This window comes from Peromyscus eremicus, chromosome 17 (genome assembly GCF_949786415.1).
Source record: "Peromyscus eremicus chromosome 17, PerEre_H2_v1, whole genome shotgun sequence".
NCBI classification, from domain to species: Eukaryota; Metazoa; Chordata; class Mammalia; order Rodentia; family Cricetidae; genus Peromyscus; species Peromyscus eremicus.
The window spans coordinates 14,617,981-14,743,071 of NC_081433.1; the positions used below are offsets into that span (position 1 = coordinate 14,617,981).

At 41.3% G+C, this 125,091-nt stretch overlaps 3 protein-coding genes and 2 long non-coding RNA genes across 8 annotated transcripts in view; 4 read left to right on the plus strand and 1 right to left on the minus strand.

Annotated features, from left to right (window-relative positions):
• The first annotated feature begins 61 nt into the window (after nucleotides 1-61).
• On the plus strand, nucleotides 62-18,726 carry Thsd1 (thrombospondin type 1 domain containing 1). The gene is made up of 4 exons (XM_059244699.1): nucleotides 62-193; nucleotides 3,649-4,605; nucleotides 13,811-13,969; nucleotides 17,317-18,726. Exons 1-4 carry the CDS (start codon nucleotides 136-138, stop codon nucleotides 18,693-18,695), a joined length of 2,553 nt encoding a protein of 850 aa, XP_059100682.1. The 5' UTR covers nucleotides 62-135; the 3' UTR covers nucleotides 18,696-18,726.
• Nucleotides 18,727-37,565: 18,839 nt separating this feature from the next.
• On the plus strand, nucleotides 37,566-44,045 carry LOC131894119 (uncharacterized). The gene is made up of 3 exons (XR_009374847.1): nucleotides 37,566-38,152; nucleotides 39,314-39,409; nucleotides 43,992-44,045. It is a non-coding gene; the product is annotated as an uncharacterized LOC131894119 (long non-coding RNA).
• Nucleotides 44,046-56,917: 12,872 nt separating this feature from the next.
• On the plus strand, nucleotides 56,918-58,004 carry LOC131894047 (uncharacterized). The gene is made up of 2 exons (XR_009374825.1): nucleotides 56,918-56,996; nucleotides 57,879-58,004. It is a non-coding gene; the product is annotated as an uncharacterized LOC131894047 (long non-coding RNA).
• Nucleotides 58,005-62,745: 4,741 nt separating this feature from the next.
• On the plus strand, nucleotides 62,746-119,644 carry LOC131894114 (phosphatidylinositol 3,4,5-trisphosphate 3-phosphatase TPTE2-like). Of its 3 annotated transcripts, none has more exons than XM_059244287.1 (17): nucleotides 62,746-63,050; nucleotides 68,299-68,349; nucleotides 70,118-70,279; nucleotides 74,740-74,859; nucleotides 76,955-77,054; nucleotides 77,175-77,238; nucleotides 77,968-78,032; nucleotides 87,885-87,945; nucleotides 89,022-89,103; nucleotides 89,224-89,312; nucleotides 95,470-95,531; nucleotides 97,468-97,548; nucleotides 101,320-101,425; nucleotides 106,279-106,370; nucleotides 110,239-110,331; nucleotides 117,565-117,583; nucleotides 119,347-119,644. In XM_059244287.1, the coding sequence occupies exons 2-17, from the start codon at nucleotides 68,315-68,317 to the stop codon at nucleotides 119,424-119,426; spliced, it is 1,311 nt and encodes a 436-aa protein (XP_059100270.1). In that variant the 5' UTR covers nucleotides 62,746-63,050; nucleotides 68,299-68,314; the 3' UTR covers nucleotides 119,427-119,644. The 3 variants fall into 3 exon arrangements, with proteins under 3 accessions (XP_059100270.1, XP_059100269.1, XP_059100271.1); XM_059244286.1 differs by having other exon boundaries at nucleotides 62,751-63,050; nucleotides 117,513-117,583; XM_059244288.1 differs by lacking the exons at nucleotides 62,746-63,050; nucleotides 68,299-68,349; nucleotides 70,118-70,279; ... (5 more) ...; nucleotides 89,022-89,103; nucleotides 89,224-89,312 and adding an exon at nucleotides 94,584-94,625 and having other exon boundaries at nucleotides 117,513-117,583.
• A 4,713-nt stretch (nucleotides 119,645-124,357) lies between these two features.
• The window catches only part of Slc25a15 (solute carrier family 25 member 15), a 22,159-nt gene continuing 21,425 nt past the window's right edge, over nucleotides 124,358-125,091 (minus strand). For both annotated transcript variants that reach the window (XM_059244547.1, XM_059244546.1), the window contains exon 7: nucleotides 124,358-125,091. This exon is cut by the window's right edge and continues 1,240 nt beyond it. The gene's annotated coding sequence lies outside the window, so the exon portion shown is untranslated.

Here is a 125,091-nt window from a genome sequence, read left to right on the forward strand (position 1 = left end):
TCTGTGAATCACATTAACTGGAGTCATCAACTTTGAGTTTCTAATTTCAGGTGCTTTTGGGGGAAAAAAAAAGCCACAATTGTGATGTGAGAAAGGACATGAGGAGACTAAAGGCCTGGGATTTTACCGATCAGAATGAAACCGATGTTGAAAGACTTTTCAAATCTGTTGCTGGTGGTGCTCTGTGACTATGGTGAGTATGGTGGGAATACATTGAGTCACTGCTATCAGGAGGAGATCAATGCACTGATGTTGGTGACCCCGTGTGGGTGAGGTCAAGTGGGTCAACTGAACTCTCTTGAAGGCCACAGCGCTGTTACCCTGGCTTCTCAGGAAATGCTGTACCTCAGGGTTTTGCCTGATGGATTCAAATTTCAATTTAAACGTATTTTTAACTCAAAAACAAAAACAAAAGCTTCACTACTATTAAATAAATGAAAACAAGCACATTGCACTTCTCTCTCCCTCCCTTTTCTCTTCTCTCTGAGACAGAGGCTTACTGCATAACCCTGGCTGCCCTGTGATGTGCTGCTCATGTCTCCTGATCACTGGGTTAAAGGTGGATGCCACCATGCCTGGCAAAAAAAAGATACTTTCATACTTCTTTTTTCCCCTTTCATATCTACCTGATATAGATGAAATCTATCGTATGGGTTATCCACATGTGTGTATATACACATGCTTATGTGAATATTCCAGTTACCTTCAATTCTGTCATAAATGGGGGAAGGGAAATTGAAAGAACAGAAGAAACAAAACAAAACAAAGCAAAAAGCACTAGAGTAGTATTAGGATGTAGCAGGATCAGATAGTAGTTTTTAGAATGAGAGTGTCTTCTCGTCCAAACAAATAGGAATTCCGGGGTACGGTAATGAGTTCTTCCTTCAGTACATACCTTCTGTTTTCTACTCCCACAGGGACCCATCCATTGCTCCTCTGTTCTCCTTTTTCATCTGGACATGTATATTGTTTTCATTCATTGGCTCCCATTGAATCAGAATCTGGTCAGCCTCATTGACAGTCTCTGTCATTTATAAGAGAATCTGGATCGTTTGGCATATACAAGCTTGTAATCCTAGCATTTGGGATGGAGAAGACAGGAGGACTGCTACATGAAATCCTAGTTCAAAACAAAACACAGAAAACAAAACAACCCCACTCTTGTTAGTAACTGTTGGTTAATTTTGTGTCAGCGTGGCACAAGCTAGAGTCATTTGGGAAGAGGGCCTCTCAATTGAGATAACGCCTCCATAAAACTGGCCTACAGGCAAGTCTGTAGGTCCTTTTCCTGATTAATGATTGATGTGGAAGGGCCCAGACCACTGTGGGTGGTGCCAACCCTGGGCTGGTGGTCCTGAGTTCTATAGGAAAGCAGGCTGAGCAAGCCATGAGGAGCAAGTCAGTAAGCAGCATCCCCCATGGCCTGTGCTTCAGTTCCTGCCTCTAGGTTCCTGTGTTGAGTTCCTGCCCTGACTTCTCCTAGTGATGCAGTGTGACATGCCTAGTTATTTCAGAAATGTTCATATATTATGGGGTAAATAAATAACTTCTCTCATCCACCTGAAAATTTCCTCCTCACCCACGTGAGGACACTAGTTCTTCTACTAGTACAAATTCTTAAGCGCTTATCTTGAATATGAGATAATAATAACTTTGAAGAGAAGTTAGGTATCTTACATTTTAAATAATCTACAGCAACTTATATTATGCCATTTAAACCAAACTTTCTCTGATATGTATCTATTTTCCCCAAATACCTAAACACCAGCATAAGTTATTCAGTTATAAGCTGAAATAAACTGTTTCCTCCCCAAGTTGCTTTTGGTCATCGTGTTTTATGACAGCAATTGAAAGCCTAACTAAGACATTAATGAATTGGCATGTGCCTCTTAGTCTTAAGATGCACTAGAGAACAGTCCTGACCCTTTCAAATTTAAAGTAAACTGACTTTAGTGGGTCTGGAGAAATGGTTCAACAGTTAAGAGCGAGTAAGGAGACTGAGTCCATTACCAGCACCTGTATGTATGAGGTGGTTCTAAGCCACCTGAAATCCAGGGGACCCAATGTGTCTGGCCTCTGTAGGCAACTGTTCTCTCTTTCTCTCTCTCTCTCTCTCTCTCTCTCTCTCTCTCTCTCTCTCTCTCTCTCTCTCTCTCTCTCTCACACCACACACACACACACACACACACACACACACACACACATACACACACTCTTTCTCTGTCTCTCTCTCATGCGCGCACACACACACACTTAAAAATTTTTTGAAACATCTTTAAAATTGCTTTTGTCTCAGTCATAATCCCTTCCTTGGCCTGTGATGGTGTGACAGGCTCTTTGGCCACTAGTGAACACCTTCCTCAACTCACATTGTCTCCAGAGGCAAAGGAATATTCTTCAACTTCCATTTTCCCTAAATGGAAAAACAAAACAAAGCAAACTTTATCCCGATATATATATATATGTATAGTTAAGTAAGTATGATCAAGTATTCAAATCTATCCACGTTTTATATATCTTATTTTAATCTCAAGTAGGAAACAGATGAGGTACAATATCTATGTTTTGATGTATCTATGTGCTGATTCTAGTCATCACTGATTACATATAGATAATGGGAGTTTAAAGATGGTAAGTGTAAACAAAAATATGAGCCCCTTTAGACATGTGCAATATAATATGCATATACAACATATGGATGGGGTATATACAATAAGAATAATAAATTTTTAATTATGTAACATTTTTCAAACTGAAAAGGGGTCCTGGCAGTTCTTTGATTATGGAATAATGTCTTGCCCAGCCATGGGCCAGCTGACTGTTGTATTGCCAAATCCTGCCTGCTTTGATATGTATTTGGATCCAGTTCAGAAAGGAAACAAAGATTCTTATGTGTCTACATTCTTTGTACCATTCAGCTGCTCTGCTGGGTCTCTTTTTAAAAGATATGCTTGATCATAACTGAATGGTACTTGGGAAATTAGTAGTCATCTGCCCTATCAGTGCCAGAACCAGTTGCTGCCATGTCATTGAAGTTGCCAAGGACATGCCTAGTTATTTCAGAAATGTTCATACTATTGTGGATGACCAACAAAGAATAAATAAATAATATCCCTCATCCATCTAAAACTCTCCTCCTCATCCAAGTGGAGAACTGGTAAAAATTTTTACTGGTAAAAATTCCTAAGCGCCTATCTTGAATATTGGACAATAATCACTTTGAAGAGAGGTTAAGTGTCTGACATTTTAAATAATCTACAGCCGTGTGTATTGTGCTGTTTAAACCAAACTTTCTCTGAACACCAGAAAATGATTAAAGTAAGAAATGTGAGGGCCTGAAGTTTAAGCCTGAGGATGATCAATTATTCTTCTACGTTCATAGCTGTTCACGGCGGTTAGATGTTGAATGTTGTGAGTTCGGAGTACATATCACTGTTCACCATTTTAAACATAAGGGCGATGAGAGAATGTTGAGAGCTCTTAGAAAGGAACAAGCTGGGTGCTCGACCTCTTAGTTGCTGTGTCGTTCTGTGATATCCTTGACTTGGTTCCACAGTCTGTAGCATCTAAGAAACCGTTTTCGCTGCGTCCCTGATAGGCCTACTCAAGCGCTCCCTTTAAAATGCAATTCTGACCATTTCCTTTCAGTCCTTGGAGAAACTGAGTACCTCCTCCTGCGAGAGCCAGTGCACGTGGCACTGAGCAACAGGACAGTGTCGGTGGGTTTCCGCTCTCTCGGTGACGTTAACGGGACACTGAGGAACGTGTCTGTCATGCTGTGGGCTGCCAACACCAATCAGACTCTTACCACAAAGCACCTCCTGACCAACCAGTCCCAGGGGACTCTCCAGTTTGAGTGCTTCTACTTCAAGGAGGCGGGTGACTACTGGTTTGTAATGATTCCCGAAGTGACGGACAACAGCACACAAGTTCCCTGCTGGGAGAAGAGTGCCTTTCTGAAGGTGGAATGGCCTGTCTTCCACATCGATTTGAACAGGACAGCCAAGGCCGCAGAAGGCACCTTCCAAGTGGGTTTTTTTACCACCCAGCCGCTCTGCCTGTTTCCAGCGGACAAGCCGGACATGCTGGTGGACGTGGTTTTCACTGACAGTCTTCCTGAGGCAGGAACAAGGGGGCAGCCGCTGGAGATCAGAGCCAGCAAAAGGACAGAACTCGCTCAAGGTCAGTGGGTTGAGTTTGGCTGTGCACCCATTGGGGTGAAAGCCTATGCCACTGTGTCGCTGAAGCTTTGGGGCCAAGACTCAGTCATTACTTCTACAGGACCCATTGACTTGGCCCAAAAATTCGGATACAAATTGACGATGGCACCGGAAGTCACGTGTGAGTCTGTGGTGGAGGTGATGGTCCTGCCACCTCCTTGTGTCTTTGTCCAAGGAGTGCTTGCTGTTTACAAAGAGGCCCCGAGACACCCAGATGAGAGGACTTTTCAGCTGGCTGAAAACAGCCTGTCCCTGGGAGAGAGGAGAACAGTGTTTAACTGCACTTTGTTTGATGTGGGGAAGAACAAATACTGCTTTAACTATGGAATTTCAAGGAAAAGCCATTTTTCTGCAAAGGAGTGCATGCTAATTCAGAGAAATATAGGTTGGTATTAAGATTTTTCAGCATTTAAAAATCCAATCAGTGCCTTCATGTAATCAAAATTAATACGATCTAGGTGAACTGTGGTGTTCATGATCCATTCTTCAGACTATACCAATTAGCATTATTATTTTTTAGTGAAAAATTAAAAGCATATTCATCTTTCAGATTCTGTGGGAGATTGGTTTTGGGGTCCCCAGATACCAACATTGCATAGTATTCATATAACACCTACACAGCACTTCCTGTCAACCCCAGGTCATCTCTAGGTTACTCACAAAACAGTACAATGTAATTCTGTGTAAGTAGTTGTTATGGTGCATTGTTTGCAGAACAATAACAAGAATGGAGTCTGTGCATTTCAGTACAGATGCAGTACAGATGCAGTACTTTTTTCTGAATGCTTCCTATCCATAGCTGGTTGAGTCTGTGGCTATGAGTTCTGGGGACAGAGAACTTGTTGAGAGCTGGGGGACCATATATCTGTCCTGGCCATCAGATTCATATAACCTCTTTAGGTTTTTTCTTCCCCTCAAAAACTATTAGTCATCAGTATCTCTTCAGTTAGTGATGGAGGCTCAGAGTCCCTCTCCACTCCATGGTGGTCTTGTTCAGGCAGCCACAGACACTGTGAGTTTCGAGTGCAGAGGTCACGGCATATCCCAAAGATACTGTTTCATGCCTGTCCTCCCCAACTTCTGGATCCTATATTTTTTTATTTTTTTTTTTTATTTTTTTTTTTTTTTGGTTTTTCGAGACAGGGTTTCTCTGTGTAGCTTTGCGCCTTTCCTGGAACTCACTTGGTAGCCCAGGCTGGCCTCGAACTCACAGAGATCCGCCTGGCTCTGCCTCCCGAGTGCTGGGATTAAAGGCGTGCGCCACCACTGCCCGGCCCTATATTTTTTTAATCCCCTTCTATCAGGATGGTCCTTGACCCTTGGGGGTGATACTATAGTTTCTTTCACTGAAAAGAGATTTTTTTCGTACAGTATATTCTGATTATGGTTTCCTCTCCTTCAACTCCTCACTGTTCCTTCCTCCCTCCCCTCCCATCCAAATCCACACCCTTTCTCTCTCTCATTAGAGAACAAGCAGGCATCTAAGGAATAATAATAAAATAAAATAAGATAAAACAAAAACAAATTGGAATAGGAAAAAACAAACAGAAGAGAAAGAGCCAAAGAAAAAGCACAAGAAATACGTGTGGACTCAGACACACACAGGAATCCCATAAAAACACAAAACCAGAAGTCATAACTCAAAGGACCTGTTAGGTTAAACAAACAAACAAACAAATGCCCCAAGTTAACATTATGAGACAAGGAACCTCTAAGATGTTGTTGAGTTCATTTTCTGTTGGACATCTACTTCTGGGCCTAGGGCCTACCCTTAAGAGTGGTTTGTTTCCCCAGTGAGACACTCTTGGAGAAAACTGATTTTTTTCTTTTGCAAGTGGTTATAATTGGAGATAGCTTCTGGGCTAGGGATGGAGACATATGTCCACTTCTCCTTTCAGCTTTAGGACCCCATCTGGTGCAGATCCATGCAGGCCCATGCACACTGCCTCAGTCTCTGAGAGTTCATATGTGCATGGGTCCTGCTGTGTTTAGAAGGCCTTGTTTCCTTGATGCCCTCCATCCCCTCTGGCTCCTACAATCTTTCCACCTCCTGTTCTTCAGGGTTCCCTGGGCCCTGAGGGGAGGGATTTGATAGAGACATCCTGTTTAGGACTGAGTGTTCCAAGGTCTCTCACTCTCTGCATATTGTCTGACTGTTGGTCTCCGTATTTGTTCCCATCCGCTGTAGGAGGAAGCTCCTCTGATGATGGCTGAGCAAAGCGCTGATCTTTGAGTGTAGCAGAATGTCATTAGGAGTCATTTTATTACAATAACCCTTTAGCAGAACAGTTGTATTTGGTTTTCCCCCTAGGTCCCTGGCCAATCTAGTCTCAGGTTCTTGGTTACCCACACAGGGTACGGGTTTATCTTGTGGAGGGGGCCTTAGATCCAATCAGAGAGTGGGTGGTTGCTCCCACAAGCTCTGTACCACTACTGCACCAGCGTATCTTGCAGGCAGGTCACCATTGTAGATGGAGGAGTTTGTAGCTGTTGGGTGCTTACCTTTCTCCTTTGGTAGTGTGCAGAGTACCTTCCAGCACCGTGAACACTCGTCGGCAGGGGTGAAAACCTGGAGACTTACTGACCAGCCAGACCAGCCTAATCGAGAGGCCACAGGACCTGGTTAGAAAACATGTCTCAAATGAAAGACAATGTTGGGGGCTCTTCTGGGGAGAAATGATTCCCCAGGTTTTCACATGGATGCTGGGGAGAGGTCCTGATGTTACTGTAGCAGCACTTTACAAACTGCAGCTCTCCCCAGCCTCCTCACTGCCTCGCTTCTGAGTCACTGACTCACTGAATCTTGTTAGTCCTTTTTTTGAAAATAGAATAATGTGTTTATGCCTCTCTCCTCTTCTAAATCTGTCTTAGGACCCAAGGATACAGTACATTCTGGATGTTGCCAAAAGGGACTCCTTGTGATCTTTACATGATTCATTAGTCCCCGGTACTAAGTGCTCTTTGTGAATATTAACCGGTTTAGGCCTTATAATCCTATAACTTAGGCTCATTACATTGTCAGTTTTATAGGTGAGGAAGTGAAGACACAGAAAAGTGAAGTCATTGGCTCAGGATGTTTGAGTGAAGAGTCAGAGCACAAAGCTGAGTACACTACCAACTGGAGATATCGCTCAGTGGTAGAGTGTTTGCCCCGAGTTCTAGTCCCAGTCCCGCAAAACAAGTGAAAACCAAAGGTTGAGTAGACTAGCCTGACGAGCTGCTTTACCACTGTTCTGCCATTGCCTTCCATGTCAATTCCTCTGTAAGACGATAAAAAGCTTTCAGCTTGGGCAGCCGGGCAGCGGTGGCGCACGCCTTTAATCCCAGCACTCGGGAGGCAGAGCCAGGCGGATCTCTGTGAGTTCGAGGCCAGCCTGGTCTACCAGAGCGAGATCCAGGATAAGCACCAAAACTATACAGAGAAACCCTGTCTTGAAAAAAACAAAACAAAACAGAAAAAAAAAAGCTTTCAACTTGGAAAAGATTCTGGTTTTTTCTTCCTCATTCATCCTATACTGTGTAGCCCTTTTGGAAGACCTGTAACTGTTTGCATGTCCAATATCCAAGGATGAGCACTATTCAACAGAAGTGAACCTTGCTCTGTGCAAAGGAAATGCAATGCTTTTCTCAGGTGTCCCTGCTTCTCCCTCACATCTGGGGGTTTCTTCTGAGCATGTTTTGTTTAGTTACCTTGGTCTCTAGAACATGATGTCTTAGAAATGTCAATATTTCATCATCTTTGTCCTTCCTTATCACATTCCAGACAAATTTTGCTCATTCAGAACTGGTATCTCTTGTGCTGGCTGGAAAGGCATTTTACCTGGCCGAACAAGCTCATTTTAAAGTATGTATGTATCTATGGACATCTACAGAGGGCCAAACAAAACAACCTTTCATTCACAAAGAACAACTATTTAGAATACTGGTCATCTTGCTTTTCAGGTGCGATGTGTGAACTATAGATGTCTAATAGATTCCCATGTTAGAGTATTTTCTTCAAAGCTGTTTCATATCTTCAGGGATCAGAAGCTTAAGGTGTTTAAAAGTTTTTCCTGTGTAAATTCGATCATTGCCTTAGTTGAGATGGGGCTAATTCCTATTTAGTTATTTTGATTTAGAAATAGATTTAAAAAATAGTTTAGCCGGGCGGTGGTGGTGCACGCCTTTAATCCCAGCACTCGGGAGGCAGAGCCAGGCGGATCTCTGTGAGTTCGAGGCCAGCCTGGACTACCAAGTGAGTCCCAGGAAAGACGCAAAGCTACACAGAGAAACCCTGTCTCGAAAAACCAAAAAAAAAAAAAAAAAAAAAAAAAAGTTTAAATGTTTCCTTTTTGTGGTTCTTTGAGCCATGATTTTACTTTCAAGGGGAAACAGCACAGTGTCTGTGTGGTGGATGTGGATGCGTGTGCATGCATATATGTGAGGGCTGGTGGATGCAGATGTGTGCACAAGCTTTTGTGTGAAAGCTGGTGTTTGCAGTCACCCCTTTCCAACATCTTCCTCTATTGCTCTCCACCTCTTCTTCTTACTGTTTTTGAACGAGGGTCTCTCACTGAATCTGAAGCTCAGTCTCAGGTAGGCTGGCTGTCCAGTGAGCTCCTGGAACTCGCCTGCTTCCACCAATGCCAGTGTTAGAATTACAGGCATGGGTGGCCATGCCTGGCTTTTTCGTGGGTGCTGGGAATTTGGATTCGATTCGGGACCATTTGCTTTCATAGCTAGTGTGCCTACCCCAATGTTCGAAGCCCCAAATGTCCTAAGCCTCAAATACAACATTTTAAAATGAGTTTGTGTTTTTACATTAAGATTCATGTTTTTGTTTTTTTTAAATCAAAAGTGATTTTCTTTTTCTGGTTCCCACTAAAGGAATTGTTGGTTTTATTTCACAAATGACTTTATGTATTTAAAGAAATTATACTTGTACTTACAAAAAGTCAAAATCATTTTTTAAAAAGAATATAACTGGATCGTATTTTTAAAATTCAACTTCACAATCTTGGGCTTTCAATTGGTATGCTTAGAGGAACAAGAGGATTATTATTTTTTGTAATTCTCTGTTTCTGTAGTATTAAACACAAACACAAGAAAAGGCTAAATCAACTGTATGCTGATCTAACTTTCTATTTAAATCTTGTAGTAGTAGAATTTCCAGTAGATTTTTGGAAAATGAACCACATTAGGTGAATACACACAGACACTGTCATAGGAGATTCCCGGAGCCTTACAAGCAAAGGGACTAGTGGTTGAGCTGCTCTGAAGCCTTGTAGACAAGGCTCATTGTTCCTCCACAGGACGAACTACAGTGTGATCCAGGAGGCACAGAACCAATATTGTGTTCAGTTGGACCGCTGTATGGAATATCATTACCACATCTCAGTTGATGTTGGGCCATGATACTCATTTATACTGCTCATACTCTTGTGAAAATCCTCAGAGATTTAATTACCTTAACGAACTCATATTCCATGACTCACTCCAAAGATTGCACCACCTGGCTCCCCTGAGAACACATCTGCCCTACAAATTTTCCTCATGTTTTTGTAGTGCTTTGTGTACCTGTAGCTGTGTTAGAAGTTTTTGTCCATGATGGATGAAGAGATGTTATTATATACAGGTTGATATGTGGTGCTGGCGGGATCTGATAGATACTGGGGTTGGGTGGACATTGATAGAGAGGGGGTTTGGATTAATTTTCAATAAGAAACAAGTTATTATGTGTGGCCGTGATTTTGTATCTACTTTGAAGAGGAAGTCTGAATTTATCAAGAGCATTTTTATCTGGAGGATGTAGCTCAATGGTAGTGCAGTTACCTACCATGCCAGAGGCCCCGGGTTCCATCCCAATATTGGAAGGGTGGGAAGAAAGCTGTTTGGGGGGAGTTTTGTGTGTATTGTGAGGTTCCGTTTGTAGGTGGGTCTGCTGCTAGGATTGTTAAGAGTAAATTGACTCATCGTTCATCCCACATTGTTCCTCTGTATCCAGGTAATTTCCCCAGTTCTGTGGCTAGTTTTGTCTTTTGTTAAGATAGGCACTCTATTTCCTTTCAGTGTTCACGAAGTATATTTTCTTCTTTCCTTTTACTTTGATTTACATGTTTTTATGTGTGTGTTATACATATTTATATGTGTTTACATATATAAAGCTCTTGGTTTCAAACAGAACATTCACGTACACACACACACACATACACACACACACTTGCATCATGTCAGATTTTTAATCCAATCTAACAATCTCTGGTTTTTTAATTGGTATGTTTATGCAATTTATGTTTAGCATTATTATTATTACATGTTTTGATTAAACTCTATTTTTCTGGGGTTATAAATCTTCCATTAGATCTTTGTTTTGTTTTTCTTTTTTTGTAGATTAATTAAGAATTTTATGATTTACTTTAACCATGCTGTAAGTTTGTGATTTATGCATTAAAATATTTTTAGTTGATTGTCCTAGAGGGTTCAATATATATACATATATATATACACACACACACACATATATATATATACATATATATACACACACATATATCTTTACCTCCAATCTACTTTGAGAAACAGTTTTGTTTTTTTCCTTAATAATGTTATTTTAATTAAAATATAATTACATCATTTGCTCTCTTCCCTTTCCTTCTTCCAAACCCTTCTGTTCCCCCTTACTCCATCTCAAATTCATGGCCTCTTTTTCTTTGATTATTATTGTTGAATATGCATACACACACACACACACACACACACACACACACACACACGCATATATACACAGAAATATACAAATACAACCTGTTGAATCTGTTTAGTTTTGCTTATGTGTATATGATGTCAGGACCGACTGATTGGTATTGGATAATAACCTTAGGGGGCTAATCTCTGGGGAAGACTAATTCTTCTCTTAGTGTTGTTAGTTGCCTATAATTCTTTCCTTGTTTAGGAAGCCATGCTGCTGTGATAACATGGTTGCGGCTTCCCTGTCATTTCTAGGAGATACACTCGCCCAGATTTCCTGGTCCTCTGACTCTTAGACTTTTTCTGCCCATCTTCCATGGTGTTCCCTGAACCGTAGGTGCAGGAGTTGTGTTGTAGATGTATCTCTTGGGGCTGAGCACCTCTTATATTTTTGGTTGTGAGCCTAGCCTTTAACGGCTGAACCATCTCTCCAGCCCGAGCACCTCATGGTTCTCTGCATTATGACCAGTTGTGGTTTTCTGGGATGGTCTCCATCTTCTACAAAGACAAGCTTCTTTGATGAAGGTTGAGATCTACACTTCTCTGTGGGTGTAAAGACAAGTATTTAGAATGCTGTTAGGAAGTAATCTGGTCTAGCAAAGTGGCAGCAGTAGGTTTCCAAGATCTTTTTCTTCCTGTATGTCTTCCTACTTGATGTTTTCTGAGCATCTTGAATTTGTCCTTTAGTATCTTAATTATTTTGGACATATCTTTTCAAATAATTTTTCTCTCCTCTTCCACCTTTTCCTTCCAGAATCCCAAGTCCATGTGTGATATCCTGCTTGATGTCTTCCTGTTGTCTACCGTTGTTTGGACTTCTCTCACCCATCTTATTCCCCCTTGTTATCTCGGTCCATTTTGTGCTTTATAGAATGACAGAACATCTGAGTTTGGATAATTTATGAAGAACAGAGGTTTATTGCTAATTCTAGATGCTGGGAAGGCCAAAGTCTAGAATCCCACATCTGGTGAGGACATTCCTGCTATGTCATGAAAGGGAGCAGCAGAAAAACCAAAAGACTGCACATCCCAAGTCTTCTGGGACAAAATGAATTAGCATCATTCATGATGGCCGAGCCCTTAGGACCTAAATACTTTCCATTAAGTCGAACCTCCCAACACTGCTGCACAGGGTGGGGCTGGGGTGTGTGTGTCAAGCTCCTACCACGTGCTTTATTTTGGGTACATACTCTACTCAGAGATACCTTTATGTTTCCATTTGAGTTATTTCTAGTTACCTATATTCATATTTATCTTCTTCAAGTGTGTTGAACATACTGGGAGTTGGGGGACGGCTTTCTTCATCTTTACCACTGTATTTCTGTGGTTCTAGCATTTCAGTTAGTATCCTTAGCTTACAGTAGTAGTACATTTTCACATAGGTATGTGTCTTCTTTGACTTTTCCACTAGTGTCTAATTTAACACATTAGTCATGGGTATTTTGAATTTTATTTCCAATATACCTAATATCTAAGTCATGTCTGAGTCTGATTTTATTGATTACTTTAGTTTTTCTTGTTTTTTTTAATGCATCTCAGAATTGTTTGAAGTTATAGACACTTAGGCAAATGTAATTTATTTCCAGAAATAGATATATCTCTGCTTTCAATCAGCTATTTTTGTGGGTTTAGGGTTAATGTGGTAAGGAATTGGGCCGTGTTTGGCTTGTTCCTGTTGCCCCAGCAACCCTTACTGAACCTAAGATTTCAGTGTGTGTCGGTGTTACTCTGTGTTTAGGGGAAACATGGTGTGGCCAGAGGGATTTTCTTCAGGTTTCTATACTTCCCCACTTTAAGTCTTGGCACCCAGGTGGAAATCAGGCCATCCTGTAGGATTTGTATGTAGATTCTGGGGCTTGAACTCAGATCTCCAGGCTTGGTAGCGAGCACCAGTGTCTACTAAACCGTCTTGCCAGCCTTCCCACTAGCTTTCACCTCTAGATCTTGCCTCCCCCAGGCACCAAACTGTTGGTATTTGGGACTTGGTATGTCATTTACTAACCTGGAGGTATTACTAACTGCTAATGTTAAACTACTCGGTACTTAATTTACTGTCTTGTGGTTCTCTTTCATCTGAAGCAAGAGCTCTGCGTCTGAATCCCAGGGAGGAGGCAGGCTCTATGATCTCCTGCAGTAGGGGAAGACCTCGTATAGTGTGGGCTCAGGACATTTGCAGCTCTTCTCCAAGTCTTGTCACAACAGCTGGCCCCAATGAATGCTCTCAGCATGACTGCTTTGCTGCGTTTTCCTCCGTGGTTGAGGCTGTTGTTCCATAGAGAAGATGGAAGGAAGGGTCTGTATGGTTTGATGTTTTTGTTACTGTGACCTAGTCCCTCCACACACACGGTGAGGAGACTTTGTCTAGTCCTACACTTGACCTCAGCCCTTCTGGCGGGACCCCTGGAGAGGAGGGTGCATGTGGGCACCAATGCCCCTTCTCATCTTGTCCCCAGAGACTGTGTTCTCATCCTACTCTCAGCCATTCATGACGTGTTAGATGTGTTGGTCTGATGAGCGTGTGTGGGTGGGTCCTGGATCCTGGCCCAGGCAAACAAGTATTGCAGCCCCTCTTTCCATGGAGGGGCCTGACTCTCCTTTCACTGTGGGCTGGTATGTTGCCCTGTGACCTCAGCTCTCTGCTGGGTTGTAGGAATGCTCAGACTGGCTAAGGTTGTATAGATTGTACAGCTCTTCTTTGTTTTGAGATGAAGACTAACACTCCCGATTATTTTTGACATCTATGAGAATGTTTTTCCTTCTAGCGTTTTCAGACCAGGGCTTTGAGTTTTGCTGCTTCCTTTGGGTGCAGATAAATACCGATTCTTACGTGACTGGCACTAAAAGCGTGACTTATGTCCTTGCAGAAACTTGGGGACCATGGCAGCCGTGGAGTCAGTGTAGCACCACGTGCGGGGATGCTGTCCGAGAGCGTCGCCGTGTGTGTCTCACTTCTTTCCCCTCCAGACCCAGCTGCTCTGGAATGTCCTCAGAGACCTCTTCATGCTCCCTGGAGGAGTGTGCTGGTAGGTGTTCCTGCTTCCTTTCGGGTCACTCCCCCAGAGCCTCTGGGAGCTACCAGTCTGTGTTCGGTGGAAGCTTGCCCCTCTGATTGCCATGCTCTGACTTCGTGCTTCTCCGTGTCGGAGACGTGGAATGGTCGGGATAGTAACTTGCCAATGAGATGATGGGATTTGATATTGGAAGTCAGGGAAGAGACATGGGAATATGTCTAAAGATTCAGATGTATAAAGTAATCTGTAAAACTACAGAAATAGTTAGTGGAGAATATTGCAGGAATCCGTTCTTTCCTACTCGTGTGGATTCCAAGGATGGAACTCAGGCTCACAGGCTTGGCAGCAGGTGCTTTGCCAGCTGAGCCATCTTGCTGGCACCAGATTTTGTCTTTGGTAGGCTCTCATGCTGTTGCTCAGGCTGATCTTGAATTTTTATTCCGCCTCAGCCCCTGGAGTGCTAGGATTGCAGGTATCCCATCGTGCCCAACCAGTTATTTCTCCCCCTGCTTCTCTACTACCTTAAAACAACATAATGAAACAAAAACTCCTGTGGAGAAACATCTCTCCTGAATATTACCCGTATCGTCTCAGAGGTTGTCCAAAGGGTGTGTGTAGACCATCAGTTGTCAAAATGAAGCAGGGTGCCCTGTTTCTTTCCTCTTAAGTGACCGAAGTTGGTTACCAGTTCTGTCTGGGAAGAGGAAGCAGGGAGATTTCTTCTTGCCATCCCCATTGACTAGACTTTCCCACATTTTCTGAGTATCATCGAGATCCACCCTGATAGGTACTCAAGGATATTTGATGTGAGTGGTCCATGGAGATGCTCACTTGCCTGGGGCAGGTTTGCCTCCTCTGTGAAGCTGAATGGCACTTACTCACAGTTACGGTGATGAAGGGTCTGTGCTCTTATTCCAGCCCCCTCCTGAGAAGCTGCTTGGTTAGCTGGCCAGCTTTTGCTGAGGTCCTGACTTTTAGATAAAGTTCCTCTGTCAAGGCCTACTTTCTTATACTCTCCATTTCCAGATTCAAAGGCCTTAGATGGTTCCCTTTGTTTGGACCTCAGAGAAGCTTTTAGCCAAGACCATAGACACCCAGCAGCCTCTCCCAGTGTCCCCATCTGTGACCTTAGAAGGTCTTCTTGCTACTTTGTATTTCCAGCCAGTACTGTAGGCCTTGTGTCCTTCATTTTAGCATCTGAAGAATGTTATTCTCCGTTTTGTCTTCTTATTGCAACACTAGCCTGGTTCTTCTTCCCACCCTCCGTCGCTCGATCTGCTTTAATAAGTCCTGAGCTCTCTAAAAGAAACTGCATCTGTCCTGAACACATGAAGACATTTTTTTCTTTCTTAACATTGAAATTTTTGCATGTACACATGCACATGAGCTTTTGAGTGCATGCATGTGCCATGGTGCTTGGGTAGAGGTCATAAGATAACTTGCAGGCGTTTCTTCTTTCTACCCTGTGGGTTCTGGGAGTCAAACTCAGGCCGTCAGGGTCTGCAGCAAGTGCCCTTAACTGCTGAGCCATCTTGCCAGTCCCAGCCATTTTTTCCTGTCTTTATTCTGTAAACAATATAGTGTGACAACGAGTTATACAACTGTTGTATGATCCTGAGCAGTATAGGTGACCTAAAAATGTCTTCAAAAGCAGGAGGATGTGTGTGTGTGAATTCTGTGCAAATATGACACCATTTTATAGACATGTGCAGAGGCTGATATCCCCAAGCATCCAAGAGATAATCCTAAGATACTTAGTGATGACTATATACTCTCTCCTGCACATTACGGAGGAAGGCTCTGGGCATATGGAGGTGCCCTGCCCAGGGTCACAAAATGAGGAATCATAGTAAGCGGCCTATCTTAACTACTTTGCCTTTCTGATCAGGCCAGTGTAGCTTTCTGGAAGAGACATCAGCAAGTGGAGTTGGCAATTGTCTTTTGAGGAAATATGGTTGTATTTTGTGTTCTGGCATCTAACTTCCGTTATATTGGGTGGGGTCTGGAAAAGCACACATTTTAACAAAGCAGCTAAGTGATAAAAATGCCCGTTCCTGTACACCGAGGCCCGGGATAAATGCTTAGTTGGATAAAATGAACTTTCCATGTATTTGCTTCTTCCTCTTCTGTCTGTCTGTCTGTCTGTCTGTCTGTCACTCTATAGAGATGTGAAGATCTGCTCAACATCAGGGCATCTCGTTCACTTCAGGAGATGTAGGAAGAGTTAGATAAGGCAGGATGGGCCAGACCAGCAGCTGTGAAAAACTCTTTTCCAGCTGTGTGTGTGTGTGTATGTGTGTGTGTGTGTGTTTTCTGAAGCTGCCAGCCAGAGTCAGAAAGTGAAATAGCAAAGAGAGCACTTTGTGATGGGCGGTGGGAATGCTGCCACACACTGTCATCGGCGGTCATGGCCAATACCGGAGGCGGCACACCAGGGAACGAGCCTCTCATCACCTGAATCGAGGATCCAGAGTTTTGTCTGGCTATGGAAGGAAGTGCTTTTGTGCCACCAATACATCAACAAAAGAGTGGGAGGCGTCTGTTGCTATGATAGGCTCATTCCGTCTGGTGCAATAGTGATCGTTTTACTGTCATTCTTTTTAATAATGGCTGAACCAGTTGATTAAACTAATATTTATTGGGTACTGTGTGCAGGTTACAGTGAACTGTGACTAGGATCGGGAATCTTTTGAATTTACTTACAAGATCCATCTTTGTCTTGAAATAGGACATAGCAGCCTGGAAGGTTCAGAGAGAAACATAATATACAAAGCCTGAAATGATAAAGGTGTGAAGACAAGTCATCCCATGTGATGGAGGCTGGAGGGGCAGTGACGGTTGAGAGCAGAAATATGGGCAGCTTCTTCCGCTCAGGAGGATAGGGTCTAGATACTAGAGTGGGACAAGTGATGGACTACATGGCTACTGGTCGGATTTGCCGCAGCGAGTTTTGCTAATTGTGAAAGTTTAGGTACAGTTACCTACAGCATGTGTTTTTGGTTTCGAGTTCCGACTTTGCCCACATGCCTCTCACGGGTACACTAAACTACAGGTAGCCCATGTTCCCATCTTCTTAAGTGTGTGTGGGAGGGTCTCGGCAGGAGCTGCTGAGCACAGAAGTCTCCTGGTTGTGGCTTTGCCGGCCACCTCCCTTCTGTGGTCCCTGTTTTTTTTCTGGGTTTTCTCTTTACTGGTCACCCTGTGTGCCTTCAGCTCTCATCAGGAATCCAAGTCTTTGGTTCTTTCCTTTCTTCTAATTGCTCTGATAACTGAGGCAACCACATTGGCCCTAAAATGCAGAGAAATCAACGTAAGAGAATACGTGTGTTTTAACTTTTTTTTTCTTTTTCTCTTTCAAGTTTTCCGGTCACCAGGCCCATCACCTCTTCCACCCCAGGGTCCCGTGAAGTCCAACAACGTCGTGACCGTCACAGGGATATCCTTGTGCTTGTTCATCATCATCGCCACCGTGCTCATCACACTCTGGAGGAGGTTCGGCAGAGCCCCCAAATGCAGCACCCCCGCCCGACACAACTCCATCCATTCGCCTGGCTTCCGGAAGAACTCGGATGAGGAGAACATCTGCGAGCTGAGCGAGCCTCGTGGAAGCTTCTCAGATGCGGGTGATGGACCCAGGGGAGGCCCAGGCGACACGGGCATCCCTTTGACATACAGGTGCAGTGCTCCGGGGGCTCCTGAGGACGAGGCCTCCGGCAGCGAGAGCTTCCAGTCCAACGCTCAGAAGATCATCCCACCCCTGTTCAGCTACCGCCTGGCCCAGCAGCAGTTGAAGGAGATGAAGAAGAAAGGGCTGACAGAGACCACCAAAGTGTACCACGTGTCTCAGAGTCCCCTGACGGACACTGTCCTGGATGCCACTGCCAGCCCTCCCTTAGACCTGGAGTGCCCCGAAGAAGCAGCAGCAGCAGCAGCAGCAAGCAAGTTCCGAATCAAGTCTCCATTTGTGGACCAGCCTGTGCCAGGCCCCGGGGAAAGGCCCCCTTCCAGGCTGGATTGCATCGTGCCTCCGCCCAGCTGCGCAGTCAGTCCCAGCCAGACCCTGATCCGCAAGTCGCAGATGAGGTCGACTGTCGGGAGAGAGGGCTCATCTGAGAGGTGCCACTCCAGAAGTTCCCTCTTCAGGAGGACGGCTAGCTTTCATGAAACCAAGCAGTCCCGTCCTTTCCGGGAGAGGAGCTTGTCGGCGCTGACTCCCCGCCAGGTCCCCGCCTACAGTTCCCGGATGCGGACCTGGGACCAGATAGAGCATAGGTGTAGACCTCCCAGTGGAAGTGCTCACCTGCTTCCCGAGAGATCAGAACACTTCCAAGGGGCAGGCCGGACCAGCAGTCCCTTGGGCCCCCTCTCTAAATCCTACACCGTGGGGCATCCCAGGAGGAAACCGGACTCGGGGGATCGCCAGGCAGGAGCTGAGAAAGTGGAGCCTCCCCGCGCTCACAGGGGACCGTCCCCCAGTCACAGGAGTGTTTCAAGGAAGCAGTCTTCGCCCCTTTCCCCCAAAGACAGCTACCAGAAAGTCAGTCAGCTTAGCCCTTCTCACTTCAGAAAAGATAAATGCCAGAGCTTCCCCATCCACCCAGAGTTCGCCTTCTATGACAATACCTCTTTCCGCCTCACCGAGGCTGAGCAGAGAATGCTGGACCTCCCGGGATACTTCGGCTCCAACGAAGAGGATGAAACCACAAGTACACTTAGTGTGGAGAAGCTTGTCATCTAAGGCGAAGAAGCTGCAGGACCCACCCAGGACCCTTTACGTAAACCAACTGCCCACATACTTCTGTTAACTATATTGTGTAACTTTGTGGGAATTCGTTCACTCAGAGGTGTGTGTGTGTGTGTGTGTGTGTGTGTGTGTGTGTGTGTGTGTGTAACTCATTAGGAAGAAGTTATTTACCCTGAACGTTCCTTGTTGGTATCCCTTTTCTATTGGCTTATTACCACTAATACAATTTAAATAAGGCAAATGTATGATGCATTTTGAACACTGCACTGGAGATGTTTCCAACTTTGGAATCTGGAAGCCTTTCCCAAAGGGGAGGAGCCTTCTGCTGCTGGCTGCCGTGCGCAAAACTATTATAGGAGTGATCTTGTAACTTGCTTTGTTGTGCAGTAAGAGCTAAACAAAGAGCCTAAAAAGTGGGCTACTTCTTTTGAAGTGTGTTACCAAGCGGCAAAAGTCCTTTCAGCCCAGTGGCCTAACGACTAGCCAGCCTCCACTTATATAGCTGCCTTTTCTTGTTTAGTGACCTCCCTCCGGCCACACCCATCCTGCCTTTCGATTGTTCTCCCTCTTGTAGAGTGTATCAGGATGTCGGCCGCTGGTGAGGTTACAGAGAAGGGGAAGTCACAGCTGTAAACACAGTAGTTTCAAACGTTAATATTTGTGGAACTGCTGCTTGGGCCATTTTTACTGAACATGAAAGCCCGCTTCCTTTGGAACAGCTGTAATGATGACTATCTGCTCTGCAGGAACAGGAGGGGTAGACTGTCCAGAGCTGTTGGACAACCGCTATGCATGGATGAAAGAAGAGCCAGGCTCAGGACTCTCCCGTTTCTTTATTTATCGTACCAGAAAGCTTTGTTCTTGATCCAAGCTCGCAGGCCTGTGTGCCAACCTTTGACACAGAGGGCACGTGCTCACTTGTTCCAGATTTCCCAGTGAATCAGCCAGCAGCGTCAGACTGAGACCAAAGTGGCTTTGGAGAAATGGAAATGCAAGAAGAACACTGTAGGCTGAGAGGTTTTCTGTTAAGTGGTGTTCACCATCTACCTAGCCCAGTTTTCTGGGGCTCTCACTAGCAGTGAACCCCTGCCTCTGAGAGAAGAGGTGTTTCAGCCGTCTTTAACGTGTAAGTTGTACATTTCAGTAGGCAGATTTTCTGTTTCTTGCACTGTGTCTCCGTGTATTAGCCCCAGTACTGGAATAGGGACTGAGTAAAGATAGAGTAAATGGCCAGTTGGTGAAATGCCTTCAAAACCATTTGTGGTTGAATTAGAATGATTCCTTATAATACTTCACACCATAAATCATTATAAAGGAAATATGTTCATGAGAGACTATGAGATTTTAGTTTATAGAGGTCTCCACAAATGGAAGTTTTGTTGTTTTCTTTTCAATCTTTACTTTTTGGTGTTACCGACTTGTGTGTTCCCAGCCATCCTCTGAACTCTCAGTGATGCCTTCCCAACATTTTGCTAGTTCTGTGTTTCAGATTCTTTCACTATATGTGACCTTGGCAATCTGGACAAGCACGTTTATATATTTATTGTCTGTGTCCCAACCAGTCATAACTCTCTGTGATGTGTCTGTGCTCACTTACCTGAGAAGAAAGGTTCTTTTTAAATATAGTTTTTATTCTAAAATTTAAAAATTAAAATTTATTCCAGAAATTTATACAAATATTATATTTACATCATTTCCACCCCTTCCTCTTCCCTTTCTAAATGCTCCCTCTCAAATTCATAACTCTGTGTGTGTGTGTGTATGTGTGTGTGTGTGTGTCTGTGTCGCGTGCGTGACTGGCCAGTTGGGATTGAATTGAGCCCTGTCAGGGCTTGTCCCTGGAGAAAAATTCCCTGTCTCTCAGCAGCCATTGTTTGCCCAGGGCTCTTCATCTAGGATTGGGGCCTTGAGAAATGTCCCAGATCCTGTTGGCACGTTAACTAGTGTCATTGATCCTGTTGGCATGTTAACTAGTGTCATTGATCCTGTTGCACGTTAACTAGTGTCCCCGATCTTGTTGGCACGTTAACTAGTGTCATTGATCTGTTGGCATGTTAACTAGTGTCCCCGATCCTGTTGGCATGTTAACTAGTGTCCCCGATCCTGTTGGCATGTTAACTAGTGTCGCCGATCTTGTTGGCATGTTAACTAGTGTCATTGATCTGTTGGCATGTTAACTAGTGTCCCCGATCCTGTTGGCATGTTAACTAGTGTCGCCGATCTTGTTGGCATGTTAACTAGTGTCATTGATCTGTTGGCATGTTAACTAGTGTCGCCGATCCTGTTGGCATGTTAACTAGTGTCCCCGATCCTGTTGGCGTGTTAACTAGTGTCCCCGATCCTGTTGGCATGTTAACTAGTGTCATTGATCTGTTGGCATGTTAACTAGTGTCCCCGATCCTGTTGGCGTGTTAACCAGTGTCGCCATTGTACAGGTCTTGTTAGCCACCCATATTGTTGTCCCTGTCTTTGTCGATTATCTCAGGACACTTCCAGGCAAGCCTGTCCACTCAGGACTTCAACTGTCATCCACAAGATAAAATTCCCCAGCACATGACTTCAGCTCTTGGACTGTGATCCCTCTGGAAATCTTTGAACAGGTCATCCAGTTGTAGATTCCCAACCATCTTTTTGTCCTCCCTCAACTGTTCAATATTCAGGTACAACACCAACCCACAGCTGGCCACCAAAGCTAGAGACTTAAGGGTCACTTGGAACTTGGTTTCACCACATCTCTGCAGCTCGTAATCCCAGACTGTGCTGACGGCATCTCTGTGTTCTTTGTTCCCGTGGCATACTGTATCATTTCTTTTTTTCTTTATTAAATGTTTGAGAATTTTGTAGAACGAATTTTAATCCTATTCATCCTCCCTATTCCAACTCTTCCCAGACCCATTCCCCTTCCCTTCCCATCCAATTTTGTGTATTCTTCCCCATCACGTCCAGTTGCCCAAATATTCTTTAATGTGTGGACTTCCACCGGAGTATGAGGAACTCACCATGGGCTACACATTTAGAGAAAAGTGACCATTCCTTTCTGGGAAGCTAGCGATGGCTGATCAGAGCTCCTCAGCCAGGGGTGGAATTTCATGCTCAACTGGTAGAATAAGAAATGAAGGACTGCAGAGATGGCTCAGCAGGTATGTGTGTGCCTGCCGCTCTTTTGTTAACCCTGGACTTCAGTTCCCAGCACCCACGCGGCCAGCTCACAACCATCTGTAACTCCAGTATCAGGGTGCCAGGTGCCCTCTTACTCCCTTAAAGTGCCAGGCATGCAGGCGGTGCACAAACATACATGCAGGCAAACACTCATTTTAAAGAGATTTTAAATAGACAAAAAATGGGAAATCATGTCTTCGCTGCCATCATGATTCTTTATTGTGCTCAGAGTAGGAGCTCTATAAATACCTGTTGGATGAATGTGGAATGACTCCAGTTGACGCCATCAAATACAGCTTTAATGAGTTCCTGGGAGGAGGTAATCTTAATGTTGCTACGGTGGCCAGCTGCCAGGTGCGTGCGGTGCCAGCACGGTTGCTGGACGGTAGAGAGGTGGAAACGTCAATCTTGAATAAACGTCTAAGAATTCAGTAAGAAAGGCTTAGCGAAGACTTGCATAAAACAGCAAATAAAAAAAAGAGGGACTACCATTTAAGGTTAACTTCACTTAGCACACCCAGTTAGGAAAAAAACAAAAGCTGACTTATGGCCTGAGAACAGACTCCAGCCTACACATTCATTCTGAACAACAACAACAACAAAATTGTTGATTGGAATCCTCTTTATGATGAGGCTGTGCAAGCCAACTTTCCAAAGTTCATGTAAGACTCCATTATCTCACTTCTCTCATTAACAGAACTTTCCATCCTCCTGAAGCTTAGAGGAAGCAAAAGCTGGAAGGGCAGATTCTTGGATGCCACAGTGGGGCCCTAGAGGTAGGATTTAGTCTTGAAAACTGGCTTCATTGAGATTACTGAAATGATGGGTATACTGTGTGTGTGTGTGTGTGTGTGTGTGTGTGTGTGTGTGTGTGTGTGTGTTTCCTCAATACTCTCACCTTATTTTTGAGACAGGGTTTCTCACTTGTCTGGGATTGCTCAGTAGACTAGATTGGCTGGCCAGCAAGTCCCAGGAATCCCCCTGTCTCTGTCACTTTAGCACTGGGATTATAAATTCATAATCTGTTCCTGGTTATCATGTGGTACTTTACTGACTGAGCTATTTCCCCTGCCCAGGATGTTTCGTTGCTAATTCATCTTAAGAATGGTCTCTTCCCCAGGCAGTAGGACCGGGACCTGTCCTTACTTAGTGCATGAGCTGGCTTTTTGGAACCTAGGGCCTATGCTGGGACACTTTGCTCAGCCTAGGTGAAGGGAGGAGGGAACTGGACCTCCCTCAACTGAATCTACCAGGCTGAGCTGAATCCCCAGGGGAGTCCTTGCCTTGGAGGAGGTGGGAATGGGGGGTGGATTGGGGGGAGAGCTGGGGGGGGGAGGCGGGAGGCGGGAGGAGGAGGGAATCTGTGGCTGATATGTAAAAATTAAATTAATTATAAAATTTTAAAAAATTTAAAAAAAGAACACACAAAAAAGAATGGTCTCCCCCCCCCCGTGTGTGTGTGTGTGTGTGTGTGTGTGTGTGTGTGTGTGTGTGTGTGTCTGTGTGTGTCTGTGTCTGTGTCTGTGTGTTTTAAGATGGGGAACTAAGAGTGACCCTGAGTTTCTGATTCTTTTGCCTTTGTCTTCCTGAATGCTGAGGTTTCAGACATGCACCACCACACTGTGTTAATGTATGTGGTGCTAGGCATTGAACCCAGGGCTTCCTAGTCAAGCACTCCACCAGCCAATCCACATCACTAACCCGCATCATAATGGTTTTGTATATTGCTACAGTCTGTGAAAGATGAAAAAAGAGCTCATTATGAAGTGTTTTCCAGAAATATAGGAACTCCAACAACTAGGAAGTGTGTCACCTCATGGAATTTGCACAACTGTGGGAAATGCAGAGTAAGGAATTCTCAAGAGTACCCAGAAATCACTACGCAAGAGTGAGCTCATGCTTCCCCGTCTCTCTGACATTGGTTCATGATGCAACACATGACTTCCCAGTGTATTTGGCTCTGAAAAGAGGGTAATAATTTCATAATCTTAAGCAATCCTGATCTGCTGGAAGATTGTACTAAGTTAAAATAATTAGCCTTCACTGACTGGCTACTATGTGTTGACATTATCTCAAGTTCTTAATATGTATCCAGTTAATTTCATTCTCATATCAAATCTGAGATATAGTGCTCACTTTGTAGATGAAGAAAGTAAAGTTAAATTACTTGTTTATCTAATGCCACAGCTAGTCAGGGGAAGTCAGGACCTGAGCCCCGCTCCAAAGGTCACATATTATACATAAAACATCTTGTAGTTATTTTCCTTTAGTTCATCAAGAAAACAGTAAGTTAACCACCAACATGCATCCAAAATGTAATGAAGTATTCCTGGTTAAAAAGTGTCAGTGATTACCAGGGAGCCTGCATAGGACTGACCTGCATATATGTGACAGTTGTGTAGCTTGGTCTTCTTGTGGGACTCCTAACAGTGGGAGCAGGGGCTGTCTCTGATTCTTTTGCTGGCTTTTGGGACCCTACTCCTCATACTGGGTCGCCTTGCCCAGCCTCAATACAAGGGGACATGCTTAATCTTACTGCAACTTGATATGCTATGCTTTGTTGATACCCATGGGAGGCCTCCTCTTTTCTGAATAGAAATGGAGGAGGAGTGGATGGGGGGGCAGCAGAGGGGAGGTGGGGGGCGGGAGGAACTGGGAGGAGAGGAGAGGGGGGAAACTGTGGCCAGGATGTTTAAATAAATCAATTTTTTTTTAAAAAAAAGTCAATAATTTAATCTTTACTGGCATTTTTGTGTATGCATGTAGAAACTAGAGGTTGATATGGGATGTCTTCATCAATTATGGATGTCTTCATCCATTATATTTTTTAAAGATTTATTTATTTATTTTGGAATTGTTTTTGCTTGTTGTTTTTTGAGATTAGACTATAATCACATTTCTCCCTTTCCTTTCCTCCTCCCTTCAAATCCTCGCAGACACCTCTCCCAACTATCCTTCAGATTCATGGCCTCTTTTTTCACTAATTGTTATTGCACACATATATGTGTGTACATATATGTTCCTAAATAAAACCTGTGTAGTCTGTATAATGTCACTTGGATGCATGTTTTCGGGGCTGACCATTTGGCACTGGACAACCAGTTGGTGTGCTCTTCCCTGGGGAAGACCATCTCTCCCCCTTCCAGCTTTTTTAAGTTCCTATAGTTCTTCGTGTAGGCTTGAGGCCTCCCTGTCCACTCTGTCATGCCCATTGGCGTCACCCTTGTCCAACTCCTGTTTGGGCTATCATATTGGTACAACTTTACAAGTGTAACTTCTAATTTTACCCGGAGACACAATCTCACAGCTAACTCCCTGTAGTTCTGGCTCTTACAGTTTTTCTGCCCCAATATTCTGCAGCAAGTCTTAATTATAGGAGTGTTTTGTAGATGTTTTGGGACTAGGCTCCACAACTCTGTATTTTTAAGATTTCTTATATTTAATTGTGTTTAAATATGTGCGTCTGTGTGTAGGTGTGTGAAAGTGAGTGCAGCTGTCCACAGATGATGAAGAGGGTGTGATTGGATTGCAGCTGGACTATGCTGCCTAACATGAGTACTGGAAGCAAAACCTGGGTTCTGTGAAAGAGCAGTTGTAGTATGAATCTTAAAAAGTCTTATTAATAAAAACAAACCCAGGGGCCAGGTATTGGGGTGAATGCTGGAAGAGAGACAGAACAGGCCACAGCTAACCTCACCTGGCCAACTTCTCAGCCGATCCTGTTTCCTCAGACTGGAAGCTTCTGAGTCCTCATCCAAATGGATCTCAGCTGAACTGTGCTGCTCAAAGCCTAAAAGCTTAACCAGCTCTAGTTCCTGGTTTTCACGCCTTATATACTTTTCTGCTTTCTGCCATCACTTCCTGGGATTAAAGGCATGAGTCACCATGTCTGGCTGTTTCCAGTGTGGTTTTGAACTCAGAGATCGGGATGGATCTCTGCCTTCAGAATGCTAGGATTAAAGGTGTGTGTGCTACCATTTTCTAGCCTCTGTATCTAGTGGCTGTTCTGTTCTCTGACCCCAGATAAGTTTATTAGGGTGCACAATATTTTGGGGAACACAATATCGCCACAAGCAGTGAATGAGAATAGCCCCCAGAGGCCTATAGATTTGAATGCTTGGTCACTAGGGAGTGGCACTATTGGAAGGGATTGGGGGTGTGGCCTTGGAGGAAGTGTGTCACTTGGGGGGTGGGCTGTGAGATTTTCAAAAACCTAAGCAAGGTCCAATAGCTCTCTCTTCACGCTGCCTGTGGATCTGGATGTAGAACTCTCAGCTTCTCCTCCAGCACCATGTCTGTCTGCATGCTGCCATGCTCCCCGCCATGATGATAATGGACTAAGCCTCTGAAACTGTAAGCAAGCTTCGATTAAATGCTTTCTTTTAAAAGAGTTGCCTTGGTCATGGCGTCTCTTCACAGCGATAGAACACTGACTAAGAGACCCTTCCCCAAGAAAGGTAAATTGAGATTTCAACAATAGCACTTGCTAAATTATTTGACTGTGTTTAAATTGCTTTCTTACATAGAAATTATTTTTTTTCAGTTGACAATAGGAACTCACATTCTAGTCCCCAAATATTTTATATCTGCCCTCATCTCTGCATCCCAAGTCTAACATGCCCATTTCTCCAGGGCTCTACTACAGGAATTCTTTCCCTTCCCCTTAACACAGGCATCCTCCCTAACCCAAACTATTCTATTTCCAAAGACCATCCATGGAATTCAGTAGAGATGAAATCTGGCATACTGAATGTGTCCTGATAGGTCCTTCCTAGTCTGACTCTACACACTGTCATCTCCTACCATCTTTTGGGTCCTTATATACATCCTATCTTTCCCCTTGGGGCCTTTTCTTCTTCTACCCATCACATTCTTTTTCTCTACTTTTTTTTCTTTTCTAAAACAGTAGTTACATTTCACTTGCTTTGATTATAGGCAAATTCTAAAACTTAAAAGCCAATAAATATAATTGAAGAAATAATTTTGTATAAGAGTCATATAAAGACTGGTAATAAAAATTCCACACTTCTGTCTTTAGCCAAGAAAACTAGAGCACACGTCCACAATATCTTCAATATTCCTAAGGGCTTTTGTTAGTAATATCCTGTGATGATTACTCTTCACTGTCAACTACATTGTATTTGTAGTCAGCATAGAAACATACCTCTAGGTGTGTCTATAAAGATGTTTCCAGAAGGTTTAACTGAGCAGTGAAAATCCATCCTGAATATGGTCAGCCCCTTTCCCATGACCTGGAGGCTCAGACTGAATGAAAGGGAGAAATCCGGCTGAACACCCGCGTCAGTCTCCTCTGCTTCCTGGATATGACTGCAATGTGCCCTGTGCTTCCCGCTCCATGCTGGACTGTATTCTCAAACAATGAACAACCAATCTTTTCTTCCTCAACTGGCTTTTGTCCGGCATTTGTTACAGCACAAGAAAAGAAACTGATAATAACAGTTCTCACACCAAAAACAACCCAAACTCCAGCACAGGAACGGATTCACAAATTATGTTATATTTATATATCATACAAAGCCATCAATCAACAGTTCCAGGGCAAGCAAGCATAGACAGAGATAGACATTAGGAGTATGGCTTCCTGTTGTGTGAGGGGCAGATGGGCATTGGTTTGAAAAGCATAAGAGAACTTCCATGGATAATGGAAATGCTCTGTATCTTGCTTTGAGTAACACCTTGACAAATACATTTTTCAAAACTTATATGTGTTACATATATATATATATATATATATATGAAATACATCTCAAAAATGGCATGATCTTATATTATTGTAACCTGGTTACTCAGAAGAGACTCTTCTTTTTAAGATTTATTTTATTTTATTTTTTAATGTGTATGTGTATTTGTATGGCATTTTATATGTGTACCATGTACATGCCTGGTACCTGCAGAGGTCAGAAGAGGGTATGAGATCCCCTGGAACTTGAGTTACAAATGGTTGTGAGCTGCCAAGCGGGTGCTGGGAATGGAACCAGGGTCCTCTGCAAGAGCAATAAGTGCTCTTAAGCACTGAGCCATCTCTCCAGCCCCCGGAAGAGACTCTTAAAAGAACCGTGTCTAATGAATCACATTGTTTTCTTTCTCATTTCCTTTGCTTTGTTTGGATCACACTCAAAGCTTACATATGTTCATGTGAGCAGTTATCACACACACTGTCTAAAGACTTTTATTTTCTATGTAGTTTTATGGTTCCACATATCATTCCATCAGATTAGAAGATGCTAGAAAGAACATAGACAGGCATATTAGCCACTGTGTAGGTGCATATTGTGACACTAGGGAGAAAAGGGGACACTAAAGCATGACACAAGAATTCTAAAGAGAGTGAGCTGTGGTAACATAAAATCAGGCTGCTGTATCTTTCCTTCCTTGGGGAGGGCGTCATGTTTCATAATAGGTTTCATCCAGACATCGTAAAGTATAACCTGTTTTAAAGGCAAGGCAGACTATATAAACGTCAATTCCATAAGAAACAATTTAAGTAATGTTTTTGTTTTGGTGCTCAAAGGGAAAAGACATCAGATATTTAAATTAATCCAGATAGGGATTAAAATCATTGTATGGTAATAATCCAGGACCATAGTTATAAAAGTCATCTAGGAGTAAATAGATAATATCAAACAACCAAGTGCAACTCTAAGCAGCTAAAACAGGTCATGTAAAACCGACAAGTACTGGCTGAGCACTCTCACTGCAGGTATATGGTTTTCTTCCTGTAGTCATGATAGGGCAGGAAGAGTACTGAGGGATGTGGAAAGCACATTCTCCAGGACCTTCTGGCTCTGAGCACACTACCCATTCAAGCCCTTAAAAGGGTCTTGCTAGTTCCTCTGGAAGCACCCCACCCTAAATGGCATGGCAGAGAGTTTCCCAGATGACTTCTACTCTATAGAGACGTGATTGTAGAAACTGTCCAGTGAGCTTTGACACCAAGCCAAGCCAACCCCAAACACAACACAAACACGGCCAACGGAATACACTGAGTTCTTGTGTTGAAGGAGACTCTTCAGGAGTTAAACTCTGAAATGAGAGAAAAGGGTAACCTTCCAGAGAGCAACTTGTTGAATGTGGGGAGTAGTGAGAAGGAGGAAGTCCCCCTACTCTGAGGCCATGTCCTTCAATTCCGAGTCTTGCTTGAATTAGACGCAGTAAAAAGAGGGAAGCAAAAGCTGTTGGAAGAAGAAAGCCTGGAATGCCAGACACAGTCAGGACAGAGGAGTATGGAGGTGTGGGAGGGCGTCTAGGGAAATGATCTCCGCCAAGCAGCTTTGTTTTGTAACCGCCAAAAGCATTCCTGGGATAGTCTCCCTACTTGCCAGGACTCGGGAGGCAGAAAGTTTCAATAATACTACAAGTACAAGCAGATGTATTTTAAATTACAGCTTCAATTTATAAAGTTAAATTTGAGGGGCAAATAACTTTATTTGTGTAATTCTAAAAGCACTTTGATAACCCTAGGGGAAAATGGAAACAAAATAAGTTACTGATTCCGAAGGGTTGTTGACCTAAAAAGCCTCAGGTGGGCTGGGACCTGGGGACGGGAAAGCTGGCCTGACTGATAACTCCTGGGGAAGCCACATGCCAACCCCGCTGGCATCTACACACTTCCAGACTGCAGGGGGACTGACCTGCAGATGGACAGCCTCACTTCCGGGAGAGCCTGAGGCTTTCCTGCCTCTGGAGATGCCTGCCTTGTTTTGCTGCTTCCTTCTACTCCTACCTAACAAATTCCACCACTCTTTAACAAGTGGGATTGTATGTTCACAGTCTCTTACAAAAATTTATTTTGAATGTTTCTCAAAACAAAACTCTTTTTTCTGGAAATATTTTTGGCTGAGTAAGTTTCCTTTAGAAAAGCCTGATAGCTTTTAAAGAGGCTCCCGGGGGCTTCGCCAGTTGGGAGCATTTCTTCAGGCCTCTGCGCTTTGGAAGGGTAAGCAGTGGAAATGAATCACCTCAAATATAATCTCATGATTGTTGCCAAGATTCCTCCTGTCAGCAACTGCTCATCAATGTTGTTTGCTTTGTTGGAATAAAGCAGGACAAACTCTGAGGAACACAGCCATTCTGTGGTTCTCAAGTGGAGTGGAAGGAGCATCCATCCCAAACCATTCTTTAGTGAGGAAACAGGCCCAGAAAAGTCACTGAGCTTAAAAATACTAGAGCTTAAACTTAAGTCAAGGCCTTAAAATTAAAAAAAAAAATTTTTTTGTTCGTTTTTTTTGAGACATGTAGCCCTGGCTTGCCTGGAACTTGCTCTGGAGACTAGGTTGGCCTGGAACTCACAAAGATCCACCTGCCTCTGCCTCCCTAGTACTGGGATTAAAGGCATGTGCCACCACTGCCCAGCTAAAACGAAAACTGTAACTGTAAATATCACTATATTCTAGTAAAGTTGTAGATCCAGCAGAGCATTCATGTCCAGCCTTCCCCGGCTCCTGCTAGCGCTAACAACCACACAGCCACAGCACATCTGTCGGTATTGACACGATACTATTAAACTATCAGCCTTACTTAATTGTGCAAGTTTCCCCCTTAGTATCTTCTGCCCATGTTGTTGGCTATCTTGATTTGTTTCAGAATCTCCTAGTATTGTGAATCCCGTGTTCCCAGTCTGTCAGGGGTATTGGAATTCCTAGGATTTCTCTCCTTTAAAAATTGTTTTGGACACAGTCTCTTGTGTATTTTAGACTGACTTTGAACTCCCGAGCGCAGTCAAAGGTGACTTGAGTGTCTGTCTGCCCCTCTTGCCTTCTCCTCCAGAGTACTGAGTGCAGATGTGTGTGATGGTGCCTTTCTATGCAGTGCTGGGGATGGACCCCAGGGCTCTGTGCAGGCTACATAAGAATTCTACTAACTGAGCTTCATTCCACCCCCAAACGTTCTCTGTTATGACCTTGACACTTTACATTTATTTGATCCTTTTATTTGTGCATATGAACTACCTAGGGACTTGCTAAAATCCAAGCCTTCTCTGAAGCAGGAGAATCTGCAGATTCAAAGTGCATACACCTGGTGCTAATTCTGCAGCTCCAGACTTCATGATGAATAGTTAGAGCAGTGGTTCTCAACCTTCCTGATGCTGTGACCTTTTAACACAGTTCCTCATGTTGTGGTGACCCCCTCAACCATAAAATTATTTTCATTGCTACTTTATAACTGCAATTTTGTTACTGCTATGAATCGTAATGTAAATATCTGATGTATAGGATATCAGATGTGCGAGCTCTGTGAAAGGGTTGTTCGACCCACAAAGGGGTCACAACCCTTAGGTTGAGAATCGTTGAGTTAGAGCTAAGCTTTCACCTATAAAGTAACACATCAAAAATGAATGTAATGGGCTGGAGAGATGGCTCAGTAGTTAAGAGCACTGGTTGCTCTTCCAGAGGATCTGGGTTTGATTCCCAGCACCCATACAGTGGTTTACAACTGTCTCTAGCTCCAGTTCCAGGAATCCAACACTCTCTTCTGGACTCCACTGGCACCAGGTACACACATAGTGCACAGACATATATACATATATATATAATTTTATGTGTATGGATGTTTTGCCTGTATATATATATAAATAAACACATAAAATTGAAATTAAAAAATAATCAATGTGAGGTAGCCAGCAGCTTTTAACTATGTATGTATTCCTTAATGCCTTGTCTTAAAAAAGTAATTGTAGAAAACAGGAATAGTTTTGGAAGATAAGAATTGACATAAATGCTGTTAGATAACTTTGATAAAGATGTGGTCATCAAAGTTCTCAGCAATAAACTGATAGTTATATGTGCACCATCACTGATGTATTTAAGTGCCTATAGAATTTAAAGTCAGTGTTACAGAAAAATTTAAATGTAAGTCTTCAACATTCGTTTCTTTTAAGTTTAATTAAAATGTATTCACACCAATTACCCCCTTTCCTCCCTCGTATCCCCCCCATGTTTGTCCTCCAACTCATGGCCTCCTGTTTTTAAATCATCACTGTTACATGTACATATAAAAGAACATAGAAATGTGTCCTGTGTAGTCCATTCTGTGTTGCCTGCACATATATTTTTAGGGGTGACCATTTGGCACTGGATAAACAATCGGGGCTCATCACTGGAGAAGTCTAATTCTCCGTCCCTTGGCAGATGTTAATTGCTTGTAGCTCTTCATCTAAAGCCTCATGAACTTTCTCCCACCTCTGCTGGAATTTCAAAAAAACCACCAAAATGACTGCGATCTACACACGCACCTTTAAATAACTCTAAATAGTAATGGACTGATTCTACAACCAAATGACACAGGCTGACTGAACAGATCAAGAAACAAAATCAACTTATCTATTTTCTACAAGAAACTCAGCTTTAAAGCTATAGATGTCATTTAAAAGGATAGAAAGAAGTGTTCCAAGCAAAGGAGATCAAGTAGCAGGCAGGCATTGCCTAATACCTACAAAATAGACTTCAAACTAAAACTGATCAGAAGAGACACAGAAGGACACCTCATTCTAATCAAGGGATCAGTTAATCAGGAAAACATCACAATACTAAACATAGATGCATCACCCTGGGGCACCTAATACAGGTGATTTCAACACCCTAGTCACTCCAATAGACAGGTCACCTGGACAAAAAATAAAGAGAGGAACCTCAGAACTGAATGACGTCTTACATCATCAAGTGGACCTAAGAGATACCTATATGATATTCCACCCAATACCAAAAAAATACACACTCTCCTCAGCGACACATAGACTTTGAAATAAATGCCATCCAGAGATACAAAGCAACCTTTAACATACAAAGAACTCAGGATGGCTCAGCACTTGTTACTTTTTGCAGAGGAACTGGGTTCAAGTCTCAGCCTACACTTGGTGTCTCACAATCATCTGTATCTCCAGTTCCATGGAAGCCAATGCCTTTTTGTTACCTCCATGGGTACCAGACACTCACCAGGTTCATATATATACATGCAGGCAAAACATTCATACATAGAAAATAAAATACTAGTCAAGAAACACAAGTTTAAAAAATGGGCTATGGATCTGAACAGAGTTCTCAAAAGAAGAAATAAAATTGGCTATGAAATAACCTCAAAGAATGTTCAACACTGTTAGCAGTTAGGGAAATGCAAATTATAACTAAACTGACATTTCATCTTACCCTAAGCAGAATGACTATGATCAAGAAAACAGCTAACAGCAAATTCTAGAGGATTCAGCAAAAGGTAAGCCCTCTTTTACTGTTGGTGAGATTGCAAACTGGCACAGCCACCCTGGAAATCAGTGTAGAGAATTCTTAAAAAGGTAAAAAGTAGATCTACCATATGACCCAGCTATACCACTCTTTGGCATCTTTGGCATAAGGTCTCTACATCCCACTCCATAGACAATCACTTATTCACAATAGCTAGGAAGTGGAAACAACCTAAATGTCCTTCAACTGATGAACTGATGGTAAAAATGTGGTACATACACACTACAGATTTCTATTCAGTTGTAAAGGAGAATAAAATCATGAAATTTGCAAGAAGATAGATGGAACTAGAAAATATTATGCTGAGTGAGGTAACCCAGACTCAGAAAGTCAAATACCTCATGTTCTCTGTTGTTTGTGGATCCCAGTTTGAAATCTTTAGATGTGAGTGTATAACTGGGAGTAATTAGCAGAAACCAGGGAAGTAAAAAGAAACCACGGTGTGTCGGAAGAGGCTCCTAAGAAAAGGATAGTGTGACAAAGGCTGTATGAAGGGGGAAACAGGGAAAATGGGAGGATGGAATTCATCTGGGGAGGGGAGAGTAGGGCAATAGAGAGAGCAAGAGAGAGGCAGGATGGAAAAGAACACTAAGGATGATTGAAGAAACCATAGGGAAGCATTATTTTATGTTCACTTAAAACAACACATATAATGTATATGTGTATACACATGTAAATAATTTCAATGAAATTGTGCTATTTGGGGTGTGAATGCTCCCCTCAGATGCCATAGACTACCTAAAAAAGCCCCAGTGCCAGGCATGGGAAACCTCTGACTTGTTAATGGAGGCCGAGATTTCCAGAACAATAGAGGCTGTTGCTATTGCTTGATTGATTGCTTTCCAGAACCTGAAGGTGAGACCTCACTGCTGAAGACATCATGCACTTCTGACATAGGAATTTGGAGAAATCATGATGGAACCTGATGTGGAAGCCTCCTCCCTGCGGACTAGTTCTCATAGTAGCTGGAGGTGCAGTGCAAGCTCCCAAGGGAGAAAAGCAATCAGTAGTAAGACGCAAATGTAATACCTGTGCACCACAATGATGAGCAAGGCAAGGTCTACCCAATGGTGTGCAACAGTGGCACTTATATCTTGGGGGAAACCAATAGCCATCAGGTTGGACTTAAGGCATGCTCAACAGGAAGGAATTCATGCCTGGTACTACTAAATAGAGCTAGCTGGCCATGGTTGGTAAGGTCATGGACCCTAGAGGGGAACCCACTACTAAAACTTTCCTAAAACAGTATTACAATTCCCAACTGTGTTCTAAACACCATCAGCCTTTACAATCAAATGACTTTCTGCAGTTAAAAATCCCAAAGACAATGTAATAATATGCAGTATCCAGATTCTTTGTGTAATTTTCATCTTTTCGTGGCTTAACTTTTATATTACTTTTACTGTCTCTTTAAAGACTTTATTTTTAAAACTATTTATTTCTTTATATAATTGTATATATTTCTTTAGATAACTATATATACTTCTTTCCTCTCTCTTCCAAGCCTACATACATTTTTACATACACTGTAAACCATTTAGAGTTTTATTCCATCTGTATCTGTCTTATTATGAATCTATAATCCTCCTCTGACCAAGAGAGGTTTTAAACTGCTAAGCTGCATGGTGACTTAGGTGTTGACTCCACCCGCCCCCTCAGCTTCCCAACATGGCAGAGGTATGTTTACCGCCAGCTCTGGGCTCCATGCTCACCACGGAGTCTGGGAAGCAGTGGACCTATGCTTCCATCCACTAGCGCGTAGCCCAGAAACTTTTTTCCCCCCCATACCATCAAAAGCTAAATCCACTACTACTAAATGCAGTGGAGATACCTCTGTGTACTGTGGCAGGAATCTGCCATGCCGTAAGTCAAGCCCACATGCCACGAACTGGCCTATTGTAGCTCAAGCCTGCACATTGAGGTGTTGCTATAGCACAGCTTGCCTGAGAGACACAATTAGGAAGCTACTCTTGGCTCCATTTTAGAACCCTTTTTTAAAAGCTTTCCCAGGTTTTGGGTGGAAATTCTTGCTATCACATTGGGCACCAAATGTAGCCATAAGTTTCTCTGGTCCCACCCAGCCTCGTGGTCCCACAGCCACTTATAATTACACAGAGGTTTATATAATTATCAATTTTATGGCCTATTGGCTCAGGTTTCTCACTAGCTAGCTCTTACAACTTAACTCAGCCTGTTTCTATTAATCTGTGCATTGCCACATGGCTTCATGGCTTACCAGTACTTTCACATCTTGCTTCTCCTGGCAGCGGCTCATTGTGTCTACCCCACTCTCCTTTCTTCCTCTTTCGCTAGTTCGAATGTACCACCTAACCTTATTCTGCCTCACCATTGGCCAAACAGCTTTATTTATCAACCTATCAGAGCAACACATATTCACAGCACACAGAAAGACATCCCACAGCACTATGGTTCTTTAGATCTCGCTAGTGTCCATATCTCTTCCTGGCCATGCTGCTGGTGGATCAGTGAGCTTGTGTCCAGACCAGTCCTTTTATTTTTGGCCAGCATCTGTAACGGCTTCATAAACTCCTTTATTCCAGAGATATATTGGTCTCAAAGTTTTTATTAAACAGTAGCTTTGTTATTTTCAGTTCCCATGTCAGAGGAGCTGCAGTCAGCAATGGAGCTCATGGAATACAACCCACCAAATAGCAAAGCTCTGATGGGCGCACTCTGGAGAGGCAAAGCCCTGGGGAATGGTCTCCAGAATGCCCCTTGCTTCTGCTGTGCCTTCTCCTGATTGCTGCTATTTATTGTGTTCTTTCTGTATCTGGTATGGTGTGATTACTACGTGAAGGAATCCCATTGTATCTTGCACATTTTTCATGGGAAATTCCCACTCCTCACTGGGCAATTTCCTTGCATATCATAATGAAGATGATTTTTATATAAGATCAATGATGCTTAATTAGATAAATGATTTAATTGAACTTTCTAAGTCAACATAAAAGATACAGGTGGTTGAGACAGTTAGTGAAGATGATTGGGGAAATTGTTTAGGCTGCTGTGCCAATTGCTCCAATGAGAGCTTGCAAAAAAAAAAAAAAAAAGACCGAAATAAGATTTGGAGTTACCCTCTTTTCTAGATGTGAGATTTGCTGAGGATGAAAAATAAGAACAAGGAAGTTTCATGCATTGTAGACCTATGAATTCTGCCTATGGGGGAAAAAATAGGAAAATGATCAAGGAAAGCAATTACATCTCTACACCCAAGGTGAGGGCTGAGTTCCTTGGTCATGTAGCTTACAGAATTAATCACAGGCCCAGGTATGCACCAAAGACAAAGTTGTGAAAGGAAATTAAATGACCCCATTGTATATAGAGAAAAGTAGATGGTTGTTACCTAGAAGACCACTTGTTTAAGGTTTTGTAGAGTAGCAATAAGACACGAATCTGCTAAACCAAAACCACAGACAGCTGCCTGCCAGGACAAAGGAACTGGCTGAAACAGACTTGGCTTGCTTAAAACTTAGTTAACAAACAATAAAAGAATCATTGCTTTGGGGTGAAGATGCTATGGTGGGAGAAATACTACAAAGGAAAATCTTTAACTACACATGGGCTTCTAAGAAAAGCACGTAACATGTGATCATAGTGTGATTTCTTCCTGTGTAAAGATTTTAATTTGTTTTTGGAAAGTATGTAACTTGTGGTTGTAAGGTAATCTTTTATGGCATAGAAATTTTTGTCTTAGGTGGTATAAAAGGGATAAGAGAAAAATAGAGTCATAAGAGAAAAAGAAGAGCATTAAGCTTTGTCCCCTCAGATAAGTCTCCTGTGTGTTTAGTAGCACCAACGCCACATTTCCTCTCCCGTTTCTCTGACCTGTTGTGGCTGGATGTCGGCAGCAATTTAAAAAAGAAAGCTTGTAATATGGAGTGTATGGTTTCAGAGAGTTTGAGTCCATGATAACAGAGTAAAGGCATAGCAGGAGGAACAGCTGAGAGCTTATATCTTCATCAACAGTCACAAGGCAGAGAGAGAACAGTGGAAATGATTCAAGTCTTTTGAAGTCTCAAAGCCCACTTCCAGCAACCCATCTCCTCCAACAAGGCCACACCTCTTAATCCTTACCAAACTGTTCTACCAATCAGGACCAAGTATTCAAATATATGAGTCTATGGAGACCATTCTCATTCAAACCACCGCAAGAAGAAACATCAACTCGGTTAGACTCAAAAGAAAAAAATAGAAGCCAGATGATTGCTGCTCTGAGATACCGTCCTGTGATCTTTGATCTCCATAAGTTCTTAACCCCTTTGCCTGCACTCTTTGAAGGGAAGAGCATCTGTTTCTAATTTCCTGCCATATGGAATCAAGCTCATTTTCTTTCCCGGTTCACAGCAATCTCAAGATTGCCAGAATCTTTGTCTTAGGGTTGTCATGGCATGGAATTCTATTTACATATTGACTTGTTTCTTAGCAACAGATAAAGACCTTGGGTTGAGGGTCTGAGCAAGGATATTCCATTCCACTCTCTGGATCTGTGTTGGCTTGTATTGTTATCTCATTCTCACTAAGAGAATTTGAAAAGTGAAAGTTTTAGGGGAAGGTCTGGTGGGTGGGGCTGGGGAGCAGACAGGGTTTACTGGAGTTGTTAGGAGCACTTAAACAGGAAGGTTTGCCTTAGCTCAGCTGAGGAAAGAACCAACATGCTTCTTCCTTCCCTGTGGAACACCCAGAACCTCGACCCTGGACACAAGAACCATTAGGTTGGCAGATGTAGTACTAACCTTCTTCCTGGCCATGAACTGACTGATTTCATTGACTTAACAAGCTTAGTTTGGTGAAAATTAAGAATAAAAAAGAATGAAAAAGAAGCAGAGCTGTTATCCTGAGGGGCAGCAAGAGAGAAGACTGGTGTCAGGAACTGGAGTGAAGTCGGCTTCCCCATAGGTTGAGGGGTAGCTAAGCCATAGGACACTAGGCCTTCTGGGTCCCTCTGCTCAGCCCTGCATTCCAGTCCCACTGTTGCTCCAGCTCTCTCTCCAAGTCCCAGCAGAAGCAGTGCCTGAGGTAATGGGGTCCATAATTTTCAGGGAGTGGAGTGGGGACCCCCTAGAGATCTGCCTCTGCCTTGGCTTGTCCTGGTTCACACCGGAGCAGCTCCAGGCACTGCCTGAGCGGCATTAGATTCCAGCTTCCACTGCACAGGCTGTTAGTGCTGAAAGATGGAGATTTTACAGATGGCTGTGTTGTAGGCTCCAAATCAAAACCAGCATCTTTGTCTAAAATTGGTCTATTTTTTTAAATGTTATTTTTATTTTTTATGGTCATTGGTGTTTTGCCTGCCTGTACGTCTGTATGAGGACATCAGAATCCCTGGGACTGGAGTTACAGACAGGTGTGAGCTGCCCTGTGGATCCTGGGAATTGAACCTGGGTCCTCTGAAAGAGCAGACAGTGCTCTTAACCAATAAGCCATCTTTCCAGCCCTCAGGTCTATTTGTTTGTATGTTTTAAACATTTTTGGCTGCCTCTGCAGACACCATGATATTATTAACTTGGCCATGATGTTCTTAGCTTTGACAATCTCTGTTTCCTGATGACTTGCAGTTTTCTTGCACAAGATAAGTCCCCATATTACAACCTCTTGAGAATGTCTCTCTTCTCTTTCTTTGACCTTGAATATTCTTTGACTAGACTGTTTCAAGATGGAAATATTGTACATTATCATGTTGATTTAAAAGAGGTTTGAAGCCAGACATGGTAGCACAAACATTACACTCAGAAGGGCGATGTAGGAAGGTCTGGAGTTCTAGACCAGCTTTGGCTACAATACAACACCTTGTCAAAACAACAACAAAAATAGCAAAGTCAAAAAAAGGTTTTATTGTACTTTCTTGTCCCATGTAGTAAATGTATAATCTCTAAAGTGTCTTGTATTTAAACTGATCTTAATTTTTGTTGAACATTCAACAAGTCTGTTCCTGTATGTCTGGAATTGAAATATCAAAAGCAAACAGAATTTATATTCCACAGATAGAACAAATTTGTACATATTGTAGATTTAAGAATATTAAAGATTCAAGACTTTCTCTCTATATATACATATATATGTATATAGAATGTCTATGTATATAAGAATATAGGACTTTCATCCTAATTTCAATTATATAAAATGTACTTTTAATAATACATTGAGTATAAAATTCACATATGCCATTTCTTCATTTAGGTTAATTGTGGATTGAGTTTAGTCACAGGACAGTACCATGCAGGGGTTCAAGAAGAGCCCTTTGACATTCTGGTTGGAACACTATGGATACAACAGGTAAGCGTCAGGACTCAAGTGTACTGTTCTGCAAGCACAGCTCTCAGTCTGGGCTAACAGAGTCAGGAACAAATGCACACCTTCTTAATAGATGTAAATTGAATACAAGTGGAGTTTGACCAATTCACAGTTTCAAGAATTCTGTGCTCGTAATTTTCCTTTAAAATACTACAATTTATGTAGTGTGACAATAAGCATATTCCAGTCACTTTAAACTTTTCCTCTAGGGACAGCTGTTTGACATATTGGTGGATATTCTATGTAGGGTTGGTAAGCTAGTATTTGATCCAGGAAGCCATTTCACAGAAATGGTCACCACTTGGCACTTCAGCTGATCCATCTCAATCAATTCCTGAAATAATGTTTGTCATCCCTGTGAAGGTCAAAAATTGGATTTTTATTAGTGAGACTAATGGATGCTGGCATTTTATGAAAAGCTACAATATTTTAAGCAATTCTACCTATGAGAGAACGCGATGTAAGATTCTTATGAGGCCTTCACTGTATAACCTTGGGAATGACACTTGAGACTTGGTCCCTATGTGGTCTTGTCTTCAGCCCATGGCTTGTAAGAATTTTGGCCTGTACTACTGGGACTCTGTTGAATCTGTTACATCTTTCATGTAAGGTGATGTTTGAATATCAAAATGTGTTTCAGAGCTCATGGCCACTATTTGTTCTTCTTGGCTGCCAAATGTTTTGCTCTATTGCATACTTTGTCAGAGCCTAGTAACATGCTTATAAAGGCATAAATGACTTTCACCTGCCCCAAATTTGTACTGTGGTTACTCCTGCCTGCCAAAATGAATCATGAGAGCTGTTCATAACCAAGTTAGTTTAGGACAGTTCACAGGTCTTACCTTCTTTAGGAGGTAATTTGATTACATAATACTATTCATGTCCTACGGGGAAAATCCCATCACGTCAATCTGCTCAGTCTAAGGAGTCACTTAAGTATCTGCCAGTTTCTTCCTCAACGGAAGCCATCTGGGAAACCCAGTGATCACTTAAGAAGGTTTCCTATGAAACAAAACAGTTGTAGACCCTTTTGGGGGTCAGAACACTGTTCCCTGATCTGATTTGTCCATGTACTCTGCACAGGCCTTTAATTTAAGTGTAAGAGTTAGTCAGTAACAAGTCTGAACTAATGGCCAAGCAGTTATAAATAATATTAAGCCTCTGAATGATTATTTTATAAGTGGTTGCAGGTTCATGGTGGGGGCGTGCAGGCAGGACCAAGAAACCTTCCAGCTACACAGGCCAACCTTATTGGACTTCCTACTGAAAATTAGTAGAAGCTTACAAATAACTGTTTTTTGTAAAGGAATCTCATTTCTTAAGGCTTGAAGGAACTTGAACCATGCTTTAAGGTCAATGCCTCCCCAGAACACGAAAAATGACTTACATGGATCGTAAATCATCAAATTCTAGACTTTCTTTACAAACAGGCTGAAAAATAACAACATTAAAGAATATCTTAGCTTAGACTTTTGAGCTAATGGTCAGTCCAGAACTGGTTTATAAAGGGCTTCTACTAAACAGAATTAAGAAATGTCATTAATACAATGTTTGCAAAATGTGTTCCTCCCACTTTTTTCTTTGTTCCAAAGACTTCTGTAGTTAAATAAGTTTAGGAGCTTCTTCAAATGCTTATTCTTAGAGGGTCACAGTGCTTGTTAGCAACAAAGAAACACACACTATAACTATACATTTCTCAGACCCACTCAAACCACTGAAAAGTTTGGAAAAATCGTATGGCTGATAGTATGGACGGTTGATTCAGATGATTTGAGTTGCAGGTCTGTCATCCAGACTCGTGACAAGAGGCACATTGCTCATCCTTTCTGTTACTCTTGGCTCACATTTAAAATAGTAATTGATATTACAGACCTCACATGATTATCATGATACTAAATGAACTGGATGAAAAGCACTTAGCATAGCATGTAAGAGCTATCCTTTTTGTTATTTCCTGTAAATATTTCCCCAAATAATTGTTTCCTTATAAAAAACTTTAGTAAATACTTCCGTTCAGTATGAGCCAAACACACTAAATGAGCATGCTAGGATGTTCATTTGAGATATGTCTGGGGGATAATGTTTCTTCTGAAGTTCAACTACTTATCAGTTGGAAACTTGAAGTTCACTGCCATATGTGATATCTAGAAGTTGATGTAAAGAAAAAAATTAATGAAAAAAATTGTTGGAAGGACAGCTATGTGAAAATAATAGAAAACAGAACCTCTGAAAATTTCAGTTACCACAGGGAAACCAAATAGAATGTCTACTTTTAAGATACCCTTGAAATGTGGGGTGATGAAGAACTAAGTTAAGGCAGTAAAATGTCTACTTGCTTCAAAATCTGAGCAATAATTTTCTTAGTTATTGGCATGACTCTTGAAAACACACCAAACACAAACTTGAAAAGACTAGACTCACTTTCAGAGCAATGCTGATATTATTGGTGAAGATGCACACAGTATTTTTGCAACCTAAAAATCTGAACTTCGTTGTAGAATATTATTTCAAGGTGTGTTACTTTTGTTTTTGCTCTGAAACGTTTGTTTAATGATGCAAAGATGCATTTGATTAAATAAAATTCACCTGAGGTCAGGAGGCTGCGTCAGCTGACAGGAAGTGGTAGGGAGGAGCCAGGTGAGAAAGGGTTTATATAAGGAGGTGCGAGGAGAAGCAGGAGGGCTTTTTGAGGACGCGAGCAAGGAGAGGAGGCGAGCTACTTGCTATTCAGAGGTAAAGGGGTCTGGAGCAGAGTTTCAGAACCTGGGAACACTGTGGATTAGGCGACTGCTTGGGTCAGGCTACATTCCCTTTAAGCTCCTGGGAAAAGCAGGATTGGAGGGGACGCTCTTCAGGGGTTGTCACTTGGGCTTTGGAGATGGAGGGGCTAAGAGTGTGAAGACCTGGTGATTGGCTTCGGCCCTTCCCTGCCGTGTAGGCTGGTGTACTTTACCTTAATTCTACCTGAGTGGTCACTGCTGGCTTCTGAGAAGAGGCTTTAATGGTCTTCAACCAGGGTAATACCTTGAAAACATTCATCTCCTGTGTGTGGTACCTTGTAGGGCCCCTCAAGATTGCCTTTGATAGCCCATCTATCCTGTATGTCACAGGTCATGACATAGCTCTCTTTGGTGTCTTATTTAGCTTATTTCTATTGTTATTTGTTTTCTTTCTTTCTTTCTTTCTTTCTTTCTTTTTTCTTCTTCCCTTTTTAAGATTTATTTACGTATTATGTATACAGCATGTATGACTGCAGGCCAGAAGAGGGCACCAGATCTCATTACAGATGGTTGTGAGCCATCATGTGGGTGCTGGGAATTGAACTCAGGACCTCTGGAAGAGCAGTCAGTGCTCTTAACCTCTGAGCCATCTCTCCAGCCCCTTCTTTCTTTCTTTTTATGAGACAGGATCTTCTGTAGCTTGGGCTCACTTCCATATTGATGAATAGCCAAAGATGAATTTGTATCTGGATCTTCCTGCTCCTACCTCAGAAATTCTGGCATCATTGGTGTGCACCATTACAGCCACCTTGATTGTTATTTCTTAAAATATGTTATTTCCAGTTTGTTTCTGGAGTATGGGATGGAGGATGCCACAAGGATTTTTTTCCAGATAAAAAAATGCATTTCTCAGGTTATCATAAGGGAAAATTATTTTTATGAGAATATGTTTTGAATTTCAAAAGTATGTATTAGTTTCTGTTGTTGCAACATAGTGCTTTGTGTGTGTGTGTGTGTGTGTGTGTGTGTGTGTGTGTGTGTGTGTGTGTGTTGGAGACAGAGCTTCCACAACTGGCCCAGATTGACTTTTAACTCAAGGTCCTCCTGACACAGTCTCCCCAAAGCTAGAATTACAACAGGTATGTATCATCACACTTAATGTTGTGGCGTAACATACCCTGGAAGGCAAGATGTCTAAAACTCAATTATACTTGCGAATGATAAACAGTCAGCATGGTTTTATTTATCTGACCATCAAAAGATGTGTTTTATATATGGCACAATCTACAGAGGGGAGATTAGTTTTCTAAAATGACGAAACCACCCCAAACCAGCATTTGGATAATGGGAAGTCTCGGTTGTCTGTTCTACCACTGGTTGTATGTTCCACCCTATTCTGCCCTTACAAAAGCTTTTAAATGTGATTCAGAACATCTTTAATCTCTGAATAAAGGTGACCAGGAACTACTCCTTACTATTGTGGTATTTCTTTTTCTATTTTCCCTCAAGGGTACCTCAGGGGTACCCTTTCCTATCCCTATACTTACAGGTCTAGCTTGCCGTTACTAAGCTTTTCCAGAGTTACTTGAATGACGTACCAAACAGGGAATAAAAAGGCAAACCATGATGGTTGTCTTCAGAGGCCCTGTCCTCATTTCAGGGATGTGCACATGCACAGGACACACAGAGGTTGCTGCAGGGTCCCCAGTTCTGGACCCTGAGTCCCTTTCTTCAGTTCTCTCAGAATTCCTTGTGATTTTTACTTTTCGTTCCCTGGAATCTGATAGGAGAAAAATGGGATTGCCCTGTAGAGTGTTTGACTTGTGCTGTTTCCTTTATGGCAGAGTTGCTGATATCGTCACCTCGCAGTCTGTGTCCTCGCAGATCAGTGACAGTGGGAGAGTTGACTTGACTGATCTGAGTTATAACACATATTGGGAACATATAGCACTAATTGGTTTATTGATTTTTCTTAGCGATGAAAACACGTGTATGTAACTTTCTTTCTTTTAGGGGTGAAGTAGAGAAAAAATTAAGTTGATCACCAGGCGGGAGGGGATTTGTCATAACCTGTTTATAACTCTTAATATCTAGCAGTCAGAATTCTTAGGATGCCCTCAGGAACCCTGCGTATGACCCTTTCTCAGCTTAGTCTAGAAAGAGGAGGGAGTTCTGCTTGGGACATGGAGGAGATAGAAGTGGAAGGTAGCAGAGTCCCCAGCAGAAAATGGAAGGGGCATAATGGGGTTTGAAAGTGTGCCTCACCTTCCAGAGCTCTGCCACTAGGGTGAGTAGTAGGTACTCTAAAACCAAAACATCCAATTGGATTGAACAGGCTCAGGCCTGTAGCTACTGTACCTTCCATGAGGGGCAGGGAAGGCAGACATGTTGGGTAAAAGTAAGGAGGGATGGAAGGACTGAAGAGCGAGACATTAGATGGGACTGGAGGGATGCTAACAAGGTAAAGGGCTGTTTCCTATTGTGTCTGGTTCAGTAGGAAATAATTGTTCTTAATCTTGAGTCACTATATTCTACAGGACTCTAATAGTGTTACTATCATATAAAGTGTCATTTATAGGAAATAGGACATTAAATTCCAAATAACTGATTTGTATGTGAGGATATTAGGAACCAATCAATTTATAAGCAAGAGGTTAATTATAACTAATTTGAACTTTTATGAAAACATGAATCTAGGAAGCAATTCTGTGTCTTACTGTATGTCTTTTAATCACTTAGCACTGTCTCAACCGGATGCAAACAGTGCTCTCAGGTGGAATGACTAATGAAATGTAAGATGTAAATGATAACTATGTACGTGTGTATATATATATATATATATATATATATATATATGCACATACACTCATGCATGCTCACACAAATTGAGACATGGGCTGTTCACTGCAGGGACATCTAACTGAGCATAGAATTTTCTCAGTGCTGTGTCTAACATCCTCTCATGAGAAGCTTCTGCATGGAATACTTTTGGTCTTAGGTAAGAAGCCATAGACAGAGTCATCTTTCTCCTAGGGTTTCTTCTAACATCTTACTGTGTTTGAGACTCTAATAGAGTTGGCCAGTGGAGGAGGGAATTCCATGTGGAGCCAGAAGGAACTCACAGTAGGTCTGGGATGGAAGAGAACACAAACACTAGTCCTGCAAGTGGTCCTCACCTGCCAGGTTGCTGCCATCCGGCAAGGCCGGTGCTCTAGAGCCAGGGCCATCGTCAGACTGAACAGAGTCCCTGTGTGAGGAGGGCAGGACATCCGTGCTTTTTAAGATGCAGAGTAGGATGGGAAAAGGGACTTGAAACTAAAGACCAGGAGCCATGGAGACTGAAGCGAAACAGTGCAAACTTAAGCTCAGATATTACATATGATACTAGGTTCAGGAAGAGAGAAGGGGCTTTATTGACTTATTTGTTCAAGTATTTACTTACTTCTTTTTTTCTTTTTTTTTTAAATCAACAAAATGACAAGTGTTTATTGGAAAAATCCAGGACTCACAGGCAGTATGATATGAAACTAAAATATGCTATGTTCCATGAGGTAGTAATATAAAATTAGAAACTTCAAGTAAATATATCTATAATACAGGGTACAGAGATAGAAGATACTAGTCTGGCCTAGAGAATTGATTGGTTAAGAACTATTTAATTGTATTTATGAAGTCTTTAAAAAAACTTTTTTTTGATTTCTTTGTGGATTTCACATCATGCACCCTGACCCCACTCATCTCCCTGTCCCCTTGCTCCTGCCCTCTTCCCTTGCAAACTTCAAGAAGAAAATTTAAAAGTTGAAAAAAAATCTCAGCATGGAAGCTGCAGTGTGGCCCAGTGAGTCACACAGTCTACCCTTTAGCCCATCTTTACTTGTAAGTGTTCATTGCCATGAGGCATTGTTCTGGTCTGAGGTTTCATAGGAGTTGTATTAACTTAAGAATATCTGTATATTGTAAAAATTTAAATATATCACTTTGTATGGTATCAATTTTTAAATTTTAATCATTTGTTTATTTGATAGTATTATTCTCTGAGACTTTCATATGTTGTATTTTGTTTACTCTTTATTTTTTAGTCCTCAAGGATTTCATACAGAGGGTCCCCAGCTCTTTCCCATGGGACCTTTCAGCTTTCCCTTCCAGCCCATATCCATTTCTTTGTGTTAGCCTCTGACCTGCAGAAGCACTTTCTACCAAGGACTCCCAGTGGCCACACTGGGCAGAGATGAAGGGAGATGCTCTCTTCACCATCCTCTCTCTCCTCCATTATGGTCTCTCCAGGTGACTCTTAGTCCCACAGTAGCCTGCTGACAAAATGGTAGAAAACATGTGGAGGACATTTAATCCTTATTGCTGACCCTTTATTGCTATGTCCTATTTCCAGCAAAAATGTGTGTCTTGGCCACAGAAGCTTCTTTTTGCAGTAAGCTGTGGTCAGTGAAGAGACATAACTGGTCAAAGTGCTGATATTAAGTCACTATGAGTGTGCACACACACACACACACACACACACACACACACATTGTGCATGCACATACACCCCCAAGAACAGCTCACATTTCCACTCTGCTAACCTGAGGCCATGGCCTAAGCTTCTGCCATCTGCTGCACAATTTGTTGCATGTAACTTCGTTTTTGTGCCCTATAGGGAAAATCATGAATTCTTTGATATTGTCTAACTTTATTTTCTGCATATTTTTTTTTTTTGTTGGTTCACAGAAATAAAATGGAGTCAGTTAGCGATTCACAGTCCTCTAACCTAAATGACAACATTTGGTGAGTTGACTTTTTCTTTCAATCTGGATGGAAAAACCTTTTTAACGTACTCGTGACAACACACAGCATACACGACAACCTTTCAGCATCTATGTGCGGCATTTTTTGTTTGTTTGTTTGGTTTTTCAAGACAGGGTTTCTCTGTGTAGCTTTGCGCCTTTCCTGGATCTCGCTCTGTAGACCAGGCTGGCCTCGAACTCACAAAGATCTGCCTGGCTCTGCCTCCCGAGTGCTGGGATTAAAGGCATGCGCCACCACCGCCCGGCTTGTGTACGGCATTTTTGATTGGGGACTAGATACAAAATGATGGGCCTGATCAAAAGATACTTGATTTAGATACAAAATGATGGGCCTGATCAAAAGATACTTGATTTAGGCCCATCATTTTGTATCTAGTCCCCAATCAAAAATGCCGTACACAAGCCGGGCGGTGGTGGCGTACGCCTTTAATCCCAGCACTCGGGAGGCAGAGCCAGGAGGATCTCTGTGAGTTCGAGGCCAGCCTGGACTACCAAGTGAGTTCCAGGAAAGGCGCAAAGCTACACAGAGAAACCCTGTCTGGAAAAACCAAAAAAAAAAAAAAAAAAAAAAAAAGATACTTGATTATAGTCTGCTGAAAACTTCAGAGTCTAGCAAGCCAAATGCTTAGTTCAACTGTTTCAATGACTGTGTGTGTTGTTCATGATGATCCAGGAAGATAAGGATCTTATTCAGAGTTGGGAGGGGTGGGCAGCAGAGGAACTCTGGATAAACAAGAGTGCTCCAGAGCTTGGCGTCCACGGAAGCCGGGTCTCCCAACTCAGACCCACTAGCAGCACCTCCAGCTTCCAGCCCTGCTGTTCCTTGACATCAAATGACTGGTGGGAAACACAGCCTTCCTAGGTAAACCTGAGGAGGAAGTGACAGGACTTAGGAACAGAAACTAGATGGGCTAAGGGAGGTGACATCAGCCCATTGTATTACTTTTTACTGAGAAATTTTTCTTAACAGCAAACAATTGCACTGTTACATAACAGATCATTTATGGGTGGACTATTAATAGCAAATACAAGTTTTTTCCTATAAAAAAGAGAAAATTGGTTTGTATCTTACATTTTTAAAATCCAATTTCCCCTGGGCATTCTGTGACTTAATCTCCTATATCTAAATGTATCTTATACATCGTTCCTGAAAATATAATAAGCATAGATTGCCGAACAAAAACAGAAACAAAGAAGGGTGACTTCCTATAGAAATTAATTTGAGTTTAAAATAAATTCCGTCACAAAAGACTATTTCATATCACATTAGGTTTTGAACTAAAGTTCTAAATCTTGACATATTAAAGTTTCTTTTGTAAGCCCATGTCTTTCATTCACATAAACCTTCACGTCTAGGGACAAAGGTCAATACTTCTGTTCGAATCCCCTTTTACTTTTAATTAGCACACGGAGTTCAATTAGCGCTGCCTATGGCAACTGTGCGTGGCACCATTCACTGGGACATAAGTGCTTTCCCCTGGACTCATACCCAAGGAAATATGACTCTTCCTGCCCAAATAGCCATCAGTTCCCAATAGCTCTTCAGCCAGGGTTGGGACCTCTTGAACCCCTCCTCAGTCCATGCCATAGTGTTGACCGGCTTGATCTTGTACAGGTCTTGTTCAGGTAGCCACAGTCCATGAGTGCAATGGCCATGTCGTGTCTGAAAAGACAGCAGTCACAGCATCCTCCCCCGGCCCCAGCTCTTACATTCTTTCTGCCCCTTCTTTCATGATGCTTTCTGAACCTAGGGTTTCCATTCAGGGACCAAGCATTCATAGTGACTTAACATCAGCAGAACTGTGACCAGTTATTTCTCCTCATTAACCACAGCTTGAAGCTTCTCTGACCAAGGGTAAGACTAGTGCAAATCTGTTGGATCCAAGCATAAATATTTAGAAGACAGTTTGACAGCATGATCATTTAGCAAGATAACAATAGTAGGTCCCCGTCTAGGGCTGATGGCCTCCACAGTCATGAATTCTCTCCTGTCGAGCTGGCCTCAAATCCAGGCAGAAAGCAATTGGTCACCCCCAGAACATTTATGCCCCCATTGCCACCATGGGTACATCTCGCTAGTCAGTATTGTAATATGCGGTATCCAGCCCTGAGCAAGACCACTGATGTATGACTGTGGAAACTAGCTCACGGGGAGGAAATTTCCCAGTCTTCAGCACTAGCATCTTACTATTTAGATCTTCTGGGCAACCCAAAGCAAAGGCAGTACCTGTGCTGCCTTGGGTGTTTCTGAGGCCTCCTGAAGCATTCCATCCATACCCTTGAGATGTTTGTTTCATAACCCATGTGTTCTGGAAACAGCATTGTCCACTCATGCAGGGTACCTCCATTTTTTTTTTTAAAGTTAGCTTACAGAGTAGTGAATTTCCAGAGTTTTTATAGAGCTTTAGTGTTTGTTAGTGAACCCATCCCCCCACTCCCATTTCTCCCCTATCAGGTTAATTTTTTTTTGGTTCAACCAATTTATAAGTTGTAGGCAGAGTTAGTGAAAAGTAAGCCTGTGATTTAAATGGTATTTGATTGTGTACAATTTTAATTCTTTAGCTGTGACACAAAAGAAGAGTCTCTACCATCCAATGATGGAAGCAATGGAAGGTCAGTTACATACATGTATATATAAAGATACCCAGGTATTAAGCATAGAGTGTTTTGGATACCCAGGTATTAAGCATGGAGTGTTTTGGATAGTATTTCTAAAGTATTTGAATGCCAGCATCTGTTTATCACATTCTTTCTTGTTTTGAATCTAGTTGAATAAATGAGAAATGCATCAGGAGAAACTTTAGCACCTAGTGACCCAAACTCACAGAAAACTGTCGAATTGCCTGTGTGTGAGACAAGACCTGAAGTGTTGAGTTAATTTGCTGTGGCTTCAGTAATAAAGCATTCCAAACTAGATAGCTTAAACAATAGCAATTTTCCCCACACCCCACAGAGGTAGAAGTCTGATACCTGATGCCTTCAAGGCTAGCTCTTTTTGAGGGCTCTGAAGAAGATTAAGTTTGACACCTCTTTTGTCCCACTACTGGTTGTGGGAAATCTTTGGCATTCCTTGGCATGTGGATCCATCCTCTATGCCTCTGCCTCAATTTGTACTTAGCATTCTTCCCATGTGCATTTTATTCCAACGTGTTCATCTCTATAAGGATACCACTCGTATTGAATTAAGACTGAATTTATTAGTGTGATCTCATCTTGTAACTGTTTATGCTTGCAATGCCTGTCTCTAAATAATAACAGTGATTAGGACATCAACAATTTAATTTTGGGGATAACATTCAAAAGGAGGAGAAATCTTGCTTCGGATCAAGGCAGTGGAAATGAATGATCAAACATGGGGCTCTGGAGCTCCAACAGAAGATGGGACACATGGATACTAAAATTGTCCCCAATCCTCAAAAGCTCTGCAACTGTGCTGGGCTGATGCCTCCCACACAAACTCGCCATCATTTTAGAGTGAGCTACTAAACCCTGTCTGATGGGCAGAAAAGACACATGTAAACTATGAAAATGAGCAGGTAAGGAAGAGAATTCAGAGTCAGGAATCAGGTGAGGTCATGGTGATGTGTACCTACAAACTGAAGTTGAGTTTGAAATAATGCCACCACAAAAGACTCTTACATGTTGGTGCTGAGGTAATAGTTAAATCTGTGGATATTATTATTTTCATTGGCCTAAGATAATCATTTTTGTCACTGTTTTTTGTTTTTGAAGCAGTCTTACTCTGTAGCCATAGCTAGCCTGCTCTCACTATGTAGGCTGGCCTTGGACTTGGCCTTGGCCTTGGACTCTTGCCTCAACTTCCTTATTGCTGAGATTATAGGCTTGAGTTATCATACCTGGTAAGATAGTTATTAACTTATTAAGCCCAATCCCTAATCAAAATGTCATACCAAGTTCAAGTAATGATCTTCATATGGATATTCAAAGTTCAACCAGCTAATGTTTAGAGTAACTATAGTTATTTTAACCTTAAAAAGTCAGGAAAATTGTTTTGTTGTGACATTGTACTTTTATAATCCCTTAGTTTTTATCCAGATGACTTAACATCAGTGAATTATTCAGAGTCCTTCAGTGAGATGTGAGTTAAAAAAATACATATATGCATAAATATGTGAATATGTGTGTGCATATACACATTTATATAAAGACATGTACATATACATGTGATGAGTCTTTCTCTGTCCCACCAGCTCCCAGTATGTAGTCAGACTTTCCTTTGGGCCCCAACTCACTCCCAAATAATGGCAAAGAATCGTATTATTAATTATGAAAGCTTGGCTTTAGCTTAGGTTTGTTTTTAACTAACTCTTATAAGCTAAACTAACCCATTTCTATTAATCTACGTTCTATCACGTACCACCCATCCTGCTTCTTCTGTGGATGCTCTCCATGTCTCCATGGTATCTCCTATGTAACTCCTCTTCCTCTCTCTCCCCAGAAATCCCGCCTGTATCTCCTGCCTAGCCATTGGCCATTCGGCTCTTTACTAAACCAATCACAGCATTGTATCTTCACACAGTGTACAAATATCCCACAACATATACAGAAACATTGAACAGTAAAAGAAAAAAGAAGCCAACATTAAGAGACAGCTGAGTACCTAGCCCTAAATGGGACACGTTTCCTACCCTCTAAAGCTTAAGGAGCACTGGAGGAGGGTGGGTAGAAAGAATGTAAGTGATGGATGATGGGGACATGTGTTGTGAAACCTGACCTTTAGGACATGACATGGTTGCAGTCATGAATTCACAGCAGCTGTATTGCCTGTGCTGAGACTGGGCCTGACAACATTCATTCATGGGTTGAGGAGGGGCTGTGAGGCCCTGCTTCCTCCTCCCCAGGAACTGCTGGTTGTTGAGGGCTGCTAGAGAAGGGGGAATCATTGTCTTCTGTGGTGTAGCCACAGGGTAGTTACCCACACTCCAGCGGCTAGTTCCATATCCGGGCCCTTGTGGGTGACCCTGCTTAAACTAGATGTGTCAAAAAACAAAAACAAAGACATAAAAGTAGTAAGGGGGATTGTTTGGAGGGTGAGTGGGAGGGATGGAAAAGGATAGAAGACAATAAGGGATGAGAAGGATCAGAACGCATTATATACATACATGACATAGTCAAAGAGTAGACTTGATCTAAAAAAGAATAAAAGGAAGTTGAGGTCTATAAAGATCCACCCCCAGGTACACCATGGGCAAAAATGAAGTATACCTCTCTCTCAATGAGATGCTTTTGGGGAGGGGGTCAGTATTTCCCACCCTTAATAGCAACTGCATTGGAAATGATCAGATTTACTAAGTGAGATACCAATAGTGTGTGGACCAAAGAGAGTCTCCTCAGAGCATAGAGACAGAGTGGTGGGTTGGTAGGGGTTGGAAGGCTTAGCAGAAAAAGATCTGCCAGTGAACCTGCATGTGTCCCTGACCATTCACGCTCCACTGCCAGGCGAGGCTAGTGCCCCACATGAATGCTCACTGCTGAATCAGATGGAGCCGCTGCCTCCCATCTGCAGCTACTTCATCTTATCTCGTGGGGAGGAGAGAAACACCGGGGTGGAAGGAAGATGGGAGAAGACAGAGTTAGGACTCAGGGGTTTAGATGTGGCCAGAAAGCTATGGGCCCACAAACTGTAGCTGAATTAGAAATAAGTGCACCAACGGACTGTTACACTCCGGAATTAATAGTTAATCTGGATGCACTACGTTTTTTATTTTTGAGGTTATATTTTAGTTACATTACCCTCTTCCTCCTTTTCCCTCCTCAAAACCCTTCCAGATACCCCCTTGCTCTCCTTCAAATCCATGGCCACTTCTGTCATTAATTATTATAGCATGCATGTATATATATGTATATTATATGCATATATTGCTAAATATAATCTGCTCAGTTGGTAGAGTGTTATTTGTATGTGTGTTTTCAGTGCTGACCATTTGGCACTGGACAACCAATTGATGTGCTCATCCCTGGGAAGGCCACCTCTCCCATTCCCAGCTTTCCTCAGTTGCCTACAAGATGCAAATTAGTGATTTTCATATGGCTATTAGCTACCATATAAGTATATTAAATGCAGTTATTTGATCCCCTCAAAAGTGACTATGTTTTAAATATATGTACTTTTTACTGACTACATACTTTTCAATCATTTAGAACATATGCGGATGAATTGGCATCACAATCCGTTTGTGGAGTTATGAGTGATAGGTGAGTGAACTGAATTAAAAACATACACCCATATGTACTCTTATATATACACACATGTAAATATGTATATGTGTATGTTCCTACATAGATCTACAAACTTCCATCAGCGTGCACGCACAGGCATGTGCACGCACGTGCCTGAAAATACACACAAATCCCATAAAAACCATGTGAAGAGGTTGAGATTTGACAAAACTACCTCAAGAGTATCTTTGACATCAGAATGCCTTTTAAACTGTATCTAAATAATCTCTTTGTAGGACTTGTAGTTGACTGCATTTATTTTAAACGAAATTGAGGAAAATAGGATCCTTCCTTCAGCCAATTTGGCACGTTAAGTATCGGCCAATCCCTTAGGAAGTGTTCAGAGTTCCTATAAGATACTAGACTAGTGTGAGCCAGGAAAGGAGAGAATCTGATCAGGAGAAAAGAGAAAGGATGAGTATAGAGGGAGGTGTGGGGCTTTTAGCAGAAGAGAAGAGATACAGGATATGGAGACCAGAAGCATCCTCCCCCTCCAGCTGCCGCCACATGGACCAGTGCTCCAGACCTCCCCTATCATTCTGCAGGGAGCCCCTCTGTCAGAACAGCAGGGACTTGATCACGTCCCATACAAGAAAGACAGCATGATTGATGGAAGTAATGATATGATAAAGGCTCTTGAGAATCATAAATTGAGTCAAGAAGGGGGTTTCCTTATAATCTGCAGCTAATATCCAAGATAAGTACAACTAAGAAAGGCTATTACATTTTAAGAGTAAAGTAATAGTTGCTTCTCTTTGGATTCTTTTCTATTTCTACAGATTTGAGGCATTCAGCACTGGCATATAAAGCCTCATATTAAAAAAAAATAAATCCCATGTTTAAATTCATGACACATACATGAATATTTCAATATTGGTAATTAGGTTATAGAACAATTGTTATTATATAAAATGTAATTGTAGATTTATATGTAAAATTTTTAATGTAAAATAAAGCTTAGACTTACAATTCGTGTATGATCATGTATTTTCATTTTCCTTTAGCCTAGGTTCAGATACTTTGTTATCAATGTCATTTGATGGAATTACCAATTTCATAACGAGTTATAAAATATAAATGAAGACATATAAATGTATTAATGTGTTCACACTTCTGCAATATGCTTGGACACACAAACCCAAGCATAAAACTGATAGAGGGAGGAGGTTGGAACTGGGGAGCTGCACTCCACGGAGCATCTGTGGCAGAACAGAGAGTCTTTGAACTGTTTCTAAACGTTCTTCCTAGTGTATTTGTAGGAAGCAGTCTTTTTAATTTGGTTCAGGTTGAATAAAAGAGAATCGCTCACAGAAGGATGATTCTCCCCGTCAGTGTATTGTCCTTCTGTGTTTGTGGCAGTCAAATGCGTACGACACTCAGACCTTTTATGTATGGTACAGTGGGTGAAGGCTAGAGAGATTCTAATTGGAGGCAGGAAGAGGGAACGATAGGAAGGAGCTGAGGGGCCTTTGGCCAAGAACACAGCTAGTAGTCCTCGAAGAATCCATCAGCCTTCAGAACTCTGCCACTGTGCTGAAGTAGGGACCCCAAACACAAACCTACCTCGTCATTGCTCAGAGCCCCCAGCACAGGCCTGTTCTGGAACTTACACAGGGTAGAGAAAGCCTCTATGGGGGTAATAGTAAGGAGATCGTTGGATAAGGAAGAAGGGATTTGTACCTAGAAACTGAATTTTCAGTTGCAGTTGAAAAAACAAACAAACAAAAAAACCCCAAAACAGAAAGCTGACTCTTGGCTAAACACCAGACAAAACTCTTACTGAGCTTTTTACCAGGCAAGGTAGGTCTATTTCAAATACATAAATTCATTTTGGTGGAAAAGTGATACACAAGTTTCAGAATAACTGATTGTGTTAGGAGAGGTAATTTGTGAAGTCTAGGAAGTCACATGATATTCACCACGTGTCTCTCTAAATCTTATAGCACCTCCGTGGATGAGTTAGTACATGGTGAGAAGCTGTCAATGAGATGTGAGACCTCAGTGTGCCAAAGACACGCAGACAGACACATAAACCTAAATTTATTCCTCAAAAATCCACTGAGAAGGGCAGACTTGGTCACTAAGTTCTTCCTATCACCTCTTAAGTTGGTTGCAAGTCTGAGCAACCACCCACTAAACCCTAAGGAACTTTTCAGTATGCTTGTGTATGACAGTCTGCTGGGTTAGATGAAAAGGAAAAAAGTTAAGGAGGAATGGCAGAAGACGGGGTCATGACATGGAAGAGCCTTCAGCCAAAATGATGAGAGGCAAGGGACCTCAGATATGCCCCCCCCCAGAGCCATTACGGAGGACTGGCACCCTGAACCCCGCCCATCACCACACGGGATGGAACCCCTCCCACAGATCCACAGCTGCTTCATTCTCACCTCGCATTTTCACAAGAAGTGAAACCAAAGACGACTTGAAACTGGTCGGAAGAACAAGTGTCTTTAAACTGTAGCTGAGTTTGAAATAAATCCCACCAAAAAACCTGTTATGTGCTGGAATTAAGATACTAGTTACTTAAATTACTATAGGTGAATTACTATTTACACAATCCCAGGAGATTCATTGCTACTATCTATAGATAGCCTCTTTTTTAATATAAAAATGCCAAATTGAATTAGTGATATACACAAATATTTAAAACTCAATCAATTCACGACCCAGAACTCATAGAATTAATGTAGTTATTTGATTCCAGAAGTTATTTATATTCATACCTGACTACACTTTTGAATACTCTAGGTCACACATGAATGAATTGTGAAAATCAAGTTACAAGTTAATTTAAGACAGCACACACACACCTATATGTAAACACTTACATAAGGACATGAGCTTCCATGAATATGTACACACATGATACATAAAAAGCATAGAACTAGGAAAAGAAGGGAAGGTTCAGTTTTGCAAAATCCATTCTGCATATTCTTCTGGACAGTACAGAGTATATTTGGCACTGTATCTAAGTCTGCATCTGTGGGTAACTTTCTGTCTTTTTGACCAAGTTGGTTGAAAGGAGTCTAGAGTATGGTCAGGACACTTCTTCAGGTCTAGATAAGAGGGAGGCTCAGGGATCAACCAATTTAGATGTTATTAGAGGGGATCATAGCTAACATGAATTTAAAAGGGTCTGTGAATTTATATAGTTTTCATTATAGTTTACTTTCAACTCTTACATAATGAGGTGAAAAGATTTATCTATGATGCAATCACCAAGGAAAAGTCTGTGTTGTAAGCTAATAAAGAAAATACACATGCGGCAAACATATATTCACAGAAACATAAAAAACAAATGAGAGATTGATATTTTGAGTGGAGCAAGAGAGAAGAAAACTCTCTTTACAACAGAAAGAGGTTAGCAGTGATAAGGAGCAACCTAGCTCTCAGTGTGAAAAAATGGAGCTAATGAAAGTTTAATGTGTCTGTTTCTCTCCAGATCTCTGCCCCCAGTCAAAGATAGTCCTCTAAACCTCAGACCATCATTGCATGGGGTGGAAACACTGCCTTAGGTCTGTAGCTACCTGATCATATCTCACGGTCAGATAAGCAAATTGCACCACTAATAGTAGCTAATATTAGGTCAGGTTTAACAGAAAAAAAATGAAACTATTTTGATCTTGAATTGCATTTTTGTAATTTTACTAATTATAATCATGTAAAGCATAATTTCTAAGGAAAGTATCATATTATATTCCAAATAGTTGTTAACTCTAAGATATCTCATCTTGCCTTACTATGTCTGTTTTTAACCTTTAGCACATCCCTGTGCGAACCGAATACCTCAAATGAATTCACGAAAGAAAAGTAAGATATAAATGAATAAGTAGATATATATGTGTGTGTATATGTGAGAGTTTATATGTGTGTGTGTATATACACGTGCTTGCATACACACATACACAGATTGGTATCTGTGTTATTCACAGTCAGGAGCATCCATATTATTACAAGTTCCCTTTTAAACTATTTCTAATGTTTTCTCATAAATAATCTTTGTCTTTTGAATCATGTAGAAAAAGATAACAAGTCAGAGAGAGGGTCTTGTCTGGTGCTTGTCACCTTTAGTCACTATGTAAAAAGTGCTGGTCACAAATAGAAGGGATCCTCTTTACAGCCAGGAGAGGGCAGCAGTGGGCTGGGAGCAGAGGCCCCCACAGCCTATTAGAACAGGCTAAAAGATCCTGGATCTTACCCTGTCTCCAGAGCTCAGTGGTTCTAACTCTCCAAGTGTGTCATTTCCTTGGATGGAAGCTTTGCCTCAGAACGGGCTCAGCATGTGCAAGGGCTTATATCTCATCCCCAGGATTGCAAAAATAATTAAACATATATTCTATAAATCAAAGCGGCGAGGTTGGTGTTTACATTTCTCCTTTGGTAGCTTGCAGAGTACCTTCCTGCACCAAAGAGGCCAGCATGCCGGGGGTGAAGGCTCTGTGGAGGCACCAGCTTGACTTCTCCATGTTCAATGATTTGCGTAGGGGTTTTCTTCAGCAATGGGGTCCCACTGGCAATTTGTGGTTTGTAGGAAGCGTATATGGAAGTTTCAAGTAACAGCGCCATGTGGGTAAACGTTAGCTGCTTCATAGCATTCAGAATAATTCAGGAGAATCTGAGCCAGAAAGTTATATCTTGGGAACCACGTGGCATCTGACTGTATGTGGTTTTTTTTTTTTTTTAATCTTCTAGCCTTTCCCAGAAGGAGTCTGAGTCACTACGTGGTAAAGGATCTGCCAGTGAACTGTGAGATATACACTAATATGTTAACAAAATGCATTAGCAATGAATAATGGAAAATATACGGATATAAACATGTGCTGTTTGTATTTTCATGTGTACACAGCAACAGATGCCCCCTTATACATACACACAGAAGCATAGAGAGACATAAGATTTGAGGGTTCATAGAAGTGGTTCCTCTAGCATATTCATGGACCTTTCTATCATTTGGGACCAATTTGGATAAAAGAGGTACATTTCATAAAGCAATGCTTTTTACATCCCACGGTGTGTTTAACACTCTAAGTAACCACCAGCTGAAACAATTAGGAAAACTTCCAGCTTTCTGTGTGTTAGATTTTATTACCCTGAGTAAGAAAGTCGAGATCCTGTTTGAAGTGATGAGATAACAGGGAAAAGGAAGCAGAGGAGCCCTTGGAGGGAGAGAACAGAAACAATGAACTCTCGATGTGTTCGTCACCCTCAAACCTCAGCTCCTAGATGAAGCAGGTACCTCCAAACCAAACACATCATACATTGAGGAACTTAAACTCATACCTATGAGACGCTTTCTGGTGCAGGAAAGACAGCCAAGGGAGGTAAGAAGGTAAAAGAGGCACTTAGGAAACAAGGTATCAGATGTGACAAGCTGGATCAGCTTTTACACACTGAACCGGATTTTAAGTAAATTCTACCATAATTTTCACACATTGGTTCAGCTTCAGTAGCAAGAACGTTGCTTTCTTTCCCTTTTCTGTTTCCTTGGCTTTTTTTTTTTTTTAGATGTCTTGTTATGTCGCCCAGGCTGAATTTGAACTTGTGATACTCTTGCTCTAGCTTCTCAAAAACTGGAATTGTAGCCGTATGCCACAACATCCAACTTCTTCCCTCTTTAAACAAGATTGAAGTATTTATTAAAATGTGAAACGTCATTTAAGGGCATATGATGTCTTAGACTGTAAACAGCTGACTTACATGTGAAGTTTTGTTTGGTCGTATGGCTAGGGCCTTTGCACGTATTAGGCTGGCACATTTCCCACTGCACTACAGCACCAGCCCTATATGTGACAAAATCTGAAGATTCAAAAAGTGAACAGATTGAATGACAGTTATAATCACCAGGTTGTAATTAACTTGAACTCATTTGAGGTTCTTTTATCCTTTAGCACACTCTCGAGTGAACTGAAGACCGTATGCTCCACTGTGTCCACCAGTGAGCTGTAAGATATAAATAAATTAATACCTCTTTCTCTCTGCACTTCTCTCTGTACCAATCCTTCCCGTGTAACACACAGAGTTTGAGATTGGGGTGTGTACTGTCAGGACCATGCAAGGGAACACAGCTCTTTGTGTACTCTCATGTTCTGTATACAGCATTCTTTGTGCCTTAAATTGTGGCACAAAGAAGAAGACTATACCAAAGCGGGGACCCTCTGATTCAGGGTCTTCACTCTTAGTTACTAGCAGCCAAAACCCGCAGAAAAATATTAGAATGCCTGTGTGACAGAAGAGTGGAGTAGACCAAGAGCAGAGAAATAACCTTTCAGGTGTAAAAAGGAGGTAACGTTGAGCAGGGTGCAGAGGCATTCTCAAACAATGAAAAAGAAGCTATGAAAGCAGAGCTGTATCCTTCACTCTTCTGAGCTCTTCCCACATGAGGCTGGTGCCACAAGCCACAGCTACCATCATTTTGAAAGGCTCTTCTGCCTCAGGTTTGCCGTTACTGCCATACCTGAGGGACAGAAACAACTACAATTTGTGAACTACCCATCAATGGTGGATGCACGACTCATAAAAGAAGGTATCCAAAAGACAGATGGGTACCTAAGGACTAAAGTAGGTTCCTGATCGGTACAACATTTGTAAAATGGCAATGACATTTTTTGCAAAATTAAAAAGGTGAGCCTGAAATAAGTACGGAAGCACAAAAGATCCTAAAGGGCTTAAGCACAAAGAGCAGAGCTAGAGGCATTCTATAGTACCTGGTTCCAAGACATAGGACAAAGCCACAGTAATGCAGCGTAATGTTGGCATAGCATAGCACATAGACCAGTGGAACAGAGTAAAAAACCAGTAACAATCCACATGTCTATAGCTAGCTGATTCTCAACAAAGGTGCCAGAGACAAAACTTTGGAATAAGAACAGCCTCTCCAATAAATTGTTCTTGGAAAACTGGATACCCACATGCAGAAGATTGAGATTAGATCCCTATCTCTCACCCCTCACCTCACAAAAATCAACTCAAAATGTAGCAAGGACTTTAATCAAGGCCAGAAACTCAAAAACTATCAGGGTGAAACATTATAAGATATTGGTACAGGTTATGATTATCTGTACAATGTAGGTTGAGTTTTCCTGCCTGGCCCACAGTCAGAACAAATCTCTCTCACCTGCCAGTCCCACAGCCGCTCAAACCCAACCAAGTAAACACAGAGACTTAAATTGCTTACAAACTGTATGGCCGTGGCAGGCTTCTTGTTATCTACTTCTTCTATCATGAATTAACCCATTTCTATTAATCTATACCTTGCCACGTGGCTCGTGGCTTACCGGCATCTTCACATGCTGTTTGTCATCATGGCGGCTGGCAGTGTCTCTCTGACTCAGCCTTCCACTTCCCAGCTTTATTCTCCTCCTTGTCCCGCCTATACTTCCTGCCTAGCCAATGGCCAATCAGTGTTTTATTTATTGACCAATCAGCAACACATTTGCCATACAGACCATCCCACAGCAGTATAAGACCCCCAAAGCACAAGAAACAAACATGAAATTTGACAAAGATTATATAAAAATGATAAGCTTCTAGAATGGGCAAGATTGCTAGCAGATAAAGGCACAATTACCAAACCTAAGCCCCACATGGTTATAGAAGAGAACTCCTTCAGGCAAGTTGCTTTCTGATCTCCACTCAGGCTGTGGCATGTACACACACACACACACACACACACACACACACACACACACACACACACTTTAAGTCTTAAAGCTTCTCCCAAATAATGAAAAAAACAGAGTGAAGACACAGTGTACATTCACCTGACAGACGTCAATACTGAAAATATATAAAAGATCCAAGAAATAACACCAGTAACATCAGTTTAAAAATGGCAAAAAATCTGAAGAGATCCCTTGAAGAGATCAGAGGAAACAAAGTCAACATATAATCCATGTGTGTTACTGCTCTATTCTCAATAGCCAAGATATCCATTGACCCTAGGTGTCTACCAAGAGATGAGTGAGTGAAGAAATATGGACAGAGTGGAATATTGTTCAGCCCAAACGAGTGAAATTCTTGCATTTCCAGTAAAATGAAAGGAACTACATGACATTGTGTTGATGAAAGTGGAGTAGATACAGAAAGACAAGTGTTGCATATTTTTTTTTACCTATCTAACGAAAAGCAAGAATGGATTTGAAAGCAGAATATAGTGTTTATAAGAGACTGATAAGGTTACTGGGCAATGGGTGAATGGAGGTTGGATGGACATGCTAAAAACATTCTGTAACTCTGTACAGAATATCAGTAATGCATGTTAGTGAAAATGGACCTCAAAATTGAACCCTAAAGTGAATCCAACTATGAAATACTGTTTTACATTGGGATTAGTTTCCATTTGAAAGAACAGTGCTTAAACCTTCGTCATTTTTGATATATTAAATGTTAATCTTTTCCATTAAATTATTAAGAGTTAACAAGTTTATGAATGTCAAACAGTAATTATAGTGAATTTGAACAAAAAATCAATTTTAGAAAATCATGTGGTATCTGACTATATGTTTTTTAAAACTATTTTAGCATTGCTTCATCTGATGCAACGTCAGAAATCCATGAAGAAAACATTGACAAATAGTAAGATCTAAAAATATGTATTTATGTATATTATATATCTGTGTGTATGTAAATATCTATTTATACATATTTCAATTTATTGGGATACACATAAGAGAAAGATACTGAGACTTGTGGAGTTCGTTAGGAGCATCAGGGCCAATATAGATTGTGATGTTATTTTTTAATGTCTTCTTGCCATAGTAAGTCCTTTTCTGTCTTAGTTGAATGTAAGGGGAAATACTTAGAAGAGTGCTTTGAACTCCTAATCTGTTGGCCACCACTAGAATGAGAGAGAGAGAAAAGTCCTATTTGGAGCAAGAAGGGAGGTGACAGGTAAGTGGGAAGAAAGTGGAACCCTCAGCAGAAAAGAACCAAATTAATAGACCTTAAAGCTGTCTGTCTGTCCCTCACCTTCCAGAGCCCTGGCTCTACATGATGCTGGTGCCCCAAACCCATTATCCCAGCGCAGTTCTTCTCTCAGACCTTTAGTTATTTTAATACTATCCAAGGGCAAGAAAACGGTCCATGGTGTAGGAAAAGCGCAGAGCGGTGGGAGGATTTGCAAATCATGAAATTAGAAAGAGCAACATTTTTGACTAACCTACACTTTCAAGCTGGATTTTGAAATAAATGTAACCTCCAAAATGGTAGTACAGATGGGTTTAGATGTAATAATGAAAAATTTCACTTTAATCCTGATTCATTAGGCTGTTTTACAAGGCTACAAGTCATCTTCATAGTATACAAGCGTTAATTTAGGTAAAATTATGTGTCAGTTTCCAGACAACCAATAGGCATATAAGTTCTAAGTGTTTAACATCTTTATAAACTATAGGGCAATTGTGCATATTTCAACCCAAAATAGGTCTTTAAATTCACTCAGCTCTTAGATGAGTATTTTAAATCTTTAGTACTGACTTGAATGCAATGACATCAGTAGTCTTTGACTGCTTTGCTAAAAGATTGATATATTTCATGTTGCAATGATGGTGTCTTTAAAGACTGCTGAAATATATTTGTCTTTGGGCAGAGAGAAAGTGAGACACAGACCAAGAGAGAAGAGAGAAATTCATAAAATTAAGTCTTGGAATTGTCCATGGACAAACAGTTATCTGAACAATGATTCTAAAAATTTTCAAAAACTCTACGGATTCTAGGGATTCTAGCTCAAATAACTTCTTCATATTACTGTTAAATGTAGCAATCTCTAATGATGTATCTTTGCATTTGTTGGTGCTAAAGCAAATTAGACCAGGTCTCCAAGTTCTATGATGGCGATGAAGGTATTGATATTCACCAGTCATATTGGTAAGTGAGTTTGATATTTGAAGGAAGGGGAAGAATGGATCTCTTGTCTGTGGCAAAAATAATAATAGAGGAATGTGGAAAATAACACAATAATAACCAATTGAATTTATAAGCAAACCAATTGAATTTATAGACAAATATAATGCTTGGGAAAACATTTTTGTCTACTTACAATTTTCCTAGTTTAAATATTGATAATGTTGTTCCTTGGTAGTGACTTTAATACAACATTTCTTTAAAGAGAATTGTAGCATTCTATTTATTCTTTAACATTGGTCTTTTCTAATTTTTCCTGGGTATCTTCCGATTCCCAGTTTATAGATTGTTGTCCATGAGAAATGGTAGTGAAAAGGAACAAAGTTTGGTATTAAAGGACCTCTTCACACTCACTGAGATTTTATAAATTTTTTATTTATTTCTGAATAATATTACTTGGGATACTTCCTATTGCAAAAATCTAATAGCGTTTATATGTGTTCTCTATAACAAAACAATGTGTTCTGAAATCACTTGTATCTGAATTATAGATATATTGAGGATTCTGTCCAATCGGATAATCATTTATTGGCTTCCATCAGTGTTGTAGATGGTATAAGTACCACCAGAAATGATATTAGTTGGTCTCTGTTGTAATTGTTGGTGTTCAAATGTTACAGGGAAAACAAAGGTCTAACTAATGAATACAAATAAGTCTTCCAAGTACCTAGACTTTTCACTTTAAATAACTTCTAAAAAATCATGGACCATCATTCCAAAGAGGTCACACTATCACATTATTAAACTTTGAATGCTAGGTAAACATTTTCTATGATGGACTTGTCAGGGCTGTGGTAAAATTCAGGCAAATGGAGCAAAGCCAGGATTTCCTTTTTTTTAAATTTTATTTTACAATATAATTTAATTTTAGATATCAGCCACGGATTCCCTTGTTCTCTCCCCTCCCACCCCGTCCCCTTCCCCCCAGCCCACCCCCCATTCCCATCTCCTCCAGGGCAAAGACTCCCCTGAGGATTGAGATCAACCTGATAGATTCAGTCCAGGCAGGTCCAGTCCCCTCCTCCCAGGCTGAGCCAAGCATCCCTGTATAAGCCCCAGGTTTCAAACAGCCAACTCATGCACTGAGCACAGGACCCGGTCCCACTGCCTGGATGCCTCCCAAACAGATCAAGCCAATCAATTGTCTCACCTATTCAGAGGGCCTGATCCAGTTGGGGGCCCCTCAGCCATTGGTTCATAGTTCTTGTGTTTCCATTCGTTTGGCTATTTGTCCCTGTGCTTTATCCAACCTTGGTCTCAACAATTCTCGCTCATATAAACCCTCCTCTTTCTTGCCAACTGGACTCCCGGAGCTCCACCCGGGGCCTAGCCGTGGATCTCTGCATCCGGTTCCCTCAGTCATTGGATGGGGTTTCTAGCACAACAATTAGGGTGTTTGGCCATCCTATCACCAGAGTAGGTCAGTTCAGGCTGTCTCTTGACCATTGCCAGCAGTCTATTGTGGGGGTATCTTTGTGGATTTCTGTGGGCCTTTCTAGCACTTTGCTTCTTCCTTATCTCATGTGGTCTTCATGGACCCCAAGAAAGACACGAGGATCGCCCAATGACAGAGAAATGGATGAGATCTACATGAACAGCCTGGACGTGAGTGGGGGTAATGAAGGTCGAGGGTCGAGGGAAAGAGAGCTTGGGGGAGCGGGAGATCCCAGCTGGATCAAGAACAGAGAGGGAGAACAAGGAATAGGAGACCATGGAAAATGAAGACCACATGAAAACAGCATTTCCTTTTTACTCCACTCCAAGAAAGTGAGCTTAGTTGAAGTATAAAAGCTTCATGTTGGCCGGGTGGCCATGGTGCATGCCTTTAATCCCAGCACTCGGGAGGCAGAGCCAGGTGGATCTCTGTGAGTTCGAGGCCAGCCTGGTCTACAAAGCAAGATCCAAGACAGGCACCAAAACTACACAGAGAAACCCTGTCTGGAAAAACAAGCAAACAAACAAACAAGCTTCCTATCACCTTCATCCTGCTGTTCTCCCCTCAATTCCTCCTCCACCTATGGTTCCTTTACATTTCCTAATTTCTGTGTTTACTCCTTGTTGTATACCCACCTCTGAAGGTTTGGAGCTAGGAACTGCAGGGGAGAGAGAACATGTAGCATTTGTCTTTCTGAGTCTGGGTTCCTTCTTTCTAGCTCCATCCGTCTACCTGCAAACCTCATGATTGCATTTTTCTTTACAGATAAATAGTATTCCATTGTGTAAACGTATCCCATTTTCATTATGCACTCATCTGCTAAAGGACATTTAGGTTGTTTCCATTTCCTAGCTATTGTGAATAAAACAACAACAAACATGGTTGAACAAGTGTCTTTGGAGTAGGATGGTGAGTCCTTTGGGCGTATGCCCAGGAGTGGTATAGCTGGGTCATGGGATAGATTTTTAGAGATATTTTTGAGGATTTTCCATACTGATTTCCAGGATGACTGCACAAGCTTGCATTCCTCCCAACAGTGGAGGAGGGTCTTCTTTCTCTACACCCTCCTCAGCATTTGTTACCAGCCGTGTTGCGATCACAGCTCTTCTGAATGCAGGGAGATGACACCTTCAAGTTGTTTGATTTCGCATTTCCCTGTTTGCTAAGGATGATAAACACTCTTCAAGTATTTTAAGCCGTTTTTATTTCCTTTATTGAGAACTCTGTTCAGATTCCTAGCCTATTCTTTTTAATTATATAATTTATTTTTAATTGGATCATTTATTTTTCCTGGACTTCTTATTTTTTGAGTTCTTTGTATCTTCTAAATATGGATTATCAGATGTATACCTGGCAAAGATCGTCTCACATTCTGTAGGCTTTCTCTTCACTCAAATGATTATTTCCTTAGCTGCACAGAAGGGTTTTCTTTTTTACAAGGTATACCACTCATCAGTTCTGGCCTTAATTCCTTAGCAAACGGAGTCCTGTTCAGAAATTTCTTTCCTGCACCTGGATCTTGTAGGAAAAGCCCATGTTTTCTTCTAGCAGTTTTAGTGTTTTCAGATTTCAAATTGAGGTCTTTGATCCACTTGCATCTAATTTTGGGTAATAGATTCAGGTCTACTTTCAGTCTTCTGCATGTGAATGTCCAGGTTTCCCAGCGCCATTGGTTGAAAATGTGGTTTTTACTCCTGTGTGTGTTTTTGCCTCTTTGTCAGGTATGAAAAAGCCGTAATTGCACATACTTGACCCTTTGATTTTGTTCCACTAATATACGTGTTTGTTTTTGTGATGTGCCATATTAGTTTTATTATTGCTTTATTATAATATATCTTGAGGTCTGAAATGTCAATCCCTCCAATTTTTTTGTTTTGTTTTTGTTTTTTTGTTGTTGCTGCTGTTGGTTTTGCTCAGGACTGCTTTGGCTGTTCAGGTTCTTTTCTGGTTCCATATAATCTTTTCTATTTCTGTGAAGAATGAGATGGGGATTTTGATTGAGACTGAATTAAATCTGTAAATTGTTTTTGGTAGGATCAGTGCTATGAATCCATGAACGTGGGATGTCTTTCCATTTTCTGGTGTCTTTTGAAATCACTTTCTTCAGAGATTTGAAAATGTAGAGGTCTTTCACCTCCTTGGTTAGGTTTATTCCAAGATATTTTATTGTCTTCGATACTGTTGTAAATCAGGGTGTGGCCATGATCTCTGTCTCTGTATGTGCCATTGTGATGTATAGAAAAGCTATTGCTGGGCTGGGTGGTGGCGGCACACGCCTTTAATCCCAGCACTTGGGAGGCAGAGCCAGGCGGATCTTTGTGAGTTCGAGGCCAGCCTGGTCTACAGAGTGAGATCCAGGACAGGCACCAAACTACGCAGAGAAACCCTGTCTCGAAAAACCAAAAAAAAAAAAAAAAGCAATAGCTTTTCTTTTTTCTTTTTCTTTCTTTTTTTTTTCTTTCTTTCTTTCTTTCTTTTTTTTTTTTTTTTTTTTTTTTTGGTTTTTCGAGACAGGGTTTCTCTGTGTAGCTTTGCGCCTTTCCTGGGACTCACTTGGTAGCCCAGTCTGGCCTCGAACTCACAGAGATCCGCCTGGCTCTGCCTCCTGAGTGCTGGGATTAAAGGCGTGCGCCACCACCGCCCGGCTAGCTATTGCTTTTTATGAGCTGACTGTGGACCATCCACTTTGCTGAAACTGTTCATTATTTCTAGCAGTTTTCTGGTGGAATTTTGGGATCTCTGTACAATATCATATCATCTGCAAATAAGGAGAAGTTGACTTCTTGTTTGTAGAGCTGTAATTTCCTTTTCCTGCCTTATTGTTGTGGCTAGCACTTCCAGCACTGTATTGTGGGGATAATTGCAGCCCTGTGTCATCCTGATTTTAATGAAATTGCTTTGGGTTCTTCTTCATTTAGGACAATGTGGCTGTGGGTTTGTCATATATATATATATATATATATATATATATATATATATATATATCCTTTATTATGTTGGGGAGTGACACCTCCAGTTCTGCTTCTCTAGGGCTTTTATTATAAAGCATGTTGGATTTTCCCAAAGGCTGTTTTTACATCTCCTGAAATAATCATGAGATTTTCTCAAGTTATCTGTATGTTGTACTATCTTTATTGACTTATGTATGTTGAAACAACACTGAATTTCCAGAATTAAGCCAATGTTATCCTGGAGAATGATTTTGTAAATATGTGTTTCTAGTCAGTGTGCTAGTACTTTACTGAGGATTTTTGTATCTATGTTTATAAGGAACATTTACCTGTAGATTTGTTGTATCTTTACCTGGTTTGGGTATTAGAAAAATATTGGCTTTACCGAAACAGTTTGAGAGTGCTCCTTTAGTTTATATCTTTAAAAAGAAATCCATAATTTTGTTGCTAGGACACTGAGGTATCTCTAAACTTGATGACTTGCCCAAGATCCTAATTTGCTAATAGAAGAACTGACATTGGAACACTTTTTTAAAAAACACCCTTTTCCGTCTCCATACCATAATGCTTTCTTTGGTTGGTCCCAAGCTTAATTGTCCCTTCAATTTGGAGTTAGAGCTTTACATGCAAAGATATGTTACTAAGTATCCAAAGCATGGTGTGGTCACATATATTCTAGATAAGAACACAAAAAATCAAAAGCGTAAACATTTCAGTTACTAGCACAGAACATTTTGGTGTATGTCTTATGAGGACTTTTCTTTAAAATTCATACTTATAAGGCTAAACTCACATGTGACTGACTTAATTTTACTAACTTTCACAGCACCACGATCACGAAAATGGTGCATTACCTGGTGTCATCAGTCACCTTCAGGTATGTGAGGGTCTTGAAGTGGAAGTAATTAAATGTTTATGACATTTAATTTTTAAAGTTTAATGAGAAAGGACCCAAAAAAGGCAAGAGAGAACAAAATGAAAGAATGTCCATTATCACTATGTTGCAAATTAGTTCATGTATCCACACTTAATGTGATCTAATCTGTCTTAGAGGTTGAGTTAAGACTGAACAGTAAGATGCACAAAGAAATAACCTTGGCTCAAATCTAAATAGTGGCATATTGGTATTTTTCTACCCATAAATGTGAAAATAAGAAAGCACACGTTTTCAAATTCTGTAATTACAGACTAAATGTTCTAGTAAATGCTTTATACACCCCAAATTACTCAATTCCAGAAATATTTTACTATTTAATTAGATTTCTTTTCTACATGATTATTAAAATTTATACAATGTAATTGCTTCCTTTAAAATCATTATTGTATGTGTATGGTGTTGTACCTATTTGTGCAGGTGTGTGTGTGTGTGTGTGTGTGTGTGTGTGTGTGTGTGTGTCTCCACAACTCAACGTTGGGTATCTTTGTCAATGTTTTGTTATCTTGTTGTTTTTTAAAATAGGATCTCTCATTGTACATGGTGCTCACTTAGGCCAGGCTGACTGGCCGGTGAGTTCCTGGGATTCTTATGTATCTACCTCCCTGGGGCTGGGATTACAGGTGCTGCACTGACCTGTCCCCTGCCATTGTGTATGTACTGGGGATGAAGTCTTCATGCTTGAGTGGCAGGTGTTTTACTCCTGAACTATCTTGCTAACTCCCAAGTTAATAATATTTTTTTAAAAACTTTTTTTTTTTTTTGGTTTTTTGAGACAGGGTTTCTCTGTGTAGTTTTTGGTACCTGTCCTGGATCTCGCTCTGTAGACCAGGCTGACCTCAAACTCACAGAGATCCTCCTGGCTCTGTCTCCCTGGTGCTGGGATTAAAGGATTAAACTACCACCTGGCAAGTTAGTAATATATATATTCCCCTCTCCCCCGGAGCTGAGAACCGAACCCAGGGCCTTGGTTCTCTACCACTGAGCTAAATCCCCAACCCCAGTAATATTTTAATTGAATCAGTAATTGTTTAAAAACATACTTTACAGTTGAGTTGATTCATCTTTGTAGTTTAGGAAAATAATCAATTTATAAGGAGTTTTTTGAGACTGCGCAAGAAAAGGCTTAGGCACTCTTTAAGAGTTCAATTAATATTTAATTAATAAATATCCAAGCAATATTTATGGAATTAAGTTCTTTGTCATGTATCTGTCCTGTGTGCAGGATCCATGTGTGAACCTATGAATATATAATCATGTATTTACTGGTTAAAGTGTTTTTAAAAGGAATATGTTATTCATGCTTCCACTTCTTTTTGTTGCTAAAGTCTTAAACTTATTTGGATTAATGTGACTTCATTTATTGTGAGAAATTTGTTAAAAAAAAAACACCTTATGAATTCTGAGCATTTAAAGTGTTCACACTAAGAAGCTTGTGACTTTTATTTAGATTTGTGGTTCTGGGTTGGCATGCTAAAGTGGCATCCCTGCTGTAGGAAGTGTGGAGGGGCTTGGTGCAGATCTGATCTACTAACCTCCGCTTTTATTGGGTGAAAAGCTGAACATTTTCTTAGGATTCTGAAGCAGGAATGTTCTTTCTGCCACAGGATGGTTTAGCTCTAAATGAGGACTTTTGGGGGCACCTGAGCATTGGCTTTAACGTTGTGACTGTGGAGGCAATACCTCTGCTCTCTTTGCTTATTCATTTTAGAATATTTGGAATTCTGCTGATCTTTCTGGACATATTTCTTATGGCTATAGATCTACATCTCCACAACAGCAATTTTTACATTCCTTTGGGATACCGCTCACTTTCTTTTGCTATTGCTTTGTTCTTCCTCGTGGATGTTCTCCTTCGAGTGTACGTAGAAGGGTAAGTGTGATTCTGCTTTTTTTTTTCTTTTTAAAGCATAGCGCCATTTTTACAGTGATATGAAAAGTATCCTGTAAGAATTGTCAGGTCAGCTCAACCAAAATGATTCTCCTTCTAGGCACGTTCCACAGAAGAGCAGTCATAGAAAACCGGTTTTATGGAGAGCAGCTTTATCAGTGCTGTGGTTGGGCCTTTATTCTACAACAATGTATTGCAGATGATTTTCTCAATTGCTAAAGATTAAAAGGGTGTCAAGGACGAGCCAGGCAACCATTGTGTCTATATGTACACGAATAAAAGGAACATGTATGTGATTGTCTAGAGTTTTTGTTGCTGTGCAGAGACACCAGGAACATGGATGGCAACTCTTATAAAGAAAACATTTAATTGGGGAGGCTTGCTTACAGTTTCATATCATCCTGGTGGGAAGCATGGCAGCATGCAGGCAGATGTGGTGCTGGAGGAGTAGCTGAGAGTCCTACATCTTGCAGGCAACAGGAAGTCAACTGAGACACTGGGCGGTATCCTGAGCATAGGAAACCTCAAAACCTGCCCCCACAGTGACACACTTCCTCTCACAAGGCCATACCCACTCCAACAAAGCCACACTTCCTAATAGTACCACTCCCTATAAGATTAAGGAGGTCAATTACATTCAAACTAGCACATTTCACTCCCTGGCCCCCATAAGCTTATAACAATATCATAATGAAAAATTCATTTAGTCCAACTTCAGAAGTTCCCATAGTCTATCACAGTCTCAACAATGTTCAGAAGTCCAAAGTTCAAAGTCTCTTCTGAGATTCACACAATCTCTTACCTGTAATCCCCTGCAAAATTAATATAAAAAAAACAGATCACATACTTCCAACATATAATGGCAAAGAATATACATTACCATTCCAAAATGTAAGGAAGGGAGCATAGCGAGGAAATCCTGGACCAAAGCAAGACTAGAAACCCAGCTGGGCAAACTCCAAACTGCATGCCTGATGTCAAAAGGCTCTTTAGATCTCCAACTCTGTTCAGCTTTGTTGACTGCAACACACTTCTTTCTCTTGGACTGGTTCTACTCCCTCGTTAGCAGCTCTCCTTGGCAGGTATCTCACGACTCTAGCATCTCCAACATCTTGGGGTCTCCAGGGCAATCCAGGCTTCAACTCTACAGCTTCACAAAATGGCCTCTTTAGACCTCCATTCAGCAACACCCCTGATAACTTGCCTGGCCTCAGCAGGTTTTCTTTAGGTATAGAGGCAAATTCCATAACCCATTTCTTCTATCCTTAACTCTAAAGCCAGAACCATGTGGCTGAAGCTGCCAAGGTTTGCTGCTTGCTGGAGCTGGAACATAGCTCCCTCACTCAATTACATCTTCATCTTTCTGTCCTTCACTGCCTAAGCTTGGCTGTCCCTAAACTGGGTCACTATACCAGACTGGCCTCAAATTCAGAGATCCACAAGCCTCTGCCTTTCCAGTGATAGGATTAAAGGTGTGCCCCACCACACCTGGCTCTAAGCTTTTATTTAGTTCCTTTTCACAAATTAGAAACTTAGCTAGGTGGGAGCTCACCCTAAAGTCACCACTCCCTTTATTCAATTTCTTAATCCATTTATCTCCTTGAACACAAGACTTAGCTCCATTCCACTTTCTTTTTTTTTAAGATTTATTTATTATGTATACAATATGCCTGTATGCAAGAAGAGGGCACCAGATTTCATTATTGATGGTTGTGAGCCACCATGTGGTTGCTGGGAATTCAACTGAGGACCTCTGGAAGAACAGCCAGTGCTCTTAACCTCTGAGCCATCTCTCCAGTCCCCATTCCACTTTCTGGTGCTCTTTTTCTCCTCAAAATTTACAGTTTGTAATTTACCCTGCTCAGCTCACTTCTTTTCATTATAAGTCTTCATTAGAGTGGCCACTAATATCCACATGACAGAGTCTATATTAGACTGTTTTGAGATTTCTTCTGCCAGTGGAATTAATCACAAAATTTTCACTTTAGCTTCAGGCAAAACCTTCAGACCAGAGCAAAAGGCAGCCACTTTCTTCACCAAAGTATCACAAGACCAGTCTCTGCGCCACATACTAACATTCTTCTCCTCTGAAGCCTCTTGATCTCCACAGTTCATCAAGTCACATTCAACACCACTGTCTTCCATGCTTCTACTAGTATGGCCTATTAAGCAGTGCTTAAAGCATTTCACTGCTATCCTAACCAAAACTCCCGAAGTCAATATTACTCCAAACAAAATCAGGCCTATCACAACAATGCCCCAGTCCCTGGTACCAACTTCTGTTTTAGGGTTTTTATTGCTTTGAAGAGACACTATGACCCCAGCAACTCTTATAAAGAAAACATTTCATTGGGGTGGCTCCCTTACAGTTTCAGAGGTTCAGTCCATTATCATCATAGTGGGGAGCATGATAGCATGCATGATGCATGATGCAGATGTAGAACTGGCTACATCTTGGCTTGCTGGCAACAGGAAGTCAACTGAAACACTGGGCAGTATCCTGAGCATAGGAACCCTCAAAGCCCACCCCCACAGTAGCACACTTCCTCCAACAAGGCCATACCCACTCCAACAAGGCCCTACCTCCCAATAGTGCCACTCCCTATGAGATTATAGGGGCCAAGTACATTCAAACTACCATAGTGATGTGCAAATGTTAACACTGATTGACTTGAATTCCAAATTAGATTTGATGACACACTAAAGAATACATCACAAATAATTCATATTTCAACAAAAATAAATAACATTAATTATAGTGATGTGCAGAAGAGTTTAGAGGCAGGTTCTTTCCATCAACAACATCACAGTAGACAGACCTTGATCTTTGCCTTCTGGTTTTCTAAGCAGGTGGGTGGGTGAGCCATGCCTTGAGGTTGGATTGCTCTGGGAGTCAGAGACTAAGTTCTCTAGCTTTATTTTATTCTCAGAGCATCAGAGTGTAATTTCTCTCCTTTCCTAAGAGATTTCTTTATCCTCTTGCCGCTTTTTGATCTAAGGACAGTTGTCCACTGCCCAGTTTCTCAGTCTAAAAAGGATTCTCTCAACCTTTTCTTCAGTGGTGTAGCCATTGGTAAGGTGCCTATGTGTCTATAAATAATCCCTCACCAATAATCCTCTACGGGACCCTAATGGAACTCAGACCACAAAACAGGCACATAAACTAGAGTCATCTGAAAGGATGGAACTTCAATTAAGAAAATGCCTCCAGGAGATCCAGCTGTAGGGCATTTTCTTAAATAGTGATCAGTGAGGGAGGGCCCAGGCCACTGTGTGCAGTGCCATACCCGGGCTGGTGGTCCTGGGTTCTGTAAGAGAGCAGGCTGAGCAAGCCATGAGGAGCAAGCTGGTAAGTAAGCAGCTCCCCTCCATGGTCTCTGCATCAGTTCCTGCCTCCAGGTTCCTGCCCTGCTTGAGTTCCTGTCCTGACAGACTTTGGTGATGAATATCAGAGTGGAAGTGTAAACCTAATAAACCCTTTCCTCTCCAACTTACTTTTTGGTCATGGTATTTCCTTGCAGCAATAGAAACCCTGACTAAGACAATTGGAAAACATCAATCTAAAAATAGATGCTATCTCAAAATCAGAAGAAACTTTCTCTAGAAGACCAGTGATCATGTCTGAAGAAAGGAAGTCTGTTTTCGCCCTAGGCAGACCATATTAAGTCTCTTCTTTTTATAGTTTCACAATCCCAGTTTCTCTAAATTCCATATCCAGCTTCATTTGCTCCCCAGCAGTGCGGAGTATCCTCCTTCCTTACCTACAAAGGAGAAGGCAGTGCTTGCCTCTTGCCAATGGTTTGCTTCTGTCTCTTATCAACTGTGACTTTTTATCCTGATGCTTTAGATAGATGATAGATAGATAGATAGATAGATAGATAGATAGATGACAGATAGATTCATCAGTAGATATTTAGACAGATGATAAATACATAGGTGATAGATCAATAGAGATAGATAGATAGATAGATAGATAGATAGATAGATAGATAGATAGATAAATAGATAGATACATGCATAAATATAAATTTACCACATGAAAACTTTATATTGATGTTGTATTTTTCCCTTAGTCTAGTAGTCTTGACAATGCATTTTAAACACATTAAGACAGGATTCTTTTTATTTCAGTGAACTAGTGAGTTTATTGAGGTCACTTACAAAAGCATGAACAGCTTGGGTACCTCTACCCTATCAAAAGCTACACAGCCAGGTCTCAACTCCAGGCGACCTTCACACCCCACAAAATATATGTGCTTGGGACAGAATTATATGCAGGTGACGGGGTGGGGCCCAGGAGCCAGTAAGCAGTTAGAATCTCAGGTGAGTGTAGGATAACCCACCTGCTTCTTCCTGAGACTACCAATAGGGCTGAAGATAGAATTCTTCGTGAAGATGTCGGATAACTTGTGCTCTGAAACTGTCCCATCTCCCTGCTCCAGGAGACAGAATTACTTTTCTGATTTACTGAACACCCTAGACGCCGTCGTTATTGGTGTGACCCTGCTCATTGCGCTCACTTACGTACTTTATGACAAGAAGTTTCTTAGAGATATCCCAAGGTATGGAACATGACTTACCTCTCAAAACTCCTCTTTTGTTTCTCTTGTTCTTCTGGGTTGTTTCCTTTGTTTTGTTGTGTTTTCTCTGGTTTTATTTAATATTTTAACTGAACTCTCTTGACTATGCCAGATGAATGGTTTAAAAGCAAAATGTTTATATAAATTCCCATGTACTTTGAAACTAAAATATGATGGCATTTAGGGGCCCATTGAGGATATACATACTAAGAATCTTTCGCTGAATAAGAGAACGTACAAAGGGGAGAAGAAACTGGACTTAACTCCTCCTATATCAACTCGAACTTCAGAATGTTATGAAATTACCCCAAAATTCCCATTTGTGCTTCAATCACAAATGCCTTAGATATAAAGTTCTGTAGTCCTGGGACTTTCCCTTAACCAAGAGAGTGTTAAGCATGTATATAATTTGAGTGACTCAAAAAAAAAAAAAAAAGGCCAGGCGATGGTGGCGCACGCCTTTAATCCCAGCACTCGGGAGGCAGAGCCAGGCGGATCTCTGTGAGTTCCAGGCCAGCCTGGACTACAGAGGGAGTTCCAGGAAAGGCGCAAAACTACACATAGAAACCCTGTCTCAAAAAAACCAAAAAATAATAATAATAATTTGAGTGACTCTAATTAATATCTCTAAAATGTAATAAACATAGCAAGAAACCAGTAGATAATGTGGGCAGCCACAGAGAGGAAGTTTTGCAGTATAGTTGCAGAAATGAGAAGACTCTGGCAAAGTCAGAAATGTTAGAATCTATTAGAAGAGTTCTCTCTTCACCCTTCCCTCTCCCCCCACTTCCCCCTCCTTTTTCCCTCTCTCCCCACTTCTCCCTCCTTTTTCCTTTTCTCTCCCACTTTACCCTCCTTTTTACTGTGGCAATGGAGAAAAGAAAGATATGTGTGTCTGAAGATTGGGGGGATAGTATTATTCATTTGTCAAATAACTGGTATCTTTCTGTACCCCAACTTCCCAGGACTTCAATCCAGGATTCAACTAAATGTGTTGTGTGTTTGAAACAACCTGATCAACCTCTCAATTGCTACCTTATAGCCACTGAATGAGGGGCTCTGGGGCCTGTTACCCCATGCTTTATCTTTAAAAAGACTTACTACTTTTATTTTATGTGTGTGAGTGTTTTGCCTGCATGTGAGTATATGTATGCACCGTATGTGAGCAGTGCCTGCAGAAACCAGAGAGAGACATTGAATCTTCTGGAACTGGAGTTCCAGGTGGTTGTGAGCGTCATGTGGGTGCTGGAAACCAGACTCAGGTCCTCTGCAAGAGCAACAAGTGCTCTTAACTGACGAGCCACCCCCTCACTGTGGCTCCAAACCCTCTGCTTTAAAGAACTTTAAAGAGCTCTTTCAGATGGCTTCTTCATATTGCTTCAAATTAAAGACCCAGTGTCTGAGAACAGTAGTTCTCTACCTTGGTGTTTTTGGTGATAGGAGAAACACCAGCAAGCATACTTGGTTAGTATTTCGGTCTATTTTCTGATGTGTCTCCACCAGTGGTAGTAGCGATTCCCTGTTCACTGATTGATATATATATATATCTCACCAGCAATGTTTTGATGAACACACACACACACACACACATACACACACACGGAAAGAAAAGAACAGAAAAACTCTGATGTTAAACCACAAATTCTGAGTCTGTCTTCCCCAAATTTAGCATCATTGACATTTTAGGCCAGATCGTTCTGGGAAATGATGTCATTCATGGTGAAGGGTTTATCAGGACTCCTAGCCTGTATCCACTTGAAAGAGTAGCAACACACCCACATAATAGTATGACAATCGAAAGCGTCTCTAGACATTGATAATTATCTTCTACATAGGGGTAAAACAACACTGTCCTGGCCAAGAACCACTGTTCCAAACTGAGTACAGAAGAAGCATCACTCAACATAGAGCAACTTGCCAAGCCCTCACAGGGTCTCAGACTGGACCCACAGCACCACCCAAAATAAACAAACAAATAATTATAAAAGTGTTCAACTTAATCCATAGTAACCAAATATTCTGGTTTTTTCTAGCAAAAAAAAATGGGTATTTAACTTTTATCTATACATTTCCTTAGATTGGCAGTTTTATTTCGACCTCTGCGACTTCTTATTCTGATAAGAATTTTGCAGCTGGCTCACCAAAAAAGGCACCTTGAAAAGCTGACTAGGCAGCTGGTGAGTGGCAGCACGCATCTGTTTTCTGTTTCGGGGATCGCTTTTGAGGTTGTAGATCTTTATATTACGTTCTTTTCCCTGCTGATTCATGTTTTCTGACGTTACGACTTTCCAATCCAGGTTTCCAAAAACAAAAGACGGTTCAAGAAGGATGGGTTTGACCTGGACCTCACTTACGTTACTGGTTCGTGAAACTTACCTGATGTTTATAAAGATTTTGCATTTTGTGTGTGAGTGATAGATGCTACACTCTCTTTCATTTCTGCCATGGTATTTCAAAGCATTCTTTATGTAATAGTGCACATGTCATTGTGGCAGTATGACCCTGGCAATGGACGTATCTACTTATGTCCCTTCAAACCAGAACTACTTTGTTGTAGTACAGGAGATGGGGTAGATTTTTGGCTGAAATATTTTTAGCTGGAGTTTCATTTATTCAGCTCTCATAGCTAACTGTGATCTCAAGGATCCCGAGAGACTTTTCAAGCTTCTTTCAACTCCACCAACTGAGGTTTCTACTCTGTTGGTCTCAGATTTCCTGACTCATGTGTGCTGGAAAGCACCCTGGCAGTTCCTGTGTTTACTGAAATTAAGGATGTTTTCTTTGGTTTATTAAAGAAAAGACATTTTACCAGCACTAAGGGAGCGCGGACTTAGGACAACAAAAATCTGAGGCCCATGGATGAACCAATTGAGTCTTAAGATCACTGTTTCAGTTTAATGATTATTATTGTACTGGGTAATTTAATGTATTATATAGTTTTGATTACTCTAAGAATGTGTTATTTTTTTCTATCCTGAATGTTATTTTTTGTAAAAAAAAAAAAAAAGTTTTGTTATATGTAGATGAAATTTTTGCATGTTGTATCACCTCTATTACAATATTAATCATAGCCATCTCTTTGGCTTCCAGATCGTATTATTGCCATGTCTTTTCCATCATCTGGAGGACAGTCCTTCTACAGAAATCCAATTGAGGTAAGAAAGGCTATTCCTGTAGCAAGTGCTCACTGCTCAGTGTGTTTTCTGGGATCAAAATTGTCCACCCACACAAGTTATCTCCATTCAAACTCCTCTCAAAATGCGTATTTATATATTGTGTTCCTAAATTATAGTGAGGAACATGGCTTTGGACATCCTTGGATGACTAAATCAATGTCAAATATGCAATGTTATCACCTTAGTGTTTCTATTGCTGGGATAAAACACCGTGAACTTGGAGAGAAAAGAATTGATCCACCATCCAGGTAAGTCAGGGCAGGAACTCAAGGCAGGAACCTGGAGGCAGGAACTGATGCAGAGACCATGAAGGAGTGCTGCTTACTGACTTGCTCTCCAAGGCTTTCTCAGATTGCTTTTTTAAATACCCCAGAACCACCTGCACAGAGATGGCACCACCCACAATAGGCTGAGCCCTCCTACATCAATCACTAAGTAAGAAAATGCAACACATGCTTACCCACAGGCCGGTCTGGCTGGGGCATTTTCTTAGTGAGATTTCTTCTTCCCAAATGAATCTAATCTAGCTTGTGTAAAGCTGACATAAAACTAGCCAGTACAGCTATCTTCTCTTCTCTGAAATTCCAACTGAAAGTTATCGCTTAAAAAGTTACCTTATATATGTGTATATTAGTGTAGCCTGTAGTATCTGATTCACCTCAATAAAAGTTTATAAACACACATATATGCATATATACATATGTACACAAATGCATACATATATGTGTATATTATTGAGGTATGTATATTATATGTATGTGTGTGTGTGTGTGTGTGTGTGTGTGTGTGTGTGTGTGTGTATCTCAAAGTGCGGTCATGTACTACTTGATGGAATATGTTTCACTGGGTTATTTTGCTATTATGTGAGCATTATAGAGTGTACTTGAACTAAGACAGCTATAAGATCATTGGGTATGTCATGGTTGCATAAGCTGACATCATTGATTAAAATGCCACTTTCCCCAAACAGACAGTTCTTTTGAGAAGACATATGACCAACAAGTATATGGAACATGGTCAGCATACTAATTATCAGGGAACTGCAAGTAAAAGCCACAATTAAATACTACCACATTCCATTTAGGAGTGACTGTTACTAAAAAGACAAACAAAACAAAACCAGGAATACCAACAAAGATGTAAAAAGAATGCTCGTGAATTGTTGGCAGGAATCTAAACTTTTACAGCTGTTATGGAAATCACTATGAAAGTGCCTAAGAAATGCAAAATAGAATTGCAGTGAGTTCGAGTAATCTCGATACTAGGTATTTATACTAAAGGAATAAATTCAGTGTGTCAGAGGCTGTCTGTGCACTGCAATGTTATTCTTAACCAACAGAGGAAGTGATTGTTCCATAAACAAAAGAATGAATCAAGAAAACAACACAACTGGATACTGTTCAGCCATAAAAAGAATGAAATCCTGTCTTTCAAATTATACAACTAGAACTGGGAATCTCGTGTTAAATGAGTAAGTTAGGCCCCGAAAGACAAATGTGGAATATAGAAAAGTTGCTCTCACAGAAGTTGAAAGCATCATGGTGTTTGCCAGAGACTGAGGAGAGTAAGCAGGAAAGGGGTGATAAGCAAAGGTTGACCAACGGATAGATACTATGTTAAAGGTGAGCAAAAGATGCTCCGCTGTGCTATTGCATAGCAGGGTATATATACTGTGTACTTCAAAACATACAGAAAAGATTTTGAATGTTTTTACTGAATAAAAGATAAATGTTTGATGAGACAGATGTCCTTGGCCTAATTTAAAAATTACACTGTGGACCAAACTAATGGTATTCCTTTAATATGTCTAACTTTTATATTTTAAGTTACCAGTATAAATTAAATTTGACTGGTTAAAAATGTCATTGGGGTCTGATGATGTGAAGGAAACAGCATTTTCCAGACACACAGGGAAGACGCATGGATGGACCCAGAGACTAACAGCATGTACAAGATCAGCACAGGCTCAAGCCAGACAAAACCCTCGCAAATGAAGGGAGGTGGGCACAGGGTCCCAACCCTGGCCAAGACGCAATGTGCTAATGATAGCTCCTGGGAAAGGGAGAAGTCACTTTTCTTCAAGTGACACTGGATATATCAACCGACTGGAAATTATCAAGGTATTAAGAATCACTTAACTTATTTTTGTCAGTATTCGAACATACTAGATGTAATCATTATTTTGAACTATGTCACCACTATTTCTTCAATTTCACATAAGTGGAATCATATTGTACATCTTTTGTGACTAGATTTTTATCCTCAAAATAAATTATTCAGATTCACCCAATATTGTTATGTATAACGGTAATTATTTCTTTTGAGACAGAGTTTCTCTGTGTAGCTCTGGCTATCCTAGAACTACCTCTGTAGACCAGGATGGCCTGGAACTCACAGAGATCTGCCTGCCTCTGTCTCCCAAATGCTAAGATTAAAAACATGTGCCACCACTGCCCAGCCATATAGTGGTAATTCTTTAAAAAAAAATAACATCAGTATTTGTCACTATTTAGAAAATACCACTTACACAAAGAAATCATAAACTTATATACCACTTCACAAAGTCAGTGAATACACTATACTGTCTAAAATCCATATTAGGAGAATTTCAAAAGTATAAATATCAGTAAGTATAGCCGAAGAAAGACACACAAACTGGACACAGATTTGTTTTTTCACAAACTCCTAAAGTCATTTTTTGTTGAGATCTCATTAACTCCCTATTAAAAGATATAAAAAGACAGCCATTGCAGTGCATTGAGCTCCATAGAGAAAGCGCCTGGGCAAGCCAGAGCCAGGTGGGCACTGGGCAACTCTGTGCTTCGCAGAGGAAAATCAGCTAAACATGGGCAAAGCAGATCCTAAGAAGCGAGAGGCAAAATGTCCTCACATGCGTTCTTTGTGCAAACCTAGGGAGGAGCGCAAGAAGCACCCGGATGCTTCTGTCAACTTCTCAGAGTTCTCGAAGAAGTGCTCAGAAAAGGGGGAGACCATGCCTGCTAAAGGAACGGGGAAATTTGAAGACATGGTAAAGGCTGACAAGGCTCGTTATGAGAGAGAAATGAAAACCTACATCCCCCAGAAGGGGAGACCAAAAAAAAAAAAAAAAAGTTCAAAGACCCCAGTGCACCCAAGAGGCTCCTCCTTCAGCCTTCTTATTCTGTTCTGAGTACTGCCCAAAATCAAAGGCGAACACCCTGGCTTGTCCATCGGTGATGCCGCAAAGAAGCTGGGAGAGATGTGGAACAACTCCACTGCGGACGACAGGAAGCCCTGTGCAGAGAGGAAGGAAAATACGAAAAGGATATCGCTGCCCGCAGAGCTGAAGGAAAACCCGGGGCGGCGAAGAAGGGGGTGGTCAAGATGAAAAGAGCGAGAAAAGGAAGAGGAAGATGAGGAGGAGGATGAAGAGGAAGACCAAGATGAAAAAGAGGATGATGATGAATAAGTTGATTCTAGCGCAGTTTTTTCCTTGTCTATAAAGCATTTAAACCCCCTGTATACAACTCACTCCTTTTAAAGTAAAAAAAAAAATGAAATATAAGGCTGTGTACGATTTGTTTTTAAACTGTACAGTGTCTCTTTTTGTACAGTTAACACACTACCGAATGTGTCTTCAGATAGCCCTGACCTGGTGGTATTCTCAATAGCCACTAACCTTGCCTGGTCCAGTCTGGGCTTGTAAACTGGTATGGAAATTTAAAGCAGGTTCTTGTTGGTGCACAGCACAAATTAGTTATACATGGGGACAGTAGGTGTTTTGTTTTGTTTTTTGTTTTTTGTTTTCGTCTTCAGTTGTCTCTGCTGCAGCTTATACAAAGATAATTGATGTCCTGTTAACTGAATACCACTCCATAATTGCAAAAATAATTGCAGTTGTTTTGTTGACATTCTGAATGCTTCTAAGAAAATACATTTTTATTAAAAAATATATAAAAAAATCTCTCCAAAATTTACAAAAAAAACATTCACACAGCAAATAAAATACAATTCCTGTCTATAGAAATAAGAAAATCTTTCTTTAAAGGTTTTCTGACAAGACATTTGGTAAAATGAGCCAGAATTAGACATCTTCATTTTAATCATAGATAATTTCCTGTCTGTGAGGTTTTCATCGTTCCTAGTGGAAATTCTAGCCACATTAGCATGTCTATTCTTGTCCTTGTTCAGCTCATGCTTAGGCAGTCATGTTAGTGAGACTTTCTATATACAGCTTCCAACCTTCCTAGGAGGCACAGTCTCCCGGCAAACTCCCTGATCCTCTAGCTCTTACATTTTTTTCCATCCCCTTTTCTTCAATGAGCCTTGATCCTTAGGTACAGGAGTTGCATTGTAGATGTTATCAGTTGGTACTGAGCACCGCCATTCAGCATTTTGGTTCATTGTGTTTTTCTGTAATGGTCTCCATACGTTACCAAAAGAAGTTTCCTTGATGAGAGGTGAGGACAACACCTATCTCTGGGTAGAACGACAAATATTTGGAATGTAGTTAGGGATTAGGCTGGTTTAATAAAGTGGCATTATAGGTTCTCCTCCAAGACTCACGGCTTCACTAGCCATGACTAGCTGGCTAGGTTTCCTTCTTGTTGAGAGGCTCTTATGTCTAATTGGAGAGCGGTTGGTTATCACCAAGGTACGGGAACTACTCCTGCCCTGTTAGGCTGTCATGCCGTGGTGGTCACTGCTGTGGCTCCTATATGTCATAGCTGGGTGGGACTGTTAGGTGTTTTTCTCCTTTGGAAGCTTATGGGCCACATTCTGGTGCCATGAACACTAGTCATCAAGGAGGAGGCTTTTAGGCCACTATATCATGTGAATTTAAATATGTGAATCTGAAAATAATTAGGTTTAGACTAGTTAACACGCTTCCTGTTCATCTACATGCAACAAATGCAAAATTTTCAACAAAGCTTCTTCAGTCATATTTAATTCACCTCCCAAAATTGCCACAATTAAGCTTTATGGGTAACACATCCTTTGGTAGATAGTATTGTTTTTCAGTAGATTAAGTTGGTAACTTGGAGTTAATTATAGTTTACTTAAATTGAGCTGCTTTTCTTTCTACAAAGTTGGTCTCAATTTAGCCATATTTAATATTAGCTAAATTGTTGCTAAAAAAACAAACAAACAAAAAACAAACCAAAAAAAAAAAAACCTTCATGTAGCTGAAAATCAAAACAAAGGCATTTCTCAAGTGAGCTCTGGACTATTGGTTTCTATCAGTTATTGAACTGATATCTCCTCGGGGTGTTGTTTTACAGTTATTGGTTGCTTTACGGTTTTAATCAAAGTATTCAAAGAGAATCTATTTTCATAAAATGCATAAGACACAAGCTACCACAAAAGCCTCTCTACGGGTTGAATGACTATTTATTTCATTCAGAATGCAGGCTTAGATCTAAGCTGCTGGTGGGTTGGCTAGCCAGAGAGCTTCAGGGGACAGACACATGGTCAGCAACAGCTGCACATCTTGGACAGATGTCACTTTAACTCAAGGGTGATGTCTGTGGACCCTTAACTCCTGAGAGGATGCTAAAACAGCCCTGTGGTTTCCTCAATCTTAAAGGATGGTAAGGATGTAGTGCCCCACGGAGGGGGTCCCTGAAGGTGTCCAGGCAGGGAAGCAAACCTCTCCAAGAGATAAGAATGAAAACTGGGTGCAGATTGAATTCCTCAGCCTGGGTCAGACTGAGGGGTCCAATGCCAGGTGGTTCATTGTCAGCATATTTAAAACACAATTTGGGAAAAGGTTTCCAGGCAACAATCAGTCCAATCAATGCAATCCCAGGTGCACAATAAAGCTGAAGTTGTGACTACATAGAGACCCTTTGCACAGTTCATGTGACCATGAGGGTGGGTTCTAGAGCTCAAGGGCCTAGAATCTGGTGTGTTCTCTGACTGATAGCATAGAGGTCAGCAGGCCATAGAGTACTTGTGACATCTCCCCTAAGGATGGGTAATGGTCTAGGGAGGGGAGAGTCTGGGATAATCATTCTGGGGAATTTGGGTGAGGTCTGCCTCCACAGACAACAAAAAGGTCACCAGGTCATTAACAAAATCCACTCATCAGCTTTCTGGATGGAATGCAGGCAATTGATTTTTATCTCCTCCACTGAGGAGACATCTCATTCGTGACTAACATTCCTAGTTTTCTTAGTGCTGCTCTGAGTACAAGGACCTCTGTGTCCCCAACATCACATGCTTTTATTCCCAGCACTCAGGAGGCCGAGACAGGCAGATCTCTTAGTCTGAGGCTAGCCAGCTAGCCTGGTCTACAATGTGAGTTCCAGGACAGCCAGGGCTACACATAAAAACCCTGTCTTGAAAAAAAAAAAAAAGAAAGAAAGGAGGGAAGGAAGGTAGGAAAGGAGAAAGGAGGGAGGGTGGGAGGGAGAAAAGAAAAAGAAAGGAAGAAAGAAAATGAAATAAAGGAAGGAAGGAGAAATAAAGGAAAGAATGTTATAAATATAGGATTATATTTGGACTGACCTTAAGTATGCAAAGCAGAGGATATTTTTTCTCTTGAAAATCTTTAGTGTATCGTGTGTGTATGTGTGTGTTCGTATGTAAGTGTGTGCATATGTGTATGTGGAGACTGGCAGACAGCTATTAGTGCTGTTCATCAGCTAACACCCACTTTGTTTTTGAGACAGGCTCTGTCACTGGTCTGGAGCTCACCAAGGCTCAGTTGGCTGTCCAGTGAGCTCCAGGGATGTGCCTGTCCCCATCTTCCCAGTGCTGGGTTATAAGCATTTGACCACATCCAGCCTGTTAAGGTGGGTTTGGGGATCAAACTCAGGTTCTCATGCTTGCAAAGTACAAACTGAACTATCTCCCCAACCCGAGGGTAAAATAAACTTGAGCTTTACTTACAAAGAAATGTTCAGTGTTGCCTTTAAGTAGCCCAGGTGCTCCAGATGTGGGATCTATAGGGTCAGCAAACAAAAACTACTGCCGCATTCAGCAGATAGAGACTGTAACATCTGTTGTTTCTGTAGCAAGGAATGTACCAGACAGGTGGAGGGAGAAGGGTGTGAGGCAGGATGTAGACACATAAAGGTGGAGCTGTAGCAAGAAGACTTTCAAAGGCGACTGTTATTTCTTCCACTTTTGCATCTGAAGGAAAACTTTCAAGGATTGTAGAGAGCCACACAAAGGCTCAGCCACTGAGAAAATGCACAGTACTTTACCTAAAATCCTCAAATCTTCTCAGCTATCTTATTTTCTGATTATACATGCACTGTTTATTAGGATAAATTTAACCCCCCCCCTCCCCCCTTCCAACCCTCAACCCCTTCTTCTTCTGTCCCCATCCAGGAAAGGGCAGGTCTCCCATGAATATCAACAAAACATGGCGTTTCAAGGTGCAGTTAGACTAAGCACCTCCCCATGTATTAAGGCCGGGCAAGGTGACCCAGTATGAGGAGTAGAGTCCCAAAAGCCGATAAAGAGTCGGAGACGGCCCCTGTTCCCACTGTTAGAAGTCTCACAAGAAGACCAAACTACACAACTGTAACATATATGCAGAGTGCATAAGTCAGTCCCATGAAGGCTCCCTGGTTGTCAGTTCAGTCTCTGCGAGCCCCTGTGAGCCCAGGTTAGTTGATTGCATGAGCCTTCCCCGTGATATAATGATATATCTGTAACTGTTATGATAGAATTCTCATCCAGTGACTGATGGAAGCAGATGCAGAGACCCATGGCCAAGCTCTAGGAGTCCAATCAGCAAGAGAGAGGAAGGATTATATGAGCAAGAGATATTGAGACCATGATTGGAAAAAGCACACTGACAACTAGCCAAATTAGTGGAAACACATGAACTGTGAACCAATTACTGAGGAGCCCCCATGAAACTGGACCAGGCCCTCTGGAGAAGTGAGACAGTTGATTAGCTTGAACTGTTTAGGAGGCCCCCAGGCAGTGGAACTGGGACCTGTCCTTGGTGCATGAGCTGGCTTTTTGGAGCCTGGGGCCTATGCTGAGACATTTTGCTCAGCCTTGGTGTAGGGAGGAGGGGACTGGGCCTGCCTTGGCTGAGTCTACCAGGCTGGGCTGACTCCCCAGGGGAGACCTTGCCTTAGCAGAGGTGGGAATGGGGGGTGGGTGGGAGGAGGGAGGACGAGGGAATCTGTGACTGATAAGTAAAATTATAAAATAAAAATATTTTTTAAAAAAGATGTAAGATAAGCTTTCTATGCAATTTCCAAATCATGTGACTAAAAAGCAGTTTTAATCATTTCCATGTCTGCATAAAATGTTCTGCTATCCTGAAGTACACTCCTTAGAACCCTGAAGAGGACCTGGATACGTGGAGCAAAATCTGTGCATACAACATTTAAGTTCATCATTTTTAACTTCCTCATGGAAATATTTATGAAGTGAATATGTCCCTTTTCACATGTCAGTATGTTAAAGGAAAGGCAAGCATTTTTAGCAGGAGAGAAATTCATGTGACCTGTCATGAAAAAAAAATCAAGACAGCAATCTGCTCTGGTGTGGAAACAGCAAATAGAAGAGAGGGGGAAATAGTCAAAAGTCCAAATAATTTATAAAAACAGCAGCCATATTTGTAGTCTATACCAGTACACCCTTGTTTGAAAACCTCGCTCTTGGATTAAAGATTTGGCAACCACAGTGATTTATCAGTAAAACCATTTCAACACAATTAGAAATCATCAGGGCTGGACTACTGCCTGAAAGAGCAATGCCTATATAATGACAGAACTCCCGGGCTCATCACAACCACTTCTATAGTTTAAGTCCTACTATCTTCTTAGAAGTTAAGTGAATTTCATTTGTGTTCTATAGTATGATGGCCAACAAAACAATAGCAACCCCCCCAAAAAATTTAGAATGTTGTAAACAATCTAAAACATTTAAAACAATGGAATAGTTTAACTTATTTGAAAGGTGTGGAAGCAGTTCAAAAGCTTAATGGAATCTAGTTATGTGGTGTGTGAGGCAGAGGAGAGGGGATCTAGCATTCTGCCTCATTACAATATTTCCTAATTAAAAGTTCCCTGCAGGAACACTGTGTGTAAACACGGATAAGATAACCCCAGACTTGTTTTGTGGAACCTTTTGAAAGAGTTCATCTCTTCAGGTTGAAATTTTCCTTCTAGTGCCTTCTGTGGAGCTGGATTTATAGATAGATGCTACTTAAATTTGGCTTTGTCACGAATTTCTTTCTCCGTCTATTGAGATTGATAGTTTTGCTGGGTATAGCAGTCTGGGCTGGCATCTCTGGTCTCTTGTAGTTTGTAGAACATCCATCCAGCCCTTCTGGCCTTTTGATTCTCCATTGAAAAGTCAGGTGGTGTTCTAATGGGCCTGCCTTTATATGTTACTTGGTCTTTTTCCCCTGAAGCTTTCAATGTTCTTTTTCTTCAGTACATTTAGTGTTTTGATTATTATGTATCATGGAGAATTTCTTTTCTGGTCACAATGTATCCACTCAGGAAGGAGAGAGTGAACAAGTGATACTATGATATAAAGCCTCAATACTTTCTCCCAGTAGCCCACTTCTCCAGCAAGACTCAACCTCCTAAAGCTTCCATAACTTTCCCAAACTGCACCACCAGCTGGGGTGAGCTTACAGGGGGCATTCAATTCAAATTATGGCAGAGGCTAATATAAATATCTCAGCCTTCTTTAATAGCAGATTACAGAGGGTGTAAAATCTACATATCCTCATATTCAGGGAATTTTCACTAGACGATGCCAATGAGAAGCAGGTGGAGCAATTGTAACCATTTTTGGTTACTCCTAGTCACTCCATGCTTACTTCTGGATGACACTACATAGGTAACATTTCTGTCTGTCTGTCTTTAGGAGGTTGTGCGGTTCCTTGACTCCAAGCATCCAGACCACTATCAAGTCTACAATCTATGCAGTATGTACATGACTCACTTTTGTGTTACTGTAGGTAGAGGACAGATTGGTTCTGCTGACTCCTCTCCTACATTTCATTTATTCATAAGTATTTAGAGTTAGAGTAAAATTCCCCATCTTGTGTTGGCCTCATGTGGTAGGAAAGGTAGCTCACCCAGCACCAAGTACCCCAGGAGAGAGGGCTAGGTGGGCCTAGAAGGACCGAACGGGCAGCGCAGAGGTGAGTCATGTTAGGGAATGTCTGTTCTAGGGTGAGGAAATGTTTTCTTCCGTCTAGGTTACATTGAAGGTGCAAACATTCACAAGTCTGCTCTCTAACACACCTGGAGTAGGTTGTGATGAGGAGAGCGCACTGGGTTAAAATAGAAACAAAAATGCAACCCTTTGGGAGTATTATACCTCAGTTTACCACTCTGTTTCTGGTGATTTGTTCAATGCCTGTATATTGAATGAAAATTTTCAGGAGCCGACATCTCTGTCAACTACATTTGTCTCTCCTCTGCGGTTTCTAACACTCATGACTATGTACTGAGAAGTCACTAGAAAGCAAAAGGTGAAGCTTCCTTTAAAAATGAGTTTAGTGAGGGGTTGGGGATTTAGCTCAGTGGTAGAGCGCTTGCCTAGCAAGCGCAAGGCCCTGGGTTTGGTCCTCAGCTCCGGAAAAAAAACAAAACAAAACAAAAATGAGTTTAGTGGCCAGGTAGTGGTAGTGGCAGCTGTAGTGGTGGCACACGCCTTTAATCCCAGCACTTGGGAGGCAGAGGCAGGCGGATCTCTGTGAGTCCAAGGCCAACCTGGTCTACAGAGCGAGTACCAAGACAGTCTCTAAAGCTTCACAGAGAAACCCTGTCTTGAAAAAAAAAATTTTTTTTTTAATGAGTTTAGTTTGCCTGAGGTGGAAAATTGCCAAACTTTTTATTTTTTGCAACTCTGAAAAATTGTTTTTAGAGCTAACAGAAACTACTCTTGAAGATAGATGAGGAATTTTCTAATTGAAACTCTAAATCTGTTTATATAACTTTATCATTTGCTGTGTTACTAGGCATAGATGTATGACATATGTGTCATTTATTTTAGGTGAGAGTGCTTATGACCCTAAGAACTTCCACTACCGGGTCCGCAGAATCATGGTTGATGATCATAATGTCCCCACTCTTGAGTAAGTTTTACTCCACGCTGATTGACAGAAAAGGGCTAAATACCAAGGCTCAGTGTTCTAGAAAATTACTATTTTGGAAAAAATTTTTAATTGAATGAAAAATCTTATTTTTGAAATCAGGGAAATGTTATTGTTCTCCAAGGAAGTAAATGATTGGATGGCTCAACACCCTGAAAACATTGTGGCGATTCACTGTATGGGAGGAAAAGGTAACACTGCCTTTTTAAAATTTTCCTCTTTGAAAAGAAACATGCATGAGAACTAACGCTATTAACCATATTAATCACTAACACTTTAAACTAACTGGCTTCAGGACAGAAAGATGTAAGAAGACAGGAAAGGCAATGGCAGAGGTGCAGAGAGGACCATGGGAGTAAAGGAAAGGAGAAAAAATAGTTAAGGAAGGGTGTGAATATTTTCCCCTGCTTACTAAATATTTAGATTATCTTACTCTTAACTTGACAACGTAAGTCTGTAAAAATACCAATGATATTTTATCTTTAGAATAGAATAACACTTTTTATTTTAAGGCTATATTTTCTTTTTAATTGACAGAGATTATATGTATTATGATATGAATTATATTTTTGTCATTACATCTATTGTGGAGTGGCTGAATACAACTAATTAACACATATATCATTTTATCATACTTATTTTATTGTGGTTAATATGCTTTTCCTTGATGATTGGTGACATTGAGCATTTTTATATACCTGTTGGCCATGAGTATGTTTTCTTTTGGAAATACCATTAGACTTTTATTGGTTTTATTGTTGTTGCTGTTATTTGTTTAGAAAGATGTTTTTCATTTTGTTTTGGGTTTGTTTGTTTCTTTCTTCTCCTTGAGGAAAAGTTTGGATTAATAGCCCAACCAGTCCTTGAACTACCTATGTATTGCAGGCAGGTCTCCAATTCATGATCCTCCTGCCTCCTTCCAAATAGTGAGACCACAGGCATGACTACTAAATCTGTCACTGGTTTATTTTAGAAAAGAGGTACTTTTCTTATTGAAAGTGTGCACACTGTATTCTGATAGTGGTTCCCCTCCCCCATCACCCAGATTCCACCCACCCAACTCCATGCCTTCTTTCTCTCTATCTTTAAAAATCAAACATGCCAATTTTTAAAAGTCAGAATAAAAGAAAAAATGAAAAAGAACAAGAAATACACGCACACAAAGCCCACACAAAATTAGAAACCATAATATACAAAGACCAGTAAGATAAAAATGCCTGAACAAATCAACATGAGACCAAAAAAAAAAAAAAAAATTAACCGAAAACACCATTGAGTTCATTCTGTGATGGCCATCTACTGCTGGGCATGGGATCTACCCTTCAGTGTGGTTTGTTTACCCACTGAGACACAAATAAGAGAAAACATGCTACATTTGTCATTCTGGATCTGGGATACCTCACTCAGAAAGATTGTTTCCAGCTCCATCTAGTTACCTGTTAATTTCATAATTCTGTTTTTCTTAGTAGATGACTAATATTCCATTATTCAAATGTACCACATTTTCATTATCCATCCTCAGTTGATGGACATCTACGCTGGTTTCATTTCCTGGCTATTGTGAACAGAGCAACAATAAACATGGATGAGCAGACGTCTCTATAGTAGATATGGAATCCTTTGGGTATATGTTCGAGTGGTTTAGTGGTTTAGGATCATGTGGATCATCTATTTCTAGAGTTTTGATCAACCTCCGCTATAATTTCCATAATGGCTTTACCTATTTGCACGTCCACCAGCAGTGAATAACTATTTCCCATACCTTAAATCCACATCAGCATTTGTCATCATTTTTTTTTCCTATCTTAGCCATTCTGACTTGGGTAAGATGAAATCTCGAAAGTAGTTTTAATTTGCATTTACCTAATGGCTAAGCATATTGGACATTTAAAAAAAACATTTCTTGGCCATTCATACTTTATAGAGAACCCCTTTCTTAGTTCTCTGCCCCAATTTGAGGAATGAGTTCTCTCTTTTGAAGTTGTTGCCCAGTGATGTCCCTCATGCCCCCGAACATCACAGGCTGTTGCCAGTGCTCTTGGTTCCCCTCCAGAAGTTGACAGCAAGACCCTGTTGCTGAAGATACCACATATGTTAGTCCTAGAACATGGAGAGGTCAAGCTGGTACTTACCTGGAAGCTACATCCCTACCAGCTAGCTTTCACAGTGCTGGAACATGCTACTTATGCTAGCAGAGGGGAAAAGCAATCCTTACTCTTAGCCAGCTGTGACCCCTGGAAACTGTAGTAATGGCCAGTTGGCAAGGCATGCTTACTGCTGGAATGGGAGGAATCAACCACTGTTTTTTTGTTTGTTTGTTTTGTTTTTCAAGACAGGGTTTCTCTGTGTAGCTTTGCACCTTTCCTGGAACTTACTTGGTAGCCCAGGCTGGCCTTGAACTCACAGAGATCTGCCTGGCTCTGCCTCCCAAGTGCTGGGATTAAAGGCATGTGCCACCACCGCCCGGCTCAACCATTGTTTGATTGGATTTGAGATTCATTCCACAATCTGAATCTCACATATGACACTATTATTGGGTCAGTTCTATGATACCATTGTCCACAGACTTCCAGAGAGACTGTTAAATGGACATTGTATTAAACCAACTCCTAACGATTTGTTATTCCCATTTTTAGTGCATCTCTCAACCATCATTGGAGAAGCTTCTTTTTGCTATAGATGGTGGTTAATATAGAGACCTACAACTAGTCGAGTATAGAGAATGAAAGACTGCAGAGTCATCTGTATCACACCCCCTCTTCCCAGGGCTCAGGGATCATTGTGGAGGAGGGAAGGGAGAGGTTGTAAGAGTCAGGGGCAGTGGACAGCGATAAGGAAACAATACTTTCCAGACATCTCACAGCGATTGTGACAGTTCACACCAGACAAAATCCCAGAAGAGAGGTAGGAGGTGGGCACTAAGGAACTATTGGTGCTCGATGGCTTCTTGGAGAGGGAGCATCCATCTTCTTAGCAGTATGTCCCCCGGCAGGTCATTTATGTCTCACTGGGAGGTCACCCATCCAAGAGCTTATGGGCAGCATGGCCTGTACTTTATGGGTTTCTTTTCTATTTTTGAGATTTTATTTTAATTCTATTTCTCCCTATCCTACCTACAAACCTTCTTCCCATACACCCCTCCCCACGCTCTTTCAATCTCATGGCCTCTTTTTTCATCAATTGTTATTGCATGCATATACGTATTCGTATAAACATACATATTCCCAAATGGAACCTGTTGAGTCCACATAACATCACTCGTAGGTATGTTTTCAGGGCTGACTGTTTGGTACCAGACCAACCAATCGGTGTGCTCTGCCCTGGGGAGAGCTTCCTCTTCCACTCCCAGCTTTCCTCAGTTGTCTTTAGTTCTTTGTGTAGGGCTTTGTGAGGCCTTGTGGGATTTTCTGTCCAGTTTGGCATGTTCATCGGTACCCTCCTTGTTCAGCTCACATTTGGGCAGTCATGTCGGCAAGACTTTTTGGGGGTAGCTTCTGGTGTCGCTAGGAGACAATCTCACAGCGAACCCCTGTTCCCCTGGCTCTTTCAATCTTCTCAGCCCCTCTTCTACAATGTTCCCTGAGCCTTAGATGTGGCGCTCTTTTGTAGATGCGTCCAATGGGACTGGTCTCCACAACTCTGTGTTTTGATTGGCTAGGGGTCTCTGCAGTGTGTAGACGAATTTCTAAACAGTCTTATTAAATAAGAAACACAGAGCCAAATATAGAGGTAATAGCCAAAGAGATCAGAGCAATAGCCATGACTAGCTTTAGCTTACCACCAGAAGTAGCTTCCCCAGAGAGAGCTTCTTCCTGCCTGACCTGTGTTTTTATTGTCTTTCTGTTCTGCCTTCTCATTGGCTCTAAGCCCAGCCACATGACTTCCTCATCACTGCCTGTCTATATAGACCTCCAGGTCTCTATGGTTGGTACTGGGATTAAAGGCTCGTGTCACCACGCTTGGCTGTGTCCTTGACCACACAGAGACTCTGCCTGCCAAGTGATCGGATTAAGGGCGTGTGCCACCACTGCCTAACTTTTGTTTTATGGCTATTTGACCTCTGATCTCTAGGCAACTTTATTTATTAACATACAAATAAAATATCACATTTCAGCACAAATAAAATGTCACCACAGTAGTGGACTCTGGTAGAGTGGAATTATATATCGTGTTGTTAAATAAAAACAATTGAGAAATTTTTTAAAGGATGTGCTGGGAAGAGAGTTCAGTCATTGATGTGCTTTTCATGTGAACACAATGACCTGAGTCCTGATCCTCAGAACACATGTAAAAACCAGCATGTCTGTAACCAACATGTGCTGGGATAGAGACAGACAGGTGTCTAGGGCTTGATAATGGGCTGGCATAGCAAATCAGTGACCTTCAGCACCTTTAAGACCTTATCTCAAACAGTGAGGTAGAGAGCAACAGAGCATCCTCCCCCCCGCCCCCCCCCCCGCCCGCCATATACAAGTACATACACATCTCACACACACATATACATACACTGCACACATACATACACACTGCACACACACCACACACACATACACATGTACTCATACAAACCACACACACTCACACACCACACATATATTACACACACTCACACACCACTCTCATGTACACTCACACACACACACTCAAACACTCACACACCACACACACTCAAGTGAACATAGTATACACACACCACAGACACACACACCACTGGGCCCAGGATGGAGCCAGTTCGGCTTCCCCCAAACCAAACCCCCTTTTGTTCACCCCACAAAGTGTTTAATCAAGGCTACCATTGCTGTAGAATAAAGCATTTCCTAGCCAGTACTTGGATGTCCCTGGAGTTCCAACCATAACCTCAGCTGGCCACTAGCAGTTGAGCTGAGACCCCTCTAGTGAGATATTTTGTGTCCCTCACCACCCCTGGAAAGAGGTGGTAGTGAGTCTCGGATCCTTTCTCTTCGCTGACTCTGCCATACTGTCCCTGGGATTTGAGGCCCTGCTGTTTATCACTCTGCTGAAGACCCAAGTCACAGAAATTGGCAGAAGCAAACAAGCTTGTGCAAGCCTGCCTTGAAGAAGACAGATTTGAGTATCTACCTCAAATCTTTATCTCATCTCTTAAGATGAGAAGAGATGTTTATGGAAGAAAATAGTGTGGGGGTGTAGATGGATGATGGGAAGGAAATCCATGCCCTGGGCCTTTAGCATCAGACCTGTAGTAACTCTGAGAGCAGTCTGGACTGCATGAGACCATGGGTAAAATTGTTTTAATTAAGAACACTTACATGGAAGGAGTAATAGGCATTGCAAGTGCTGGATGGTGTTGTGGGTGTTCTGTTTATATTAGTTTCAAAGGCTAGGTCTGTAAGTCGTGCTTTAGTGTTGGTGCCCTGACAGGGCTATTGTCTTTATCTCCACTGCAATGTCAGCACTAGAGACTGAAGAAAAGTCCACAGCAACTCGTGCAGCGTGCCCACAGTAAGAAGGACACTGAGTTCCAGGTATAGCCACAGAGCAGTGATTTGGGCTACTTGGGGCAAGCACGTTTACTTGTACAAAACACATTTTAGGTGTTTCTGCTTATGATGTCAGAAACTGACCTTGGGATCTCTTCCTCAATTGTTTTTTACCTTAAAAAATGTATTCTGTGTTAATGTATATGGTGTGTGTGTGTGGCGTGTATGTGGTGTGTGTGTGTGTGTGTGTGTGTATGTGTGTGTGAATGCCATGGTGTATAATATGTGTGTGTGCATGTGCGTGCATGTGTGTGTGTGAATGCCATGGTGTATGTGTGTGTGAATGCCATGGTGTATATGTGTGTGTGTGTGTGTGTGTGCGTGTGTGTGTGTGTGTGTGTGTGTGTGTGTGTATGAATGCCATGGTGTGTGTGTGTGTGTGTGTGTGTGTGTGTGTGTGTGTGTGTGTGAATGCCATGGTGGACATGTGGAGGTCAGAGGATGATTTGGGGGAGTTGGTTCTCCCTGTGTGTTCTGGGTATTGAATTTAGGTTGTCAGCTTATACAGCAATTGCCTCCCCCCCCCCCCCAAGCCATTTTGCTGGCCCTTTACCTTATTTTTGAGACAGGGTTCCTCACTAAACCAAGAGTTAGCTGTTTTGGCTAGTTTGGCTGGCCAGCAGACTTCTGGATCCTGACTCCACCCCCCAGTGCTAGGGTCAAGGTCGATACTGTCACAGCAGCTTTCGACATGGTTTCTAGGATCTGAGTTCAAGTCCTGATACATTCTGCTCATCGAGATCTAAGCCATCTCCCCAGGTCCTTGTGAGTTCTTACACTGAACACTACAATGAACAACAACTCTTTAAATGGCCTCTGTTCTCTCTAGGAAGAACGGGAACAATGGTCTGTGCCTGCCTCATTGCCGGTGAAATAGTTTTAAATGCAAAGGTATGAGAAGCATCACTCTACTGTCTCACACGGATTGAACCTGTTTACTCTGAAGCACCACTGTGTTATATGATTCTTTCAGTCATGACTCATACGAGTTAAACTGGAGAGGTGGTTTTCAGAAACCCTGGCTTTGGTATTCCCTTGTTTAATGTACAGTTGGTAATTAACCGATCTCCTGTTCTGGGGCAGGACTAGGCTAAGGTCAAAGAGATACAAAATTTAAGGGAATGAAAAATACTCCAGTAATTAAGATTTGTCACATTTTAGTGCAATATTTTAAAAAAATAAAAACTAGTACAAAAATCATGATATGTATGATATCAACATTTTAATAGAGGTAGGGCACAGTAACTTCAGGATTAAGATAAATTAAGTTAAGCCAAGTCACGCAAATGTAAAAAGGCTCAGTTGGGCTTGTCGGTGCCCACCCAGTGATCCCAGCATGCCATACTGGAGCAAGAAGATCTTAAGTTCAAGGCTAGCCTGGGCTATAGGACATAGTCAAAATGTTCCCCCTCCCCTCACTGCCAACCACATGACTTCTTCCTTCTTCCCAAGAATAATACCAAGATTAATTAGATAAGTGCTTCCAAAGGACTTAAGCATCTTTACGACTGGTGAGTCATTAAAAATGATCACTTTCCAACTTACAACAGCACATGATTGTCTCTGCTTAGTCAGAGTCGGTGTGGGGGAGATGTCTGACCTTGCTAGAAATGTCTGAGGAGACACGTTGGGCTCTTCCCAGTTTCCTAAAAATCTTTTTTTTTTTTAACCTTTATTTAGAGTGTATGTATAAGTTGGTTTTTTCCTTTCCACTGTGTGGCTTCTGGGCATCAAACTCCAGTCATCCGCCTTGGCAGCAAGCTCCTTTACCCACTGAGCCATCTTGCTGGTCCTGTTTCCACATTTTAAAACAGAATTCTGTCATTTGCCTCAGGGGCTTGCTGGGAGTTTAACACTTACAGGATGTACTTCGGAAAGCTCTGTTTATCTCTCCTACAGTCTACAGAGGAGAGGCTTTGGCTTCCAAACACACACACTTCCAGAATCTCACCACTCTGTCCGTTTTTATAACTCATGACACACAGGTTTTGAAAATGGGTGTTTTATCCTGGTTTCCTGTAGTCCCTGGGGGTGATGCCATGCTTGTCCTAGGACTGAGCCAGTTGGTCTGCTGCCTGGGGGCCAAAGGCACAGGTGACAAGGGGAAAAAAAAAAGGTATCCTGGGACAGTGACTTTTGAATTACAAATCAGTAATTAATGAGTGAGAAAATCAACTTAATGAGGGGCTAGGGAGATGGTTCTGTGGGGAAAGGGCCTGATGTACAAGCCTAAGAACCTGAGTTCAGAACCCTGGCACCCACTTAAAAACATGGTAGCATGCACCTGTCCATAACTCCAGGATGGGAGGGTAGGGCACTAGAGACAGGTGGTTCGCGGGAGCTTGCTGCTCATACTACCTAATCAAACCAGTGAGCACCATTGGAGAGAGTGGGGAGATGGTTCCATGAGTAAAGAGCCTGTAGTTGGAACATGAGGACCCAAGTTCAGATCCCCCGCACCTCTGTCAAAAGCCACACACGCGTGTGCATGCCCTGTAGCCCCAATATGGGAGGGTCTGTAGAAGGGGATCAGGCCAATTCCAAGGACTTGCTGGCCAGCCAATCTAACTGAATGTGTGAGCTCCAGGTTCAGTGGTACCCTGAGTTAACCATGGTTCCCTGGCTGGAGCCTGGACCATTCCTTGTTTGTAAAATGGAAGGTAGAAAGATTGGACCAGATACTTTCTAGCCTTTCCATGTATTTATGAGCCTTTGGTCTAGAGATCTGGCTTTCTAGCTGGGCGGTTTGGGGTAGCCTCTACCCAGAGGCCGCCAGCTTAAGGAAGAGTGCAGCTAAACTATGGCTGTGGTGTCTCCTTTCCGGCAGGAAAGTCTTTACATTTTTGGGGAGAGGCGAACAGATAAAACCAGCAGCTCTAAGTTCCAAGGAATCGAGACCCCTTCTCAGGTAAGATCTCTGTCTGGGGGCTTTGTGGGAGGTCGAGAGATATCAGCCATTATCATTAATTTCATATCCCACCCTTCCAGTCTGATGGTCAGTTGACAGTGCTCGGGTGCCCTGGCCCAGGCTTTGCCCCCTCCCTGAGGCTGAGAGCCCCACCTCAGATGCCAAGCCTTGTGATCTACCCAGAACGTTCTACTTTACATTTTATATTTGTTATTGTTTCTAGAGTTCAGGCATTGATTTGCCCTCCCAAAGTAAGAGGGCTCTGACCTGTAACCATCATATAAACTCTACCACTCAATTCCCTGACACCTATCCAAACACACGAACAATTCAGTCCCTGAAGAGCATCACGGGAACTGTTTTTGGATGATTCACCTGTGTGTGTGTGTCTGTATGTCTTTGTGTGTGTGCCTGTATGTCTGTGTGTGTGTCTTTGTGTATTTCTATGTGTGTGTGTCTGTATGTATTTGTGTGTGTATGTGTGTATGTGTCTGTGTCTGTGTGTATTTTTTTTTTTTGTGTGTGTGTATGTGTTGTAAGGGGGTAGGGAGAGAGAGGGAGAGAAGTTATAGTAAAGAAAAATGAGCTGGGCAGTTGTGGTACATGTTTTTAATCTCAACACTTGGGAGACAGAGACAGGTAGATCTCAGAATTTGAGGTCTACATTCTGGTCTACATAGTGAGTTCCAGGACAGCCAGGGCTACACAGAGAAACCCTGTCTTGAAGAAAAAAAAAAACAGAATGAAAAGGAAAAATAAGTATTTTGGAAAACACTACTATGAGTCAGGCATGGTGGCTCACGCCTATAATCCTAGAGTGAGGCAGAGGGATCTCAGTTTTGAGGCTAGCCTAGATAAAACCTCATCTCAAAAAGTGTTTATTACATATCAGATATTATTGTGTTTCATATACATGTGTGTATCTAAATGTTACATTTAATTCCATATACTAACTATTGTGAAATATATGCTATTGCCTTCTGTTCTTTCAAAAAGGTGTATTGTAGAATTTTCCAAACATCCTGTACTAGTGAGAATTGTTTGTGCTGTGTCACCTATGGGGTGAAACACTTTAAAGGTAGGAAGGTTTGTCCCGCTCAGTAGGTTCATGGTCAATCGCTCCCTTTTCTTTGTCCCCGAGGGGGCAGTAGATGAGGGAGCCAAAGCACAACCTCAAACCTCAAACCATAACACACACACAGAAAGAGAGCAGGCCACTTCACGGTTATCATACCACGTCGGCATCATTCCAGCCGCCCATCACTGGTTCTCTGTCGTTCTCCACAGTCCCCTGAGTACCGCTTTCCGAAACACTTTCTTTCCCCAGACCGGAATTATTTTGAAGAAAATTCCACTTTATCCCACAAGAATTTCAGCATGACATCTGACAACAGGACCTTCTTAAAAATACCTTACTATTCACCAGACATGGTGGTGCATGCCTGTAATCCCAGTGCTCAGAACGCAGAGACAGGTGGATCTCTGTGAGTTCAAGGGGGCCAGCCTAGGCTACATAGAGAGTTCCAGGACAGCCAGAGCTACACAGAGAAATCCTGACTCAAAGCGAAACAAAAACCTCCTTAATGGCATTTATCAAGGCTACCAGCACAAGGACTCAACTACGGGTTTGGGAGGAATTGGCAAGGTCATGGACTAGAGTGCCCTTTGTTGGGTACCAGTGGCCCCAGCAGTTGGGTAGATGTATGTATCCACCATCACATTCTATGACTTGTGGACCACTCTGCTGGCCACATTACATCCACTTCAGAGTTAAGGACTTATAGAAATCTTTCTTTTAACTTTCATTTCTTTTTTAAAAATTAATATTTTAGGTTAGCATACAAAGTAATTGATATCATCACGATGTCTCCATACATGTGTCATATTTTGTTCCCGTTCACTCTCGCCCCTGTGCCCACTGTCCTCATCCATGAGCTACTCTACTACCCTCTGGCTCATTTCCATCATTTCCTCAGTTAGTACCCCCTTCTCCTCATTATTATATGGAATACATATAATAAGAGTTATATTATTATATATCATATTATATTATTATAATATTATATCATATTATTCTCCCTGTGTCCCCATTCCTTTAAGGTCTCTTTCTTCCCTCCTATGATACCCTTTCTAGCTTCATGAACTATATGTGCATACACAAACACATAAATATACACATGTACATGAACATCATATGTAATTTTTAATCAGGTTCTATATAAAGAGAAAACGTGACAGACTCAGGAAGACACGTGTCTTTCATTTCTTTCTTTCTTTGTGTGTATGTGTTTGTGTGTGTGAGTATGGTGCATGCATGTGAGTGTGCAGGTACATGTGCTGTGTGTGTACATGGAAGGCCAGAGGAATGCATTGGACATCTTCCTTCCTCTGTTGCTTTCCACCTTAGTGTCCTGAGATGGGCCTCTCACTGAACCAGAAGACTGATGTGTGGGCTAGGCTGGGTAGCGAGTGAGCTCCGGGGATCCAGTTGTCTACACTACAATGCCTGGATTTCTTTTACATGTGTTTTGAGATTTGAAGTTAATTCTTCGTGCATGCATAGCAAGTGCTTTTACCCACGGAGACATCTCACTGGTCCCAGACCTCCATTTCTAATAAGAAGCATGACTGTTAATCTTGTTAGCACTTCCCAGTTGGTTCAACACCAGAGTGGTTCAGCTTCTTGAAGAAAGATCCAAGGAACGACCTGTGAGCAACATTTCATAGGGAAAGTATAGGGTTAGCGGTCCCCAAGGCATCCTCCTAAAAACATTCAAGGGAATGGAAAGTGAAAAAGCTCTAGACGGGAGACAAACAAGAGTGATGTGTGATCTACTGACATATTATAGATGTCTTCTAGAGTCTTCGTTTATGCAGTTCTACTATGAATGGGGGCAACTCCCCACTAAACCATGTTTTTTCTCTAATGTGGTCACTATAACTAAGTTTCAACCACCATGTTGAAATGTTGGGGCTGTTTTGATGTGTTTTGTTTTGGTTTTCTGAGCAGCCACCTTCTCAAGCATGAGCAGGGACTTTGAGATGGTTCATTCAGGAAAGTGCCTGCCACTCAAGCATGAGGACCTAAATTCAGGTCTCCGGCCCCCGTGTGAAGGCCTGGTACCCCAAGTCTGAAACCTCAGCATCTGGGGAGGGAAAGAGGCAGAGACTGGTCACTCCACAGAGCTCACTGGCTAGCCAGTCTAGCTAATGGATATAAACTCCAAGTTTACCGAGAGACCTTGTGTCTAAAAAATAAGATAAATCTCTGAGAATTCTAAGCCAGCTTGGTCTACATAGCAAATTCAAGGCCGGCCAGGGCTACACACTGAGATCTTATCTCAGTGATGATGATGACAATGATGATGATGATGATGATGATGAAGAAGAAGAAGATAACCAGCACCAACCTCTGGCCTCCACATGAACACCCACATACCCATATGTACATATACTATCATATATATCACACAACACATGAAGAAAACCGACAACATGCGGCTCATATGCAAGGATTGGCTCCTTTCATGGTAGTTCATTCACCACAGCACCAAACTCAGTATTTTTTCTTGGTTGATATTCACTCATGAGACAACATATATGAAATATGCTCAACTACATAACAGCATCCTGCAATTGTTTCCTCGCCATACCTGACAAAGTCTTTGTGAAAGGGGGAGGTGGGAAGGAAGAACAAAAGGAGGCAGGGTTAGTCCTGCTGACTTTAGACTTTTCATCCCCACTTAAATTGAAGTTTCTGTTGCTTTGCAGAATAGATACGTTAAATATTTTGAAAAACTGAAAATCAGCTACCAAAGCAAACTCCCTCCAAGAATACTACTGGTGATAAAAAGATTCATTATTTATTCCATTCATGGTAAGTGCTTTAATTGGAACTAAAGGGTTGGGGGGGGTAGCTGTCTGCTTACAATGCCTCACACACGAGCTCCTACCTCTGAAGTTACCCACTGGCCATGTGGCAGCTTGTTGACAGCTCCTGAGTGTTCCTCTCCTTCCCTTTTCTTCATCTGCTGGTGTGGGGGCTTGGGGAGGCATCCCTTGTCCCTTCTCATTGCTTCTCTGACCTCAGCCCAGGGTAGATTTCGGGGCCAAGCCTTAGTGGAGGGGCAGGGAGAGAAGATAGCCCTGAGTACCCGAGAACTCTTCTTTTCCATGTTCACCTGGTAATTCTTTGTAGCAGTTAAGGGGATATAAAAACACCGTGACAAAGCTGCTTTCTCCTAACCCTCCCCATCTTCATGTAGATCCAGGTAGAGAGGAAGCAAGAGCTGGCGCTTAGGAAGCTTTTTTCCAGCCCTGTGTGCTCTGAAGCTCTGGCTGTTCGTCTTTGAGCTGGTTCTCTCCTTTGCCAACCACACAGGAACTTCTTTAAAAATATTTGTATTAGTTCACCTCTAGTTCAGGGTTCATCTTGCAGAGACATCCTCATATAATTTTCCCACCTGCCTTTTCAGAGACCCTTTCTCTCATCCCCTGATTTCTTCATTTACCCCCTCTCCTTCACTGGCATCTCCATCGTGATGCCTTCAATACCCAGGCAGCAAATGTTGCATTTATTGCCACATAACTACTAAGGCTTGTGTCAGACCAGGCTTATTCCAGTGTCTCCTGCCCTTTAGAAGTCCTTGGGTAGCGTCTGCAGTCTCTGATTGTCTATAGTCGTGAGTCTGTGTTCACCACCTACATAAAATGGAACATAGATAGGACATGCCCCCACACACACCATTCCAAGGCTGAGGTCATTGGAAAGAGGGGGTGGAAAGATTGTAAGAGCCAGAGGTGGCGGATGATTGCAAGGAGACAGTGTCTTCCTAACACAGGGGGGAAGTAGCACTGGGAACCCACAGTGGTTGTGACAGTGTGCACAAGACTAGTGCAAGCCCATGCCAGACCAAATCCCAGCATGCACAGGGAAGTTGGGCATGAAATCCTCTGTCCGGCTGAGGAGCTGTTGACAAGTGATGGGTGCCGGGAGAAGAGGAGTCAGTTTTCTCTGAGTGATTAGCCTCTGGTAAGTCAACCCCATTCCAGTGGAAGACCACCATTCAAGAATATTTGGAAAGTACAAACTAGTCTTGATGGGTTTCAATTAAAGAACCAATAGATACAAAGTAGAGTGGGTATGGAAGGGGTGGATCTGGGAGCGTTGGTAGTAGAAGATGAATATGATCACAAGTTCTATGTAAATTCTCATAGAACTAATACAAATATTTTTAAAGAAGTTCCTGTGTGGTTGGCAAAGGAGGGAACCAGCTCAAAGATGAACAGCCAGAGTTTCAGAGCACACAGGGCTGGAAAAAGGCTTCCTAAGCGCCAACCCTTGCTTCCTCTCTACCTGGATCTACATGAAGATGGGGAGGGTTAGGAGAAAGCAGCTTTGTCACGGTGTTTTATATCCCCTTAACCGCTACAAAGAATTACCAGTAGCAGAAATCCTCATCATCTTCCATGGAGCTAATTGTTTGTTCTGGAATGTAAGAGGAGAGAGGCTGTGACTAAGATCTACTGTCACCCATGGAAGGAAGGAGACCTGGTAGGCTTTCCACCTCTGACATACGAGAAGAAAAGGAAGCATTCGTATCTATTTCCCCATCACTCTCCATGCCTCCCACATATACAACTCACTCTTAGGCAAAGTAGCAAAGCATGAATGTCTCACCCAGAAGAGACAGGGCCATGCCATTTCCACTGCCAAGAAAGCCACTAAAGATGCTTCTGAACCCTTAAAAGTCTGTGTCAGCTAGGTAGTGGACCATGCAGAGTCCTCAGTGCTGGGTGCTGTGGAAACCATTACCAGACACTAGCATCCTCCAGATGACCTAGGATGTCTAGCCTTCTATGGAGCCACACAAAATCATACCTAGATGTATAGTCTTTGTCATTTGCCCAATTATTCAGAAAGAAACCTTTAAGATACAAATTAAAACTGCCATTGTAAGATTGTTTACATACATTTGTTTACCTTGGAAATTTTAAGAAATTCCTACAGAACTGTTTAGATTTCTCTCTTCCAGAACCAAACTTCAACCTATTGTTTGTGTGTAGATTTCGAAAGGAGCACTATGCAAGTAGAGTCCCCTGTCCTAGCCGGAGACAGCTTGGGTGTGTAAGTGAGCAGCTGTCTGTGCAAAGTCCATTGTTAATGCTTCCTGGGACCCACAAGACCAAGTGCTGGCCTCACTTACCATTCCAACCGTGGTTAGATTCCTCTTCCTCATCTGACGGAGGGTAGATGCCACCTTGTCCAGTAGGTGATAAAAAGATGGTGTCAGCTATGCCCCCTGACCTTCTTTTCCATCTGGAAAAGAGATTTACACTACCGTATTCTGCACCACAGAAGGCAGCACCCTATGCTGATGGAACAATTTCTTCCACTAAGAAATATAAATGCAACTATAAAACCACACTAGCTAATGACAGACTGTTTAGTACCTGCGTGTGTACTATGCCTCAGCTGCTTATGTGTGGTCAAGGGGCATTTAGTCTGATGAGATTTTAATGCATTTCTCTAATATGAACATTAAGAATAAAAAATTGTTTCTTGAAAATTCTAAGATTACAAATGTTCTAGTAAATTCGAGTATCTCATCCATTGCCTTGACCTGATATCTAGTCATAAGACTGCAATTTCCCTCAATAATAGTCTTACATTTATTTAAACCCTGGGGAGACATTATTTCACACTATAAAGTTTAATTAAAGATTTAGTCAAAGACCAGAGGAGATAACACAAATGTACATGTTCATGTGAAGTCTAGCAGGGCGTTTCATGGGCTTGATTTCCTAATTTCGACTTAACATAAGGCTGAGGCCTTTAAGGACCATCTAAGGACGACTCCTCACGAAGACCTGTGGACAGAAACTTGAGCTTATAATCCTAGTCTTAAAAAGAGGATTGCTCTAGATTTACAGAAGAGACTGCAGGAGGACTACAGGTCAGGTTAACATTATGGCAGTACCCAAGGCAATAACCAGTCTAGTTTTTGAATAAGAATAACCTTACCTTAAAGAATTTGGTCAAAATAGAAAGAGAATGGAAAGGTGTAAAAGACTTGAAAATAGCTAAGTATCTGTCTAGTGCTGCTGTTCAGGCTTAGAGTACCTTTGATTGCCTGTGAGCTATTTCGTAACTTTTTACTTTGAAGAAAATGGATGATTACAAATAATCTGTCCATAGAAACGGAAGTTAGTTGTGTCCAGTAGCTTGCACTTACTTGTTAAGTTCAGCCATTTCCTACCTGCCTGTTCATGTGTGGTACTTTGCAAAACCTGTAACATTGTACTTCCCCTTCACTTATCAATTAGTTGAACACAAATTTTGGCAAAGTCTAAGGCAATGATATACTATGAAACTATTTCTGTAAAACAGAAAGGAACATATGTGTTCACAATTATGTGGGAAACAAATATTTGCAGTTGATTAGGTTTAAAAACAAATCAAGTTGCCTTGCCCATCCTTAATAGAAGGCAAGGTGCTTAGCCTTACTACAACTTGATACGCCATGTTTTGTTGATATCCATGGGAGGCCTGCCCTTTTGCTGAATAAAAACGGAGGAAGAATGGATGGGAGGGAAGGCAGAAGGGAGGTGTGGGATGAGGGACTTGGAGGAGAGAAGGGAGGGGAAACTGTGATCAATATATATAAAACAAAAATTCCCATCACCTAAAAAAATTAATAATATTGGTTACATATTTGGGGATGGGTAAGATGGAGATTTTTCACTGCATAGGACTTTTGTTTGTTTTACTTTTATGTTTTTAAATTTTTAAGGTCCACTTATACAGTTTGCAATTTTTAAGTGTGTGAGAACTTAAGGGCTTTGATACATTCATTTTTCCTGTCATGTGGTAAGTATTTGACTTCATATGGTTCTATAATTTTTTCATTTTATCATCTGTATTCAATGTACATAATACTGTGTTATATAAAACATCTTCATACAAGCACACAACAGTTTTACATTTTATTTATTTCTGGTCAACATCAGTGGTTCAGTCACTGGAATGGAGCAGAGGAAACCGAGGCATGAAACCCCAGTTCATGATGCTAATTTAGTAAGATGGTGTTAATGAAACCTTAAATATAAAGAAAATTATGTTAGATGGACCATCAAAAATGACTATGACTTTATTAGGATATCTGTCAAGGTAAAATATGGGGAAAGTTGGATGGAGGCTTCCCAAACTAAGTGTTTGTGGGAATGATGAAGTGGGGACCGTTAGAATTCAGAATAGGGGCATGAGACCATTTATGTAAAGTTTATACCTAGTGCTAAAGGAAGTCTGAATATGGCCACCTTGTATTTTTTAGAGCGAGAGATTGCTTTAAGAACTGGACTCAGGGTAGAACAAGAAAAATTTTGATAATTATTTTTAAATGTTGTGATTGGAAGCCCAAGAAAGTTTGCAAGTCACCTTCCCTGTCTTTTTTTTTTCTAGAAAGATGAAACAATGGACTCTTAGAAACTAAATTACATGTTTTTACATGTTTTTTTTCCTCCCCTCTCTCTCTAGCCTTATAAACTCTGCTTTAGGAGACAAAATTGAGTTTTTGAAGTCCTGCTTTTCAAAAACAAAATCTATACAAGGCCAAATGATTAAACATGGCCACATTGTTCAATGAGCTCATCGCTCTCTTCTCAAGCTATGGTGTCAGTAGAAGAGCTCTTTGGACGTTTAACAAGTCTATATTCTTCATTTTTACTCAGGTGTTGGAAAAGGTGATGGAAGCGATCTAGAAATTCAAATAATAATGTGGCAGGAGACTATATTTTCCTGTTTTTCTTCCAAAAATTGTATGGTAAGAGAAAACACATGAACTGAGATTTCTGGCTTTATTTTTGCTTTCGTTGGTGTGTGTATGTGGAGGGGTATAGGTGTGTGTCCTGATGTGGGAGCGAGTGTGTGTGCCTGCATGTGAAATACAGAGGTCAAGGTTGGGTGCCTGCTTTAATGGCTTCCCACCTCATTTTCCCAGGCTGAGTATCTACCGATCCTGGTGTTCACTAATTCAGCAAGACTAGGGATCCATCTGTCTCCACATCCCCAGTACTAGGATTACAGAGTGATCCTCCACACCCAACTTCCTGTGAAGGTGCTGAGGATCCAAACTCAGGTCCTCATGCTTGCACAACAGGCTCTTACCCAGCTAAGCAATTTCCCTAGCCCTGGTGTTTAATTGAAAACTCAGCATCAAAACAGCATGTCCATTTCCCAAGCCACAAAGAGATGCTTGTTGCTCTCTGGTTACCATCCAATTTGGGGATGCTTGGTTTTGATAAAAAACCAGAGCTAGCTTACTTCACCTTGCTGTTCAAAATGGATTTTGCAAGACATTTTCTGTAAATTCTGGCCCAGTCTTGCTTTGCCTTTCACTTTCCCACAATGCTTAAGTGCATTCCCAGCAATCTATCAAGGTTTAAGTTTATGTCTTGTTGGTTGTTTTTTTTTAACTCTTGCTCTTTTGAGGGGCCCTAGCCATTCAGCTACCAAATAAATATACACACGAAGGGTTATTCTTAATTATAAATGCCCGGCCTTAGCTTGGCCTGTTTCTTGACAGCTTTTCTTAAGTTATTATCTCATCTACCTTTTGCCTCTGGGCTTTTTCCTTTCTCTTCTGTGTATCTTACTTTCATTCTTACTCCGTGGCTGGCTGGCCGGCCCCTAGTTTCCTCCTCTCCTTGTTCTCTTGCTCCTTCTTCCTCTCCCAGATTTCTTCTTCTATCCATTCTCTCTGCCCCCCCAGCTCCACCTATCCTTTCTCCTGCCTCACTATTGGCCATTCAGTTCTTTATTAGACCATCAGGTGTTTTAGACAGGCAAAGTAACACAGCTTTAATGTACCTCAGAGTTTTGTTCTGTTATTTTTGTTTAGTTTCAGAACAACAAACCTTCTTTCTTGATGTCTCCTTTGACCCAGTGTTATTTAATGTGTTATTTAATTTCTATGAGTTTGTTTTTATTAATTTGTTTTGTTGCTGATTTTAAGTTTTATTGCATTGTAGCCACATAGAATGTATAGAGTTATTTCAATTGTTTTTGTATTTGTTGAGAATTTTTTTGCATCCTGGTATATGATCTGTTTTAGAGAAAGTTCCATGGGATGCTAAGTAGAATATATATTCTTTAGTGTTTGGGTAGAGTACTTGACAGACGCCTGTTAGGTCCTTTTGATGTCTAATGTCATATAATTCCAATGTTCCTCTGTATTTTTTATCCAAATTGTCCTTCTATTGGAGAAGGTGAGTTATTGAAATCAGTCACCTGTTATTACTGAGGTGATGTTAATCTGTGTTTTGAAGTTTGTAGTTGTTTTGTGTTGTGGTATTGTGTTCCCCAAAATATTGTACACACTAATAAACTTATCTGGAGTCAGAAAACAGAACAGCCACTAGATACAGAGGCTAGAAAATGGTGGTACTCATGCCTTTAATCCTAGCATTCCAGAGGCAGAAATCCATCTGGATCTCTGTGAGTTCAAGGCCACACTGGGAACAGCCAGGCATGGTGACACACGCCTTTAATCCCAGGAAGCGATGGCAGAAAGCAGAAAGGTATTTAAGGCACGAGGACCAGGAACTAGAGTGGGTTAAGCTTTCAGGCTTTCAAGAAACAGTTCAGCTGAGATTCATTCTGGATGAGGACTCAGAGGCTTCCAGTCTGAGGAAACAGGATCAGCTGAGGTATTAGCAAGGTGAGGTAGCTGTGGCTTGTTTTGTTTCTCTGATCTTCCAGCATTCACCCCAATACCTGGCTTTAGGTTTGATTTTATTAATAAGACTCTTTAAGATTCATGCTACAGTTTTGTTTTTTGTTTGTTTTGTTTTTAATACAGTTGAGTGCCTAGGAATTTGGTGTATATATGTGTAGGACTGTAATTGTTCTCTTGATCAGAATGGTGTAACCTTTATGTCTTCTGAATAATACTAGAGGATAGATTTTCTTTCTTTATTCAAATAGCCTGTGTCTTTTGATTGGAGAGTCAAGGGCATTTATATTTAAAGCTACTGTTGAAAGAAAAGAAATGTGTTCGTTGCTCTCTCTCTCTCTCTCTCTCTCTCTCTCTCTCTCTCTCTCTCTCCTCTTTGTATAATTGTTTCTATATTGTGTTCCATTGATTATAGCTTCATTTATTCTCTTTCCATACTTCCCTGTTACTTGGGTGTGCCCTCTGTTTTTGGATGTACTCCTTTTTAAATTAAAATTATAATTTAATTAAAATGCTTTTCTTTTATTGAAATAGAATTTTTTCATATGATATATTCAGATACCATTTCCCCTCCCCTAACTACTCCAAGAGTCTCCCCATCTCCCTTCCCTTCCAGATCCAAACCCTTTCTGTCTCTCTTTAGAAAACAAACAGACAACTAAAGAATAGTTAATAAAATAAGATAAAAGAAACCAGAATAGAACAAAACAAACAAACATACAAATAGAAGAAAAAGAGCCAAAGAAAAAACATGAGAAACACATATAAATAGAGACACACACACATTTGTACACACAGGAGACCACTAAATACACAAAATTAGAAGCCATAGTATATAAGCAAAGGATCTGTAAGGTTAAAAAATAATAAACAAATGCCCTGACACAGTATTATGAGACAAAGAACCTCCAAAGATGCCATCAGTTCATTTCGTGGTGGCAGTCTACTGCTGGGCATGGACTTGACCTTCGGAATGGTTTGTATCCCCAGTGAGACTCCATGGGAAAGAACTAATATTTCATTTGTGAGTGATTATCAACTGGAGATAGGTTCTTGGCTAGGGATGTGGGTTTGTGTGCATTTTTTCTCTCAGCTGGGACCCCATCTGCTGCAGAATGGGACTTATGGCTGGGCCTGCCTGGGATGGTGTACAAGCTTCAGTAGTCAAGCTATGCATAGGAATGTGTGCAGGTGAGATGTCATCTGAAGTATCCACCAAGCCAGGCTGCTGAGTACATAGACTTCTGGTGCCAGCAAGGCCTTGGATTTGGCATAGTTGGGTGATGTTCTGTGGGAACTTACCAGGCTAGGTCAGCACAGAAGCCGAGCTCACAGAGCTAGGCCAGAGGGTTGGGGATGTTGTAGGTGGTTCATGTTGCAAGGAACTCACCAGAATGGGTAGGTGCAAAGGCTGTATACCCAGCACTAGACATGGGGTTTGGGGATGGCATGTGTAGTGCATTTTTTAAAAATAACTTATTTATTTTATGTACACTGGTGTTTTAGTACCCTAGGGCTGGAGTTACAGACAGTTGTAAGCTGCTATGTGGGTGCTGGGAACTGAACCCAGGTCCTCTGGAACCTCTCTTAACCACTGAGCCATCTCTCCAGCCCGCATAGTGCATTTTAAAAAAAGGCTTCAACATAGGAAAATGAGATGATGAATATCCAACAGTAATGCTTTCTTGGTTGAGATCTATTATATTTAATAATGTATTTTTCAACAGTGTCCCATCATGGCCTTCAACAGATGTAAGGTTAATTTAAATAACTGAGTTACAATTTCATAGAAAGATTAATATCTACATATATATATATATATATATATATGTGAAATGACTGGACTTTGACATCAAGGATACTTGATAAATTTAGGATGTTTGAGGGAGTAAAAGTGGACTTCACTCTTACACATTTTAACCAAGCATATAGTTGTGAATTTCATGTTTGTTCACAGATATTTCATGATGTTGAAACAGACAGAGTAATAATTGATGTATTCAAATGTCCAGCTCTATATGAGGATGTGAAAGTGAAATTTCTCTGTCCGGTGAGTAATGAAGATACACCTTGTTCTTGTCTGGTCTTTTTCTTTTGTTTTAGTTTTTTGAGACAGAGTTGCATAGTCCTTATTATGCAATCCAGGCTGGCCTTGAACATGTGATCCTCCTGCCTCAGCCTCCCAAGTGCTGGGGTTACAGGGTTGTGTCACCAAGGGTGACTCTTTCTTGTGTTGTGGTCTTTTTAATGATTTTGGTTTGGAATTTCCTTTGCTACAATTCCCAATAAAGGAAATGACAGACATCAGCCCATGGCCAGGAAATTAGAGGAAAGCAACAAATCAAAATGAGACTTTTTTCCTTGAAGAACATATATAATATTTTTGTTCATTTTATAAGTTCTATATAATAAGCACATATTAACTTTCAAATAAAATGGAAACATCTTGATTTGAAAAAAAACAAAAATACTACAAATCAGTGATTATGTTTTTGTTTTGTATCTTTAAGATATGTTGTAGCAACTGGGAATTCAGGCATATGTCTTTAATCCCAGCACTCAGGAGACAGAGGCAGGTGAATCTCTGAGTTTGAGGTCAGCCTGGTCTACATTGTGGGTTCCAGACCAACTGAGCTACATAGTGAGATTCTGTCTCCCCAAATCCCAAAATGGCAAACAAACAAAACATCATATTATTGCCAATAATTTATAACAGACTTTAAAATAAAGGTTTTTAACTTACCTTTGAATTGATAAACAATATAATCATTTTATTAATCTAATCTTGCCTTATGAAAAATGGGAATGTCTTCCATTGTCATTACTCAGAATATCTTAAGTTATGTTATCAGTTATAAATACTATGTCTAAATATTTACTGCATGTAGCAATCTTTAAGCCTCACTAGTTTCATTTTTTCTATAAAATTATTCATCTGAGCTACAAATAACTATGTTAGTCAACTTAAAATGTCTCTTCCTTTTTCATCCTCTGCCTCCTTTCTGCTAGCTACTTAAATTATAAACAGGTTGGAGCAGGTGACTTAGGTGGTTCCCATATAGGCTGGCTGCCTTGAAGAATGGAGCCACTCTGAATTCTCACCCAAGCAGCAATCTCTAACCAAAGATAGTATTCAAGTGCCATTTGTGAGGGACACTTACAGGAGCACCTGGGGACCCTCAAAAGATTACTCTGAGCCTTGACTTTTAGACACTTTGATCCGAGCTTGACCAGGATCCACGGCTCTGAGGCAGAAAGGAATTTTGGGACTGGCAAGTATGAATCAGAACTGGTGTTAATAAAGATATTACAATATACATTCTAAAAACAAGGATCAGGAGAAAGAAAAGCATCCAGAAACAAAGGCTGGGTGCAGGCTTCTCTGAGAGTCACAATGTCATTTTAATAGTCTTATTTTCGTGGGCATTGAAGGTATTATGAAAGGTTTGTTTGGAGCCTAAATTAGATAATAGGGTGGTTCCTGGGGATCATCTGACAGGATTACAATTGATAACCTCAGGAATAGCAGAAGGTATGGTATCAATGTGTAAAAAGTGTCAGTCAGAAGGAATGATGCCCTTCCCTAAGTCGTATACATTCAGGCCTTAAGACTGGTCCATTGCTATCTTAACATACAGTATCTACATAAGGAAAGAACAAACTCTCTGTCAGCAACTTGTAAAACAATGGTAACTGTGCTAGAATTCTTCCTTCCCAGCTGGCAAGAGGTTTCAACCAGGATGAAGGGTCTCCTTTCCCTTGTCATGTCCTCATATTTTCTCATCTTTCTTTCTGGCCCCACAAAGACAATTGGTCAAGGAACCTTGGTAAAATACAGCCTTTGTGATCATCAAAGCCGTAACATGAAAATACATTCCAAAAATATAGGCAGTTCTTTCTTCTTTTTTTTTTTTCTTGTCTTTTCAAGACAGGGTTTCTCTGTATAATATCTTTGGCTGTCCTGGAACTCTCAGTGTAGACCAGGCTGGCCTCAAACTCACTCAGATCTCCCTGCCTCTGCCTCACGAGTGCTGTTATTCAAGGCATGTGCCACCACCGCCCAGCAAATATAGGTATTTTTATCATCAGCTTTGTTGATGATTAATTATTCAGTGTAGCTTCCCCTTGCAGAAATCAGTAAGAAACACTTTCTTTTCCTTTAGATTTGTCTTGAGACTTCTCTCTGGAAAGTGGCTATAACTTTTAAGCTTGTTCTAATAGATTTTCTAGTGAAGTGGTTGTATATACTTACATGTCTTTCTCCTGGTTGACAGCCTAATGCCTAAGTGTCTGATCAGTGACCCTCTCACAGGAACCTGTTTCTATTGGCAGACATCCTGTGCTTCTTGTCTGCCCTGTCTAGTTTATTCCTATAAAGATGGCCACTTTCTAGGCTAGCCCTGGAAGGAAGAACATTGTGTTCAGGTGTGCTAGGTACGTATGGTGGAGATGATCACAGATCGAAAAAGATAATAATAGCAGCAGCTTTTCATTTCTTGGAAGGATTCCAGAAAGAGGGCAGCATGCCTCATGGAAACGAAGAAGAGCGCCACCTAAAGGCAATAAAAAGCGACCTCACTCAATATAGCCTCTAGTTCCATCCCCTTTTGTGCAAAGTCCATGATTTCATTTTTCTAAACATCTGGACAGAATTCCATAGTGTACATATGCCACATTTTCAGTCCACTTCTCAGCTGAAGGACCGTCGGGTTGCTTCTGTTCCCCTAGCTATTGTGAATACAGCAGCAATGAGTGAGGCTGAACAGAGCATCTGAGGAGTAGGACGTTGAGTCCTTTGGGCATATGGTAGATTTATTTTTAGTTTTTTGAGAATTCACACTGATTTCCATAGTGCCTGCACAGTTTACAGTCCCACCAAGAGTGAATGAAAGTTCCCTTTTCTCCACAAACCATTTTGTTGATCTTTCCCGTTCTTACTAGGGAAAGATGAAATGTCAAAGTTGTTTTGATTTGCATTTCCCTAATTGGTAGGCATGATAAACTTTTTTTTGAGACATTTATTATCCATTTTTCCCTCTTTTGAGAACTCTGTTCAGGTCCATGTTTTAAATGTCTTTTTATTATTGTTATTATTCTTCGTTTTTCGAGTTCTTTATATATTCTGGATACTAATCCTCTGTCAGATGTGTAGCTGGCAGAGATTCTCTCCCATTCCGTGGCTTCCTTCTTTAGCTGTGCAGAAGCTTTTTAGTTTTATGAAGTCCCACTTCTCAGTTGTTGGCCTTAATTCCTGGGCAGACCATCCTGTTCAGAAAGTCCTTTCCTACATTTATTTGATGTGGGGTACTATGTTTTATTCTAGCACTTTCAACATTTCAAGTTTCATGTTTAAGTCTTTGAGCCATTAGAGTTAGTTTTTGTGTAAGGTGATAGAGACAGGTCTAATTTCATTCTTTTGTATGTGGACATAGAGTTTACCCAGCACCATTTATTAAAGATGCTTTCTTGCTGGGCAGTGGTGGCATGGTGGTACATGCCACGCCTTTAATCCCAGCACTTGGGAGGCAGAGGCAGGAGGAGCTCTGTGAGTTCAAGGTCAGCCTGGTCTACAGGGTGAATACAGGACAGGCAAGACTGCACAGAGAAACCCTGTCTCAAAAAACAAAAAAAAAAAAAAAAGAAAGAAAGAAAGAAAAGAAAAAGAAAAAAAAGATGCTTTCTTTTCTCCAGCCTTTGTTCTGGGCATCTCTGTTAAATATTAAATGGCTGAAGTTACAGGTACTCATATTTGAGTCTTTAATTTTATTCCATTATCCTATATGTCTGTACTGTATTTTTTTATTATGGTTCTGAGATATATCTAAAATCTGGAATAATAATCCCCCCAGCATTGTTATCTTTCCTTGGAATGGTTTTGGCTATCCAGAATCTTTGTGATTCCATATGAATTTTAGGATAGTTTTTTTTCTATTTCTGTGAAGAATGAGATAGAGATTTTGAATGGTATTGCATTGAATCTGTATATAGTTTTTGGTAAAATGGTCATTTTCCTAATATTAATCCTACCAACTCATAAGCACAAGATGTCTCTCCACTTTCCAGTGTCTTAATCTCTTTCTTTGGGGTCTTAAAGTTTTCATTGTAGACGTCCTTTACTTCCTTGGGTAGGTTTCTTCCTAGATATTTGAGGATTGTGAATGGGAGTTAGTCTTTTATCTCCTTTTCTATATATTTGTTAGCGGTGTGTAGAAAAGCTCTTGATTTGCGCAAGTTGATTCAGAATCCTGCCACATGGCCATGTTTGTCTTCTTCTTTCCCTATTTGTGTCACTTTAATTTCCTTCTCTTGCCTTATTGCTCCAGCTAGTGTTTCTAGAACAATATTGAAAGGGAGTGGGGGTCAGGAACATCATTTTCTCATTCATGACTTTAGTAGGATTGCTTCTAGCTTTTCTCCATTTAGGATGATGATGTGTGTGGGTTTCTCAGATATGGTTTTATTATGTTGAATTATGTTCCTTCTAGCCTTACATTCTCTAGGACTTTTACCATGAATGCATCTATTGTCAAAGGCTTTTTCTGTATCTATTGAGATGTCCATGTGATTTTTCTATTTAAGTCCATTTATGTGTTTTATTGCATTTATTGACTCGCATATGTTGAACCCTCCTTGCATTTCAGGTCTAAAGCTAACTTGGTCATGGTAGATAATATTTTAATATATATGTGTATTCTGTTTGTCAGTGTTTTATTGAGCATTTTTGAATCTGTAGTTTGAAAGATGTAGTTTTCCTTTTTTGTTGTGTCTTTTCCTGGCTTTGGAATTAAGAGTGGAGTGCACCTTCTGTTTCTCTCTTATCGTTTAGGAAGGATTGGCTGCAGATCTTCTTTGAAAGTCTGGTAGAATTCTGATGTCTATCCTCTGGCCCTGGACTATTTTTAAGCTGGAATTTTTTTTATATTATTATTTCAATCTCATTTATTATGGTTTAGGTTGCTGGCTTCTTCTTGGTTTCACTTTGGTGGTTTGGCTAAATCCAGAAATTCATCCACTTCTTTTAGGTTTTCCAGGTTAAGAGAATACAAGTTTTTAGAATATTCCCTTATATAATTCTGAATTTCTTTGGTGTTTGTTGTAATATTTCCCTGTTCATTTCTGGTTGTGTTAGGTCCTATTTTTCTTTTTTTTGGTTAGTTGAGTCAAAGGTCTGTCAGTCTTACGTTCTCAAATAACCAGCTCTTAGATTCATTGATTCTGTGTATTGTTAGGTGGTGTGCTTCTAATTTTTTTTTATTTTTTAAGAGTACAAATATATGGAAAAATATAATACACATAAGTCACTACATATATATGTGTGTATATGTGAATATATATGAGAATATATATGTGAGAATAAATATATATATATGGGTTGACGATGCTTCTTCCAATAGCAAAAGACCAAAGACCAACTAACAAGAACCCCAACACCACTCATGAGAGTCCCAGGAAGTAATATGGCAGGACACAGAAAAGTATATAAGGTGTGAGGACCAGTAACTAGAGGTTTTTAGAAGCTTTTAGGCTTTTTAGGCAGTTCAACTGAGACCCTCATGGGTGAGGACTCGGAGGCTTTTCAGTCTGAGGATTCGTGGAAACAGGATCAGCTGAGGAGTTGGCGAGGTGAGGTTGGCTGTGGCTTGTTCTGCCTCTCTGATCTTTCAGCTTTCACCCAAATATCTGGCTCTGGATTTTTTCTTTTATTAATAAGACTGTTTAGGAATTTGTGTTCCATATTTAACAACAACTAATGAAAACAGAGGCTTTGGATTTCAAAAAGAGCAAGGACGGTTACTTGGAAGACATGTCTCCTTCCTTCCCTTTCCTCCTCCCACCCCCGCCTGTATCTTCTCCCCTTGCATCCTCTCAAATGTTGAGATAGCTCCTTCCACATTGTCACTGGTGTTGCCCTAGTTCAGGTCTCGTTTAAGCAGTCATGTTGTTGTGGTGTCATGGATGAAGCCTGCGTGTGTTTCTAAGAGACACGTGTGTCGTCGCTGATTTCCTAGTCTTCTGGCTCTTACAGTATTTCTGACCCTTCTTCTCCATTGCTCCTTGAGTCTTAGGTACAGGAGCTGTGCCATGGATGTGTCCATTGGAGCAAGGTGCTCCAGGATAAGTTGTTCTCAGTATTTTGACCAGTTGTTTCTTGTAGTTGTTGTTTTTTGTAATGATCTTGGTCTGCTACAAAGAGAAGCTTCCTCGAGGAGGTTTAAGAACTACACTCATTGTGGGTATAAGGATAAGTATTTAAAATGCAGTTAGGAATTATGTTGGTTTAGTAAAGTGGTGGTACTAGGTTAGTCTCTAAGATCCAATGACAACTAGCTCTAGGGAGTTGACTAGGTTTCCAGTGCCAGCCCTGATTATCTCCTGATGAGCGGGCCTGACGTCTTCATTAGGCAGCTGTTGGTTGCTGCCAAGATTGAGTGCCACTGTTGCACCCTAGGGATATGTTGCCATGCTCATGGCTGGGTAGGCTAGTGGTTGCGTCCCTCCCCTCGAAGCATACATAGCACCTTCCAGAGGCTCTCAGGTCAGATTGAGCTTGGATCTTCTGAGTCCTGCGTCCAAAGTCCATGGCGTCTTCAGCAATAGGGACATCCCTTCTACCTCTGGGAGGTAACCAATAGCAACAGCAACAGCCTAGATTGTTTGGGGAATCTCTGAATCTACCCTGATCAATAATTTGAAATGAAAGTTTCTCACACTTGGTACTGCGGGTTTTGTTAGTCTATTGCTCTTGGTGGAAATGCTGTCAGCTCAAGTGGCATGATTTCATTTAAACTATATATGTATATGTATATACATACCCTTATATGTACTATAAGTAAATTTAGGCTAATAGAAATAATGATTCCTATGGCTTTTCAAACACTGCCATTTTTAATGCATAAAAGTTATATTTTAAGTTCAATTTATCTGTTTTCTTTTACTTCACTGCACTAATTTGAGATTTATATTTTAATTGAAATTACCAGCTAAATAACACATTTTAACACATTTCCTTAAAATTTTTAACACCAAGAGAAAGCAACATTCTCTCGAAGCCTTCTTTGTGTCTTGAGTGTATCATTATAAACTGTAAAGTGCTGCATATTTAATAAATGTGATGGCTTAATATGTTTTTACAGGAATAAGGGAAGAAATTTTAAACTCATTGGAATCATTAGTTCTTTGTATCAGTTTTATGATGAAACTAACCTTTTTCTTTAACCATGTCTTTTTTAGAATCTTCCTAAATACTATGATGACTGCCCCTTTTTCTTTTGGTTTCATACAGCTTTTATACGAAAAAACAGGTAGGGATACACTGTAATCCACCAGAACCACCTTCATGCTCCATGTATGTATTATGACAAGGTTTATGCCAACTGTCCTAATGTCAACTTATAGAAACAAAACAAAATCCCTGAGTCACCCCAATGCATTAGTCATCTTAATGTGGTTTTAAAATCCTTTTAGAGTTTGTTTGCATTTATTAGTATGAAATACACATACAATATACACTTACAGTTTGTGTTTCCTTTTGTCTTTTTCACAGAACTCAGTTCCATTAGCTACCCCCACCTCCACTCTGTTCCCCTTGCTTGGGACATCATGTGACTCAGTAAAGGTTATTTTCAATATCCGGCTGCTGCTCGAACCTCAGTGTCGCATTAGTCACTTGGATTATAAGACAAAATGTATCATCCTCAGATGTGAATGTGACAGTAAACTCCTTCCATGGGAGGTTAATATGCATCCACTTAGTGCCTTGAGTTTGGCAAGGCCTCAAGGAATGTTGGCTAACTGGCACCCAACCACCAAATTCCAAGTGCGATCCAGAGGTATCCACAGCTTAGAAGCTGATTGGCACACCTACCATCTAGGGCTGAAAGAAGTTAGAAAGCAGGGCTGGAGAGATGGCTCGGAGGTTAAGAGCACCGACTGCTCTTCCAGAGGTTCTGAGTTCAATTCCCAGCAACCACATGGTGGCTCACAACCATCTGTAACGAGATCTGGTGCCCTCTTCTGGCCTGTAGGCACACATGCTGTATCTGTATACATAATAAATAAATAAATCTTTAAAAAAAAAAAAAAAAAGTTAGAAAGCACGGGTATTAATGAAGTCACCTAAAATCATTCATGCGATAATTTCCCACTTAAATATAATTTATTAGAAAATCATTTATTAAAAATTGAATTGGAAATCTTTATTTAAAAAATTAATTGGATTTGAATGTTATTCCAAAGAATCTTCTTGTGGTCATGAGAACAAGGGGGAGACAGAGGCAGCTAGACAGAGAGAGAATGAGAATCCACTACAGGAGAAAAATCATTTAACTCAGTCAGTTGGTAGATGGTGTTGAAGTGGTTGTCACTGAACAGGTCTTGAGTTAATACTACCCTAATCTTCTCTTCAAACTGACCAAGGCCTGGTAACAATTCAAGCCTTGTAAGACACCAGAAGTGAACTTGCAATGTGCATGATTTCAATTTGTAGTGACTTTGTACTTGGTGGAGATTTTGACCATTTATTTCTGGATGTGCACAATCTTTGAATCACGAGTCTTTGTCCCTTGTAGTCCATGTTGATATAGAAGAAGCAAAGTTGGATCATTTTACTACTTTTATGGAAGATGCTAAAGATGTTTGTAACATTTAATTTGCATATGGATAAGGCAAACTGTTTATATAGTCAGGAGACAGCTGTTAAGCCAAAACCCAAAGTTCTTCACTTAAAGGAGAAGCAATGTTTTAGTACTGGGTTTTATTACACATCTCTGGAGTATTTCTCACTTAGAGAAATATCACTAATAAGATCATAAGAACCAGTGTTGGAGAATCAGTAGCACATCCTTATTATTAGGGTATTATTATTATTCATTATTATTATTATTACTATTATTATTATTAAGGTATCTTGAAGTAACCGTTAGAAGGAGTCAGCCAACACACAGAGAGGGTCTGAGGCTCTGATTGGTAGTGAGGTCTTTTCCCTGAAACATCAACCAAGTAACCTATTTGCATGGCTTTCTGTTAGCCTTAATAGAAAATGTAATCATTTTTTTCTTATTCTTAGGCTTTATCTACCAAGAAATGAATTGGATAATCCCCATAAATCAAAAACGTGGAATATTTACAGTTCAAATTTTGCAGTAGAGGTGTATTTTGAAGAGATATAGCCTGAGGCTGTAGAGTAGCTGTTGGAGACGTGCTAGTCCCTTCTCGGATAGAATCATGTTCTTCCCAATCCAAGCTACATATTTATGTCTTCTAACCTATGTCTTTGATGGCATGTCTGCATTATACATATATATATGTGTGTGTGTGTGTACATATGTTTCTGAGAAATATATTAAATGTATACAGGAAAAATGGTATCAGTGGTCTTTTTTTTTTCCTTTGAAGGCATATACAATATGGACTTTTTGAGAGAGGGTCTCACTATATAGCCCTTGCTGGCCTGGAATTTACTGTGTAGGCTAGATGTGAACTCACAGAAATCCACCTGCCTCTGCCTGAAGGCATGTATCACTGTGCCTGGCTCTCTTTGTACTATTTGGAACATACTGTACGTAGGAGTATTAGGTACCATTTTGAAGAACTTTGAAGCAACCAATCTTTCATGCCAATGTTAGGGACATTAAGTATCATTTTGAAGAACCTTGAAATAACAGATCTTTCCTGTAAAAAAAAAAAAAAAAAAAAAAAGAACTATATAGAAATTGGGTGTGTTCCCACAACACACACGCACTTACATGTTTCTGAACATGTATTTATTCTCTGATTTACGTTTGTAATTTGCCTCTACTTGATTCATAGATTGATCAGATACATCAGCTTGGCAGCAATGTCAACGTTTGGTGCTTTCTTTGGGTATGTGTTTTACCTGCATACTTGTGTCTATGTGCGCCTGTGCATGGGTGTGCATGCGCCATGGTGTACACGTAGCCATCAGAGGACAGCTTGCGTGAGACTCTTCTCTCCTTTCATCCTTTGGGCTCTGGGAATCAAACTGAGGTCTTCCGCCTTGACAGCAAGCACCTTCACTGAGCCATCTCCCCAGCCCAGCAAAACTGAAGTTTTTAAATCCAGACGAGAAAAAAAAACAAAACAAAACAAAACAAAACAAAACAAAAAAAAAAAAAAAAACCTAGTCCCTCACTGATAGCTCACACTTGCCCTTCTCTAGGCAATGCTCAGGTAGCTTACATGACAAGCCCTCTTTACGCACATAGGAAGGATAAAAGGATGCTGGTAAACACGAAGAGCAAAGACCTTAGTGACTGCTGCTTTTCTCTAACATTCGGTGAAGTTGAAGGAAACAGTGACTGAGATGTGTTAGTTCATTGTCCCTGCCGTCCTAAACTGATTAACTCTGAGCAATGTTGCCTTTAAGCACTGGCTAGCCTTGTGTCCACTCAGACTCATTTTCTGTTTGGTTTCAAGTGCTGCTGCATTCTAAGTTCCTTTGTGGCCACAGTATCTTAAAGCCAGGATGGTCCTAGAAAAGAATGTCATTTTTGGCTTCACTGAAATAAATTTTATTTGGATTTTCCTTTTAATGGCAAGGATGTCAACAGTCCAGGCCAAGATAAATTCATCACGAAATTAAAGGTAGCAACTAGTAAAACTCTCTGTCTGCTGTCACGACAGGGCCACCTTCTAAGAAATGTCAATAGATGACTGCACTATGCAGACTATAGAGTGATTCTGCATGAAGACAGCTACAGCATCACTGAACAATATCATCTTACAGGACCACATCATATACACAGCCTTCAATGGCAGAAAAATCACCATGCAGGGCATGGCTATGTAACTCCTGAAAAACCCTGCGTTCTGTAGAGATCACTCTAAAAACAACAGTTCACGAAAATAAGAGGTGTTTGGGGCAGAACACAGCAATCGAGCAACTTTGCACAGTCAGTATTCCAACCATTGCGGCCACTCACTGGGTTCGCAGCTCCAAAGTCTAGAAGGTGAAACTGTGCATTTTGTTCTGAAGTGAAAATAGAACACATAAAGGCTGTGGTTGCCTCAGATGTGACTGAAGCTCCAAGTTTCTCTGGGAATGAGCAGCAATCCGCACAGAGCTGGGAGGTGGCTTTTTAACCACCTCTTTCTTGCCATCCTTTAAATATCCCCCAAAGGGCTCCAGCCCGGTCTTCCCCTAACCTGGTTCCTCTCCATATATTACTGTACGATCTCCCGTAACTCCAGTTATGGAAACGTGTGCCGGGGCAGGACAGGCTGCATGCTGTTTCATTATTTCATTTGCAGCAGCAATGATCCATCCACAGGCAGATCGCAGGCCTAGTTAGCCTTGTAGTTTGTCACACTGGCAATGAGGAAAGGAGAGAACTTCAATTGTTAAAAAGTGTCTGTTTGAAAAAAGGTCAATGTTGAGGTTTCTCTCCTACCTTTCAAGACTCATCAAAATTTCTGACAGTTGCAAGTTGCCATGCTGTTCTGATTTTGTTCACAGAAACTTGTTTAAGCCTCTTGGGGTTTGGCTGTCTTAGATCCCCAGTGAATAATTCTTAGAACAAACTGAGAAATTCACCTCACACTATAGCTGAATACTAGTTTTCCTAGGTAGAATTTATCATCTTGGCATAGAATTATCCAAAAATGCAAAGTGTTTGGGGCAGAAGACTTTTGGGGCATGGTGTTACACACTTGTAATCAGCATTTGGGAGGCTGAGGCAAGAAAGGTGACCTCCAGTTCAAGGCCATCTGTGCTTCACAGCAAATGCCAGGCCAGCCTGAGCTACAGAGATCCAGTCTCAAAGACCCATAAGAAAATTATCCTGGGGCTAGAGAGATGGCTCAGAGGTTAAGAGTACTGGCTGTTCTTCCAAAGGTCCTGAGTTCAATTCCCAGCAACCATGTGGTGGCTCACAACTATCTATAATGAGATCTGGTGCCCTCTTCTGGCCTGCAGGGATACATGCAGACAGAACACTGTATACATAATAAATAAATAAATCTTTAAAAAAAGAAAAAATATTCAAAGTCTCTTTTAAAAAAATTATCCTAAACTTAATAGCAAGTACTTACTTATTTTTAAAAAGTCATTATTCACAGTGAGGGGCTGAGCAGGAATGGCTCATTTCGTCAAGCGACCACTGAGCAAGCGTGAGGATTTGCGTTCAGACCTTAGCGCCTGTGTAAGTCGCAGCACACATCTGTAACCCCAGCACTGCGGGACCAAAGACAGGCAAATCTCAAAGGCTTGCTGGCATGCCAGTCTACTCAGGCAGTCAGCTCCAGGCCCAGGAACACCCCCATTTCAAAAAAATCCCTGAGGCCGACTTCGATAGCCCCAGGTAGTTGGCCAGGTTTCCAGCAGCAGGCCTGGTCTCCCTCTTGTTGAGTGGGCCGTAAGTCCAACTAGAGAGTTGTTGGTTACCACTACAGTATGTGTGTCACTACCACACCATTAGGGTTATCATACCATGCTGAAAGCATTCATCTCGGAGGAGAACCTACAACCACTACTTTACTCAACCAGCCTGATCTCTAACTACGTTCTAAACATTTATCTTTATACACAGATAAGTGTTGGCTTCACCCCTTATGGAGGAAACTTCTCTTTGCAACAGAGACTCTTACAGAGTCATAACTGATCAGAGTGCAGAGTGATGGAGCCCAGTCTCAACAGATCCATCTACAACACAACTCCTGCTTCTAAGGCTCAGAGATCATTGCAGAAGAGGGAGTGGAAAAAAAATTGTAAGAGCCAGAGCAACAGGAAGTTTGACGTGCGATTGTGTCTCCTAGAATGTCACAGAAGCTGCACCCAAGAAGCCTCACTAACATGGCTGTCTAAACAAGACCTGAAAAAAAACAACACTAACAGACAGGCTATCATGGAAGTGAGAAAGCTCACCAGGCCTCATTCCCAGACAAAGATCTACAGGAAACTAAGGAATGCTGAGAGCAGGAGAAATAATTGTTCCCAGGGAAGAGCACACCAATAGGTTATCCAGCGCCAAATGGTCAGCCCTGGAAACATACAAGTAGCAAGATATAGCTCTCTCTCTCTATAAAGATACATACAAGCCGGGCGGTGGTGGCGCACGCCTTTAATCCCAGCACTCGGGAGGCAGAGCCAGGCGGATCTCTGTGAGTTCGAGGCCAGCCTGGTCTCCAAAGCGAGTTCCAGGAAAGGCACAAAGCTACACAGAGAAACCCTGTCTCGAAAAAACCAAAAAAAAAAAAAAAAAAAAAAAAAAAAAAGATACATACATACTATATATATAGATAGATAGATATATCTATATATATAGTATGTATGTACGTATGTCAACAATTAAAGAGAAAGAGGCCATGAATTTGAATGAGAAGCAAGGTGGGGTACATGGTTGGAGGGAGGAAAGGGAAGGTGGAAAATGATGTAATTAGATTATAATCTCAAAAAAATTAAAAATTATTTTAAAAAATAAGGTGGAGAACAAATAGAGAAAAAAAGTCAATATTAACCTCTGGCTGCCACACACTCATGCACCAGTGAGTGCATTCACACACATACAGTAAATAAATAAATAACAAATAGCAGCTGTCTTAGTCACTGTTTTTTTACTGTGGTGAGACACCATGACCACAGCAACTCTTATAAAGAAAGCGTTTAATTAGGGGCTGGCTTACAGTTGCAGAGGGCGAGTCCGTTATCATCATAGCAGGGAGCGTTGCGGCATGAAGGCAGATGTGACTCTGGAGCTGAGCTTTACATCCTGATCCACAGGCAGCAGGGAGAGACACCGGGCCAGGAGTGGGCTTCTGAAACCTCAAAGACCATCCCCAGTGATACACTTTCTCCAAAAAGGCCACGCCTCCTAATCCTCCTAACCCTCCAAACAGTTCCACTCCCTGGTGACCAAGCATTCAAATATGAGCCCTCTGGGGGCCTTCTCATTCAAACCACCACACACGAGAGGGAGGGAGCGATCTAATGGGGAGTTTCATGACTGCAGAGTACACAAGCAACATTTTTTTTTGTCAACTTGCCTACAGTAAAATTATTTTACATCAGGAAATCTTGCTGACAAAAGAATACTTGTTCCAATGCAAACAACACCTAGAAGTTTATTATCCATACATCTTTAATATTCCTATTGGTCCTTGATATAAATATAATGTATCTAAATGAAACTCATCATAGACTCACATTAGGTTTATTTAATAATGATAGAGTACTCATTTCTTTAAACAAAATATCTCAAGTTCTGGTTTTGTCTCAAGTTCAATTGTACCCACACATTAAACCAACAGAAAAATAAAAAATTCTCCTTAGGTCTCCATTTTTCACTTCCTTTGTTTCTTACTATTTCTCTAGAAGGCCACAAATCTTCAATGGGCAGACTGTGAGAAGCCACACGGCCAACAGGGACAATATGAACTAGACCTCAGGCACCAGAAAGGGAGATGACAGCTTGGGCCAGTCCTCTTCCCACATCAATCCTCTGGTGCTTGTATCCAGAGCTGTTGAGATGAAGCACCACTCAGTAGCCACTGGCCATACAAGAGAGGGAACTAAAGCAGACCGACAGACGGTTCTCTCCTAAAGTGCCAGCCCAGGGATGCTGAGTGGCCCCCCTCCCTTTTGGGGAGCACTATGCTTTCCCGACCTTGTGCTGCTGGCACTGTGGCAAGAGGGCATGAATAAGGTCAGCCGACTTCCTTCAGCTTTGTAGGCAGAGTAGGAACAAAGCCTACTGTCAGCCCCACTGGTCTTGGACGTACTGCAGACTATGAGATGTTGGCTGCTACATATTCCCTAGTTTAATAAAAATGTTCTTACTATGTCACGATGCTTTCC

What these genes read in the sequence shown, in the direction of transcription:
- Thsd1 (XM_059244699.1), top strand. Translation starts at nt 136, where the DNA reads ATGAAACCGATGTTGAAAGACTTTTCAAATCTGTTGCTGGTGGTGCTC. An exon ending in GGTGGTGCTCTGTGACTATG is followed by an intron (nt 194 to 3,648) that starts GTGAGTATGGTG and finishes ATTTCCTTTCAG; the next exon opens with TCCTTGGAGAAACTGAGTAC. An exon ending in CTCCCTGGAGGAGTGTGCTG is followed by an intron (nt 13,970 to 17,316) that starts GTAGGTGTTCCT and finishes TTCTCTTTCAAG; the next exon opens with TTTTCCGGTCACCAGGCCCA.
- LOC131894114 (XM_059244286.1), top strand. Translation starts at nt 68,315, where the DNA reads ATGGTGCATTACCTGGTGTCATCAGTCACCTTCAG. An exon ending in TTTCTTAGAGATATCCCAAG is followed by an intron (nt 74,860 to 76,954) that starts GTATGGAACATG and finishes ACATTTCCTTAG; the next exon opens with ATTGGCAGTTTTATTTCGAC. An exon ending in GCTTTTATACGAAAAAACAG is followed by an intron (nt 117,584 to 119,346) that starts GTAGGGATACAC and finishes TCTTATTCTTAG; the next exon opens with GCTTTATCTACCAAGAAATG.